The sequence below is a fragment of the Centrocercus urophasianus genome, unplaced genomic scaffold (genome assembly GCF_019232065.1).
Source record: "Centrocercus urophasianus isolate 14NV4802_14NV808 unplaced genomic scaffold, USGS_Curo_1.0 seq_11, whole genome shotgun sequence".
Lineage (NCBI taxonomy): Eukaryota > Metazoa > Chordata > Aves > Galliformes > Phasianidae > Centrocercus > Centrocercus urophasianus.
Window position 1 is genome coordinate 68,005,904 of NW_024884253.1, and position 142,664 is coordinate 68,148,567.

Sequence of the window (142,664 nt, forward strand, 5' to 3'; positions counted from 1 at the left end):
TCCTTAAATAAGAGGGAGCCAGGAGATGAGAGAGATAACAAGGCTGGTAGTACAGGGGCTTGGCAAACAGGGCCTGTCCAACAACAGTGTCCATGCAAGATGAGCAGGGCAGACACAATGATTGGAACCAGGTTCAGCAGAGAGACCAAGTCATCAGGAAAGACTGTAGTGACAAGCAAGTCCAAGGTCTAGCTGAAAAGTTGATCCATAGGCCAGAGTCAGTCTCCATGCTGCTAACCAGTGTTAGACACAGTTCAGGACTGCCAGGCAGGCAGTCCATGTGTCAGAAGGGAGGGAGATAGTCCCAGTGGAGTGTCAGCAACAAACGCTTACTTTCTGACAGGTCTGGGTAGCTGAGGGGCTGGGAGCACTCATGGCCACACAGATGGGACACGCTGGTTAGCTAGGCTCTGCTGCTGGCTGACAGCAAGCTGTCCAGGGAGGTGGTAAAGTCACCATCCCTGGAAGCGTTCAAGAAACATGTAGATGTCATTCTTAGGGACATGGTTTTAAGGGCAATATTGGTGGTAATAGGACTAGATGATCTTAGAGGTCTTCTCCAACCTCAATGATTCTATGATTCTATGATGATGGTGTGGGGAGGTCCCTTCTGAAGCCAACTGGTGCTTCCCATTGTCCGCTCTAGGCCCACTTTATTTTCCTCCAAATTCCTCTGAAAGACACCCAGTGACACAGGCTTCCAACTGCCTGTAACAGTGCCTCCTCTGGAGAAGAGATGGCAGGTGAGGGAAGAGGTAGTAGATATAATAAATAGGTATTATAAAAACCGAATGGAATAAAAGAGATAAAAATAAATTAATGCTCACTATCTTTTTGAAAGATAAGATATCAGAACAAGAGAAGGTGAAAAAAAAGTACAAAGCTTCTTCACACAGTGTGCCTTCATCCTTTGGATACCTTGCCTCAGCGGAGTCTGAGTAAAAAGCATTTATGTGGTTTCATAAAATAACTGGACAGGGAAACTGCAGAGGAAGAACACAATTAAATGCAAAGATTCGACATCTGTCTCTCAGGCTGCTCGAAGCTAAAAGAATATTTGAAGGGATTGACCTCATACTTCCGTGCTCTTGTATCTTCCACAAGGAATTTGCCACTGGAAAGTCTCACAGCCAGGAAATTCAGTTAAGTGGTCTTTTATTCTGATCTGGCTCAGCTGTCCTCATTCATTCTCCTAAAGAAATTCTGTGGTGACATTACCATTTCTCCCAGAACAGCCCCACACTTGCTATTTGAATGTCTGGTGAGTGATTCTCTGTCCTAGGCTGGGTTTTCAACTTTGCAGTCACTCCCTGCCAGGGTGACATCTTTCAGAAGGGTCAAGGAGATAGGAGGGAGCTTTCCTGGTGGGTAGATCAGAGCCCTTAGGGGACAGAAGGTCTCCAGAGACAGAGAGAAGACCAACACTAAACTGCAGCATCTTGGATTGTTTGTTCTTTCTCTTAAAAGGCCACCTGTGAATGCTTTGTCTTCAATATGGTAACGCAGCAGTGGGCAGCAAGAAAATCTTTTAGAAAATAGTTCTTTATTATCTGAGGGAAGCTCAGGAATTTCTCCAACTTTTCTCAGACTTTTGGAGGAAAGGCAGTCTGGTAATGGCAGTCTGATAATGGCAGTTTGCTCCACCTTGCTTAATCAGGAGGAAATTATCTCTCAAGAGCTGTAGTCACATTTAATCGATCTTCAGCATCCCAGGTCTGAAAGTAATCAGGAGAGTAAGAAATGTGCCCTTCAATAAAATGGCCCATTTAGCCCAATGTTTTCCTCCAACAACAGTAGTAATAGATAATGTTTAAAAGCACATGCCTACCCACTTTCTGCAGCCTATTTTCCTAGTAATCTTCCAACATCTAAAAGTCTTGTGTTATGGAAGCTGGAGGGTGAAACCCAGTCCAGTTCTTTAAATATCATAAATTAATTTCATCCCTTTTTTGAACCCACTGATAGCATTGGCCTCTACAGTCTCTCCTGCGGCATCAAGTTCCACACATTCACTCAACACTATGTAAAGAAACACTTCCCTTGTTTGTTCTAATTCCTCTGATACTAAATTCACTGTGTATCCTCTAGATTGTCACGTTGCAGAACTTCTTTGTGAAAGACAGATTCATCTTGTCCATCATCATGATTTTATAAATGTCAGTCATATCTTCTCTCAACTTTACCATCTCTCCAAAAGAAGAAGAGTTTTCCAATAATCCCTCATAAAGCAACTACTCCATGACTGATCTCTGCTGCCCTTCTCTGTACCTTCTGTAATTTCATCATGTCTTTCTTGAAATATAGAGACCAGAACAGTCCCCAGAGCTCAACATCAGATTGCACAGAGATTTTATCTAGAGCTAAAATGGCATCCTCTGTCTAATTTTAGTTACTATTATCAATATGCCCAACATTTCTTGTGGCTGTTGCCAGAAGGGTAGTAAATGTGAATTCCAAGATCTCCTTCCTAATTTGAAACTGCAGATCCGAGTTCTGAGATCAGCATCATGTAAGCATGGGTTAGTTTACTTTCTCTAGATGAGAAATATTTTCTCTAAATGAGAATATAACCTTACTTAGATTTACTAAGTTTTTGATTGCTTAATTTTTTGTTACTATTTATAGTGAAGTTCCTCTGAGAGTTTTCTGCTCAGCCTCTTGGTTTCGTGTGACTCTCCTAAAGTCCCTTGCCATCAGAACAGTATTTCTGCACCCAAAGTAAGTCAGTATCAGCCTTAGACTTGATTTCACTGTTTACTTGCTTCTCCAGTTTATCCATAAACATGCTGAATGAAACTAGTCCCAGCAGCAACCCCTGGGATATGCTCATAGTTCATCCTTCTTCATCCTGAAAAGTACCAAATGTGAACTATCCTTTGCTCATCTTTCATTCCACAAAATGATCTTTCCTCTAACTCTGCAGTAATTTAGTTCCTTTACTTACTCTCAGCGAGGAACTTTGTCAAGGGGGCTTTGGAGGTCTGAATGTATTATCTTGCCTAGCCACATGCATATTAACATCAGTACAGAACCCCACCCTTCCAGAACCCAGCATGGCCAAAATTTCTCTTTACAGAAGCCATATTAACTCTTTCTCAACAGATGGTTTTCACATGCTTGTCAATCTTACTGTTTATTATAGACACCACTGTCTTGCCACAGAAGGAAGTCAGATTCCCCACTTATTTTTCGTAGTGGGAGTTACACTGGCAATCCACAAGGGCTCTGGCACAGATACATTAAGGACAGGTTATGCAGCTTGGCCAGCAGTTCACAGTTTCACATTTAAATTCCTTCATGGCTTTCAGGAAAATGTCATCCAATCATGGTGACTTATAAATATTCAAGATATCTGTTTGGTCTTATTTCAAGAATAAACTGTCTTTTCTGATCAGTCTACCGCAAACATGTCATCAGGAGTTGAAATCTTCACAACAAACAGGGTACTTCATGCTCACTAACAGAAGAAGGAACTGTATCCCAAAGCTTCTCTCCCAGGCATAGATAATAGAAAGGAGCTTGAAAGCTTTCTAAACTCCCTGGGAGAAACATTTGAAGTCTGATGTCTTGGCAACAAATCTACTTCTAAAAAGCAGACTTGTTTTGTCACTTTCCTGAAAGCATGATCAGTAGTGTGGCTGCTGCTGCATCTTCAAGGTTATACTATTCAGGGGCAGAGGCAAACCAAGACCAGCGTGGAAAAATACAACATGTGACACTAGGGGGTGGTATTAAACTAAGTGGAAGTATATAATTTGGTTTCACTTAGCTTCTTTGAAATTCAGTCTCACAAAAGTGATGTGTTGCATCCAAGCCCTTCAAGCATTCATTTATCTGCTTTGGTAACTTCCCAGGACCCACGTGACAGTTTTGTTTGTTGTTGTGGTCCCATGATCCATCTCTGGTATGAGATCAGACAAATACCTCTACACATGAGTGCCTGAACATGTGCAACAAAAAACACACATTTTTTGTTGCACACAACAAAAGAGACACACAAATAAACAAGCAGAATCAAAACAGGAAGAAAAAATTCCTTGTCCTGGACATGTATGAGGGAGTAGGGAATTCAGCTTCAACAACTTTGCTACCACATCCTTCTTTCTCCACAGAAAAAGAAGGCAAAACAGTCTCAGCTGTTTTAATGAGCCTCTGGCTCTTGCTAGCCTGGGTCTGCCTCCGTGTAGGAGCTGTGTACTCTTTCAGTCCTTAGAGATGTATCTGTTTGCACTGTGCATCTGTGTGCCCTCTGACGGATGATCTCCAGGCACGACATATAGGGCACCCAGTGGTTCTCATCCTTAGGGGAGCTCAGATCCAGTTTAATTCATCCAGAGCAGAGATTTCATCAGTCTCTGTGACCACATGAAAACTGAAGCTTCACTCTTGGGAGGCTCAGAGTCCTCCCTCATGAGAAAGTTGGTTTATGACGTTCCAGTTGCTTTTCTCCACAGACACTGAAGCATTCTGGTCAACATGGCCAGCTGTTGGTGAAAAACCAGGACAGTAAATAGATATTTTCCTCCATTAGGAAAGATGCACATCAAAACCTCTTCCATACTAGACATTAAAACTCTTAAAAGCTATCACCTCGTGGAATCTCTGCAGATCTTCACTGTTTCTTCAGTGGATGAAACGACAACAACATTTGTGATGATCTGGCTGGAGTACGAATCAGATGCCTGTATGTAATGTTGCCCAGTGGCTTTCTGCCACAGCTTGGAAAGCTAAAAGCTCTCTAGCTAATGCATTATTTTATTTCAGTGATCTCATGTTTAAAGCATCATTTCCTTAGCCTGAGGCTCTCCCGTGGGGTCAGTAAATTCCACTTTCAAAGAAGGTTTTAATTCCTTGGTGAGTGACAAGCTGGGATGGTGATGTGAGTCCTAATCCCTCTTTTGAATGGTGAATGGAGCTTCTCCTCATTAGTACATCAGACATGCTATCAATGATATCACGGGACTAGCAAGCACCAGTTTGCAACAAGCCAGCTGGACAACAAGAAATGGAAAGGTCTTCTTCCAACTACACCAGCCTGCAGGGCCTCTGCTGGACCCTCCCTCCTCCCCTTCTAGTGGTGAAGCATGAGACAGTGCGCACAGTTTTCTTTTCTCTCCCATGTCTTTTCTCTCCTTCAAACTATCATTCCTCAATTTGCCTGGGAGAGGAAAATTAATACTTAAAATATGTTCCTCTTTATTCATTCCTGCTCTATTTCCTCCTCCTTTGAATTAATTTCTAGCTCCTTGTCGTTCTACTGAAACATCCTAACACGTTCCTTTTCTATCCCCTGCGCTCCCACCACGTGGTATCAGCACAGTGAAACAAATACATTAAGAGATAAGCAAGGGAGGGGAATGGGGGGAAATCAAAGAGACAATTATTTTCCTCATTTTCCCCAGGCTGCTTTTTTTTTTCACTGGTGATTAATTTCCATTATCCCAAAAGCCTTTATGTCTACTTCCCTGCTGTTATCCTGGGTTCAGCACTTCCTGGGAATCTAATTTCTCAGTTTGGAAGACAATATAAAAATGACCTGGCAATAGCCATGAAGTTACATGACAAGGCCATTTTTCTCTTACAGTGCCATTGCTCACAGTGCAATGGAGGAAGACTTGCTATAGTGAGCAGTGTTTGTCTCCTTATTCTTGCCCATTAAGTCAAGGATACCCATGCCTTTTAGGAAGTATCATCACTGTCAGAGAATTTTCATTCTGACAACCCAGTTCTCCTTGTTCTGCCCTACCATCTGCATGCTATCTTTCCCTTACTTTTTTGTTGTGTTTCCACCCCTCTGTGCTCACATTCAATAGATTACTGGCAGGCAAAAAGTCTCTCTCTGCACAGGTAAGAGGCACTCGAACTAGTGAAGGTGTCCTTAAAGGTCAGCCCTGGGTCTGCTTGCCCCTTGTCCACAATGGATCTTTTCCTTCCATTTCAGATGCACGAGCCCTCTCTTCCCACAACTTTTTGAGTTTCAGCAGCCAGCACCACTTCCTGCTCTATTCAGTGCCTGACTCCTGACTCCCACTACCTTTCCACTCCATAGACAGACAGATAGGTAGGGACGGGCCTCAGACATATTTTGGAAAGGCAGAAAAACAGGATTAAGTGAGCTCTAGCCATGTAGTACAAGCCTAGTCCTACCTGGAAGCCCTTTGGTTATCAACAACAATTTTGAGATGACATAACCAGCAAAGACTGCTTAAGCAAAGTGCCCTGCTAACTAAGCTACACAGCTTGTAGCCTGGCTCAGATACAAGGGGAACAAGTTATGGCTTCTTGCAACAGCATTCACAGAGCCAAACACAACAGTTTGCTTTCTGCCTTGGTATTACACAGCGAAGTGGTAACAGCAAGCAATAAATAACATATCTGAAGGGCATTATTACTTTTGGTCTTCTGGCTTTCACTGATTTTAATGATGTGAATTTATAGCTGCATTAGCTATTTATCATATCTGAAAAGGGTTGCAATGGAATAGTGTCATTTTCCCATAGCTAACTTCTACTTAATTTTTAGTTCTTAAACAGGAATCATGATGAGACCTCCAAGTGCTTTACAATGGAGGGAAAAGCCATTTACAGGAAGAGAGAACAAAACATTGCTTGAGCCACACAGCAGAATATTCGCACAGACAAAATAAGACGAGAAGGTCTCATTTTTCTTGCACTGGTCTTTACACTGGGTCCTGCTGGTAGCCCCAGTAATAGTTACTTCTCTCTTTGCTCAAACAAGTCAAAGGAAACCATAATGTTTTGTCTCACTGCTTTTGTTGTTATTTTTAACTGAGGGCAAATGTTTTTTGGTTATCAGGCCACTCATCTGAGGTATTCTGGCAATTTTCTTAATTTTACGTAGAGTCCAGAAAAAAGAATGATTCTTCAAGAAATATTCAACAACTGGCAAGCTCAGCACCTGGTAGAAAAACTGAAGAACAGTTTAATAGTGCAGATAATTTCTGATCCCCTTAGCAAATAATTTTATCATAGCTTTGCCTATGTTTATGGCAAGCTATCAGCCCAGATACAAAACTTCCTCACCAGCTCTAACTATAGCTGAGGCTGGAAGAAAAAGAAATGTATTGCCACAGATGTCACCATCTGCTCCACCATATGAAAAGGGAACTTTGTCTTGGAGCTTTACTAGCCCATTACACTCCCCACTTTCTGAAGTTACGTTTTCTGGTATTTGCTGAGCTTTGATATATTGCAGAGACAAAGAACAGAAACAGGCAAATAAGCAGAATGTGCTGAGGGAGATTTCTAAGGGCATAAAGAGGAGACAGGCACCAAACTCTCATCACTCTTCTCAGGGAGCTCTGCAACAAATTACTCTCTGTGGTGCTACCTTCATTTTTCTTTGTCTTCAGTGAAATTAAGCTAGGTTGTTCTGTGCCCCTGTGACAAGCATTCTTCCCTGAAAAACAGTCCCAAAGCTAAGCTACTCCTCATTGCTTGCAATGAAACACAATGAAATGTCAATAGTTAAAGGAGCAAAGTCCAGCTTGATTACAACCTTTAGTGTGTAGGCAATTACAGTTTGAAATGTATGCCTGTGGATGTGGCCAAAATGAATTACAACAAAGGCATCAGATGGGTTACATCTGAATCTGCTGGTGTAGTCACCTCTTCCCCTCATCCATCAATTTTCTCTGTTGATAGAAAAAAATCATAGAACTGTCTGGATAAGACCTTTGAGGTCACTAGTCCAACGATCAGCCTAACTTATGAAGTCCCATCATTAAACCATGTCCTTTAGTGCCAAGTCCATATATCTCAGTTACCTCCAGAGATGGGGACTTTGGCACTGCCCTGGGAGCATTCCAATGTAAGAGACATGCTGCCTTTGGCTCTTGCTGGTGGCCGAAGTATTGGGCTGTTGCTTGGCTGCAGGGAGACGACATCACCAACAGCTTCCCTTCTCCTCAGGGTCCCAGGGCACAGTGCTGGTACCTGCATGGGACTGCAGTGAGCAGACAGTGGTTACAGCATGCTGGAAGTACAGGAAGACATGGGTTTCATGCTCAGCAGTGGGACCAAGCCGGTTCTATCAACCTGCTCCCCTCTCCTTCCCATGATGCTATATTGGTTCAGCTGGTTGCTCCTCTTAACCCAGGAGCCTCTCTTATCCAGTGCAGTTCTCACTCAGCTTCCTCCCTAGGATCTACTCCGGAGAAGACAAATTTAACCCCCACACCCTGAGTCCCAGCATCAGAATTCCCTGGAGCCAGGTATTGCTGCTGAGTAATGCAAATTCAGCCTGGGAGGGAGAGCTGCTAATCATAATTGTACAGTTGGAACTGTGTAGAGAGCATATTGTTAAAGCAAGTGCACAGTCTTCTGTAATCTACCATGAAGTGTAAATACCATCCTGCTCATAGGCTGGAATATATATATTTATAGTATATAGTATAGTAAATATATATTATATATATAGTATATAGTGTATATATATATATATATATATATATACTATATAATATATATATTTATACTATTTGCACATTAATTTATGTGAGTTTTGGCACTGCTATGTCTGAGAAAGGCAAAGTACTTTTCTATCTCCCATCTGACTACAAGCTGCACACTGAAAGACCATACCTGTTTGGAACCTGGCAGCCATAAAAGCTGAGAAAAGTTGTCAAAATAAAATACTGACTATCAATTTTAGACACCTTGGTATAAAGAAAAAGTAAAGGCTAACAGAGGAATGGAGAAAATAGAGCAGACTTGAAAATTCATCGAACGTCAATTGTTGCCATGAAGATTACACTGGAAGCCCATAAAAGAGTTCTCACTCAATAAACAAAAAAGAAGCAAATGGAGAACTAACAGTGATGTCTGTGTAACATGAAACTGATTGTAAAGATCAGATGTTATCAAAATGTTTGTATCGGAGAACAGAAATGAGGACCCAGAATTTAACTTCTTAGAAAGCAGAGGATCGAGTGATTTAGACCTGAGTTATGTTTTAATATTTTCTTTAACATGAAGGGCTCAATCTTATTTGAGAACAGGAGATTATCAGCAGTGGACAGGATATGGCTTCTTGTTCTTCAGGACACTGATCTTCACCACCTTCACCTAATTTGTCCAGCCCCGTGGTTTTCCTCAGGAAGTTCACTTTAGTTCATTCCATTTCCTTCCTTGTAACACTTTCTCACTGGCCAAAATCCCATTCAGTCAGTGGAAGGTGGGACTAGGATTCTTCTAGGCTCTCTCTTCCTGCAATGTTTAAAAAATAGCTGTAGGTCCCCTGCAGGGAAGGATTCTGCAAGTTTTTCTATATAGCACTGCTTATTCAAGGCTGTTATGAAGTTACTTACAGAAAGCCAAAACTTCTGATGTTCCTGCGTCACTCTCATCCAAGGGAAGGGGAAGAAGGACAGCACCAGCTGACAGTGCTGCTGTTCAAATTTCTCTTCATATGCTGCATCTTTAGAAGGTGGAAATGCATATGAGGGGTTTTACTGGAAAAAAAAAATCACAGAAGGTTACCATTTCATATTCCACATGCACAGTGCCAACAGGAAATCATTCCCAAAATTATTAAATTGGCAAGGCAGACTGTTGGAATTGGATAGATCTACAAAAATACTGTGTTGGCACAAGGACTTCTGTAATATCTTAACCTATATGCCTATATGTCAGTGCTTTCCAGACATAAAGGACATTCTCAAATGCCAGTTTTGTGAATATGTGAATTTTTCAGTAAAGTAAATGTTAATGTTGTCAAAATTATGAATCTTCCATCTCAAGTCCTGTATTTCTACAGCCTTCAGTGATGACAAATATGAATACATGATGAAATGCAACACCTGTCCTAGAGCAAGCCACTCTGAATTCTCTAAGGATGATTAATTTTGACAAAATTCTACTAACAATGCTGCTCACAGTTTCACTATTGCCGTGTCTCCAACAAAATTCAGCAAAGCTTAGCCCAGTTCTCAGGGACATCTGCTCGTTCACATTAAAAAAAGCACAACCCTGCAATCTGACATGGCCAGCTGAAAAACATATTGGGAGGGAATTCTTCCATGAAACATACTGGGAGGGCATTAATAAAGGAAATTGAGAGCTGTTTTATTTAAAATCCATGCTAGGCAGTGGTTGTAGGGTGTTCGATCTCATCATCTCTGTCTGTTCTCATAGCAACCCCAATAAACTGGGCAGGAATCCACAGGTTCTCACTTTATAAGCTTTCTGAGCCAGATGCCCAAGTCACCTTCTGGGAAGGTTCACACATCATTATCTCCAGGTTTCAGCAGAGCTGCATGGGATGTGGCTGCCCCAGGGAAAGGAGGCGTCTGCCATCCCTCCCTGCCACCATTTTCTCCTGGGTGTGCTGAGGGAGGTGCCCAAGAGGAAGGTAACTGCACGTGGGAGCTGCCAGGCATGTCTGGTAGAGGAACTGGGGGAAAAGGAATACTGGGGGGCAATGGAGATGCACATCTGGGGGAATACTCCATGAAAGCTGAAGAAGCCCCTTGGATTTCACTGAAGGTAAATTTGGCCGTGCTTAGCACGGCATCTGCATCTATTTCCCCAGCGTCAAAGATGCAGGCAAAGTCTCACTAAACGAATACACTGAGAAGGAAAAAGGGAAGAAAAGAGGAGCTGAAACACAGTTATATTTTTCTCACAGCTAGTCTATCATAAGGGCTGTATTGTGGGATCTACGTGTTACCCATACTGATACCTGATTCAATCACAGTGGAGAGAAATCTGATGGCACTAGAAGGACTTAAGGAGGTGAGGATTTATGTTGAGGAACGCTGTGTTAAACTCAACTCTGATTAAGGAAGAAGGAGAGCAACGGCTTGAGATCATCTGAGATGACAGAGGATTTGCATCAAGTTGATTATGAAATGATGCAATGTACTTTCCTGGGGGGATGGAACAAGGAAGGATCAGCATCAGAAGCTGAGCTGGCAAGGGGGCTTTTTATGAAGATAATGAAAAGGAGGAAGCAATGGAGGACAGTGGTGCTTTGTGGAAGAGATTTGTTAAATGTCACAGGATCCTGATGTGGAGGACAGGCAGATAGTGTAGCAAGAGATCACTGCAGCTGCATCCATATGTCTGCAAGTGTTTCAGAATCAAGAAGTAGGCATATAGAGGGGGAGACAGTAGCACGCATTTGGGACAGGAGAACAACGAGCCCTGTAGAAAGGCTGAGGCTTCAGGATAGCTTACTGCTGTCTAGTCTACAGAGAACTAGTAATAAAAGTATCTGTATAGGCCGTGAAAATGGGAAAGGCAAAGGGAAAGTGCTAGCTATCATCTGGAAGAACTAATCCCACAAAATCTGGTAAAGATTGAAGTGTCCAGAACCCTGTTGAGTTCATTATTTACAAAATAAGTCAACGTTAGCCATATCCTGGAAGAAGATGTAAGAAGGGGAAAGATAAATTAGAACAAGTAGATGTGGGCAGGTTTGTAGCTCACTTGAGGTGCTGAGGCAGCTTCTCCAAAACATTGGTCATTATGTCTTTGCAAGGCATTTCCATAGAAGAAAGGGAGACCCTACCAAATTTTAAAGCTATTCAGGCTAGCTGTAATACCCAAAAATTGTTAAAATAGATTATCCTGAATTCAGTTGATTGACACAGGGTACGTAATAAGATGCTAAAGGAATTAACAAGGTGGCAGCCAAGATGAAACCCTGCCCTTGAGCCTTACTTCCACTAGAGCACTGTCTGGAAATGCAGGAAGAAAGATTCAGAGTCTTCACTCACTTGCCCATTGTTGTTTTTTTTTTTGTTTTTCTATGTTCTACATATGGCTGATGACAGTCTTCTGTTCTTACTTAGTTCTTATTTCTCTTCTGTTTCCCATCCTTTCAAAGTCTCTTTGTGCCCTACCATCTATACCCTTTTCAGTTCCTTCTTTGCTTGATCTGCATATTCCTCTAGTCTCCTCACATTTCTCTTATGCTTCAGCCATATTTCCCAACCTTCTGTAGCCCCTTCTCATTCTGTAGATATTTCCTCCCATCATTCTGTTCCCTTTCTCTCTTTGTAGAGCTTTCTCAGGCTCAATTTTCATGAGTTCTGAACATAACATTTTTTTCAACAAAACGTCCCAGCCTTTTCCAACAGAAGTCCCTACTCTGCCCTATAAATAAACTCCTACCCTGATATTGGTTCACTCTGTGTGGATGAAAGAAAAGAAGCATGCATCCCCATTTTCAAAGGTATAAAAAAAAAAAAGTAACTATCTATGGATAATGTGGCTATTTAAACTCAAATAGATCATCTTTGTAGGCGCTTTCCCTCTCTGATGTCACATGTCTCACAGCCCAACAACTTTAAACACAGTTTGAATGAGAGCATTATCTGAGTGGACACAGGGTTTCAATAATTTTTTATTACACTGATAGGAATATAAGAAAGGGAATCCTTCAGATTCTAGAAAACATCCCACATCATATTAGAATAATTCTAAGGTACACGAAGTTGAATTTAAAAAATTTTTACAGTTACAACTTCCAGCATTTGTAAGAAAATGTATATATCCACATAGAAAATAAGTACATACAAGTAATGCTATTGTAAAAGGTATTTGAAAGTATTCTGATGATTTTAAGAGCATTTTAATCAATATAATCTTTATTATTTTCTAATTTCATAAGCCAGTGTTTTGTTTTATGGGCACTTGATTCCTTCTACATGTATTTATTCAGCCAGTTGATCATATCCCTTCTTCCTTCCTCAATGTAAGGTTTATCCTGAGGATTGATGCTTTCTTTTTTGCGGTGCACAAAACCATGAGTCTGTCCAGGGTAAATTTTAACTTCATAATCAACTTTAGTGTTTTCTTTAAGCTTCTGTTCCAGCTCTTTAACCTGTAACAGAAAACGTACCATCTTGGCTGAACATCCCCTCCTCCATGTTTTTAAGTTCTGCTTTTTTTTTTTTTTCTCTCCAGAAGTATAAAAGCATGCAACTGTACAAAACTGCATAAGGTGTATAAGTTACTCTAGTAATACCTCTAAAGACAGAAGCACTTACAGCTCATTGTCACAAGAAGGATAACATGAAGTCATTGCTACAAGTAACTTTCGATAGGCTCCAAGAAATAAAACCTGGCAATATTTTGAATCCATTTGAAATGGAGGGAGAAGAACAGATGCAAAACTGACAGATCAAAGTTACTGGGATTTTTGCCAGGAAAACACCACTCAAAGAAAACACACCCTCCTGTTTGCTCCCCTTTCTAGATTATCTTTTTCTCCAGACATTCTCCACCCTTGCTCCCCAGGAAGACTTTTGACAAGTGTACCAGAAAGCAGAAGCTCTGCAGGACAAGCAGCCCGCACATAAAGTGCCCATATTTTGCAACAGAATCAGAAAACATTTTTAGTGTCACTGTAAAACTTTTTGGGTTAAAGACAAGCAACATAAATTTGTGTAGAACTGTAGTAAAGAGGGGGAAAAAAATGCAAATTGGAATAGGCTCCCCAGGGAGGTGGTTGAGTCACCATCCCTGAATGTGTTTAAAAACCATTTGGACGTGATGCTCAGGGACATGATTTGGCAAAAGGTTGTTAGAGTTTGGGTGGTATGGTTAGGTTGTGGTTGGACTTGATGATCTTCAAGTCTTTTCCAACCTCAGCAATTCTACGATTCTAAATTCATCTTCTGGTTTCTCTTAAGTAAATACCAATTTACAAAACAAGAACAAAAAGCATGGAGACAAATATCTTCAACGGGAAACTCACTTGCTCCAGAGGGATGACTTCATCTTTTTCAGCAAAAATGAAGAGCGTTGGGTGAAGAAAACTGCTTTTGTCATCAAATAATTTGATCACTCCTATGGGAAAAGGAAAGGCATATGAAGTGACTAATGCTAGTTAAAGAGGTTAAACCACTGCTAAAGCTATCCAGTCAAAATAAAAGACATTACAATAAGTTACAGCTGATCGGATTATAAAGGAATTAAACACACTTTGTTTGAAAGTCCCTTTTATTTTGAGAAGTTCCCGTGTTTTGGGTTGCTGTTAAAGACAGAAAGACCAGTTCTGTTTGAGAAATTCAGGGAAGATCATTACTCAATTAAAGTAGTCAAACTAATGGTATTTTGTGATCATATCACCTTCTTTAGTAAGCTGTCACACTGAGTTTTGTCACAGGAGCGCTCCTACAGGACAGCTTCCTGCTCTGGTTGTGCCTTCCCACAACACAACAGCCATCTGACTCTTACCATAAAGAGACACTCCTGTCCTTAGATGAGGATTTTTCAGCATCAGGTGTTGTACTGCTATTCCACCCCAGCAGAACCCAACTACACCAATGCTCTTTGCATCACAGTGTTTCTTTAGATACTTCATGACAACATCAACTTCTCTAAGAAACATAAAAAAAAGAGAATTAAGGCTTGAGCTCTGCTCCCCTGGCTTCCCTGATGGCTACTGCTACTGCCCAGAGGCAGCTGGGCATCCACTTCCCATGGGAGGGGCTAGTGACTGCCTTTCTCTTGCTTGTGCTTTTTCTCCTTTCCTTCACTTAATAAACTGCCCACAAGCTTCCTCAGATATTTCCCTCCTATTCTGTTTGTTGTACTGCCTAGGAGCAAATGCATGAGTTCTTGTGCTGTCTGAGGTCCCACAGCGGTAAAATTACTCATTTCTGAATTATAGGACAACCTGTAGGTGAGAAACCCAAGAAGAAAATACCCAAGGAGAAAACACGCAAATTCACTCTTCCCAGATCACTGTAAGTAGAACCTGAGGGGATTTTACATATAGCATGCCAATTAATTTCACAAGTGGCAATATTTGTCCTATAGCATAACATAAATAAAATATAACACAGTTAAGAGATATCAGATGAAAGTTTAAGAAATATGACTAGAGAATGGCAAAGTAGTATGCTCAATATCCTTTCAGCACTGAGGTGCCCAAAACTGAACACAGTACTTGAGGTGAAGCCTCACCAGTGCTGAGTACAGCAGCAGGATTCCTTCCCTAGTCCTGCTCACCACACCATTCCAGATACAAGCCAGGATGCCATTAGCCTTCTTGGCCACCTGGGCACACTTCTGGTTCATATTCAGCCAACTGTCCATCAGTACACCAAGTCTGACAGGAAGCAGAACTAATGAATTCAATTTTGTTAGGTGACTACACCTTGCCTGAAGCCCATGGAAGTTGTGCTTGCCTGTAGGAACTGCAACCAAATGGAAGTAGAACAAGCCCCCCAGCTTTGGGTTATTCTTTTGAGTCATTAATCTTCCTTCTACTCTCAGTACAATGAAATAATGGTCACTTTTACTCTTGCTCTCCAAAAAGCACCCCTCAGATAACCGTAAATTCAACACTTGAACTGCATGAAATTTTTGTTTCTGGACATCCAGCTGTATTTGACACAATAATTTAAGACCTAATCCTGCATCTTTACTGAGGCAAAAATTCCTATGAAATAAGCACATCCACATGTGGAACAATGAACAACTGTTGTACTTGTCTATTTTGCTGGGATCTCGGAATTTCACCCATTCATAGAAGATAGCCGGGTCATACGAAGGTTTCCACGGTTCTTGTCCCACAAAAAAGTCTGGCAGGATGGCTCTGTAGGAAAAATAAAAACAGTTTATGCTCATGACATAACACTAAAAAGGGATTAAAAGGAAGTCTGTGTGTGCTACAGCAAGTTTGGTTTCTTGAATACACGTAGAATTTAATCTCCATCAAAACATTACACAAGCAACCTCCATTGTTTTTCTGTCTAAGAAGCACAGACAGCCTAACTTGCCCTGCTAAATAATAATTTTGCCCTGCTAAAATCCATTAACTAATTTGACACATTTTAAATTGCAATTGGAAGTCCTTAGTGGCCTCCTATCAAAATAGAAGAAAAAAAAAAAAAAAAAAAAGAGCGAGCGCCTATAATTTACAGGGTTCATTCATTAGGGCTAGAAGGAATGATAATGCAATAACACAGAGAAGAGGATATCCAGGATGCTTTCACATATCTGAGACCTTGTTTCTTTGTCTGGTACAAGCTTGTACACTTCGTTTCCATAGAATTACTTTCAGCTTCCCTGAAATTTTTTGCCAAAACAGCAAACATGCAAGCATGCTATGAAGCAGGATGTGTCAGGCTCACAGAAGCATTTCAGTCACCCAGTCAAAGATTCAAAATAAGGCTTTTCTTGGTTCTTTTTACCCCTCCCCTCCTTCCTCCCCTTCTTTTCAGTACTTGCATACTGCCTCAATATGGTAGGACTGCTCAACAACATTCTTACAGTGCTTTAGCAAACAGGAGATTCATTAATTGAAACCTATGAAATTGCTTATATTTCTATGGCTTATAAAGAAAAGGAAGTGGAAACGCAACCTGACTTTCTCATTAAAAAGACACTTTGCAAAGTGTAGGATTTCTTACACGTATCCATTGGTTGTTAGCATATCGGCTATGTATCTCGTGTTTGGGAGCTCCCATCCAAATACGTCATGAATCACAATCACAGCTTTGTCTGTGCTGGTGGAGGGTTTGGAGACATAGGCCTTGATGTGCTCCACTTGTACTTCCTGCCCACGGCCGCCATAATCAAATCTGTCTCCAATGTCACATGGACAGGGCCTTAACTCGTTCGCCATCTGGAATGCCACCCAGGAAAAACAGAACACTCAGGGGTGAATATCACAGCACGCTGAAAAAGACCAAATACAGTGGTGTCACAGACTGGTGAACTTTTTAATCCCTTCACTGACATTGTGAACAAACCCACTGCTGTCTGATCAAAAATAATAAATACATGGGTCAATCAGCAAATTGGGTTATTTTTCATAATAATAATATCATTAGAGCTGCTTATGTTATCAGTTCTTCCACAGGGATCTGGTACATAGCTTGAACTTGTGCACCCTACAATAATAAAGGGCAACCAGGCAGGCAACCGTCACAAATAATTAAAATAGGGATAAAGCCAAATCTTTTACCCTTCATCATATGGATGTGTAACACTCTATCATAGACTGTAAAGGCTTAATACAGGGCTTAGGATCAAAAAAAGTAAAAGGAATTAAAACAACTAGCATATTAAAAACAATTAGATTTATATTACATGCAGTATTTTCCTCTAGAAAAGTTGATTTTCTATGGCAGACCTTTTCAGTGTCAAGAAATCCTCTCTCTGCAGATTTTGAAGAAGGAAACTTAAGGGGTTTGCAAATAAAAATATACTCAGTGGTAACCAGAGTGCATAAACATATTTAGTTAATATTAAAAGGAATTAGTTTTAACTCCAAGATAGGAAAAAAACCTGAATGTAAGTGTATAATCAAGATGTTATAATTACAATATAAATGTATAATCAATAGATATCAAGATGTTATAATTACAATATAATCAAGAGAATTAGGCAAAGTAAACAACGATCACAAAAAAGAATTAGTGGAAGAGCTTACCCTTCGGCTGAGCTCACCAGAAGACACCAAGAGGGGTGATCTCCAGAAGAGATCCTTCCCCTCTGGTAGCCAGCTCTTAAATAGGTCTAGGAGGGATGGAGCCAGGCTCCACCCCTTCTGGCAGCACAGCTGAATTGCCTTCACCTGTGCTCCTCTGGCTGACTCGTGGCTCGCCTCAGGTGATCAATCAGAGGTTCAGGCCGTGACTCAGCAGTTCCCATACAGTAAGGAAAAATTCCTGAAATTGAGTCAAATATTTTACAAACAAAGGAACAATAAGGGTATGGTTAAATTTTTACCATTAAATTTTTACTAGCTATTGCTTAAACGAAAAAAAACTAGTAATTCACAAAGGTCAAAAAACACCAACAGGAATTAACAGTGTTTGTGTAGCTTCTTTTCACCATAAGTTAATGACTTTATGACACTGATCTTAGTCCAACCACCTGGGTGAACTGACTCCAGATTGCTACGAAATGACTCACATAAGTTGCCTTAATATGTGAAGATCATCTCAAAATTGTTCAAGATTTTTGAGAGAATGTAGATTAAGCTTTGCCTGAACTCTTCCCGTACAAACTGCAAAGCCTGGGAGCACTGTGTAAGAAAAAAAACTGCTTGGTATACAAACAAGAACGGTTCATCCTGACTGTGCCAAATACACTCACAGAGAGAAATGGGAGAAAGCAGGTTACAGACCTCTCTCTGAACTAGGGTGACTTCAATCGTAGTGGCATGAATGGGATGGCTACCAACAGCCAACCAACTTTACAGCCAGATCTGCAGTGGTCCAGAATATTCAGAAATCCAATGATCTCAGATGAGTTAGCACATCTCACAAGATCTCACTAGCTGTACACTATTTGAAAGGTGCATTACCCTCAGCAAACATGCGTGCAAGTCTAAGCCACACCCCCCTAGAGGTTTCTGACGTTCCCCCCCCCCCCCCCTCCCCCATGCTGTATTCTCATATGTATATATGAAACCTAATTTAAAATAAGTTTGCCTGGAAAAAAAATGAATTAATAGACAGGTTTATAAACCAAAATACAGTATAAACATATAATAGAAGAAGTTGATAAGTATTTTCCCTTCCACAAACTGTTTCTGTTTTATTAAACTAAAATCAGAAAGCAAAACCAGATCAATTGAATAGTAAAGAAGCACATTTTGGAACTTCAAAAAAGTTTCAGAAAAATGCAAGTGCTATGCCCTACAGTTACGTGTATCCTGAAAGGCTTTAATCACGTACATTTTTAATGAAGTTGTCTGATAGATTTAATGTAGCATATTAAATGTAAAATATTAAATATTTAAGGGTTCAGATGCAGGTAGAAGAGCTCCTAGCTCAAGGCTGTGCAGTGCTGTGGAGGCTCCTATGATGCATCAGCCACATAGGCCTGCAAGCTTTGTAACACTGATCCGTTTGGATTATGTTTCTACACTTGCTCCAATAGGTGCTATATACAAGTATTTTCTTTTTGCATTTCTAGGATGCTATTGAAACTTTTCTCCAAAACAAATCCCCCTGCTTTATAGTCAACAGAGGCAGTTTGGGAGGAGCTGTGAGCCCACCGCCATCACTGTGCTCTTTCTCATTCCCCATCCCCACTTCCAAGCACTTGAGCACTTCAAGACCAAACAGCAACTTCAGCTGTCAACAACCTGAACCTACAACTAGAAAAATATAAAGGTAGTGCTGCACAGCTTTCTTCTGCTTTCAAGAGGCTGTCCTGATTCTGAACAGTCTTCATCACCTTGAAAAGGAAAGCAAAGCCCTTCTGAACCACTATCTGGAACAGTTAGGGAAGAAGTAGCACCCTGGTGGCCTTTCAGTGAGCATGAACTCTGTACAAAGGCACATGGATAACGTGCAGTTTCCCCAGACACGTTAAGTCTTCCCTCAGTGTGCACTTGCTTTATGATTCTCACAAGGTAAAACAGTGAAAATTAAAGAAATAAACAACTAGCCACGCCTACCTGTAGCACAACCAAGGTACGAGGTGGCAGAGCCAAACTGCAGCGCGCAGCAGGGACGGCAGGCACTGGACAGGAGCGTGGAGAAAGTGCTAACTCAGAGTGCAGGGAGTGAGAACCAAGATCAGGTTTCTTCAGACAGGAGTTACGTCAGTCACTGCCCTTATCTGCACATAGCACCAACAGTCAAATTTCACTTTTTTTAAGGCTTTTCATTTTACTTAAGGACAGGCAGGATTTGCTACTGGGGCAAGTCATGCTATGTCTGAATATGAAATGTTCCTTGTAGCTTGTACAAAACAGCATTAAGAACACTTAGGAAATATGCCTGCTTAACTGAGCAATCCATTTAGAGCATTTCTTTTCTTTAAGGGTGTTCCTTTGTTTTCAAAGATTAGGCTAATATCACTCAAGTATTATGCTGACGTTTTTATTCCCTCAGATTATATACTCATTGATGATAGAGGAATGCTAAGTCATCAGCAGGGTGAGGTCCCTCAAACTGTTTATTCATTGGTGATAGAGAAATGCTAAATCATCAGCAGGGTGAGGCAGTGACACAGAGAAATCATTTCAAAGCTCTGTACAAGACAGAGTACAGCATAAGAAGAAGGTGAGAACAAGTAAAACGTAAAAGGGTTACACTTTTGTACGTTGTTCTACATATTATAATAAAGGCTTAAAATGCTGATACATTCTTATCATATCATTGGATGTGTTATAATATTTATTTTTCTTTTGAGATGACTCCCTTTCTCATCCTTGTATACCTTTGTAAGAAACTGGAATTTTCTGATCTTTTTATGGATAATTTGGTTTATTCTCTAAAGAGCTTTTAGAATATTCATGATCAAAACTGTTTTCTCAGAAGCACATCTGAAAAATATATCACCAAGTTCACTTCTGTCTTGGAAAAGTGACCTGGCTTACCATTTGGTCCTCATGCGTAAGCTGTTTTCCCATGTTCTAAATAATTTTATCACTATTATTTGTTTACAGTTCTTAAAATGAAGGGAGAAAAAAAAAAAACAAAAAAACAACAGAACAAAGAAATCTACTATGAAGTCATAATATTCAAAAAACAGTTATTTGGGAAGTCTTCTTTGGGGGAGGGGGGGTGTCCCCACATATTGTTACACAGCACACAGTGTTGGGTTCTCCCCACCTTCTTCAAAAAACATTAATAAAATAAATGTGAAGTAAATAAGCAGCTGAAATCATCCCTAGGAGCAGTGTTGCACAGATCCTCCTCTCCATCGGAGTTTTTTAGCCCATGAACTGCAACACTGTGCCTATGGAAACTCTATACGTAAAACTATTCTCCATTGCCTTAATATTAACACCAAACCTTAGAATTTTAATGGGTTTTATTTTGATTTCCTGCTGGTTCTGAGTTCCTTGCTGGACAATGCATTCTAGTTTTTGTTTTTGTTTTTTTTTTTATTTACAGCTCATGATCTCTCCATGTACACATTAATTCTGGATCTTAGAATTCCAGTGATCTGCAGTTTTATCATGAAGATTTGGCTGTACTTGTAGTAACTTGCATTTATTCTCTCAAATTCGAGCTAACACTGTCTCTCAAGGTTTTTTTTCCTCCCCCCTACAGCTTAGTCACAGTATTAGTTTTACTTCACAAGTCAATATTTATGAATTGCTGCAATTCTCTAAAAGCATGACCTGATCACCCTCTCACACAACAGATAATCTTTTAATGTGAAAAGAAGTCAACTGAATTTGGTGTTTGCCAGTTTTCATACTGGGGTAATTAAGACACAACGAACTGCCACTCTACAATCTTGTCCTGGAAGAAAGATGTGTTATCAATGTATTACATACAGATGGTATCTTATCAAAAGCAACACTTAAGCAATTGCATGCCAAAATTAGTGCTCTCCTTGAAGACTCAAAGCCAACTCTACAGTCTTCCCTTTGGGAAAGATGGACAGCCGCCAGAAGCAAGTAAAGGGGAGAAATGTTCATTGAAGCAAGCAAAAGAAATTAAAAACCCATTGTGAGATGGTCATTTAATATTGTTGATATCATTTTTAAGTGAAACGCTACAATGTATATTTCTCTGATTATATGTTTAATGTGAGAGATTGCCACGACAAAAGTTAAAGCTTTTTTAAATTACATTCTCTTCGCCCTAAATCACACAACAGTTTATGTTAATAGTACTGAGAAGGTGAAAAGAGACAACATCCGGTGAAGATCCTAGGCAGCTGACTGCAAACTAATGAGCACACATGTTCACCCCATAGGGCATAACTAAACTGTGGAAGTCCCCATCGTGGGATGCGCTAGAGGTCAACATTGTAAGCAGATTTAAAACAGGACTGGCAAATTCACAGAGAGTAAGTCACCAGTGGTTGTTCAACACAACAGCCCAGTGGCAAGATTCAGCTCAGGAAATCCCTACATTGCTGCCTGTTAGGACATGGAGCAAGAGGGAGAATTCCCTGAGCAGGCGCTGCTGGAGGCTGAGGGAGATGCAATCTTGAGCTGCTGCAATGCAAGGATTTTTGCTCTATTAAGGGAAAGTTACGTAACAAGATGCATTATGCAAAAAAACACTGAGCATTCCTTCTTTAAGCAGCAGTGAGGGTTTGTAAGACACAACAGTGTGATGTTTGGAATTTGTATTATACTTTTTAATTCCTAAACTTGTTAAATACATACCTGACACTGACGTACTGGTCAAAGAAGCCTTGAAACTCAACACGATCGCCACCAAAGAATCAATTGGTGTCTCTAAATTTTGGGCCTATGGTTTACATGGTACTTAAATGAACAGTGGCCATAGCATAAAAACAGATTACCACTACCATAACTTGTTTTAATTACTAAGCTGAACAACAAAGTACTGGAGAATATTTTACAGCATATTAAGACACAGCACTGCTAGGTGACATCTAAAACCACTTCAAAATTAATATAACAAGATAGGAGTTACAATCTACTGGAAAAAAAAAAGGCTAAAGTATGTTTGCTTTTTTCTGTAATTTCTATTTTCTAAATAACATAATTTCTAGTTCTCCAAGATGTGCTATTGAAAGTCTCCACACTCTATTATATGATTAGGTTATAAATTAGTCACTTGGTATTCTATTAAATATATTTATTCAGCCAGTTGACCATATCCTTTCTGTCTTCCCCGACGTAAGTTTTATTCTTAGGATTGATATCTTCTTTTCTGTAATGAACAAAACCATAAGTTTTACCAGGACAAATTCTAACCAGATAATCAACTTTACAGTTTTGCTCTAGCTCCCGCTCCAGCAGGGAGACCTGTAATATAGGGCATAGTCATGGTTACATTAAAATAGCTATATTCCATGCTGCCAGGCCATAGCTTACTCATCATTCAAGCCTGAAACTAATAACCAGATTTCCTATAGGCATAACAAAAAGTAAAGTTACATTAAGAAAAAACACTTTCACTGATAGTCAAGCAAATCTGCTGCAGTATAAAGGCAGATACAACAACCTGCAAAGATATGGATACAAGAAAAGTACACATGAAACACGTCACTATGCTAAATACACTAAAACTGAATTAAAAGCCTCGCGTGGACAACAGTGAATGCAAACTGTCTTATAATGCACATTCTGTAAGTGCATGTGTCCAAAAAAATTCAAAGAAAAAATTTTATGTACTATTTAGAATACGTAAGTGATAGCAAGATGTTTTTGTTTTTCTTTTTTTAAAGTTTTAGGAATAAGTGTTGAAGATAAGGATAGTGCCACTTCCAAGTTTCATACAGCCATAGAATTACTGGGGGATTCTGGGGACCATCTAGCCTAACCCCTAAGAGTCAATTGCAGCAGGCTGCTCAAGGCCTTGTTCAGGTGGAGTATCTTCAAGAATCAAAGTCTCACCACTTCTCTAATAATAATAAAAGCTTCTCTTTATGAGTACTTGGAATTTCCTGTTTTCTTTTTTGGCCCAGTTACCTCTTCTCCCTCCACTGAATACCACTGAAAATTGTCTGCCTCTGTTTTACCCATTTTTGCATCGCCTTTAATTTAAGTAGCACTGTAAAAACCATGTACAGTTTGACCTCACTGAGATTTCTGAATATTTATTTTGGAACACGGCTAATCAACTATGAACATAAGTCAGTTTACATGAAAATTCTTTCTCTACTTCAGACTATGCATGCAAGAGTGAGTACTTCAAGTTACAATTCCTGTAGACCAGCTCTCCAATTATAAACTTGGATTTCTTATATCACCCATAGAAGTCCTTTTATGAACTTGTAGATAAATGTGCACACAAACAAGTACAACTCTCAAGAAATTCATTCCACATAATGATCATAGCTCACAGGACATGTCAAGACATCTATAAGTAAGGCTTACTATTCATCATTATATGGACAATCATTAAGACTTAACAGAAAATAGCTGCTGGTAATCTTGGCAAGTGAAATGATTAAGTGCTCATAAATCCCAGACCAAAAGTTTCCTCAGCAACCCTAATTCTTTCTTTTGTGTTATATTTCATAACGCAACTCTCAGGATAACTCCTTTCATCTGTAAGTCCATCACTATTAAGCACACAAACTGTTTGACAAAAGAAAAAAAGTTTGCAATGTGAACAGATCTGTGAATGCTGAATGAGGCAAAGAAAAAAAACCCACAGTTTTTCATCCTGTAAGTATCACGTCTCCAGCATATTGACTAGAACAGGGTTAGCTGCAATGAAAAAACAAGACTGTTCTCATCTCTTTCTTAACTTTATCCCCTCCACTAACTTCCCACTAGTACAATCAACAAATTTACAGAGTGGTGTGGTTGGGCTGGTACCTACAGATTTATACAGTATAACTAGAAAGATTATCACAGCAGAAAGGGATAATTGAAAATGCTCACCTGTGTCCAAGGCTTGCAAAAAAAAAAAAACTCCAAAGAGAGCAATCTCCAGAAAGAGACCCTTCCTTAGACACAGTCAGCCCTTGAACAGGGTCTAGGAGAGATGCAGCCAAGCTCCACCCCTTCTGGTCACACAGCTTTATTGCCTTCACCTGTGCTCCCAGGGCTGACCCAGAGTTTGCCTCAAGTGATCAATCGGAGGTTCGGGCTGTGACTCAACAGTTCCTACACATCACTTCTACACGTTTTCTTCATTGTGAAGTCTGAAAAAAGAACCATGTCAAGGCCAATAGAAACAAAAGTCATCCAGAACAGAAGTGTTCCCTGAGTGCACAGCAACAGGATTTTCATACAACTTTGGTACTGAGTTACTGGCAATACTCTGGCAAAATAAAGACATAAGAAAAAAACCATTCTTATCTTAGGTTACATTAATCCTTTTATGTTTGGCTCCATTTTTCTGCTCTTGTTTTTTTAATACATTTTCAAATATTACTACGAAGCTGAGCATCAACTCATAATTCAGGAGGGAAATTTAAACATGCAAATGAAAGAAGACAGAAGTTGTCAGCATACTTGATGGAGGGGAATGAAGTCATCTTTTTCATCAAAAATGAAAAATGTAGGGTTCAGCAGGATGGATCACTGTCAGAATCCTTTATTATTCTTAGAAAATATTTTTAAAAATCTTCAATTGACTTTTAAAGTGAAATTCAAATTCAAGTGCAGCACCCTGTTTATGCAATGAAAAGTTTGCATATCTCATGCAGTATCTATCCATAAATGTCAGCTTTTTGTCAAGCTACTGTAAATATGGCTTCTAGTAGGACACCGCCCAGGCTTAACATTTTATCTAAGTCAGTTTCTTAAGCTACTGACTGAAATCTGAATGTTGGGTTCTTTTGAATTGATGGGGAAAGTCCCCATCAAGCAGTTCAAAAATTTACATTCTGAGTACAGTAGCAAAGAACAGCTTAAATATCTCAGCTTCTTGGGAAGAGTGTAAAAGGAAAGCTGATGTTAAACAACCACAGTCCAGCTGTACAGAGTAACTGGATCAAAAATAATGCTGTCTGCATGAGGGTGACATCCTAGCTCTGCAGTGTGCAGTTGCCAAACATTAGGAAACAGGAAAATGGAGCAGAGTTGGGAAGATGACCCAATCGCATGTCTGTCTGTCTGTCCAAACCTGAAATAAAGACACAGCTCCTATGATTCATTCTGAATCTAGGAAAATTTCCTTATCACCGTCTTCTTTGCATAAGAGCTTTCCTACTTTACTGGAAATATCTCTCATCGTCAACCGAGAATATAATTAGAAGAAATACTGGTGGATCAAGTACATAAGCTACACAACACATATGTGTACATGTGCCTGCTTGTATTGCATCCTTGTATTTACATCAGCCTTCAGTTTGGGGTATGTCATCATCATCACCCCATCAGAAACAACCAACTTCTAATTTCTTTGCACCACACTGTTCCCTTAGGTACATCAGGACAGCATCAGCTGCTCTGGAACATAAGCAAAGCCAAATTAATCACCCATAGTAAAACCAGTACTGGAAAATATGAGAAGATAAAGATGTATAAGCATCCCCAGATCATGTTCCTACCATATTTTCTTTCATACACTTTAAATAAATCATTACTTCAGGTAAATATTATGGGTTGCTAACTTGAAATCATCCAATAGAGAAAAAAAAAAAAAAAAAAAAAAAAAAAAAGAATGGAATTAAATAAAAACACAGCATGGATAACATGCACCAAAAAGAATAGATGGAATGGATGATTGATTAAATACTTTCCTAAGAGGTAAAAAAGCTTGAAATTCTCTGAAGAGCTGAATGAATATTTGTTTTATTCATCCAGACAGAAAAAGAAATAAATGCCTCTCCAGTGAGCATAACTTATTAGAAAGTCAAAATGTTGACAGTAACTGTAAGTTAGCATCAGAGATATTTTACTGCAGGAAAGTCAACATATAGGATGCTTTTGGAAGATGCTTTGAGAATTCACACTGTCATTTGAAATACACCTTACCCAGGCACTGTACTCAGAAAGCATTTACTCCAGAAGTAGGTTTCAACATGCAGGCAGAGTAAAGAGAAAGTACTGGTGGGAGAGGGGTATCAGAGTAGCATTTTATATCACCTCGAGACTATTTTCAGCCCCTTTCCCCTGGGCATGCAATCTGTTTATGATCACGATACATTAGCCTTGCAAATATCAACTTATCTGCCAACACATACATACAAATTAAATGCCAAAAAATTTTGTTCACTGGAGCTGACATTTGAAACATGTGAGCTGTCAGTAAGAAATGCCAGGCAAAGCACAACCTTTCCTTCCCATTGCAGCAGAGTGGGTACAGATTCCAAACTAAAAAGTTTCCACAACAACTGACTCCTTTGAGACAGGAGCTCTCTGGATTTGATTCAGCTATGTCTCCCATAACCTTCTCACCACATACCTAAACCTAGCAACTTTCAATATAGCTACTTCTAACAGATTAAGAAAGAGATCTGGTCTCCCAGTAAGTCAATCAGCTTGGTATCTAATTAGTTTGGCCCCTTCACAGTATTGTCTTGGCAATGTCTTGCCCTTCTGTGTTATTAAGGCAGCAGAATATCTCTGCTAGAGACAGAAGGTCTTTGACAGCCAATGTCACTCAGGTCTTCAAAAAGGGCAAGGAGGATCTGGGAAACTAAAGGCCAGTCAGCCTCATCTCCATGCCTGGAAAGGTAGTGGAATTACTTGTCCTGGATACCCTCTCCAAGCAACTGGAAAAGAAAACAGTTATCAGGAGCACTCAACATGGATTCACCAAGGGGAAATCATGCTTGAGCAACCTGGTAGCCTTCCATCACTGAATAAGTAGATGGGAGAAGAGCAATGGATGTTGTGTACCTTGATTTCAGCAAGGCATTTGACAGTCTCCCACAGCATCCTTGTTATGAAACTTAGAAAGTGTAGGATAAATAAGTTGACATGAGGTGGACTGAGAACTGTCTGACTGGCAGAGCTCAGTCAACTGTCATCAGTGGTGCAGAGTCTGATTGGAGGCCTGAGTGGCAGGCGAGCCACAAACTCCATTGCTGGTGCAGAATGAAGACATTTATTGTAGGTGCTTTTATATACTTTAGGTGCTTTTTATACCCCATAACAACCACTTGGTCACATGTACCAGCCAGGCGCCTTGTGTGTATTTACATCTGGCGCAAATAGCTACCAAGCTTGTTTACTCATTTTGAAGGTCTTTTGTTCATAGTGTCTTTGTCCCACAGGTCTGTAATAAGTGGAGTTCCACAGAGGTTGATGCTGGGTCTGGTCCTGTTCAACATCTTCATCAATGACCTGGATGAAGAGACAGAGTCCCTCAACAAGTTTGCTGACGATACAAAGATGGGAGAAGTGGCTGACACACTGGAAGCCTGCGCTGACATTCAACAAGACATGGACAGACTGGAGAGTTGGACAGGAAGGAGCCTGATGTGGTTTAACAAGAGCAAGCGTAGAATCTTGCATTTGGGGAGGAATAATTGCATGCATCAGTACAGCTTAGAGGATAACCTGCTGGAGATGAGCTCTGCAGAGAAGGACCTGGGGGTCCTGGTGGACAACAGGCTGATCATGAGCCAGCAGTGTGCCCAAGAAAGCCAGTGGGATCCATGGGGGTGCATTATGAAGAGCATGGCCAGCAGATTGAGGGAGGTGATCCTCCCCCTCTTCTCTGCCCTCAGGGGGCCACATTTAGTTTGCTGTGTCCAGTCCTGGGCTTCTCAGTTCAAAAGAGATAGGGATCTCCTAGAAAGAGTACAGCAGAGGGCTGCAAAGATGATTAAGGGCCTGCAGCATCTCCTGTACGAGGAAAGGCTGACTAACCTGGGTCTGTTCAGCCTAGGGAAAAGAAGACAGAGAAGGAATCTCATAAATATTTATAAATATCTAAAGGGAGGTGAGAGGCAAATGGATGAGTCCAGGCTCTTCTTGGGGATGTGCAGTGATAGGACAAGGAATGATGGCCTAAAACTTGTACATAGGATGTTCTGTAATAACATGCGAAAGAACTTCTTCACAGTAAGGGTGATGGAGCACTGGAATAGGTTGCCCAGATTGGTTGTGGAATGCCCTTCTATGGAGATATTCAAGACCTGTCTGAACACTTGCCTGTGTGACCTGTTGTAGGGTATCTGCTTTAGAAGACTCATTATTCTCCTGAGGTCCCTTCCAAACCCTGCAATTCTGTGATTCTATGAAATGTTTGGACAGTGTTGAACGTGTGAGAGGAATAGGTCTGATCTCTTCAGGAGATTGTAACAGGACACTTCACATGCTAGCACTAACAAGTTAAAATCAAAGAGCAGGTTAAATCCCAAGCTAATAGGAGCCATGGCAGGTACAGACAACTGCTTATGCTGTGTTCCTCACTGACTACTTCAAGTGTTATGCACTAGCTTCTATTTTGCAATGGTCCCAATGCAAACTTGTTCACTGAAGACATGACAGTCATCTACCATAGGAACAGCCACATGACTGTGGGGCACTACATCTACACCAGGGTTTAAAGACTCTTGTTCAAGTTGCAGAGACAAAAACACCTTTGCTTGGGAAAGGAGCTCAGCATCCTATAGCAGCCTGGGTTCAACAGACCATGCCTGGTATATAAACAGTGTCAAAAGCTTTTCAGTGAAGAGCAGCCTTTTGTAATTGCCTATTATTTTAATGTTCCAGCTGGACTGAACTGGAATTAACCGTGTTTCTTCAGCAGCGGTACCAAGATAACATTTTTAGGAGCTAATGAAGATACACTCGATCTCTCTAACTGCAAGGACAAACTGTCTGCATGTGTGCACAGCCTTGTACCTTTCGTTTGGCCAAAAGTTTGACTCTAAGGCACTAGCAGAGGACTCTTCGGACACACTGTCTGAAATTAACATTTTGTTCAAGTCAATCAATGCACCATGGACTGGAATTACAGCAAACGTAGTCTTAAAAACTCCTCACAGTGAAAAGAAGACTGCATGCCATATCTGCAGTCAGGCACCTGAACACATATCCTTTCTCCCCTGAGGGGCTTCCTGGCAAGTGCTGAGGGCTGACCTGGAGGGATCACAGCTGTGGGCTACTCCACTCCCTCAGGGACCAAGGGGAAGGCTCCTGGGCAGCACTATGCAGTGACCTCAGACCCTGTCTGCCATGGGATCTTCTTTTCAGCTGAGACTCTGCCACTTGGCCTTGCCTGAGCTACAGCTCTTCCTGTGCTGCAGCCATCCCTGTGCCGGCCATGGCTGCCTCTGGGTAATGAACCCACAGACTGTCCTCCAAGCTTAGTCTCAGCCCTGCCACATCACTATGGAGCTTCCTGGTTGGCCCTTGCAATGGTTAACATCTCTGAATCTGCTCCTGCTTCCAGATTCACATTCCCAGCTTGACTTCAGACCTGCCCAAGTCAGTTCTGAGGGGCCTGCCCTGCCCCTGTGCAGGAGCAATGTGAGATAAGAGATGCTGAGAACAGATGACCCAGATGTCAGCTGCCTGGGTCCAGGGACACTGTTCAGAGCTGGAATCAACTACCCTTATCTTCTTTCCACACATCTTAGAGTACCAGTTACACAGTTACAATCATGCTTTCTCACTTCTTGTGTCACTGGCCATTTTAAACCGTAGTTTTTGAGGCAGAGGAAGCAACTAGTAGTCTATGATATCAACATCATATGATATAAGTCTTCATTGAGCCACTGTTGAGACAGTTGTTCTTGGACCAATCATCAGAAGTCTTCCAAGCATTTTTTCCCGCGAAGACTAGATAGATGGCTCTGCATGTACAAACATACACAGACAAAATCAAAATTAAATAAAATCTTCAAACTCTATGAATTTTTGGCCTTTTATACAATGAGATACTTCTACTAAGTCATTATATTATTTTGATTTCTTTTCCCTGAGAAAATCACATATAAATACCATGATAATTATTCTACAGAAAGATCTGTATGTTTTAGGAAACATTTCTAAGCACCTATATGTGTTTTTTTCAGTGTTTCCAGGTGAATTGATAAAACAAGGTCCTGCTTACAATTTAACATGTTGCACAAAACAATACATTTTGCATTATAGCATTTCACACAAGTCCATCATTAATGGACTCTGTAAAAAGAAAAGCATTTACAGAAAACAATTATTTACTACAGAGCACATCATGAGCCTCACTGATAAATTAAAAAAATGATGATGGACTGAGTGTTTCACTGCGGACGTCATTCAGTGACTGGTAAAAGAGAAGTACAGTAAGAGTCCACTCAGTACTACATAGTTCCTGCACCGTGAAGAAAGCCAAACTCTGACTCAGGGTGACCTCAGCTAAGATGTGTTGCACGACCAGCAGCAGAATCAGGAAGGTGCAGCCACCAGGGGATTGCACAGTGTTGGCATGCAGAAGGAAAAAAGCTGGCTCTGCCATCACTAGATCACCCTCAGATACTTTCATGTGTTCTGCCAAGCCCAGACCACAGGGTAGCAATGGGATCCTTGGGAAACCACAGTTGTCTTTCACTTACTGTCTTTGGCTCACTTCCCTGCTCAGAAACACAGTATGTACCTCCAGGATCGTGATGAAATGATTGCATCAGCTTTGCCTAAGGCAAACCAAAGTGTGTTGAAAGCATGTTCTTTTGTTTCGCTTTGTTTCTCAGCTCCTTTCTGCTTTACAAAGAGATCTTAGTCACATGGAAACTGTCCGCTGAAATCTGACTTCTGTTATGCTCTAATGGCTGAAACCACTAGAGGCAACATCTTATGAAACTAATGGCTGCACAGTTATGTAGAGCCTTGCTCTTTGGAACTGGAGGCCAGTCCCAACTCTACATTAATATATCGTATAAAGCAACCAAGGAAGCTTGTAGTATACTCAGTTATCATAAGGTACTGCTGCATTTTGGAATTTAACTCCTATAGAGCACCAAAAATGACCATGAAAATTTGGAAGGCTGAAAAGGACTGTATTTAATAAGGCAGGTGTACATATGACATTCAATATACATTCAATACCATATTCAACATACATAAAATTATAGAATCAAAGAATCATAGAATCCTTAGAGTTGGAAGGGACCTCTGAAGGCCATCTAGTCCAACTCTCCTGCAATGAACAGGGACACCTCACAGAATCACAGAATCACAGAATCACAGAATCACCCGGGTTGGAAGGGACCTCAAGGATCATGTAGTTCCAACCCCCCTGCCTAGCAGGGCCACCAAACACACACATTCAGATCAGGTTGCCCAGGACCCTGTCCAACCTGGCCTTAAACACATCCAGCTAGATCAGGTTGCCTAGGGCCTGATCCAGCCTCACCTTGAAAGTCTCTGGGTACAGGACATCCACCACATCTCTGGGTAACCTGTTCCAGTGCCTCACCACCCTTAGTGCAAAAGACTTTTTCCTTATATCCTAAATCTACCCTCTTTAAGCTTGAAGCTATCCAAATATAACCCGAATCGCAATCACAGCTTTATCTGTGCTGGCTGTGGTTTGCAGACATATGCTCTGATGTTCTGATGCTCAACTTATACTTCTTGCCCACAACTCTTTGGGAAGCTGTTTCATAGCTGTTTCGTAGAATTATAGAATCATAGAATTACAGAATCATAGAATCATAGAATGGCCTGAATTGGAAGGGACCTCAAAGCCCACCCAGCCCTGACCTCATGCCATGAGCAGGGCTGCCACCCACCAGTTCAGCTGCCCAGGGCCTCATCCAACCTGGCCTTGAGCACCTCCAGGGATGGGGCACCCACAGATCTTTTCTGTACAGCTGTGCTAGGGCTTCACCGCCCTCTGTTTATTGTCATTCTGCTACCACTCCTAGCAAATCAAAATGGCACTGGTTGCTTATTAACAAGAGCTAATCTCTCTTCCTGTGTGAATACATGCACTGTAATAATATTCCTTGGTCTCTGCATGTACAGGCAATAAAAATGAAATGCACTCTTCAGTGTCTAACTCTTTGCTAGGAAAATATCTCAATCATGAATCCTATTTTAGATTTTTTAATTAATTCAAACACATCTCAGCTAAGCCCTTTAATATGCCTCCAGTACACCCTCCCCTCTGATATAAATATCTTTAACATTATAAGAATAGTATTAAGACCAAATGAGGAAAGCACAGTGAGCATCAAAACTAATTACCTTAAATCCTGTTCTTTATATCAGTTATGCTCTTTTCACAGGACAAAATTCTTTGTTTCTACCACTGGAAACATGCCAAAATGCTTAACATTCCTTTAAGGACAGTGAAGTTATGCTACGAAATGTTAATTAAACTGACATGGATGTAGATTTTAAAAGTACAGAAGAACAGTTCACAAAAGGGATTGGTAGATACAGTGATTAGACCACCAAAAAAAAAATAGAAGTTTCCACCACACCATTCTTAATGTAGAATTTATCTGATACTGCTGAGAAATATGCATTTAAATAAAAATGCAATTTAGGAATGCAAAATTATTGACGTTGTTTATTACCTGTATTGTGATTTTCCATGTGTATTTCTACTACCACAAATCTAATGAGAGGGAGGTGGTTGTTCAGGGAAGCTGACTGTAACTGCAGTTTTGGTCAGCTCTTTGTATTTGTAGTTGAGATCTGTTCTTCCTGAAATTGCATAAAAAATAGTTAAAACGTGTCTATAGCCTGATGCATATGGAACAGGCTACCCAGAGAGGCTGTGAAATCTCCTTCTCTGAAGATATTCAACATTCTCCTGGACATTTTCCTGTGCAACCCACTGTAGAGCACTGTGTGGTCAGCAGGGCTGGACTAGATGGTCTCCAGAGGTCCCTTCCAACCCCTACCATTCTGTGATTCTGTGCTATCAGGTAATGACTTGATCTCCACCAAAGAAATTAGTTGCATTGCCATCTCTCTTCGACTTTTCTTTCAAAGCTTTATGAGCTGTGAATTTTGTCATGACTTTACAATACTGTATGTCTCACTTTTATTCAAAAAATTATTCTCTATACAATACTGTACAGTCTCACAGTTTGAGAAACTTCATCACACTTTCATCAAGACCACATATGATGTATTTACTGCCCAAATCTGGCATTTCCATTGTCCTGATTCACTCTCCCCAGCTACAGGAGTTAAGCTATCAAATTGGCCCCTCTAAAAACAAAACAATCAAACAATTTTGGTAAGACTCAGTTTAGGCTAACAGACTGATCAGTTTACTTTTCTGAGACCACTGCACAACATCTAGACTGTTATCCCACCCCGCCGAGAGCCTGAGGCTACACTACCAACACAGTATCAACACAGAAACGCTCTTAAACAGCTCTCATTTTGTCTCCCAGCAACCTCCTTCATCCCTCCATTTATTTTTCCCGTTGCTGAGAAACATCTTTCTGAAAGCCCTTTTCCTGCTTCCTCCTTGGAACAGTGTCAAAGTGGCACCTCCCCATCTCCTCACCAGTGAGTTCTTATCCCCGCATGCTAAGAACATCAGAAACGAAACTGGGAAGAATGGTTTGCAGAAGAGCTGGTTGTAGCAGATGTTCCTCCTGCCTTTCATAGTGCTGGTGATGCTGGGTGGAAGAGGTTTGGGTTTGCAGTTTGCTGTTCTTTCAAAGCTGCTTCATCAAATAAATGTATCTGGGTTGCATAAGGTCTGTCCTCCCTCAGTTGTGTTCCAGTTTGCTGAGTCATTTTAATGTGATTTTGCACTATTTGGCCAAACAAGTTTATATGACAGAGAATTGTAAGACAAACTCAGCTACTGGAACTAATGCCATTTAACATGGTTACAATTTGCTTCAGTAGGTCAGCATACTACTATTTATATTTGCATGAGAAGAAAGCTCACACTGAGGATGAGCAAGCACAAACAGAATGCCCTTGGGGCACAATCAAAAGCATGCTTCCTGCAACTTACTGGCTTATCAAGCTTTAATGATGTCCCAAGACGATTTGATTTTGTTGCATGCTGGAGATAAGCTAATCTTCCAGATAACAAACATTCAGCAACGCATAACGAAATACAAGGTGTCATGATGATGTAGCACAACCAGGGCTCCTTCTTTCAGAGTCCCGAGGAGGTGAAAATCCACACTTTACTCAAATCCAGCATCCTACAGCGCGTTGCTGCATTCAGAAACAACACTCAGCAGCTCGGCTGAGCACTGATAAGCACTGCACTGTTATTGCAGTGTTTGACACGGGCCCCTCTGAGCGTCGCTTGCCTCAGCCTGAGCCAAACCTCCCCTAGGCCTCCTTGATGACGACCACGGAGAGGGGCCCCATCTTGTGGACGTTTCCTGGAGTACGCACGGCTGTAGCAGGCGCCGTGCTCGTAAAGCAGCGCTGTAAAGCCAGCTCCCGTAGCCATCGCCGGGACTTAACCTGAGCTAGGGTGCCCCGCTCCGTGTACTAAAAGCACCTCCTTTCTCTTGGGCTACTCCTCCCTGTCCTGCAGGTGTGAGGAGCCCAGCCTAAATTTTTGAAGACCTGGAGAGAAGCTTCTGCGCTGCCTGCAAGCTCCATCCTTGTGCTCAGGGGAGGGGAGGATGAGGGCAGCCGGGAATGAATGGAGACAAGAGCGGAACAGGTCAGACTGCATCGGCTGCAGGGATCCGGAGCACTGGGGGGAGAGGGGGTAAGTAAGCTGTGAGGGGTTTGGAGCGCTGCTCTTATGGGGAGCAGCTGAGAGGACTGGGATTGTTCAGTCTGGAAAAGCAGGAGCTCGGAGAAGATCTTATCACGTTCTACAACTGCCAGAAAGGAGCCTGTAGCAAGATGGGGTTGGTTTCTTTTCTCAAGTAACAGGGATAGAATGACAGATAAAGGCCTTCAGTTGCACCAGAGGAGGTTCAGGTTGGTTGTTAGGAAAAATTATTCTCGGAAAGAGTGGTGAGGCATCGGAACAGGCTGCCTAGGAAGGCAGTGGAGTCACCGTCCTTGGAGGTGTTCAAAAAATGTGTAGATGTGGCACTGAGGGATATGGGATAGTGGGCACGGTGGTTAATGGTTGGACTGGATGATCTTAGCGGTCTTTTCCAATGTTTCCTTCTTTCCTGCAGCTATTGAATGTTCTCCATTGCTTCCCATCTTTGCTTATCATCTCTTTGGCAATACCTCCATTGATACAGCTGCCCAAAATGCAAGATGGACACACTGACAGCAGACAGAAAAGCAAGCATACTTTGGTCAACTCAACCCAAGAGCTGAGCTTCATGCCACTTATAGCATCTCTGACTACACACATTGTAGCGATATGTTCTAACAAATTCATCTTGAGGTATGCAGACAAATGGCACACATTACAGTTAGGTCGAGAGCACAGCAATCTGTGAAACTGCCAGACCTTCTTGCTATCAGAGGGAAAGTAATATCCACGCAGATGGTGGCCTTGATTTATGGACCTTGTTAAGGTAATCATGTGAGAAACTGGCAAACGTTGTAGAAAATAAAATAAGAAGAGATGAAGACTTTGAGGATCTCTGAATAAGCACAAACTACCCAGTTATTGCCGAGGCAGTGAAATTCAAAATACCCCCCAAAAAAGGTCATCTGGTCAGCAAAACCGGAATCAGTGCAGTAAAAGTTAACAGGAATGTTTATTATTGTTTATATTTTTGTTTGTTTGTTTACCTGGTTTGCCTGTTGGTCAGCCCTGTCCCTGATCATTGTATCTTGGAGCAGCTCATTGAACTCACTGTTTCCACAATGTTCATGCCTGACTTACTTTCACAGTTGGAGGGGCTGTCTATGTTTTCCCTTGATGTCAATGAAGCAATACTGGAAGTGCTTTTTTTAACAGAGCTAATGGAATTCCTGGAGGTTGCCAAACAGCATCATTCCCTCCTAAGTCCTTAACACAGCCAACTGTTCATTTCATGAATGCGAATTTTGATGACTACAGCAATCACTATCTCTGAGACAAATGCATTGTAGGTAATAAAAATATTCTTCACGCAAACTTAGTGTGGTTCTATTCTAATACCTGCAACTAAGAATTCTCATACCAAAATAAAACCTGAAAATACTCAGGTAATGTCAGAATGAAAAGTCATACCCTTTAGGACACATGAATGGCAAAACAGTTTCATTATTGTTGATGTCATAATGTAGAATAATGAAACAAATACAAATCAAGATAAATTCAAACAGTGCTTTAATGCTTAATGGTCCTTCAGTCCAACTTTGAGTTCACAATCTTCTGTAAGCCTTGCAAAAAATAAATTAGTGTAAGTTAAACTGTTTCTGTTCCTTGTTTCTATCCATCTTCCTCTTGACCATTTTCTTCTCTAAAATTCAATTGAACTCTGATTTTGAAGCCAGTGTTCCTTTATGTTTTTGTCAAATAAATGTCTTGATCCAATCAACCATATCCTTTCTAGCTTCTTCAATATAAGGCTTATCAGCAGGTTTCATATCTTCTGGCTTCAGTTGTGCAAACCCGTGAACCTGTCCAGGATAAACTTTAATTTTATATGGAACTTTACAGTACTGTTTCAACTTCTCATCCAATAAGGTAATCTGTAAAATAAAGCATTTTTCTGTTAGGCTGTGTTTTTTTAAGTTTGACAAACTTGCCATTAATCACATCCTTGCTCTTTCTCCATTATCACAATTGAAGTGGATTCTGTTATTCAGTACATGAGAAAATCCCTCTTTGGAATGTGAGACTGAAATGGTTTTCGAAAATATGGGTGTGCCTGAGTACCCCCAGCAGCTACTGCTAAGATGGCTTGGTGAATATTGTTGTAAATGAATAGGTGCACTTCTATTCAGAGGCATAACATGGCTTATAACCTGATTTTAAACTCTGATCTTGAGAGAACATATTCCCCGAGAAAACACATTGCCTAAGTCTTAATAATTCACAGTCCTAAATATTTTCATAAACTTAGTAATAACACTTAAGAAAGCAGTTGCTTTTTCTCATTTTGCTGTACAACAAAAGCAATTGTCATCCGTCTACATCATTAGAAAGTTTTGTCACTGAGCTGACACTATTTTTTTCCATTCAAGGATGGTCCAAATTCAGTCATCTAACTATCTCTTGTCCCATATATGACTGCAGTATCCAAGTTCTTGAGGTGTTTGGTTCATATAAGTAGGATCTTCTTGCCCGGTTTCACACTCTGCTTGCATAGCCACTGAGAGACCAACAATAGATTTTTACTGCATTTCTCAACTCAAAGAGAAGCTCCAAATAACCTGAGCAAGATATGGGGGAAGTAAGCTGAAATATAAGCAAAACAATCCAGCCTATGTGATTTTTCATATCTGAAAATGGTTTCTGACAGGCTAGGAATTCTCTCTAGGATAGACGAAGAATGGAAAAATAAAAATCATTTCTAATACAACCTACCTGGTCATAAGAAATAGTATGGTCTTTCTCACCAAATATAAAAAACGTGGGATTTAGTAAATTGTATCTTTCTTCAGAGTCCCTTATTATTCCTATATGAGGAAAAGAATGTTAGTGAGGTTATCATTCCTGCAAGATGAATGAAAAATTCTGTGACAAAATTTCTATTTAGGTTTATTTGTTAGATACTTTTTTTACTTGAGGAGAGTTTCTATTCTGATGGATGAAAAGAGCGTTTGGAAAACAGTACATTCTCCCCAAGCACTGAAAAAATATTAGAAAATGTACATGCACAGGAAACACTTTTTTTTTTTCAATTCACAGTAGTCTTATAATGTTGATAGCAATATAGCACATTGCTGAAACAGCCATAATTAACATTTTCGACTCACCTTTAAGTTGAGTACTTACAGAAAACACTACAAAGCAGTAACTAGAACTTACAAACTACATATAATGATGTGAGCTCATGTAAGTTTTCATTTCTACACTACCATAGAGGGACACCCCAGCGGATAATTGAGGATTTTTCAGCATCAAGTGATGTACTGCCATTCCACCCCAGGAAAACCCAACGATACCAATCTTCTTTGCATCGCATTGTTCCTTTAGATACTTCAAGACAACATCAGCCTCCCTAAGACATATAAACAAAAGAGAACTAAGGGATCTATAGCATAATCAATATTTGACTGCTTAAGAAGTAAATTGAAAGAGATAGATGAAATTTTCTGCACCTGCACCTCCAATCACTTAAAACAGAGAGTACATTAAAAAGCAATGGCTTCTATTCTTGAATGTGAGTTAACATTTCTGGTCCTAATTTAGGGAAGTAGCCATACACAGTTGTAGTTCTTAAATACTTACCTGAATTGTGACCTGCTCCTTTGTTTTCAAAAGAAGCATTTTTTCACTGAATCACTTTGTTTAGGACAGGACAACTAAAGACAAGACATATCTGCAAGCAGAACAACATCTTGCATTATGGAATGTGGGAATAGATGAGCTTGAATGTGTTATCTCTACTGAGTCTACCTGTTTAGATAAGGAATTATCTCGAGTGTGTCATTCCTGTTGCATGAGTTAATAATATCCAACCAAGCCACATACAAAATTACTATATTAAATAATAATTACTCAACATTAATATATCACCAGCTACAATGTTTTCAAAAATGAGTATTGCATGAGGTATAATGAATTAAATACAAAAAATTGTATAGATCAGAGCAGGTCACTTTTTAAATTAATTTTTTAAATTAATTTTTTATTACTAACTTCATGGGGGTAATGTTTTTATCTTTTTCATTACCTACAAAATTTGAAGTGAATTTTAAATGCAGACTGCGTACACTAATAACCGTATTTTCAAGGATTAGGTATATTAGTATGTCTATCACAAATGTGGATAGTCTGACAAAAAAGCAGTATGAAAGTGCCATGATCAGCAGATCATGTTCAAGGGCTGTAAGAGCAGCATGTTATGAATGAATGAGTTCTTTCAGCTCTGGTTTATTTGAGATAGTATAACGTAAGTCATGAGTATGTGGGATTCCTGGTGCTCTGAGAGATCTTAAGGGCAGCTACAAGTCAACGCTTAGTAGACAACACAGCTATGTTCTTCAGGTGTTCAATGGTTAAGACAGTTGTCTGGAGTAGGAATTCTTCTAGGTATTAGTCGTTTGTCTTTTCCAAAATTTCAGTCACAGCTCTGCAACTGTACAGTCAAAAGCTTTGCTGAGAGATGTTGGTTGGGCCACGAGTGCTGCAGGGGCCAAATAAACACTTTGTGGCTTACAAGATGATAGCTGAGTAATAGGGTGTCACTGTCTGTTGTTCTCTGAAGTTTCAGGTTGTGGTAACAGGTACTGAAGAAGCAGTAATGCCTGCCTTAATTTATGGAAGCTTTTTTTTTTTTTTTTTACTGGCTTTGCTAGGATCTACAGGTAGTGGCCACTCCACATATTGAGAAAAATAGCATAGTTGATCAGACGAGTATTTGGGCAAATTCTGCAAATTCTGACCTAGTACTGCTCAGGAGAGTATCAGCTATCTATCATTTACAAGGGAGAAAGAAAGATGGGCAAGTGACAACTGGTAGATAGCATGTGTACTTGTGGAAGAGTTTTCCTCCTTATCCTAAGGACCTGGAAGCAGTATCCATGCTAATGAGTGAGAGTTCTAGGTGTTTCATAGCCTGTGAGACACCAGGTATGGGCCTGTGCAGCCAGTGTGACGTAGTTAGAAAAGGGTCTGTGAGGAGGGGACAATAAGCAGCATGATAGATGGAGCAGATGACCATTTCCAAATCCCAGGGTAGTGCTTGGGACCACAGAAGAACCACACAGAATAAAGTAATTGTGTGCATGCAGCCAGCTTGCCCTGCTGTGAGGGTCACTTTAAACATTTCAGATACATACAGTTTCCCCTTGTTTGCAAAATGCTTTTTAAAATGCAAGCACAGTTATGCATCCTACCTGTCTACTTTCATAGGGTCATGTTCTTTCATCCAGTCAGCAAAGTCATGCCAGTGATTTGTAGTTTTCCAGGGGTCCTTCCCCTTGAAGAAGTCTGGGCAGATGGTTCTGCATAAGACATAGAAACAAATCAACTTTTATGTCCAGGTGGGGAGAATCTGTGGATATCTAAATGACTTCTAATGTCTTTTCTACTCCAGGGTGTACACCTACACAGTTATCATCTGAATCATATTCTACTTATCCTGTTCTGGCAATCAGCAAAGCTAAAATTATATGTCTTGCTATGGAAAAAAAAAACCACATGCAAATAAACTCTTCTACTTTCCTTAGACACAGTAGAAAAGTAAAGGAATAAAGCAACCCTCCTGATTCCAAATGAATGGTTATTTATCTCTTTGCTAGTAAAATTTAAAGCAACCCCTTGCTGCTGTATGAACTCTGAAAGGTTTGGTTTGAAAAGCTTACACAATTTAAAAGTTCATACTAATGTTTGGTTTTTTTTTTAATCTTTTAATTATCCACATTGCCACATGAGCACAAACACTGTCACTCCATCACATTCCTTGCTGCTTTTTGCTCAGATAGCCATTCTTGACTGATTAGTTTTAGTACCTTTGGTGCCACGAAGTGCTATGGGTGTGTGGAAAACATACACAGTGCTTAGCTTTGGGCCTGGTGACCTATCAGTGCATTGATTAAGAGGAGAATAGGAATGATAAGTGCTTACATGTATCCATGACCTGCAATTAAATCAACTATATATCTATTGTCTGGGAACATCCATCCAAATATATCATGAATCACAATCACGGCTTTGTTTGTGAAATAAGATGGTCTGCAAATGTATGCCTTGATGTGCTCAATTTGCACTTCATGTCCAAGACATCCATATCCAGATCTTTCCCCAGTGTTGTACAGGAAAGGATCAGCCATCTGGAAACCTGGGAGAAAAAAAAAAAAGAAAAGTGTGAGAAAGTCAAATTTGTTAGTACAAGATAAGGACAAACAAGGGCAAGTGCAGTCAGCAGAAAGTAGTTCAATAGCTTTGATAAATAACATTGACATCCTTGTCTGAAAGGAGAAAGTAGTAAAATGCAAAAGCCATGCACCAATTCAGAATGGATCTTAGTCTATTATATGTTATTAAACTGAGGATGAAGAAAGACAGAAAGTTGCAGTGTGACTACTCTCATATAGGTCTTGTATCATTTTTGTTTGGCTCCCATGACAGCACTGAGCACTGAAACTGAGCAGTGACAGCCTCAGATGTCACTGTCCTCAGACATGTGGAACAGTGACCAGTTGCAGCACTCACATGTGTCTTCACCCAGACTCATAGGCTGGTTTCTCTGAATTGTGTGAGGGGTAAGGACCACAGCACTCAGCTGCTACAGAAAGGCATAGCATTCAGAGCTTCTTGCAGTGCTGGCACTTGCCAGCTAACGTGTGTTTTCAGTAGCAGCTATGGACTGTCACAGTAACTCTGGCATCCCCTGTACCAGGAGCAGTTGGCAACAGGCTGCAGTACTGATTTCTAGATTAGATTGAAGGGCATTGGCTTCATATGCCTTGAAAGGGAATTCAATAAAGCATGCAAATGCCAGAATCTGTTCTGACTCTGTGTCTGGAGCATGGGATGGACTCTGCACAAAGTAGAATGTTAATCTTGTAATTAAAAGTAGAATTATAATCCATCTATACAAGGAACCCAATTAGGTTTGCAGGGGCAGAGTCAATAGTAAAATTTCCTAACCACACGCTGACTTTAAAACTGCCCTTGGGAATTCGTACACACACCTACATACACATCATGTCTGCCTCACTTTCATCATTTCTACATCAGTCTATTATTTCCATTTGAACTGTAACGTACTGTTCAGAAAAGTGTCCAGTTATAGAAAAACAGCAAGTTATGTTAAAAATGCCTACCTTCTTCAGCTCTCCATTAGCCGCAGCAGCAGAGAGCTAGGTTTTGCTGAGTAACAAGAAATTTTGGGTAGGTAATAGAGACACATTGGGAACTATGGTGCATCCAGACTGAAGGACAGAGTTGAGCTGCAGTTTCACAGATTTCTTGTACCCATACTGTACTTTCTTACTTGCATGATTACCACAGGCCAAATAACATTCAGTTTTTTGTACACATTTAATCTGCTGTGTACTTAGAATAATTAACCTTCCTGAAGTATGATCTAGAAACATGCTCTTCCACTGATCATCTTCTGAGGATGCTGTCATTGGGTCAGGCAGGGCCAGCACTGAGTTTGTCTAAATATGCTTTATTACAATAATGAGTACTGGTTGTTTGAGTGTGGTGTAATGATATCTGAACTGGGTGGATGTGGTTTTATTTCGAGAATTGAGATGCTTCAGAAATAGAGATGAGGTAGATGATCATACACAGTGAGATAATTCATTGTGCTGGTAACTGAGAGCTGATTACGTTTGCTAATTGTTCTCCCATCTTTTTCAACATCCAAACATCAAGGTTGGTGCTAAAAAGTATGAATTAGTCCGGTCTTGAGGGCTAAAACCTCCACTGCTTTGTCACCAAACCTTCACGGCTTTGTAACATGCATGGGAGAGTATCTCCTAGCTTTCATCCCCCATAACAAGCCTCAAATGCTTGAATGAGTTTTGCTTATGCAAAAGTACTTCCTACCTGTTTTTCTTTTAACCCAATATGATTGAGGGTGCTGAAGTGCTAGAGATTGCTTGAAGAATTCACAGGCATTCCCTAAGACAGCTTACACCAGCAGTTCCTGAGACAGCTGCTCAGTCTTACACCCTTAGCAACTTCTGTTCAGAAGGGCACAGCACATAGTGTCCCCTTCAAGGAAACATTTAGGAAGCATTACGCTTTGCAACAGCTGTGAAAGAGCCTACTGCCTGTCTTTTGATTGCTACCCAGAAATTATTTCTTTGGCCTATCTTAATTAATTCCTAGCCAGCTGGTTCTTTTCCAATTACCTGTCTGCGAAGAACTTATATAACTTAAATACTTAACTTAAATAGTCAGCCACACCTGAGCTGCTTAGAAGTCTTTGATGGGATCCTGTTCAGTCAGAAGATTTATTTGTTCCTGCCCGCTTTGTTTCACACAACGCTGTGCACTGAAGCAACGACCCAGGATATTTCCTACCTGTCCTGTCTCACCTCATTCTCTCTTCCCACCAATTTCATCCATTACACTTTTCCCCTTCCTGCTTTCCCAGTGGCCCAGTTCCAAACGAGGAGAAATATTTAGTATTATCACAAGGTGAGAGTGGTGTCCCTTGAATAGTAGACAGACCCAAACTATTTCACTTGTAGGGAGCAGCAAATAACAGGAGTAAAACCTACCTAGTCTAAACTTTAATGAAAAAAAAAAATACTACTCCAGAAGTGGGGCTAAGAATCTTTCAAAAACAATCAGGTAGTCCTGAAAAGGTGTTCCTGAGGATAGTCCCCACCTTTTAGAAACTGAGTATGAGCACGTGATCTCAAGGTGCTTTGCTTTTTGCCAAGAACTGATGATGCTAAGATTTCCTGGATCCAGTGATAACAGTTTTAACTCCAGCATTAACTTATTTCAGTGCTAAATGCTCCAGTGTACCAAACAAGGGAAAGAACAGAAATTAAGAATCATGAAGGCAAAATTAATTATCATGGTCCTCTGACATGATCTTGTTACTGCTGGACATAGACTGGAGATCAGTAATTCCTATAGAAAGCCCCCAGCCTGTGGCTGATGTAGGATATCTCCAACAGAGTCCGTCTAGAGTCAAAAGCTTCCAGTGAATGTATTACCTCCCCTTGTGCCAATGCATGATGATGTTTAGAGGAAAAAATATGTTTGGGGTGTCCTTAGAAATACTGCTGTGCTGCAGCAGCAGGCACTCAAAGTCTACTTTCCCAAAGCTGAAACCCTCTATCTTCACCTTGTCTGTTCCTTAATACTTATTTTTGTGCACTTTTTTTACTGAAGCCAGAAGTCCTTCTATAAATGTTTTTTGCTGGATATTTTATGCATTTTCAAAGCTGCTTAGCATCTTTGGTTCTTATTGCTCAGCAGCTTCAGATTTCTCCCATTCAATGCAGTTAAAAATGGTTAGCCTTTCTCTGCTGCCAGCCCAGTCTTTGTGGACCAGTTTGCTATCACTCACCTGGAGTACAGGATCCTGAGTTAGCCCAGCTCGCTTCTTCTGTTCAGTGAGAAACCAGCTGGATTTCACTATACACAAAACGAAGAAAACGAGTTCTGCTGATAGTTTTTCTGCTGCTGCTGCTCATCCAGTTTCCAGGTGCTCTTCAGCTCTGCTGCATAGTTTGGGACTGGGAGTAGAGGAGGAGACGCTTGGTACACCAAGTCACCCAGACCGGAAGGGGTGGAGACAGATCATGCAGAGAGGCAGGGTTTGGTACATTCGTCAGACTCCAAATCAATTGCCTTTTACTCCATCTTTTATTTATTTATTATCTAAAGAGTTCTGAAAGCAAGACACACAGCGACACTAAACAACACTTGTTTTTCCATTTCTCTTAAAGTATGTAATTCCTGACAAAATAGAGAAGTTGAATGAGAATCAGTGACTCTTATTATCAGCAGACTTTATTTTTTTGATAAGCTTTCCCTTCTAGTCCTGTACAGAGCAACGAAATGTGCTATGCAGCCATTTAAGACTGCAGAACCTTTGGATCTCCGAAGCTGACACCTAGCTTGTAACACCTAGTGGTGAATTTGTTGATACATTACTAAGTTCTGAGATGCATTTTCTTGTAGTACATTCATGCACTTATGATGTCTTTAATGGAATTTGTGAATTAAGATGAATCTGTTCCGGCAAATTTGCAGCATAAGAAAATTGGTCTCTCCAGCACACAGATGAAATGTATTACAGCCACACCCACATGTATTCCAAACAAGTCTAAAAGTGTTTCAAGTTATTTCTGATTAGACTTGCTTTCAACAAGTTAGAAACATCTGAGTCTGCGTTGGTTGTTATTGATGGTGACTTGTTGAAATTTTCCACTTCCATCGTGGATTTGTATGCGTTAGCTCAGCCCCTGGACAATGTCTACTACAGGTTTAATTTCTGTGTGTGCATGAGGTTTGTGTATGTATGCATGCTGGGGAAGGCAAATTAAAGAGACAAAAGGGCTTCCCTCCTGTTCTGAGGACTCCACATCTGCATGCAGTACTCCAGGTGTGGTCTCACCAGCGCAGAGTAGAGGGGCAGGATCACCTCTCTCGCCCTGCTGGCCACACTTCTTCTGATGCAGCCCAGGATACGGTTGGCTTTCTGAGTTGTGAGGGCGCACTGCTGGCTCGTGTCCAGCTTGTCATCCACCAGAACCCTCAAGTCTTTTTCAGCAAGACTAGATCCTGAGCTGTACTCTGTATAGTGACCACCATGTCTGAGAACTATGTGGAACAGGCTGGATTCAGTTCACCCAAACTTCAGACATTTACAATGAGGACGTCTGTATGGTAGCAAGGTGTCTGCACCCTACACTTTCCATTAAGATGTGTGACTCAAACTTTATGGACGCCTTCTTTACAGTGACATGGGTAGTCCCCTAGACGCCACCAACTGTGATGATCTGATTATCTCTGAGTTTAATGGCAGCTTACCCACCTAGTGGTGGTGTAGATCTCTGTGCTCTGAGCATCAGCAGGCAGGCAAGACGAGTCCCACCTCTGTGTGTTGCATGCAACTCAAAATTAGGGTTTGTCATCTCAGAGAGACAGTATTTTTTACCTGTCCTGTCATGCCTGTCATTAGCTTTGTTCTTGTTTAAGAAACTATTAAAAAGATTGCTAGTGTTGCAAGGGAGGGAGTGGGACTTCACTGAAAAGATCTGATTTTACTTTGATCCTAATGGCATCTGGCTTGAGTCTGTCTAAGCCCCAGGATTTGAGAACACGCAAGCTGCAGCACCCTCTGACAGAAACAGGTCAGCAGAAACAGAAATCTGATCGAAGATGCAAACTGACATTCTCAAATGTTTCCTTGTTTTGTGCCCAGCATCTCTTCGGAGTTTGCCAGGGTGAAAGGAGAGCAAAGGACAAACTGTTGTAATGCAAGCCTTTACCTACACGCTGTCATTACTTTTGACCCGCAAACCCCAAATCATTTAGATCTCCCTTATTTGAAGAGGCTGGCTCTTTCCCCACAAGATAGAATCATCTCTGCAATAGGCTCGCAACTGTGGAGTTCATTCTACACATGAATTCAGACACACAGTAGTTAAATTTGTCCTTCACCTGAAACACACAGCTGCTTGCTTTTTTGGTTTTGTCTGATTTTTTTTTTTTTTTTTTTTTTTTTTAAGGGTTTGCACCAATATTCCTCTTGGTTTTAGAGGAATGAGTGTGGAATAAAACCCCAGAGTAAACCCTCACAGCTGTCAGCTGCATTTTTAGCTGCATAGTAACATAAGAAACAAGATGCTAGGACATGCAAGCCTGTTGTCTGGAGGCAAAATAGCAAGATACTTTCTCCCAGACAACTAATGATACACAGAATCCCAGAAAGGCAAGTAACTCTGCTGGATCTGGTGTGGAACAGCCTGATTGAGAGACTAATGTACAGGCTTAAACATGTTCCATTTACCTTCACCTGATACAGTATTTGGAGCGCTGCTGGTAGCAACAAACATGTCAGAAACTTGAAATCCTTACAAATGTAATATTTACATGTGAAAGCCCTGCTCAAAGTATGTGTGATGAACGATGATCTTTCTGCTTGCAGCCTCAGCCCCCAGCAGCTGCAAGTGAGAGAGGAAGGACAGCAGGCCTTGTGGGGGGCTGCTAAACGGAGGAGATGGTGGAGAGGCCTGAAGGAAGAGTGAGAGGAAAGGCTTAGCAAGGTCAACAGCTGCAATACCAGTGAGGACTCTGTGCCCTGCCCAGAGCTGAGACCAGAAGGCACTCCTCTGGGATGTGGATGGCTACTGGAGGGAGCACTTCCAGGCCCTCTCACACAGTTTCACAGAGCTCATTAGTGGGTTTGTAATTGGAGTTGGGTTTACGGATTTTATTCATTAGTCTGAGTCTTTTGCATCCATTCTGTATCTAAAGTTATCTACGGAGTCATCACTTGTGAGTGAAAAAAATGCAGCACAAGGACAAAGACCTGGGGGGCTTGTGATGATTGATCTTGTCATGGATAACACCTCTGAGCTTTGCTCTGATCGTCTTGCTTTCCTTCTGGGTAGCCCAATGTCAGCTCTCAGAGCACACGGCTCCTTTTCTCCCTAAAATCAGATCTATAGCACAGGCCACCAGAACAGAAGAATGATCTGAAAAACAATAATAATAATACTAATAATCTCAGATAGCCACATTCCTCATTTCCTTGTTGGTGTGTAGAACCAGTGGGCCCAAAATCTTCTGGGTCTCTCGCACTTGGATTGGATTAATTTGGATTAATTTTTACCCAAATTAAATGGTGAATATTTACTCTCAAATTTCATAGGGGTTAATCATAGTTGGAAAGGACCCACAAGGATCATTGAGTTTCTGTGCAAGCTGTCTGTAACTTCAAGGGAGTCAATAGATCCTCCTAATTTAGTGTCATCCACAATCTTACCTTAGTTCTCTTATTCTGAAAGAGCTTGTGGAAGACTAAAGAGTGAGGTTTGTGAACTTCATGGAAAAATTGTAGGGTGCAAGTTTAATTACACCAAAGCAATAGAGGGAAAATTATTTTAATGCTGCACCTGACATTTACAGAGCCATATTAAAATTACCCAACACTGCCCAGGTGTTTCTAGGTAATTCAGTAGCTCATCACTTGATTAAAAAACACTTCTAATAGATTCTCAGTATAAGGCATATGATTCCTAACACTAACAATAATGAATAGTGGTAGAAAAATATAGAAAAACTAGTAAATTTTGGAGCAATTACTCCAAAATAGCCATTCAAGACCGGAAGCAGCATTATTGCACTGAATGCTGTAAACAGGGATATGAGCAGGACAACAGAATTAGGATTATGTGAATAATTACCGGGATGCAGAGTATATTTCCTTCTCTAAAAAATCTGAACTGTTTTTTTTGTTTGTTTGTTTTGTTTTGTTTTTGCATGACATAAGAATATGTCTATTAGGTTTTCTTACCCAACATTCTGTCTTTTCTAAAACTTCAAAAATTTGACACCTAGAAATAGCTGAAAAGTTCTTTTTCTTTTAGTTATCCAGCTTTAGGACTATTACCTTCAACGACAAATAAACTGTACATCTTCTGAATGAACTTTCAGTCTTTTTTGTCCTAATTTGGATAAGGGAAAAATGTTTGCTACCATCACTGATTATCAATAAATTTTTGCCAAAAAAAAAAAAAAAAAAAATTGTCTACACTAAATCAGTGTTTAAACTCCCAAAATTATAATAGAGTGAAAGGGAAAAAAAAAAATCTTCTTCCATGTCTGCCTGTCTTCAGGAGTCCTGTTTTGCAAACGTCTACACATTAGTAATCTTGGCCAGAATCCAGATAGTTTTGGACTGTATCCCAGAGAGCAATATAGACGCCCAAGTACAACATCAAAGCAACAAGTTAAAGGAAAGCAAATATGAGACTTTCTAATTGCATTACAAGGTGATTACCATACATACATCAGCTCAGAGTGATCAAGGTACTTTAATGAATACATTTCCAGAAAGCACATGTTCTTAACCATTTTCTAAAACAAAATAAGGAACTTTGGACAAGCATAAAGAAATGATATTTCAGTGCAATCCTGTAAACTGTGCTGGGGGTGCACTTCTTCTATAGTCTCTGCCTGTTCAACAAAATTGATTTCTAAAAGCCCCATAGCATACACTGAAGTCAACACTGAATGGAAGGTATGAGGAAAAAGGTCCCAGGCAGTGGAGGTGCTGGCCCACTCCACCTCCCAGGACACCAATGCACACCATGCACCTGAACCTACTGTGCTATGTGTGGTAGGGAGCTCTGGGAGCACAGAGTCCAACAAGCTGAAGTCACTGTCCTCCTTACCTATTTCAGAGAGAACATCTGCTGTGCGTGCCATCAAACATCACTGTGTGGAAGAAGTTATCTCCCCCTGCCTACCTGGACAGTTCAAACTTTTTTAAGGGTCATTTGTGTCAAAGTAGCTGCAACAAAGAAGGGTGAAGTCCTAAGCTCACTCTTCCACAGCTTGTTTGTGAACTAAGGAGTTTGAAACTGCAGGTTCAGCAAAAGGAAAAGCATGAGATAAGCAGAAAACTCCGTGACCTTATCAGATTTGCTTTTAAAGGGATGATATGACTGCCTCCAAACCTTTCTAGTCAGAAACAAAAGGACCTCAGGTGCCTGTCAGACTTGTGAAGAGCTTTCAGAAAGCTGAGATGTTGCAGGCTGTGAAGTAAAAATCTTAGCTCCATCTTATTCACTGTTTTGCAAGTTCCTCTTTCAGGTCCTTTAATTTTTCATTTTTTTCCCATAGGAAACCATGGCCTGCATACACTTGACAGAGCAGGTACAACACAGGCTCCTTTCCAGAGCCTTGTCTTTTGCTGTGGCTCAGACATCAGGCCAAGCTTGTCTATTCACTACAGCCTGTTCTCCTGGTTCAGTAGGAAAACTCAGCCCCACAAAACCAGAATCCGATCTCCAGTCACCTGCCTCTCTTCAAAGAGACCAACAGTATGCATCACAACATAATAGCTTCACCACACATCTCAGCTTGCTTGTAGGTTTGCTTTCCCCAAGTTCCCCACTGAGATGCATGGTTTTCAGTAAAATCACAGCTTGCTTCTGTGAAACTAGACCACAGTGTGTTTCCCCTCCTGCTTCTCACCAGCTCAGATACAATAATTAATGAGTTCTCCAGGGTGTGAATGATCTTTAGATTAGTTAGCTAAATAAAGAAGAGTAAGAAATAAAGGGAAACTAGCCATTTTCTCCCTAGAAGCAATTCATAGTGTGTCTCAGCCATTGTGTACTCTCTTCCATGAGAGAGCAATAGATAACATTTTCCTGAAAGTCTACATGAAAAAAATATGGATATAAAGACAATAGAAAAAACTGTGTGGAAGGAAAACTTGGATGAGAGCATCCTGAAAGAACCTAAGAGTTTGTATCAAAGGCATACACAGTCCAAACCTGCTGCTCTGCCCCACTAAGTTCATTCACGTACGGACTATCATACCCACATGGCTACTTCTTACCCTCTGTGTTCTCTAGATCTTAGAATCACAGTCACAGAATGGTTTAGGTTGGAAAGGACCTGAAAGATCATCTGGTTCCAACTCCTCTGCCATGGGCAGGGACATTTTTCACTAGGTGATGTTACCCAAAGCCCCGTCCAGTTTGGTTTTGAACATTTCAAAGGATGGGGTGTCCATAACTTCTCTGGACTACCATTCCAATGCCTTATCAACCTCATAATGAAGACTTTCTTCCTTAGATCTAATCTAAATTTACCTTTAAAATCGTTAATTCTTGTCCTGTCACTACATACCCTTGCAAAAAATCTCTTTCCATCTTTCTTGTAGGCCCCCTTTATGTACTGGAGGGCTGCAATGAGGTCTATCCAGTACATTCTCTTCTCCAGATTGAACTTGGTATAACTTAACATCGGTAAATTTGCTGAAGGTGCACTCAATCCCATTGTCCATGTCACCATCAAAGGTGTTAAACAGCACCAGTCCCATCACCAACTCCTGAAGAACACCATTCATCATTGGTCTCCGCTCGGACATAGAGCTGTTGACCACAACTCTTTGAATGCAACGATCCATTCCATTCCGTGTCTTCCAGGTGGTCCACCTGTCAAACCTATGTCTCTCCAATTTAGAGACAAGGATATCATGTGAGACAGTGTCAATCGCTTTGCACAAATGTGGGTAGATTACATTAGTTGTTCTTTCCCTGTCCATCAGCGCTGTAAGACCGTTGTAGAAGGCCACCATATTTGTCAGGTGTTATATCTCTACATATTACATTTATACATAATTTCTTGTGGATGGGAACCAGATGCCTGGTTCCTCTTGTTTCAGTCAGATGCAGGTAAACTATTAGCCGTTACTGCGAGCTATTCCAAAACTCCCTCCCTGGTTTTAAGCAAAAATCAATGACTGCTGCTGGTCTGTTCCCTGGAATTTTTTTTTTCAAAGTAGCATCAAAACTGCATTTTGATCATATACATTTTTTTGTCTATATGTTTTTTTAACTTAAAAAAAAAAAAGGCACCTCATTTCCATTCCTCAGCATTAAAAATATAAAACACAATAAAACCCAGTTTAATAGTACATAATAATTTATATATATTATGCAAAAATCACTATAACTCTTTCCTCTAAGACAAAAATGTTTGTATTTTCAAACCTAGAGCTCTGAAACTTAAGCCAATTTGCAAGGACAACTACATATTATGAGATCTGAGAGCAAATACTAGGCATGGTATGATTCAGAAGAAAAGTGATGAAACTGCACATTCCTTAGTGAACTTGTGAATTACATGAATAGAAAGTCAGAAATCAAACAACAGCCACCCTCCTCAGCATTTATAATTAAGTCTCTTCATTTGCACATAAGAAGATTTTGTAATACACGCCTGTTAAAAGGCCTGTTTTAAGTTTCCTACTTCGATGGGGTAAAAAGGTTTTGCAAAGTCTGGAAAACTGGACCCACATTTTACCTGGGTACAACTCAGAGTAATTTTCAATACATGTATGTTCATCCTTCAGACAGCTGAAGTACTGGCAGTCAAACTGCTTATTCCTGGAAACCTCCAGAGAACCTGCAACCTTCAAACATTGCTAGACATTTTTCATGTTCTTTAGACAGGGTACCTTTTAGAGCAACTCTTCTTACTGTGGTGTCACAACAGCAGATGGAAGCCAATAATTATACCTCTTTGTTATGATTATAACTTTCTTCTCTCTTGTACTAAATGCCTCTTTATTTTAAAAACATAATTTAAAAAAATATTATTTGAAATGTGTTTTATTCCAAGTTGATTGTCTTCAGATTTATGAAAGAACTTCAGCTGAGAGATTTAAGAAGAAGCCAAGCTCAAGCCAAGCTTTGAACACCAAGCCAATTTTGACCCCAGTCCTACCATTTACTCTACTTTCCTGAGGCCCAACTCGCTTCACTTCTTGGACTTCACAAAGGAGTTAGATTTTTCCATGAAGCACAACATTAAATACATACAGCAATCTTGTAGAATCACAAAATCACAGAATCAAAGAATGGCCTGGGTTGAAAAGGACCACAGTGATCATCTAGTTTTAACCCTGCTGCTATGTGCCAACCACCAGACCAGGCTGCCTAGAGCCACATCCAGCCTGGCCTTGAATGCCTCTAGGGATGGGGCATCCACAACTTCCTTGGGCAAAAACTGGGTTTAGCATTAACTTGAAGATGGGTGAAAATTTGTATCTTTCAGCTTCCAGTTTTCATTAAAATATAGTCATGTTAGTTCAAAATAAGTAGGCAAGAATCTTATTGAGTCTGTGACTATAGTGATACTAAAGTGCAGAAGATTAGTAAATATCTTCAATAAATTGACAGAGATTAATATAACAACTGGAATATAATGCACAGGGGAAATGTGATGGAAAAACAGATGGAAAATCGCTGATCTGTAGTTACATTTTAGTAAATGGTTTGTTTTTATGCATGCTATAAATATGAGTTTTCAAAACCAGAAAGATTTCTTTGAAGTCCCTCCTCTTTTATTCAGTGACAATCTAAATCCAAGCCTTTTTTGGTCATGATAAATGAAATGGAACTGATACTACATTCAGAATTTAGAAGCCAATACAAAGTGTTCTATAGGTCCAAGAACATTTCTGATCTAATCATGGAAGATATATTAATGTAAGTACTTCAAATTAAATAGCACAAGCATACATTTTCAAAATCCAGTTTTAGACTATAAAAAAATCTAAAGCAGCAAACCAGTTTCTCTTCTGCTGTACAGACTTCCAATTCAGCTACATTTACCGATCCTCATTGCTTACACAAACAAGACATCTTTCAGTCTCCTGTTCCTTGACCTACTTGGACTGCCTCCTGTAATTGCAAGGTAAAGGCTGCTGATGAGGGCACATCAGTTCATACAAGCATGCTGCTTAGCAGGACATGCTGTCAGACAAGATCCCATCCCTCACGGCCAGACCCACACAACAGGCTGCTGGCATGACAGCACTTGGAGTGTCTGTGCTGCAGTGCTCACATGCCTGTCCCTGCCTCTGCCTCCTTCCCTGTGGGCAATGAAAGTTCCTCTCCTCCTGACTTTGGGCTCTTGGTTCTGCTGACTCTTTACCAGGTAGCATCCAGTATGCCCTAGATTTGAGATAAGAATTGGCAGAAAGGCTGACCATCACTGGGGGGAGAGTGACCACCTAGGCCAGACCTGTCAAGGTCAGGAGCCTTAGGCAACGTTAGAAACTCCCAGCAGGTTGTCCCCACTTTGCCCTGACTGGGAGGACAAGGAGCAGTCCCTGGGGCATGTAGAGACCCTCAGCCCAGGTGCTCCTAGGGGAAGGCCTGAGCCCTCAGGTCTTTGTGGTGCACATCACCATGCTCTCTTGCTCCCTGCTTGGCTGCCCCACTGCAGGTCCCAGAGATGTTCGGTGTCCTCAGTCATCATCTTCTCAAGTCCCCAGGCCACCTCCTGGGATTGGAACAGAGGGGCCCTCTTGTGGCACACATGCATCATTTTCCCCTCACTGGTCCTGCTCCTGGGCTGGAGGTCTGTTACCTTGAAGCTTTCACCACAGTTTCTCCGTGACAAAATCAAGAGAAGAGTGTATGCCCAAAACGTCATCTCTTACATAGCCCCTCTTCTCCCAGTTCCTTGTACTCACACACTTCCCCTCTCTCCACACTTACTTTGGCCATGCTGTTCAACATAATCCTTTCCAGCATGTTTTGCATCTGTACAGCTCTTGTCTGTTCTTTTCACACTCCTGTACTGTAGGACTTTGCTAGAAGAGAAAAAAAATCTCCTTGCCCAGCTCCAGCTTATACTCATCTGGAGTGAGACTTAGAGTGGTGGAGAGAGTTGTCCATGAGCCTTTGCTTTCCTTGAAGCAACTGTGAAATTCAGGCCTCCTTGAGTACTCTCTGTCCTTTACCATATGAATTCTCCCCTGCCCTTCCATATAAGCAGGATTGGAAACACAATTGAGTGGACCAGGAGCACACAAGAAAAGCAGAGACAGTACATGCCCTCAAGGGGCTGTAAATCATTTGAATACTCCTGCCTTCCTTCCTGGAAAAGGTCGGAGAATGGAGGCAGGAAAACAATCTTGAGGATTCAGAGAAGAAATGAAAGACATGGAAAACCCCATTTGCTACCCTGAAAATAAGAATCCTGACCAGAAAATCTGGTAAAACTTTCTGACAGCTATTTGTATGCCCAGGATTCAGCTAAAAATGAATGAGAAGGTACAGGCTCTCAAAAGACTCTTACTTTTAAAGCAAGGATAAACTACACACTTCTAAACTAGGGAATTTTCCTTCTTTGAAAAGGATAGTTTGGAAACAGGCTTGCTCTCAAGAACTGAACAGGGGTCCTAGGGTGAGCAGTTCAGATACTTTTCACATAACCTCAGGACAAATCTGTGAGAAACACTATGAACCATCATTTCTGTGAGCATCAGCATCTTTGTGAGAGGACTTTAGCACCTTGAACCAACAGGCTGAGATCCTGGCAGAAGATCATCTGATATCACGACTACATTCAGAAACAGGTAAATCAAAATGTTTCGTTGATCCATGCAGAAGAGCGAAGAAAACACAGGTTTTAAGTAGTAAATGTGTTTGATTTTTCATACCAGTCACCCGTCTGAAAATCTACTTCACTGATCCAAGCACTTTGACATCCTTCTCTTTAAACATCAAAAGCATTAATTGGTTTCTTCACTGCGTTTGCCAATCCTACAGTAAAGGCAGCACATACAATAAGTGCACTGTTGCCTTAAGGAAACAAACCAAAGCTGGCTTTTATGTCTGGCTTCTCAGCGTGCAAGGGAAAGCTTCTATGAAATCAGAGACCTCATAAAACAGAGGCTATTGACTGATTTAACTTGTAATAACTCTGACCTCTGGACTGCAACTCGCTTTTCCCTGGCCAAGACAACTCTCATCTTTTTGCCTGTTGCAGGAAGATCTGAGAAAAAGTAATGACAAATCATTAGAAACCTAAGCCCTTCCAAATTTCTCCCCTAATTAATGCAGGAGAGGCAGAGGCAATAACAAGTATCTTTCTAAAAATATCTATAGCATCAATATGGGTAAAATGAAGATCATTCTCCACAACAGACATGTTCTTGTTTTTTCAGTGCTAAAAGTTAAAATGTGGCTTTAAATTCAATTTTATTTTGTTGGTATAATCTCCAGCAACACCCACAAGAAATGGTCAAGAAAAGGTTTCTGGGAAAATAGGATTGCTCCTGCTAAATACTGAGGATAATCCCCAACTGCTGTTATCTGTGACTATAGCTTCATAGATTTTTAAAGACATAACAATCAACAAGCCTTCAGAAGGACTTATAAGCAGTTATTTGACACATGTAGCACTTTTTCCACTATCTCCTCCTATAAGAAGAGCAAGAAGAATGCAAAAATTAAAAAAAACAATACCCTCATCCTATGTTAACAACATGTTTAACTAGCTAGAAGGTTCCCTTAATGTTGATGGGATGTATAGAACCGCCAGCCTTAAATGATATTATAGCTGGCAGGAATGGGATATTCTGGAAGGCAAACACAGCCCATTTTTAGAAGCCTTCACAAAACAACAGCACCCGCAGAATTCTCAATATCCAGTACATTCATAATAGCCATGTGCTCCATGCAAAGCATGACAGCAAGATCCCAATCGAGTTGGCAGTCTGTGTTTTAAACAGAAAATCCACTGTAACCAGTACACGTGAAAAGATCTCTTCTGCACTTCTGCAATGTAAGATACTCATCACAGCCTGGGTTCAGGATGAAGCAAATGCCAGCTGAACGGAAGCAGGCCGGTAAATACGGAATCTTCGAAGTCAGCATGGAGCATTAGTTCAACAGCTTGGGCATCCTCCTGAGGAAGCAGCAAGTGTTATTGCCTGTACAGCATCCCTAAGACTACTTTCCTCCATTTCTGTGTCAGGAATCCTCTGGCACAGCAGATATCTACTGATAAGATGCAGATTGATGAGATACTGTAGCCACATGGCCAGGGTCAAGACATGTGCCCTTCAGAAGACTCCCATAGTGCACTGGCAAGAGCTGTGGTGGCAATGACTTTCACCAGAACTTTGTACTCTCTAATCTGATCGTGTCATGCTAATTTCCTGTAGGATGTACTTTATGCTGTTATCAGAGTCCTTGCTCCGCTTCTAACAGCTTCTCTTTTGCCATGGAGACTCTTTCTAGTTCTCCCTTGCGATGGTGGATAAATTGGATCAGTTACAGTCATCCAAACTCCTGCCTGATTTATTGAGATAAATCATGGTTTAGTTGCTTTCCTAAAGATAATCCATCATGTTTTCCATATTTCTGTAACTTGCTGCTTATAACCCACTGAGCAATGTTTGTTGTGAGAATCACGTGGACAGCTGAGGAAAAAAAAACTAGGTCAGCACTAGAAGGCAAGCTGCTGCCAACTTTGAGTGACAGCCTTCAGAGACTAGAGCTGAGATTTATACCAGAAACAGTGGATGCCATTTCACACATTCTTTTTTAAACTGAAAATGTTTAGCTAAAGAAAAACTGAAAAGCATTAACTTTTGCTGTTTGGATTTTCAATATTTCAGACATCCAAAATAACTCTAGGATGTAAGGGAACCTTTTCTGTGAAGTTATTCCAAAACTGGACAAAAGATGGAAATATCATAGAGGTACAAATAGTGGATAGTTTCAATTTTTTACGTTTGTTTTGTATTTTAAGAGAAATACATTACGACAATATATTTTATAAGCATTTAAGCACTGAAAAACATAGGTGCTTTACAAAAATAGGACCATCTTCAAAATTATTTTGTCTTCTTTCCACTCCTACTCATTCTAAATATATCTTTCCTTTTACCATGATCTTCAGAGATTTGGGATTGAGTCTATTCCTATCTTAGGTTTCCATCTATAAAATTTCCCCATTTCCACTGTTACTCACATCATAACATTATTTGTAGCAGAGATATTTTTTAGCATGCTTGCTCAGAGCCTGTTGGCACCAATTCTTGACCTTGATCACAGTCAGAAGCAAATAACAATCTCCTAACATCCTCTTCTGTACCAAACCCATACTGAAACACTGGGTAAGAACAAGTCTGGGGGGAGTAATTCTCTCTAATTGTTGAGTAGGTGGTATAAATTTAGTGCTTGATAGGTGATTTAAATGGCTGGATAGGTAGACAACAATAAGATCATTCACTGGCAGCATATAGCTACTCCTTTCTGAGGTTTTCATCTGATTTTTAGAAGTCTGCTTTGAAAGACTGAAACTTGGACAAATGCATAAATTAATTAAGGGGAACTTTATGCATTCATTTTGTCTCAGTCTTTTGAATGTGAAGGATGACCTAGGGACTTCTATGTGACGGTTCTTCTGTATTCATCACAGCTGAGTAACAACAGTGGTTGCAAGCTTGGAAGAATGTGAATTACAGCGTGCCCGGAAACGAGGCCACTTCTTGGTGTTTGCTTGGATTGATGGCTCCCATTCAGACGGATCCAACATGCTGCCCCTTCTGCAATCTTACACTGGCACTTTTTTTTAATATGCCAAGCTAATCTGCCAAGGTCAAAATAAGCTTACTTGTAAACTAAACCGATATTTTTAAGCCTTAAGTCGGAGTCTTGTCACCCTGCCTTGCTCAGGAAGAGCCGAGCGTGACATGTAACCCACGTGTGTTGCAATGCAGCACTTTGCTGTAGTTACACCATTTTGGGGAGCCACGCTAAGATTTCACATTTTCCTCAAGATTATCGCCTGCACCGGCCGATACCATCCATCCCATCAGCAACTCTGGTGCTTGAAAAGGGTAATCTGGAAACACTCTGTCCATCTCAGCAGCACCGCGCCGGGTCACAGCCCCGCGTCCCGAGGCATCACAGCCTCTCGGAGGCGTCGGACGGCCTGACACCGGCAGACCGCCAAGCCAGCAGGGGGCGCTGTCGGAACGGACGGCGCTCTATCCTTGACGTGTTGGCGCCCGCCCCGCCGCCGTCACGCCACCCGCTCGGCCGGCGCTGCGTCAGCCAGCCAAGATGGAGACCGCCGAGGAAGGTATGGCGCTCGCTCCGTGCCCTTCGCTTCCCCCAGCTCTTCCCGGCACGGCGGAGCTCTGCCCGCGCTGCTTCTGAGGGCGCATTGGCGGTGCGCAGGGCCCCGTTAGCGCGTTACCCGTCGGCAGCGGGGCGGGCCGGGGCGCGCGTCCCTTACATAACCGCGGCCGTTGGGAGCCGGGTGCTGCCCGGCGGGGGAGGGGCGGCGGCGGAGGTGCTGTGGTAGTGGTGCGGCTCGGCTCGGCTCGGCTCGGCTCGGCTCGGCTCGGCTCGGCTCGGCTCGGCTCGGCTCGGCTCGGCTCGGCTCGGCTCGGTTGGAGGAGAACATTAGCGGCTTGGCTTTCGTTACTGAGCCGTCCCTTTGCATGTGTGTTTGTATGGCCCTCGGTTTTCCAACTTGAGAGGATAAGACAGCTGGGAAAACGTGAAGCGATGGGTTGAAATCAGGCCGTGTCTTCGTAGATGTGCCCGTTGCGCTGTGCTGTGGTGGGGCTCAGCGCTCGTGGAAACGAAAGAAATCACAACGTGCGTGTGCTTAACATCCAACAACTTGTAAAGCTGCTTGCTGCAGCAATCCCCTGCCTCTGCAGCCCAGCAGCTCCATCAGATGGCGTGATTCAAGTGACTGCTGAGGTTTTGGTTACTTGGCATCCAGTTGTTCGGGATGCTTGGATTACAGCGAACTATGGGGCAGGTTCTCAGAACTGACCAGTCCTGCTCTCACCATGCCAGTCGTTGGTAAATCCATCTCGGTGGATTTAATCCAAAATCCACAGCTGATAATTCGTAACAGGCTGCTAGGAGTGATAGCCTTTGATCCTGTGTGCTTTCAGAGGACCTGATCTGGTGACTGGGAACAATGGGAGGAGAGAAAGGGGGTTGTTAGATATCCTCTAGGGTGCATTTGTGCTGTACTTTCCACTTGGACTTTACACTTGTGGTGTTTCTGTTTGTATTTATTTATTCATTATTTGCATTATATGTATATTTGTGTACCATATGTAGTACCTTACATGTTAATATTAGCTTAAAAATAATAGCAGTGGAACTAACTATTGCATAGACCTGTGCTATAAATTTCAAGTGGGCCTTTGTAAGTGTTGATAACCCAGTAGTGATATTTGTGGCAGTTGCACTTCTGGTAGAATTACAGAATTGCTCACGTTGGAAAAGACCTTCAAGATCAGCAAGTCCAACCACAACCTAACCATACCTCCCTAACTCTAACAACCCTCTGCTAAATCATGTCCCTGAGCACCATATCCAAACCTTTTCTAAACACATCCAGGGATGGTGACTCAACCACCTCCCTGGGGAGCCTATTCCAGTGCTTAACAGCCTTTTCTGTAAAAAAGTGTTTCCTGATATCCAACCTAAACTTCCCCTGATGCAACTTGAGACCATCTCCCCTCATCCCGTCATCTGTCACTGTTGTGAAGAGACCAGCCCTGCTGTTGCTGTAAGCACCTTTCACATATTGGAGGAGGGCAATAAGTCTCCCCTCAGCCTCCTTTTCCCCAGACTAAACAGTCTAAACAGAATGGCTGATTGATCGAGTTAATAAGTGAAGCAGAAAGAAACTCACGTGTCTTTCCAGTTAAGTAAGTTTCTTGCTGAATAATCTGAACTTCAGTTTTAACTATTACACTGGTGAATGTTTTGTTAGGTATGTGACAGGCAGAGAAGTTTTCTGTGGGGAAACAAAGAGCTGTGTTACCCAGGACTGTTATTTCCAAACTGCATCCTTGTAATAGGATCAAAGTGTGTATGCAAGTAGAAAAATAGCATCTACTGCACAATGGAATTCTCTCTGTACTTGATCTTATACATAAGGTGGTGTTGACCCCTAGCAGGGGTCGTTGATTTGAAATTAGATGTTGCTAAATGGACCAGATCGTTGCTTCTCATGTGTTTGTTTGATTTTATAAAACAAGAGGGAATCTCCTTAAAAAACTACAAATTAGTCTTAACTTCTTTTATAAGAATAAGCTAACAATAAGCTTATAAGAATAAGCTAACAGAAGAATGAAATCATTTTCTTAGTAAAGAATTCATTGATTTTCAGTAAAGAAAATTTTGCTCTTCCCAGCAATCTTGGGAATGCATGAACAGTCTGTTGTGAAAGTCGATGCACCAGTAATGAGTGGGCTCAGAGGGTGGGGGTTCTTTAGAAAACAGTGTGCTTTTAACTTCCTTTGGTGTCACGGTGTTCTTAAAGCAGCAGTTTCACATCAACTGAAGCCATGTAACCCCTGGTTCCTGTGTTCTGTTATTTGCCCCATCCTGTCTTTTGTCTGACCCTTCACAAGGCCGCTCTGACATATCAAGTTGTCAGCCTGGTAAGGTGCTGGAGGAAAGTAGATCCTGCCTGGAAGTTGAAGAGATCTGTTCTCTATGGTTGTCTGGAAATACTCTCTGTGATAAAATGAATCCTTTGTTTCTTGAAGTGGTGGTTCTGGCCTTCCTTGTAGGCAGAGAGACCAGGATCTCTTGGTGTTTACAGCCATGTGGCATTACTTGATGTGACTGCAATGGAAATACTTTTTGTGTTTGCTTGTAGCATCACTGATGTGATGCTTAATATAAGATTCTGGAGTTAATTTTAGATTTTCATCCCATGAGAATGAGTTAAATCTCTTAGAAAATATCTTCTTTTTTTTTTTTTCAGAATTACTATAATTCCTTCATGCTATGCGTAGAAATGATTCTAATACTATGTAAACTGTGGATTGGGTCAAATTATGACTTCTTTGCAGAAAAACCTTCAAATTGTAACATTTGGTTCCCTTTGAAATTCTTCGTAGAAAAACAGTAACGTTTGGAGATTTGAAACAAGAATAAAGATGTGTGATTTGAACTTGAAATTGTGTGTTTTCAGTGTTGTTACATCACTGATGTAAGTTAGTATTTTCCTTCGATGAGCGTCAGTTACTTCTTCAGCATTGCTGGATGGTTATTGATGGAGAAATGTTTCCTAAAAGAGAAAATCTTAAACCTAAGTCTTCTGTAAAGATGGACATGTTGTATTTGTTTCCATAATGCAAGTACGAGTGCAAGGGTATGAAAAGAGTAGGGGAAGATAACACACATCTGTCAGTAAACAAGCAAAATAGTTGAGTTGTGTTTAAATGCTCTGGAGAATGAAATGGTGTTAGAAAAGACATCCCATCTTTATAGGGAGAAGGATGCATTCACTTCTTTGCCTGCAAAACATCTTGCAATGGTTAGTTGTAAGAATATGTCAGAAACATAAAGAAGCTTCAAGACTCCTATGAAATAAGAAATAGAAAATGTCTTTCACCTGGTGACTGGGCTGCAGGCTGTTAAATGGATGTCCTTACTCAGCTTCAGTGCAAAGTCACAAAATATTGCTTTGTGTTCTTCCCGATTTTGGTGTTTTGTTTATTCCTTTGCTCACAAAGGAGCATGCACTTATGTTCCAGAGTAGTGACTGTCTTATGCGCGTGTTAGGAATTGGTAGATCTCTTGTACTCAGCTTCTCTTTAACTTGTTGAAAACTCAGAATTATTCCATTTCAAAGTTTACGTTTGCTTTCAGGGAGAACTGTCCTTTGCAAACTACGTGTTGCTTTAGAGGTGATGTTGTTATTGTTATGCTCTGCATGCAGCTCTGGTATGTGGATATCCTAGAAACCTTAAGTATGTAATAAAGAAAAAGGTGTTGTTTGTGTTTTCTTTTAACATAATGACCAGGGAGATAATGTGGTTCTTGTTTTTGTTCTGCTAGTCCTCGAGTCTTCGAATCTTCTATCACATGAAATCAGTCTTAAAGCTTTTTCCAATTTATTTTTGCACATTTTGCTACGTGGCAAAGCTTCTGTAGTGTGTAATTAGTTTTGTAAATGTGACTTCTTCCAGCAGAAGAGTAATAACTGTTGTCTTGTTCAGCAGATATATGCAGAGTCTGTCGGTCTGAAGGAACTCCTGAGAAACCCCTGTATCATCCATGTGTGTGTACTGGCAGTATTAAATTTATTCATCAGGAATGGTAAGTTCTGAGAGTTTTTGGTTTTCTTCATTTTTCTTTGATAAGATTAATGTATTTCTAAAATCAGTACTTCATATGTCTTCATGTAGTCAAGTTTAAGCAAATTTTCAGAGGAAATGTGTTCAGGATTTGAGTTTTTTCTTGTATGATGGTTCATTACATAGAAGTGTGAATTCTCACAAGGAATTTAGCAGTTACATGTGAAAAGGAAGTACTCACAAATACGTTTGTTTGAGAGTACAGTTCTCTTTGCACATCTGCCTTACGAGAACAAGAAGCAAAAAAATCAGTATAGGTTCTTTTTTTCTGCCTTCTTTTAATAGTGAATGAAGAAGAGTACCTAACCTGATGCTAAGAATAAAACAGACAAACCATACCAAGATATTTTGAGGTGATGTTCAGTCGGGGAAGTCCTAAAAATGAAAGCTATAATTCTAGTCTAGGATGCACTCTCCTTTTGATTGTATTTTAATTGTCATTCTCTCGCAGATAGGATGGTTTTTAAATCTTGAAATGTTTTTAAGGACTGGTGCTCCCAGTCGATGTCCACATGAGGGTGTGTGCTTTCAGTCGTTACCATTTTCAGTAACATACATATTTGATGATGTACTTCTGTGTAAGTGATGTCACTGAGGATGTATCATAGAATCATAGAATCACTCAGGTTGGAAAAGACCTTCAAGATCAGCAAGTCCAACCACAACCTAACCATACTTCCCTAACTCTAACAGCCCTCTGCTCAATCATGTCCCTGAGCACCACATCCAGGGATGGTGACTCAACCACCTCCCAGGGGAACTCAGCTTTTTTTTTTTTTTTTTTTCCACTTTTTGAAACTTTGTGGCCTAAGTAGACTTAATAAACAGGTTAGTTTGTCCTCCATGATATTATGAAGGTTTTGCTTTGTTTGAAACAGATAATGTAAGATTACATTTTTGTAATGGAGAAGAATGGGGAAAGATATAATAGCATGTCTAAATGTGATCACTTTTTGTTTCAGCTTAGTTCAGTGGCTTAAACACAGCAGAAAAGAATACTGTGAATTATGTAAGCACAGATTTGCTTTCACACCAAGTAAGTATGTTTTGCTGCTCCTGTTTTTTTCAGAACTTCGTTTCTTTTCATCGTAGTGTTTGTCAAGTGCTTGCTTTTCCATTCAGCATGCTTGGTCCACGCTTGTTTTTTAATTTCTGAATTCTTGCTTGAATTAGTTCTGTATTATCACAGATCATGTGTATTGTTTAAATGATAGATAATGTGGTGCTTTCATAACCTTATGTGAGCAGTAACAGAAGTATCTTTCATACCTGTTCCAACTTCCTTAGTCCTATGCTATTACTGTCAACATTGGTGCATATGGCTTTTTTTTTGTTTTTATTCACTGGCTGTTTGGATGTCCGAATGTTAAAGTGAAATTTGAATTGGAAACACAGTTTTCAGTGACCTTTGAACTGTCTACCTGTGGCACTACCATATGACTTCTGGCAGCTACAGTTCAAAGAGTTGTGACAGTAATGCAAACAATAATTTTTCCACTTGCATTTCAGTCAAGATACAGTAGCTACCAGATATTACTCTGCCTGTTATGTTAGATTCAGTTCAATAAGTTGTCATAAAAATGGCTGTATCTTTATACAGTTATTGATTACATTTTGGCTAACAGTAGTAGGAATAAGTGAAGCCCTTTGGCTTGGTGGCAGGCTAGGTTTGTTATTCAGTATTACCACATTACTGAGTGTTGAACAGATAACACGTGCTGTGTATTTTTGTCATTAAACTTATTTATACTGGTTTACTTTGTACAGGTGGTAAACTTGGCTCTTCATAGTACAGGTCATTGAATCACAGAATGGCTTGGGTCAAAGGCGATCTTAAGTATCATCTAGTTCCAACTCTCCTGCCAAGGGCAGGGTTGCCAGCCACTAGAACGACAGACATGTGCTGGTGTGTTTGATTTGGGTTTAGTATTTTACGTATTTGGTACAATCAAAACCAAAGCTCCCTTTCAGCTTGTCCTTGTTAGAAGGACTGAGCTTTCATACTGTCTTCTTCCCCATCTTTCTTAACTAGCTGTGTATTGGTTCAGAGGACTGAGGCTGAAGAGCCATATGTGTCAGTGTGTGCATTTTCCTTTTCAAAGATTCTGTGATGCACCTGCCCCCATATGTATTGAATCTCAGAATTTTCTGTTTCTATCAACAATTAATATGGCACATTAGGCAGTTGTTGAGATTATCAGTATCAAAGTGTACAATACTATGTCTGACCTCTGTGAGGAGAACAGCATATTTTGCTTCCATCTCAGCTATCTCTCATGCTTTCAGATTATTCATTTTCATTAATGCAGAGGCCCTATGTAAGAAGTGTAAAAGAGATAAGACATTCTAATTTTGTATGAGGGGGAGAAAAGACAAAAGCCTGTTGTTTGCATTAAGATTTAGAAGAAAAGTGATGAGAAGGTTCAGATGCGTGGTTTTTAATATATATGTTAATGTTGATACTAGAAAATGTCTTTACTGCCGCAGTCAATACAGGTGTTCCTGCAGAAGTTTTATCCTTGGCTGACTTATCTGTTACCAGCACAGCTTGTGATGTAATTGCAGATTATGGACACGTGAGAAAATGTGATTGAATTGCTGTGGTGTAGCAAATTAGTATTTGTAACAGGAGCCTTGAAACTGGCGACTGGGGATCCTCTTTAGCAAAGATTTACTTAGCCTTCTCTGTCATGAGCTGGCTGCTCTGCACACTTAGCACTATCAATTGATAACATTTTCTTCCTACATTGCACAATTGTGTGTATATATATATATATATATATATATTCTTTTTTTTTTTTTTTCCTACCAGGCTGCATACATTGGTAGCACATGTCAGTTAGCTAGTACCGATTTCTTCAGTTCTCTTTACCCAGCATGTCTTGTTTCATCACGTTCTTCAATTTCCTTCACACCTGAAATTCATGCAATTATGCTTTTCTTAGTTTCTCTTATCCCTCTGTACTTGAAAAATAATTTGTATGTGCAGTGTGGAAACTGGATCTGCACGTGGGAGCTGGGAAGGTCGTGCATGCTAGAGAGAAAATGGCAGTGCGGGGACAGAATTGGTGGGATTGATGTATATGCCAGTCATCCATAATAAGGTTAGTTCTAGCCTATAACTGTGCCAGGTGTAAAGCTCTTAGCCGTTTATTCACCGTGGCATGTGGTGGAATAAACACGTTTATATAGCCAGTATCTGTGCTTCAGCTGGTAGGCACTGAGTTGAGAAAATTTCACTGTGCTGTAATACCAGCAATTACTCTTTTAGGTTACCTTGATTTGCTTATTGAGGCTGTTGCTGTCATTCTGGAAAAAATGTTCCTTTGCCAGTGTAATAGAGTGTACAGAGTATTCATGAAATATTCCTAGTGCTATTCCTTAATGGCCTTTCCGTATCTAAAGGAAAGAAGGAAACAGACTCTTTAGGAGTGTCTGTGGTGACAGAACAATTGGAAATGCTTTCAAGCTCAAAGAGGACCAGTTAGATGTAAGGAGAAAAAAAATCTTCTACAGTGTGGGTGCTGAGGCACTGGAACAGGTTGCCCAGTGCTGTGGTTGATGCACCACCGCTGGAGACTTTCAAGGTGAGGCTGGATCAGACTCTGGGCCACCTGATCTAGCTGCGGTGTCCCTGTTCATTGCAGGGCAGTTGGATTGGGTGGCCTTCACAGGTCCCTTCCAACTCTAAGGATTCTGTGATTCTAGTGCATATGTTCTGAAGTCCTTCACTGTCTCTAAATTTGGTAACATCTTGTATTTCAACATCTGAACTACGTACTGGGTTAGTTACTGGGTATAAGGAAGGAAGCAGAGAGTAGGAGGTTCAGCCTGTGTCTTGGAAGAAATATGAAGGAACTGATTTTTCTTCTGAAAAAGATGGTTCTCTAAAGTGTTCAACCATGTAGGCAAATTACCTGATGATACATTCATGTTCTTAAGTAGCGTACGCAAGAATGTTGCCTAGTAATTGCATGTGGTTTGTAGTTCTACTTAGTTTGTTAAGGTCCAAACTTCTGGATCTTTGACTTTATACAAAATGATCTGTAAGATGTTGTCCTGTAATTGCACTGAAGTGAGTAACTCATTTTCTTGGGCTCATTACTTACAGTAAGATTTAATTGAAGGATGAAATGGGATAATTCTTATCTGGTTACTTGGACAAACTTTAACACTATGGCCAGTGTCTTCAACCTATCCATAGTGTCTAGTTTGAAGAAATATAAACTTCTAATATGCAAAATGCTACATGGTGCAGAATTTGAGGTGTCTGCTGCCAGCTCCAGGGGAGCTGAGATGCACGAGAATGTTAATTTCATATGCTTTGTTGGAGCTATGGTTTGCATAAGGAGGGATGGCATTTTTCTCATTTTGAATTGGTAATCTGTAACAAAGTCCGTATCACTCAAGATCGTAGAATATACCTTTCCTCTGCAAATTAGGTAGACTTTCATGATCAGTGCACAAGGTTGATTAAAGTGATGTATAAGTGACTTGCAAGTGTAATGATATCTAGGAAATCTCTGCATAAGAGAGGTGATTAAATGTGGAGGTTCTGTGAAGTTGGCTAAATGGCAGTTTTGTCTATGCAAAGTAAGGTGGTTTGGTTTCTTCCATACTGGACATACATCTGTTTAGGTCATGGGCAGTAAATGGGCTGACTCAGTTGGCAAAAGTGAGCTGTGAATTAATAATATACAGTTGCATTATGACAGCTCCGGGGAAAAATAAAACTATTAAAACATTTGATCCTTCATAATAAATAGTATAGGGTTGTTTTGTTTATGTTTTTTGGGAGGGAAGGGGTGAGTATATGTCTGAAGGGTGTTGCTTTTCTTTGTGCGGTTCTGGTTCTTTCATAAGTGTAGTAAGATGGTGCACTGTAGGAAGGGACTTGCAGGTTTGGGTTGTGGGTTTTCTTAATACTTTTATATACCTCCGTTGCTGGGATACTGCTCTGATTGGAGCTTCTTTCTGTACTGCCCATGTCATGGCTATTAACTCTTACATTTCCTGGCAAGGAGAATAGCACTTGCAGGATAGTTTTCATTTGGATTAACTTTGGTATTTGGAAAAAAAAGGCAAGGAAAGGTTGAGTTGAAGGTGTTCATTTGTTCTACTTGTCGGGAAGTTTAGTGGTTATTATTTAGGGTCAGCAGGTTGTCTCCATTGTGTTTGTCAAAGCACAACTATGTAGTGTTTGTGCTAAATAACCTCTGAGGAGATGGGAATGCTAAGAATGCTTCCTGTAATAAGCCTGAGGGTATCACTGTGGCAGGATAAAGTACTGGGAATTCTTTCCTACTTTTCTGTCAGATGAAATGTATTGACAAACTGTTCCCCCCAAAATTGGGTAAGGATGTGGGCCTTCTTCAACAAATGGCTACATAAATAAGGAATAATAAGTAACTGAGCACACTTAGGTTTGTGGACTGTTGTACCTTTCCATTCGGTGGCTCAAAGGGGCAGAGAAGTCAAAATGAACTAGATAAATGCTTAATGTATTACAAAATGTGGCAAAATCAAGAAAAACATCAGTTCTCCCAGCACCCCCCTACCCAGCTCCTGGCATCACCAGAAATTAAGATTTGGGGGATGTAGCTCAACTCATCCTGAGCAGTAGCTGTATTGTGTGCTTGTTTGAATAGTCTGCTGTCATCGTGGAGCCATTAGAAAAATTAGTATGTAAAATTACCTTGCATTCTTCTTACAAGACCCCTCTGTTCACACAATTTCATGTAAGAGTATTATTAGAGTATTATTTTTTTTAATTGCTTTGAACTCTCACAGCTTCCCTTTATCAACTAAATCATGAATGGTTTCCTTGTAGCCTCCTCTGTAGTTCCAAAGCGTTGATCAAAAATACCTTTTTTGAAGATCAATAAAAATAATCCTCAAGCTGTCTGCTGAGTTGTGTTTTGTCTGAGTGATACAGTGAGAAATACACTGTAGGTAGATATTCTTTTAGCACACTTAACCTAAGTGTACTTATTTCCTCATTAAGTTATCAGGGACGTTCATTCAGTGTGAGATGAGATTGTTAGTAAGGCTTGAATGAGTATTGTCTGTGGTTCTACCCAACTGCATACTAAATCTGATTCTGTAATAAGAAAATCGGCAATTAGTAGACGATGTCAAAATGTGTTTGAGGTGCTCTTCAGCTGCTTCTCTCACAGTTATGCTCCTCTTCCATTATGCTTTTATTTTAGTCCTTTCTCAATGAATTTCGTTTGTTTGCCGAATACTTTGAAAGCTAAAACCAGTTTATCTGACAGTTACGTTTTGCTGTTACTTTGTGTCACTACAATCCAATCATTGTTGAAGTGCACCAAACTCTCTGCATTCCTTTGCGTATTGCTGCTGCTCCTCTGTGCTCCTGTGTTCTCGTTACAATACAGATACTTAGGGAAGAGTCCCTGGAGGGAAAAGAGGTGGTCTGTTCTCACATAGAGGCTTTCTGAGTAAAAGCATGAACGCACCTGAAGAGAGCAGGGTTGTTGTTTAGAGAAAAGGTGAATGCAGGTGAATGGCATGAAGCAGTGTTTTTCAGACTTGCAGACAAAAGGTTTGTATAAGAGGGTGGAAAAAACTTTCTCCAATATTTCTTAAAAAGAAACGTAGGTCACTTATGTGGCTGAAAGTACATTAGGTTTTCAAAAAGAAGTCCAGGTTAAATGTGTTTAAATCTTCAAGTTCACCTGTTCTCAGTGTAACTGCTAACCACTCTGGCAGCAATATCTTCATGCTAAACTGTAGTTTATCTTCATTCACATCTGGTATCGATGCTGGACACTGTGACTTCTAGGCATCTGTATAAGTGTGCAGAAGCTACTTGTATGTAATGACATTGTTAGAAGTAGCTGTTTCCAATTGCTTAATGTGCCATGAAGACTTTAAGTAATCAGTGCTTGTAATCTGAAAGATGCAGTTCCATATCTGAGTAGCATTTGGGGAAGGATAAGTTACAGATATCAGTGGTGCTGTGAAAGAAATGGGGACACGTTCAAAGGTTAATGAACTGTGGTGCAGCTCTTTTATCTACTGACTCAGGTAATAAAAGTGAATGCACATTAAAAAAACCTCAACATTATTTTTCTTGACTTCTGAACGTAGTGAGATTTATGTAGTATATGTGTGTTCAATTAAAAAGCTGAAGAAAATTTACTTTTATGAGAATTGCCACATGTTCCTTAATAGGTGCAACTGTAGTAGAAATTGATATCCCTTGAAAAGGAAAGTTTATCTATGTGAATTTCAACACTTGTAGATACTTCATTAGTTGCCTTCAGCTTATGCTGTTTTACTGTGCTTTTTCTTTGCTGAATTTTGTCCTGTTGGATAGCAAGTGTAGGCTGAACTATTTCGTACAAATTGAGAGAATGCAAAACTGGTGATTTATCTTGTTCCATGTGCTCTTCCCTTGAACTATATTTGTAAGTAACAGGGATCTTTCCAGGTGATGTTGAGTGGGAGAGCTGCTGAATTTAAAACCTGCTTTTTCTTGTAGGCTTCGGCTTATTTTGACTTTACAGTGAATGTAGTGAAGCTATTAAGAAAACAACATCTTTTAGTCAAAAACTAGCACGGAGAGTATTGATTTTCCTATTAAACTCAATGCATAATGTAACAAATGTGTCATGCCATTTTTTGTTTTTTATTTGGAGTAATCTGTTGGAAACCTACAGAATATGCTTATTCTTATTGTAAGATTTTTCTCAAATACAAACGTTTTGTAGCTGTCAGATCTTCTACGTAACTGCTTGTTTAAAGGCCCAGCTGATTAATAAGTGCCTTTTCTACACAGTTTATTCCCCAGATATGCCTTCACGGCTTCCAATCCAAGACATCTTTGCTGGACTGGTTACGAGTATCGGCACAGCCATACGGTACTGGTTTCATTATACACTTGTGGCCTTCGCGTGGTTGGGAGTAGTACCTCTTACTGCATGTGAGTACAAATTTACTGTACTGTAATACTTGCACACACAAGAAGATTTGCTGCTTGGTTCAGAAAAGCTTTGTGTGGGTATTGTTGGGTTACTTCAAACAAACAAACAAACAAAAACTGTTATTTGACTTATTTCACTCAGAAATTGGCTCTTGAGCCAGTACTGCAATGCATCGAGGTGTTGAGACAGGAGAAAATGCGTAAGAGCTTTTAAACTTCTTACTGCAGTAAAATGCCAGTTTTTAATTGTCATCTTGAAAATCTGCATGGAAGTTTTAATTTGATACTAGTTGTTAATATTTGGCTAGAAGAATTGTAATTTTGTTTTTTAACTGTCCAAAAATAAGTGCGCATTTTTGTTAGTACGAAAATTGAAATTACTTTGAAGTCATGCATAAACTGGACAGTAAAGCTGCTTTTAAAACAGCTTTTAAAGGTGTCAATAGGTAGTCAAGAATTAGGCAGAAAATAGAGCACACATTGAAATTGGTGCAGCTTCTAGTTTGAAATTCACTTTCAAATACGAACAGAGAACTATTGAGGTTTCAACAAAAAAATAAAGGGAAGATGTAAAAAGAAGGGATGAGGAGTATAGTGTTCAGTGAGGAGAGTGATTGGAAGAGCATCTTCACAAATGGTAGGATACTCTTTGAAAAGAAGAGCAGGAAGCCAGTGAACAAACCTCCCTTGACAGTTTCTCAATATGTTCTATGCTTTCAAGTGTATCTGATTCTGGCTTAGTTGGAGAGTAGCACAATACCAGCATCACGTATCAAGGAGTGATCCTGTTCCTGTAGCTTGTCCTTTCTGTGCAAGAAAAAGAGCATTTCTGGACGCAGTAAACGTGATGACAAATCACTCTAGACTAAAACTAGAGAAAGTTAAAGTTCTTCAGGTGTCTGATTTTAGCATAGCCTTTGCTCTGACCTTTGTTAGCTATCTGTGTTACAGGGTTTTGAACTGCAAACTTCTGCATATGGGAAATGTTAGTAATTTTGAATTTTACAGCAGTGTGAAAGAAGAATGTTCTGTGTGAGTCCTCTGCTTATTGGGATGAATTGCAGCCAGCCAGAAGTTTTCAAAACATCTTGTATCATTCTTTCATTCTGGTAGTCTTTTTCTCACTTTTTCATTTCATCTTGTAGGTTTTTCTTTTATTTTCTATCATATTTTTCTTATTTCTTCCCCCTTACAAATTTTCATTTTGAGGAACTTAATTTCTTCTGAAAACTATTTTTATTCCTTGGGTTTTTGACAAATCTTGATTTCTACCTTTGATTTTCAAAGTGTAGATATCACACACTTCTCTTATTAAAACTTTCTCAAGACAGCAAATAAATATTCAGTAGATTAATGGAAGCACTTAATTTTCTTAACTGTCTGAAAACCTGATGAAGCTCTTTTTATTTTGTCTTAGTTCTTTGTTTATGTCACATTAAAAATGGTGTGACTCTCCTTGTAGATTCCTTAGGAGTTAGTGTGCTTTGAAGGGTATTTGCATGGGATAACCAATGTGATAGAGACATTCAGTCTAAAAACCTTGAAAAATCCATTTATTTCCCTTTTGTAAGTCTTGCCATCTGATATTAAGTGCTACTTTGATTTCCCCCCTGTTCTCTCATATGGCTCACATAACTGTGTGTGGCTGGCTTCACAAATAAGTGCTTTTCTCCTTATTTTATACCTGGAAGAAAAATGTCTGCAAAGTTATTTGTGCAGCATATCCCAGATGAGGTACTTGCTTGAACAAAGAATTAAATGTTCATCTTACAGATTGTCATGCTAATCATGCAGTTATCTTATCCGTGAGCAAACATGTGGTGGGGAATAAATTGTTCATGCCTTTTTGGTAATTTCACTTTTTTTCTGGCCTTCCTGTCTGAGATGGATGGGTACAAGGAATTTCTCTTACCCTCAGCCTAATCCCGGGGGGCTGGTAAAGCTGTTGCTGTTCTCTTGGCATGCAGCTTATTTAGATGGAAAAAGCTAATTATATGACACATTGTGATCTGTTCAGAGAAGTGGAATTAATTGAGCCAATTTAATCCAAAGTGGCTTTATTCTCTGTGATAATTGGATTAGTTAGTTCCCAGGGCAAAATTCCCAAAGTACTTCTGCAGTACATGGGTAAGAGAGACATGAACACTGAGTCAAGTGGGTGTGTGTGGTAAGGCAGTGGGAAGTGCCATAGTGTGAGATGGGTTATCTAAAGAGCTTCCTTTGTCTCTAGTTTAAGAAATCACATTCCAGCATTGCACGTGAGTTTATGTTTCTGGAGTGATTCACTCACCACTTCAAAAATTATATTGGTGAAGAGAGCAGTTCTGTATATATTTCATGTAGTCACACGGTGGTTAAAATTGTAGATACTTGGATCTGTGTGAGTAAGGTATGAATGGAATTGGGTATCCTGGTGAGCACCAGGAAAAAAAAGAAAAGGGAAGGATCAAAGAGAATATTTGTTGATTGCCAGAGAGCATTCTATTATTCTATATGTGATTTCATTCAAAAGAAGAGGGAAAACAAACAGACCTAACCATAAAGGGTCAAGAAAGTGAAGAGAACAGGACTGGAATTATAAGTTGTATAAGTTATATAAGGAAGACAAGAGAACGCTGAAATTCATGAATTTTACCTAAGACTAAAAAGGGATAAGACAAAACAATGATCTTGAGTGGCAACTGTGCATGAAAAGCAAATTTAAAATCAGTTCCTTAGCACCAGACAAGAATTATCCAAGAGGTGTGACAAGGATTTAATGGCTGGTGTCCTTTGTCTAAAGTGTTGCACCCAAGATCTGTTCCAGACTTCCTGACTGCAGATCTTAGTGCTTGTATGTGAAGAATGAAGTCTGTAAGGAAAAAGTAGTTTGGGATCTGTTTTCTAATGGATTAAATTGTGATTAAATACTTTAGAAAGTCAAGGGAAAAGATAATAACTCCAAATGAGATGATAACCAAAACCAACTTTATACCATGCTTGTGTTTTTTTTTTTCTGCAGGTCGTATCTACAAGTGCTTGTTTACTGGCTCTGTGAGCTCACTACTGACACTGCCATTAGATATTCTATCAACGTAAGTACTTAACCAGACTGATACAAAGACATTTTCTAGGAAGATAATCATGAAAATGGTTCCTTAATGTCCCTTTCTTCACCATTTTTTTTGCATCCATTACAGTTTACAGAGCCTATACTTAGAGAGAAAAATAAAGGACTCGTGTTTGAAAGTACAGCTTCACAATGCTTTGATATGTATTTCTTTGACAGAGTTGATTTCAGTAGCATCTGGTGTCACCTTTTCACTTTAGATTTCTGCTGCCTGTGGTCTGTGCTGTACTGTGCAAGCACAAGAGTGTTTGTATGGCTCCATAGAGAGCCAGACTGCTGCGTCACAGGACATGGCAAAGTACTCTGATAGCATATTTCTTCCTTATTTTAAAAGGCTTAGCGTGGGTCAGTTTCCTGAGCAAGTTTGGTATGGTCAAGGAGATGTACAAGGCTGAAAGAAAGTGAGAGGGAACACCTGGAATAGGAGTGAGGATTGCTTAACTCAATTTAAGTATTTCTTGCCTTATATGAAACCCTAGATTCAGCTGCCTATCTGAACGCTTTGCTCCTGCTTTACAGTTTTATGTGAGTTGATACTTCAGGTTTTCTAAAGTAGAGTGGAAGAAAGAATATCTGGGGTACAAGACTGCCTGAAAAGTTGAATCAAAGACACAGCAGTTCCGTTTGTTTGGTTAGGGTAGCTCTGCAGATAAAACATTTTGCTGGATAAACATCTTTTCTGTAGTAAATCCAGATTTTCTCTACGAGAAGCAACTTTGATATAGCAATTTCGTTTACCTATTAGCTAAGCTTTTCCTGAATGTTCTTTTTCCTGAACTATTCTTGAAGCTTTTTTTCACCTTGTTTCTACAGGAATATTTCTACTTAAACAGTGGTAATTTCAAAAGTCAAAACAGAGGGACATATAAACTTTACCAAATTAGAAATTATCTTGGCACTTAGAACTGCTTGTACACAGGTACTTAGAGAAACTGCCTTTCAGCAGAGTTTTAAAAAATAAATCATACAGTTTCTTCACCTAGGCACACAAGTAAATTCAGCTTTTCACACAAATGTGGATTTTTTGTTGATTTGAACGGGGAAGATTTGTTTGAGGTATTTAACAAGTTTAGTCTTAATAAGCAGTATACGTTTTTAATTAATGTTTGTTTTCTCTTTAACAGGGAGAACTTGTTGGCAGACTGTTTGCAGGGTTGTTTTGTGGTGACATGCACTCTGTGTGCATTTATCAGCCTTGTTTGGTTACGTGAGCAGATCGTCCACGGAGGAGCACCGCAGTGGTTGGAACAAAATCAGCAGCAACCACTCAATGGTGTTGGTCAACAAAATGAGGTAAAACTTAACTGCTCAATAGTTCCTGATAAATGTAGAAAAGTGTTTATGGGAATGAATATGTTATCAAACCCAACAGTAATTTCATCTGCTTGTGGTGTATATTTGTACATTTACTGAGGTTGAACATGTACTTCTGTATAAATACATTTTTGCCTTTTTATGTTGGTAGTTCATGAGGTATCAGTTCACTGTTCTATAGGCAGTTGGAAGCTTTCTGAAACCTCTGAAGTTATTCTCTGATCTCTCACTTGACCCCAATTTACTTGTTTGCTTTTTGTTCTTTGAGGAGACTCTTGTGTAGGATAAGAGATGATACAAGCAGTACATGCATGGGGGGAATATTTGATTAAAGTTTTACATCTTTTTAATATATCCGCTTTTTAAAAAGGGAGATATAAATCCTTAGTTTGATTTATTTAAGTTGTCCTTGAATTATCTTTTTAATTTACTGACAGTTATCATAAGCTCAGGAGAGTTCTTCTCTATTAAGCACTGGTGAAACCACATTTGGAGTGCTGTGTACTGGACTCTCCAGTACAGTAGGGGAGTGGACATACTGGAGGGTCAACAGAAGATTAAACAAAGAGCCAACAGAAATGATTAAAGAACCTGAGAGGCTAAGAGTGGCTAACTGTTCTGTTTGGGCAAGGTGTGCCTTGTTATTGTGTATAAATGCATGGTTGGTAGGTATAAAAGAAAGATGCAGTGGCTTCTCAGTATTATTTAGTGGCAGGACAAAAAGCAACAGCTGCAAGTAGAAGTACAGGCAGTTTCATTTGGACCTTCTATAAAAAAAAGAGAGAGATGGTGGAGTTACCTGAACACCATCGGGAAACAGCACTGAGCACCTTGCTGTAGCTGACCCTGCTTTGAGTAAATAAGATGATTAGGTGATTTCTAGAGGCCTCTTCCAACATAAGCTAGTTTGTTTAGAACACTGAATGTTTGTCTTTGTCTTCTAAGAGATTTATTGTTACCATTTAATGATTACCTAAATTAAGAAAAAAAAAAATTAGTTTTTCCATGAATACAGGATAAAGTACAAAGACAGTATAAGCAGTTTAACTGAATGCTACATGCTGTTTCTGCAGGCTCAGGCTGTTGCAAATGGAGCTGTTGAAAATGCTGTGCTTGATCAGCCTGCTAACCCAGCTGCTGACGATGCAGTTGTAGGTGAGAACCCTGAAATACAAGAAGAGCAGGTAGATGAAGAGGAGGAAGATAACGAAGATGAAGAAGATGCTGTAGTAGAAGATGCAGCAGATGCAAACAATGGAGCACAAGGTAACAGGTGACTCAAAACAGTAATGTTCTAAATTTTCTAATATAAATGAAACTGTTGAGAATAGAACTCTCACAATTCAAGGAAGCTATCTGTATAACATTCCGCTTCAATTTATCTTCTTGCTTTTGCAAATTTCGTGCATTTCTCTTGAGTGCTAATGCTCACTGGTAAGCTGGCAGCATTGATGAGTTGAATGTTATGCACCTTAGCTGTTTTATTCGTTGAAGACAGTGTGTGGAGTAGTTACATCTGTTTTTGGGTGAATCTGGCAGCTGTAAGAATGGCCTTTGTCTCCTCAGATGACATGAACTGGAATGCTTTGGAATGGGATCGAGCAGCAGAAGAGCTTACTTGGGAGCGAGTAAGTAGGAATGATTTTCTTGAGTTATTTCTCTCTGGTTTGTACTTAATGATATGCAGTATTGCTGCAACAAAATCTGTCTGGGATATATTTGAGCACTGTTGTTCAGTGTGAAAACTTCAGTAAGAGGCTTTACTGACCTAAAATTAAGTCAGTGGGTTAAAGACAAGATATTATTATTATTACTACTCCTTAAGCATCAGAAGGTTATTCCTTTGATTTGCAGTGCAGTAACAGCTTAAGATCTTTTAGCAGAGACCTTTCATAATCTTCAGCTGATTGGTCAGTTTTAGAAATGAATTGCAGCTTATATTGAGGATGCTATACCATGTTAACAGCATATAGGTGGTATATAGTTGAGTACTTCACTTTTGTAATCCTGAAAGTACCAATCAAACTAAAGAAAAGAGGAAAACGGAAGTTTTTATTACATACTTCATTTACATATTTGTAAAAGATAAATGCATTTAATAAAAAATGGAGCAAGTTAATGTAATGTTGTTTTTGTTTTGTTCATGGGTCACAGCTTCCATAATTAGACGTGTGATGTATGCTATGATTATTTTGTTTACCATCACCACTAGTGTCCAAAGCAGGCAGCTGTAAATCTGGCTATTCTGTTTCTAGGTTATGAGACAGTTGTTGCCTTGAACAAAGTCTAGAAATCCTCTTTTCATTAAAGGGATTGTTGTAATTTAAACTCAACAGGCAGTTCAGCACCATGCAGCTGCTTCCTCACTCTCTTCTGTTGAGATGAGAGAATTAAAAATGTAAAAGTGCAAGAACTCATAGTTTGAGATAAGGACAGTTCACTAGGTAAAAGTAAAAGCTCCAAACACACAAGCAAGGCATGACAAGGAATTAATTTGCTATTTCCCATTGATAAGCAGGTGTTCAGCCACTTTGAGGGAAGCACGGCTCACTACTTGTAATGCTTTAATGGGAAGATAAATGCCATCACTCTCGGTGTTCTCCCTCCTTCATCCTTTTTTGCTCCAGCCTTTACTGCTGAGCACGGTGCCATCGGATATGGGATTTCCCTTTAGTCACTTGGGGTCAGCTGTTCTGGCTATGTCCTCTCCCAGTTTCTTGTGCATGCCCAGCTTCCTTGCTGGCATGGCAGTATGAGAAGCAGAAAAGTCTTTGGCTCTGTCCAAGCGCGGCTCAGCAACAATTGAGAACATCGGTTTGTTATCACAATTTTCATTTAAAAAAAAATAAAAAAATCCAAATCACAGCAAAGTATGAACCTCTACAAGGAAAATTAACTACTCCAGACAAAACCAAGACAGAGACAGGTCATGATCTTTTTATGTAGCTAATGGAAAGTTCTTAGCTTTGGAAAAAAAAAAAACAAAATCTATTTGATGAAAAAGAATATAGGTACACTCAGATTTCTCAGCTCTTATATTGTATATGCCAAGAGGGGAGTCTTTTTATTTTATGTTCTAGGACATATTGTTGAACTAGTGAAAAATACTCTGGATGGCTCTCTATGAATGTAGAAATCAATTTTAGCAAACTCTTACAATATTTTCTGAGCCTATGAGCTGGTATAGGCAATACTCTCGTTACTGTTTAGCAGGGTAGGTTTTCCTGCTGTTTTATCTTGTGCAAATAATCTTCAAACCTTCTAAGTTTTCAAAAATACATTTGCATCTTGGTTTACTTTGTAAAATATGTTCAGTTTTAATATCTTGAAACTTAGCACAACACCCTGAACAAATTAATATCAAAACTGCCATTTTTCAGCAGCAATATTATGAGTCAGGACTAAAACAGCAGACAATCCTTGAAGTGTGGAGACAAGGAAAGTTTTGGAATAGGTATTGTATTTTTGGCAGATCTGTGGATGCTTCCTGTAGCAGCTGTAAGGAGTGATGGAGGATTTGTTTCCTGTAAACCAGTTTTGTTCTAAACTTAGTAGCACAGAATATGGCAGCATTATCTAGTTACTAATTGCTTTTATGCCCCGAGGGTAGGATTATATTCTTGCAATTCTTTAAGTGGAACATAAAGTAATACCTTGCAATTAGGAAGACAAAATTTGCATCTATTTTTTTTTTTAATGCTGTGTTGTTTAAACAGTTTTAAACAGTAGTTGAAACACTAAAATCTCTCGTAAACATAAAATCTTCATTGATTAAATTCTTCATAGTGTTGGTAAGAAGTAGCCTATAAATTAATCCATTACATTATCAATACATTTTTATTAAGATAATTCTACATGTATGTCACTGCTTTTCATCAACTGCAGTTATACACAGTATTGAATGAGAGCTTCAGTACTACCATTATTATCAAGAATTTGCCTGAATAAATATATTGTATTTCTCTGAGTGAATAAAACCAATTTTCTTATATCTGCAGATGCTTGGGCTTGATGGATCTCTGGTTTTTTTAGTAAGTACAATCCTGCATTTCAGAAACTCACATAACAGACTTGTCTTTGAGAAAACTGGCCTTGTATTCTGTTTGAAGTCTGTAATTTCATTTGATGTACATTTATAGATATAAATTATATAGATTTTCATACAATATAATGACCAAGGAAGCCATTTTATTAGGAGTTCCACAGAGTAGGGTGCTCTGTGTGGCATCAGCAGTGTTTCTTGGCTTTGAGTTCTTTTGCTATATGTTATTTTTATTGATATCAATAGGAAGTCTTTTTTAAGATCTTAACAATAGTCACTCTGCCTATTGCAGGGCTTATCTTTTAAATTAATTCCAAAGTATCTCTGGTTTAAGAAAATTTAGCAATGACCTCCTTAAAAGTTGGCTTTTTTGGGCTTTTCTGTGAAGAGACTCATGGTAATTATCTCCCCTGAAAAATTGGTCTCTGTAATGCATGTCATGCAGTGGGCTTTGTTACTGTTTATTTGAAAGATTCTCCCCGCTGCCCATCCTCTCTAATTGTTGGGGATGCCTGGCTTTGGCTTGAGGGTGAGGAGAGGGACAGTGAAGAGTCAGTGGCACCAAAACTTTGACCCATCTTAGCTACATTTATCAACTGCCAGATCTCCTATTTTAAAAATGGAAGCCCTTTATATTTTAAAGGGAAAGCTCTGTCATGCTGTTTTTGAGCAGTATCATTTCTGCTTTATCTCCTGTCTGAAAGAAATAGATTTCTTAAATATGAATGCATTTATTAGACAGTGTAGTGAATAAATGTCTCATGTTCAAAGCATAAGGTCTTATATTTCAATGTTGTGTCTCATATTTAGTGACATTTATGTACTGTTCTCTTGTCTTCTTCCCTTCTTCCCCCCGTTCTCCTTGCAGGAACATGTCTTTTGGGTGGTATCTTTAAATACATTGTTCATACTTGTGTTTGGTAAGTGTCATTTGCTCTCAGAGTAAGAAAATAATTCTTTGTAAAATGATAATGCAGCTTAATTTTAAGGCTGTTGGCTCAAAGTATGTGTTGAGACTTTTAAAAAGGGAACCACAAATGAACTAGGAATATGAATAATAAAACTTTAGTGCTTCTAGCTTTGTCAGTTTCATTCCTTTAAGTGAATGATTTTAAAAATAGGAAATCTAGCAAAAGCTTAATGATATCAGTCAGCCCTTAGGAAATAGTATTTTTGGAATACTGCTGAAGGAGGAAACTTTTTGAGTTTTATTTGTGAGCAATTGCAGTACTTGCAGAAATGAGTCTGGGTACTCTTATAGTTCTGCTTAGGTACAGTCAATTGCTTCCTCCATCAAGAATTCAGTTTTGGAGATCAAAATTAGGAGAGAGTGGAATGGAAACGAGAATGTAGCTGAATGTGTAAAGCTGTCAGAAGTCCTTCCATTCTCTGTACAAAACAACTACTGAACAATTTTCCTTACTTCACGCTGCTGAATTAGTCTGACTTGTGTTTTGAAAATGGTAAATTCCAGTCCTTGGTGCATTTTACATTATTTTCCATGCGCCGTTTTAGAGATAAGGAAGCTGAACTGCAACTTTAAATTCTTGCAACATTCTTTGAGCTCCAGATAGAAATAGGACATTGGTTTAAATTTAATAATAACTGAGTAATATGGGTAATTAATAAGGTAATTAATAGTGTATAGATGTTGTTTTACAATATAGATTACAGTTACAATTTTTACAGATTAAGTAGATAACAATTTTTACGATTTTTTTTTACAATAGTTCTTGATTGAGTTTTCCAGGTGGGAAAGTAAGAATAAAAAAAGGAATGACTTGCTAGAGTAAGTGAGCAGGAGATATGGGAATTTAATTTGTATATCAAGCCTATTTTTACTATCTTTCCTGCTGAGTAATACTGCTTAACTTATAATTGCCAAATCTCTATCTATTAGTTATCGCAGCCCTGGTGAGTTCAAATGCCCCAGGAAGTACTTCAGCAGTAGATAAAACAGGGGGAAAGAATTTGGAACCTTAAATACTGGTCCAAAAGTTCTTCTGTGATATTCTTTCCAACAAGTTATTTACATTGACTTAATTCATATGTTCTGTAGCTTGTTATAGGACTCACGGAGGAAGTTTATAACGTTTACATTGAAAGGGATCTATTAGAAATTCTTGAAGTTATTAAAAAGAAAAGGTAGACTGTGCACAGTCATCTCATAAAACACTCAAGATACAGCAGTGTAGCTGTTAAATCTTGAGTGTGCTGTCTGTAATTATTGTGGATTTTTCATCTGACTACTACTTGTTCTCGCTGGGCACGAAGAACTCAGCGCCTCTCATCCTTCACAGTACCTGCTAAGCTCTTTGAAAAGGATTTGGATTAAGACTTTCTAATCGTTGGTTAAGATAGCACAGCTTAATAAATCTTTCAGGTTTTGTTTTGGTTTTGTTTTTACACTTTGGTTGTATGAAAATGAGGAGGAGAGAGAAGATTATCAGGCTTTTTGAGGGTATATTTAGACCACAGTAGTCCCCAGAGAGGATTGTTATGATATAGCAATAAAGGAAAAATGAAAGACAGCAGTTACTGCTTCTCTTCTACTTTCTTATTGCCTCCCTCTAGTGTTTTAGGATAGAGAGCTTGAACTCCTTAGTCTTTTGTAGCTTAGAGAAACCACAGAATGAGCTGAAGTGACTGGCTGATACAATTGAAAATACACAGGTATCCAGAAGCAGGGGAAGTACTGTGTTTTTTCAGTACCTTCCTTCTGTGACCTCAGAATGAGGGAAAGTTATCAAGAATTGTGACAGTTCTTAACACAGTAGTTGAGGGTGGAGGTAAAAGCCTTCTCAGTTTCTTCCTATGCTTTAATTGGAGTGTTTTCTCTTCCCCTCATATTTAGGTCTTTCATTTTTCATCATCATAAAAGTTAGAGCAAACTGAATCATTAGTAAAGTAACAGGCTCCTTCAGCAGTATGTGTATGAGATCAGTATCAGTCTTGTACAGAAGACTGGAAATTTAATTAATTTCCCCACAGCTACATGAGCTAAAAAGGAAAAGTCCAATCTGGTATGTGCAGGTTTATATTTGTAGTCCTTCAATGGGAGTTCTAATCCAACTTTCAGCATTTTTAGGATAGTGGAATTACAAGGCAAACCTTTGTACAGAGTTGTTTGTTTTCTCAGAATTGATGAGAAATAGAATGATTACCATGTTGTATAACATATCCTGCAAATAAGATTCTGATTAGCAGTTTTCATGGCTTTTTATTTTTTTCTTTCTGCTTAACTTACACAGCATTTTGTCCATACCACATTGGTCACTTCTCCATTGTTGGCCTGGGCTTTGAGGAATATGTAAGTACTGTTTAGTACTTTCAAAATGTAAAAACTGCCACTATTTATGTAACCACAATATTTTTGTAGTACTTTTCCACTTCTGTTTGTGATTAGAAAAGCGACCTGAAGAGTCGTTTTCAAGTGTGCTTTCTTTCTTTTACAGAAAATGCATGTATGGTGTTTTTTTGTATGTGTGTTTCTTAAAAGCACCTTGTTCCTCATGCATTCTTTGTGTATGGGGTAGTTTTCATATCTGGTATTGAAGGCAAGGGAGTTGTGTAAGGTAAGGTTTCTTCTTTCATGTATAGAGGTAAATGATGGAAGTTGGACTCATGAGGATCATTGAGGCTCCACAGAGGACCACCCAAACCCTGTGCCTAGAGGGTTGTCCAAATTCTTGAAGTTCAGCAGATTTGGTGCCACGTCCACTGCCCTGGGGGAGCCTGTTCCAGTGCCCAACCACACTTTAATGTGAAGAACCTTAATAAAATTGTCATTCTTGAAGAGTTGAGATTTTGACTCTATCTTAATTACATGGAATGATGGTGTAGCCTTTTAAGAGATTGATTAATCTTCCCCCATTGTTTTTTTTTCCCTCTAGGTTCAAGCATCTCACTTTGAAGGTCTGATTACAACTATAGTTGGATATGTTCTGCTGGCAGTGACTCTAATTGTTTGTCATGTATCCTTTTGTCATTAGTTACCTGGTTCAGGTCTTACATGTGGGTTGTCTTTCTGGAAATACTTTGGAGATGCGCAGAAGTGTTGCAGGTGTACCTGATTTACTGTTTTCCTTTGTGCTTTCAGTGAAATTAGAAGGAAATTTTTCCTTAGTTTTTTTGGACCTTTTAAAATTGTCAGTGGGACTGCATGCTTCAGATCTCTTACACACATTTAGTAGGACAAATTTGTAGGATATTAGGAGAACAGGCATGTTTGAGTGCCTGTAGATAAATTTTGAAGATCTACCCGAGATGACAAGTAAAGATCCTCTGATTATTTGTTTATTGATTTATTTATTTCCTTCTCACCATTCTTAGATGTTACTGCGGAGTACATAGTTGCAGGATTTTGAGAATGGGACTGTGAACAGACCAAGGACACAAGAAGTTTATTCAAATCTCTGCTCCTGTCAGATCTTTAGTGTACAGACTGATTTCTCGTTTCTCCTTCTGAAATACAGAGGCTTTGCTGCAAGCATTGCTTTCAGATGTTAGCCTTTATTACAGAGAAAAGTAACAGTGGATTTTTGAAAGGTAGAAGAACACGGGCAATTAGTTCACACCCTAGCAGCTTATTTTTAAAGGAGTTGCCTCAACTTCAATTTAAAGAATGAATATTTGTTAGCAGTTTCCTCTTCAAGTGTACGTACACAAATGTTCAGGCCACGTTATGCCAGTGTGCAATGCAGTGCAAATGTGGTAATACGGTTGATGGCATGTCTCTGTTTTGCCTCCTAAAAGAAAATGTTGAAATTGGCCTGACAGTGCTGTTCATAGCATGTGTTTTTCAAAGGCAGTAGTTTCTCTGGAGAGAAATTCTGGTTGAATGCTTCAAGGTAGTTTATTATTCTTATTTTAGATTTACATTTTTGGAGGTCACCTTTACATTTTTGGAGGTTACCTGGCACGTTTGTCTCCCAGATCCACAACCCATTTTGAAATAGAGAGCCCTGATAAAGACTTGTTTTTTAATTTTTGTCTCTTATAAAAACTTCCTGTAGATAAGGCACATAACAGTGTTCAGTATTAAACTATGAAATGCTGGGATGATTACAAAAAGTATTTTTCAGTATTATTTTCTTGACAGAACTATTCAGGGTTTGGCAGCGCTTGTTAAGTTCCAGCGATCACGTCGTTTGTTAGGCGTTTGCTATATCGTCGTCAAGGTAATCCCATCTTTTCTATAGCAAAACAATTCTCTATCAAAATTTGCATGATACTTTTCTTAGCCATTTCTGTTAATCTGCTGAGATGTTCTTTTTCTTTTTCTCCCGAAGGTTTCCTTATTAGTTGTTGTAGAAATTGGTGTGTTTCCTCTCATCTGTGGCTGGTGGTTGGATATATGCTCTTTGGTAGGTATGAAAATATGGGATAAAAACTTTTTCAGTGGTGTCTGTAGTCAAACAAAAAGGTCTTGATGAGAATTGTGATCAGAGTTGGATAGCACGCTCCTGTTTTTATAAACACAGTATTGCTGAAGTGAAGGGATTGGAGTGGATGCCACCTGATGCTAATTTTATTTTCCTTTATATAACTTAGTGCAAGACTGCTGTGATAACAAGCTTATGGCAGACTGGTGTACTGAATAAATTTCCTCATGGTTTGTTCTGGGAAAAAGCGATTCGTTTTAAGTGGAGAAAGTTAAATTTATAGCTCCACTAGTGCTATAAAGAAATTAACAATTGTTTGCTTGCATCACAATGCCACCCTGCTTTATAACTTCTTTAATGTATGTAAAAGGTGGAGTTCTCTCTGTTGTTGATCAGAAATTGATTTCTAATTGCTGTTCTTAATGTAAATTTTAATAACTGTTGGGGTTTTTTTGTTTAAATGCTGTAATTATAGATTAATGTGAGACAAACGTTTAAATGTTAAGTATTGTATATGCACCAAGATAAACAAAATGAGTAACAGTGAAAGTTTGCCAGATGTCATTGTTTTTTTTTTTAATTACTTTTAGGAAATGTTTGATGCCACTTTAAAAGATAGAGAATTAAGCTTTCAGTCTGCCCCAGGTACCACAATGTTCCTGCACTGGTTAGTTGGGATGGTTTACGTCTTTTATTTTGCATCCTTCATTCTTTTACTGAGAGAGGTAAGTTGACAAGGGCAAGATTGGTCTGCTATGTAGTTGAAGCTTGTGTGTTGATGTATTATATCTTTGGCAACTGGGTGTTGTTTCCTCTGTGTTTTGTGTGTAGATTGGATCTCAGTGCTATTTAGAAAGGGCCATGCTGGTACAGACTTTAGTGGAAAATGATGTAGGGTAGTATTTTACAGAAGTTGCGCAGAAACTAATGGCTCCTGTTTATTTCCATGGAAACTACAATAAATGTGAAGAGGACAGCACTATTTGATAGAGCAAATTGTCAGCTACAAAACACCATTTTTCATCAGTCACCACCATCAGCATGCATTTTTGCCAGCCATGAACAATAGCCTGCATGCCACACCAATAAAAATCTGCACCAGTGGAGGAAACCCCACTGTTGCCACTGCTGAAACACAGCACCCACCACCTCACCGTGCTCACATCCACTGTTTGGTCTCCATTTATGTTCACCAAGTGTCATTGAGTATCAGTGGGTGCCGTTTTCTCCACATGGAGAAATGCAGTGAAACTCCTTTGCTTCATCTGCACTCCCATGTCAGACGCCACCATTCTGTCAGACTGCCCCTCTGCTGCCATCTGTCACAGAGCAACAGAATGGAATATTGGCAGGAGGGTTCAGCCTCTACTGCCATACCACCAATGTCCACCTCTGATGTTTTGGGCCGATGTAATAAAATAGGAGGCATTGCTTTTGGAGCAGCGATGATACTGTAATGTTTCAATTGTCTAATAATCTTTATTTGTGGGTGCTGCCTTCAAATTAATATTTGAAAGCTAAGCTTGTAATTGTTAATTGCTTCTTTTATGCTCAATGAAAATACTTTCTTATTCTTTCCCTGTTCAGTGTTGTTATATTTTATGCCACTGTTATGTTTAAACGTTTTTTTTTTTAATGCAGGAATGTTATGCAAAATGTAGAACATGGAATTCAGAACTTCATGTTTGTTTCCTGTTTTCCACTTTAGGTATTGAGACCTGGTGTCCTATGGTTTCTCAGGAATTTGAATGATCCAGACTTTAATCCTGTGCAGGAAATGATTCATTTGCCCATTTATAGACATCTCAGGAGGTTTATATTGTCAGTGGTAAGAGCTTTTGTCATGTATTTCTTTACTTTGAAAGAAAATTTATGCAATACTATATAATTTAAATATTTAAGGAGAACTGTTTTCACCGTGAAGGTGATCAGATGCTGTACCTGGTTGCCAACAGAATCTGTTTCTTTGAAATAATGAAAACTCAACTGGAGAAGGGAATTGAATAAGAGGTTGGGTGAATGGATGATTGTCACTTGGCCAGAGCTAACCCATCATACACAAAAAACATGTTGGAAAGATGGATGGGAGAGTAGGGTTGGTTGATTCTGCTATTCAGACTAACATGGTTGCTTTCTTTTCTGTAGATTGTCTTTGGATCAATTGTACTGCTCATGCTCTGGCTTCCTATACGCATCATTAAGTATCTACTGCCTAACTTTCTTCCATATAATGTTATGCTCTACAGGTAAGCATTTAATTTCAATAAGATTTTTCTCAGTCTCTCAGTAGCTAGAAATAAGTGCTCTTTGAGCATTAAAATGGCATTGTTTGGTATGTTATTTCTGTTATTTTGTTGGGGTTTCTTTGTTTGCTTTGTTCCAATTGAATCAAACTTTACTGCCTGTTCTCAAAATGATGAAGTATCTAGGTGCATCATTGAGTTTGTCAAATGAGGATCTGATAAGAAAAATAGAAGGCATTTTGTAGAAGTTCCATAATGATAACAGTTTGCTTTCTGTATGCCTTCAAAACAGTTTTCTCTTCAGCCTTATGATAGGAGAGCTACTCTGTTTGTTTTTCCTGGTTACTCATTAAATAAAAATGGTCTGTAGATGCGTTTTTTAATAGCAAGGGTATTTTTCTGTTACTAAATAAAAGTTGAATCAGCGATGATTAAAGCATATGAAAGAGCAAATTGGATGGTGGAATAACACATTTCTTAATATTCCTTCTAAAATTTCTTGTGAACTTAAATGCCTGAAGTGCTTAGAATAGTATGCAAGGAAAAATGTTCATTTTTGTTCTGTTGATATCCAGTATAGCTTTTATTGGTTTTGTCAGTATGATTCAGTGTAAGAGTTTACTAACAGAATGCTCCTTATGTTTGACTTTCTGCTCTTCCCATTTCTAGTGATGCTGCAGTAAGTGAGCTTTCCCTGGAGCTCCTCTTGCTGCAGGTGGTGCTTCCAGCTTTGCTAGAACAAGGGCATACAAGACAGTGGTTGAAAGGTCTCGTACGAGCATGGACTGTTACTGCTGGATACTTGCTGTAAGTACAGAAAGCCAAAATCAGCTGGACACAACGCTTGTAGTTTAGCCTCTTAATAAAGGCAATATGCTTTCAGGAGAGTTATTCCAGCAAGTAGCTTGAACAGTTCTTTTTGTGTTTTTTTTTGTTTTGTTTTGTTTTTTTTTAAATAAATAATTTTTGAAGAAACTACTATAGTGATTTCCTATGGGTGTTACCACTTTCTATGAAATTATACTAGTCTTTGACAAGTACTGCCTTTCGTATGCTATTGTAGAGTTTGCTTAGGAAAACTTTTACAGAAGTCTGATTTAACAAGTTGTTAGATTTCTATTAAATGCAAAAATGAGGTGTCAAAAGAGCATTTCTTGTCTCATTCATCAGAAAATAAGGTTGATTTTGTTTCTGTTAATTTCTTAATTCATCTTCAGAGTGGATCGACATTATCCCACTATGTCGTGTTCATCTTGGATCATATAAATAGAGTGTTATTAGGATTAGGAGTTACTACTGGCTAAGCTTTTTCTGAGACTCTGTGAATTTATAGACCTTTTCTTTCGTTGCAATCTGAAATATGTTCTCAACTTCTCATGAGGACCTTACTATCTCATCCTTAGTTTGCATTTTCAAGAGTTATTTTTGGAACTGTCCATGTTTTGGTAGCATTTAAACACGGTGGAAGAAGTTCAGATGATGACAGAAATTGCTTTGCTCTTTCCGTTGTTGCAGTTGCTAAAAACAACTGTAGAATATTTCTGAGCAGTTTTAGGAGAGCAAAGATTAAACTATTTTCCTCAGCTTTTCTTAAAATAGCAAGCAGTACTGTGAAAATGCTTTCATCGTCTGGCATTAGACTATCTACATGCACCTTTTCTAATGAAAATTCTGCTGCAGCTGAGAATAATTAACGTTCAAGATTTATTTGATATTGAAGTATACAAGGAATATGAAAGGCATGCTTCTCAGATAGAGTGATTCTGGGATTGATGTTCTTAGGAAGTTGTGAGCAGCCTTTGAACGACTTAGAATCTCATTCATATCAAACAGAACAAAAACAAAAATTTGACTGTTACAGAGACCTCCATTCATACTTACTTGGTGACCAGGAAGAGAATGAGAACAATGCAAACCAGCAGCCTAACAATCATCATGCTCGCAATAACAACGCCATTCCAGTTGTGGGAGAAGGTCTTCATGCAGCCCATCAAGCCATACTTCAACAAGGAGGACCTGTGGGTTTCCAGCCTTATAGGAGGCCTTTAAAATTCCCACTCAGGGTAAGCTACATCTAATGTATAAAGTGAAAAGGGAAAGGCATTTTAAAAATAACTGTGGAGGGGGCTTGTGTTTTGTTCTGCAAGATTCTGCCTACACATTATGGGAAGTCAAATGGTGAGTCACGTTTTGTATTCTGTGGTTTTATATATTTTAAAAGTAAACTTTCATTTTATTTTCACACGTTAGTATTTAATCGTTTATTTTTGTCAGCTTCTTCCTGTGTTACTTATTCCTACATAGACTAATTTCTCCCCAGCATTCCTGTAGTTACTATTTAGGTTGCACTGATCCCAGACAAGTCACACCATACGTTCTTCAAACGGAGCAGTTTTTCTGAGTGACAGCTGCACTCCAGTTGTCAACTTCTTTGGTTTTCTTCATGTTATTTGGAATCCTTAGCCCTAAAAGATGTTCTGTGTGCAGAAGGTTATGTGGCTGTCACTTGGCATGCACTTTGAGTATTGTTGAATCATCCCCCTTCACACAGGCTACAGAATCACAGGGCTTCCCTTCCTTTAGGCAGTGTTGAAGATCACAACCTAGAGATGAGACTGATCTTCGCTGTCTATGAGTCTCATCGAGAAAAAAGTGTTACAGATTTAACTTAATCTGTCTGTTGTGATAAGGTGTTAGTTTTCCCACAGTAAGCTTGTTCCTTGTGTGATCTTGATGAAGCAGAACTTCATACCACGTGGTGCTTAATGGCTGTAAACGTGATCACAGAGCCACCAAATATGATGTTATCTGCTGCTAACATAAATCTGAGGGCACCTATAAGAACTTGTTACCAAGTTTTTCCATGTAATATAAAGTCACTGTCTTGCTTATCCAACATAGAGAGCTGGAAACCTTTCAAGGTTAATTGAAAGTCATTGTGCTAGTCAGTGTAAAAAAGATATATTTTTTTTAATGTCATATATCAAAGAACTTTGGTTTTGCTGGATTCAAATCTTAACTTTATACAACTTTATACAACTGACAAAAGCTCTTAAAAGAAATACATAATATTGTACATATGCTGCATGTATGGTGGGGGTAGGCCTCGTAGCCCTGAAACATGAGTTGATATTTGAGCAGCAGACAGCAGAGGAGTTTTGGCTCAGCTGCCTTTCTAGAATGATGCATCTTTTTATATGCCTGTTGGCTTTTAGTAAGAAATAAACAATTTCTCTTTCGTCTTCCAGATATTTCTTTTGATTGTTTTCATGTGCATAACATTACTGATCGCCAGTCTTATCTGCCTTACCTTACCAGGTAAGTCTATTCCTGTAAAACTGTAACATGAAATAACCCAGAGAATAATGCTCAATAATGGCAGATGTTTTCAAATCACAGCTTAAAGTTAAAAGAAGAAAACATGGAGAAATCATGTCTCAATTTGAAAGGTACATCATAAAATTATAATAAAATTTGTATGATTGAGGTAATAGTTGTATCTAAACAAAAGCTCAGTTGAGAAGTGATCAGTGTTTCCTTTGTTTAGATGTATGGGGATTATTTATGTTTTGAGACACTTTGTAGCAGAATTGAGAGACGAACCGAACTGATCCTCATACATTTGTTTTGCCTTTTAGAGAAGGAAAATATGTATGGGCTGTTACCAGAACTTCTTACGCTGTCTTCCTTATTTAAATATTCATCATATCAGGTCCCTAGGACACTTGAAAGTGATGTACGTCCCACCTTCAAATATGTATGAATAAATGAAATCTTTTTGTACTTGTTTTAAAGAATTTAGAACAAATGGGGACGTGTAAATTTGTTTGAATTTCAAAATCTGGCTGCCATAGTACTGTGTCATTTTTACCTACTTTTATTAGTGATCCTAATGTCAGTATTATCAAGATATGAGTTCTGAGTTTTGAAGTGGTTTGAATAGTATTATGTAAAATAATTCCACTGTAATACTAATGAATTGAAACTCTATTTAAAAAGTGAAATGTAACGAACAAGTGTTAGTATTTTGTTCAAAGAGCTTGACAGTGAAATAACCCATACATCACTCATAAGTTCAAGCTTATGCACTAATACGTTATTCCTTTGAATAATGTATTCAAAGATTACTAAAGATGGCTATTTAGGATTTAGCAGTGCTGCATGCAGTGTTTTATTATGCAGTAGCTCAGATTGCATTGTTGGTGCAAGTACGTTTTAGGGAAAAAAACTTACGTATTTGACATCATCTACCCTGCTATTTCTGTAGGACTTGCACATCTGTGCCTTGTGAGCATAGTACCAAAATGCTGTTTGATGCTTTGTAGCACTGAGAATTAACAATGAATGGAAGTATTTGTTAGCATTTTTCCTTACTATATCAAGAAATATTACTTTATTTAAAAGTGTTTGTGTTTTCAGTGTTTGCTGGCCGATGGCTAATGTCATTTTGGACGGGGACTGCCAAAATTCATGAACTGTATACAGCTGCTTGTGGTCTTTATGTCTGTTGGCTGACTATCCGAGCGGTGACTGTGCTGGTAGCCTGGATGCCACAGGGTCGTAGAGTGATTTTTCAGAAGGTCAAAGAATGGTCTCTCATGGTGAGTCTAAAGAAATATTTTTACTGAAGTATCAAGGAAAGCTAGCAGACAAAACTTGTTTTTTCATTTTTTTATTTGCCAGTTTTGCACTGTAACTTGTACTGCATTTTCCTTTTTCAGACTTAAGAAACGTGTGGAGTTTACATTCCTGTTGCATAGGCTAACTCTAATTTTGGAAAACAGTTTAGCACAATGTTAAACAGTCAGTGGAATGACTTTGCATATATATAGGGAGACACATGTACATGTAAACGTGTACGTATTCACTTTACAGTAACAAAGAAAAACATAGATGTTGCACTATATTACCCCATATGCCATGTGTCCTCAGGTATGCATAGGTCACTCTGAAAGTAATGCCTCCTATATATTTCCATGGAAACTACAATAGATGCAAAGAGCACAAGATCACTGTTTGATTGGGCAAATCCTCAGCACAAAACACTATTTTTCAACACTGTTGAACCACCAGCATGCATTTTTGCCAGCCAAGAGCAAGAGCCTCCATGCCGCACCCATAAAAAATCTGCACCATTGGAGGAAACCTGCTGTTTCCACTGCTGAAATGCACCACCCACCACTTCACTTGCTTGCTGTTTGGTCTTCATTCACGTTCACCAAGTGTCAGTGGGTGCCATTTTTCCACATGGAGGAATTCAGTTGCACATGTTTGCTCCATCTGCACTCCGGTGTTAGAAAATATGTGCAATAAAATGCCATAGGATAGTGTTCCCTATTGATAAGAGCAAAATGTGAGTTTGTGGTTAAAAATTATATGGATACACATAAGTGCAGTCATGGCTTTTTCTGGACAGCCTGAGGAATGGGACTTGATCTTAAAAGTTCGTATACAAAACTGTTGATGTGGTTGTAATGATTTTTATGGATGTGTAATAAAATACGTGCATTAGAAATCTACAGTGTTTCTTCTCCAACTCTGTGTAGTTTAAGTTACATTTTGAAGTTTAAAAAAAACCAAAAGTTCCCTAACAACCATATGAATTGGATTATTTTTTTTAGATAATGAAGACATTGATAGTGGCAATACTGCTAGCTGGTGTGGTTCCACTTTTGCTTGGTCTTCTGTTTGAGCTGGTCATTGTTGCGCCTTTGAGAGTCCCTTTGGATCAAACACCTCTGTTCTGTCCTTGGCAGGTCAGTTGCTCCCTTCTTCTCCTAGTGATCCATTGATCCATTTCTTCACTTAGGATTAAGGGTTATTTCAGTTCCTGTATTAAGGTTTACCTGAGTTCATTGTTTTTATTTTATGCAAGTATACTGTAGAGCTGTTGTTTTAAGTAAACAATGTCATTGAAGTGGTAGATGCATATTTCACATACCTGTTTGGAAAGAATTTGTGCTATTGATTCTACAAATTTCTAATCCATGCATATCTTTTAAAAGTTTGGGATAAATATACTGAAAGATGTTATTTTCATTTGGCAGAGCTTCCTCAGAAAAACATACTAGGGAGACTTGAGACTTTTTAAATTAACAAGGAGCTATGGAGATTGCAAATAATTTCCATTTTTCACAAAAGGGGCTTAATTGACTTAGACAAAAACTATGTGCTTGAGCTGATTTTTCCAGATGCAGGGAGTATAGTATTTTATAGATGTCACTTAAGTGTGAAAGTACCCTGTCCCTTAGGAATTTGCAGAAGCCAGCTCTTTTAAACAGCTTCCCTTGTAAATAAAAAAGTTTGGTTATGGATTGGTAAAACCTTTCAGACAGAAGCTGTTAAAAAAAGTTGTTAATGCTAACTGTATGCTTTTACAAAATTAGGACTGGGCTCTTGGAGTTCTGCATGCCAAAATAATTGCTGCCATAACTCTGATGGGTCCTCAGTGGTGGCTGAAAACAGTCATTGAACAGGTGAGAGAAAATTGCCTGTGTGAATGATCTGTGGAGTGCACGTTGATGAATGTTTTGTGGAAACAGTCAGAAGATTGAATTACTGTTCTAGCAATTTCAGTAATTGAATAAAACTGAAGTAGTCTTGTAGAATCTCTTTAGACTGTATGGCCTAATCCATTGAGATACACTTAGCAATAAAAGAAATATAAGCCTCAGAAATCTGAAATCAAGGAAACGCTGCTTATGGGTATAAATTTTCTGAAGTATGTGTTAGAGCCAGAAACACCATTTTTTCTTCAGATGAATTCATGTGTGTACATATAGTGGACATATGCAGTGTCCCACCACTCAGGAACAGGAAATATGCAGAACTTCTTTATGGTAAGGGTGAAGGAGCACTGAAACAGGTTGCCCAGTAAGGTTGTAGAATCTCCTATGGAGATGCTCAAGATCCATCTGGACAGCAACCTGTGCAACCTGCTGTAGGGTACCTACCTTAGCAGGGTGGTTGAACTCAATCTCTTGATGTCCTTTCTAACCCCCTTCTAAGAGCTGTAGATTCCCTCATGCATACATGAATAGATATATCAAATAATGTTTCCTTTCCCCTTCGATTACTAAGTCTGAGTGAGCTGTTCTGAGTGAGATTTTTGCACAAGTAATTTTTCCTTGACTACAATGTTTAAGTTCTATATTTATCATATCAACAGTGTATCTCTCTTCTTTGTTGGAAAATAACTTTTCTGCCTCGCACTGAGTGTAATAATGGCTATTGGTGTGTCTTAACCTCAGCACAAAAGGTTTGTTAAATCTAGCATGTTCTCTCAGTTCTTAAACGTCCTAGGTGTCGCCTAGGAGAAATGTAGCCTTAGTTCTTTGAGTAACTCAGTGCATGCCATAGCAGCTTCCATTCCAAATGCTCTTCCTGGGCCTGCTTTATACACGTGCACTTCTGAGCCATCTTTAGAAATGACCCCATCCAGGCTGTGGGACAGAGGCCCTCATACAGCTATATGTGCTAGCTGATTGAGGTTGTTCTCCGGGGAAGTATTGAAATGATTTCCTGCAGTCCTTATGGGGCAGGCTAGCAGAGTCTTTCCTTTCATAATCATGACCATCATGATTCTTCAAGTTGGGGACACCATTTGCCTCTCGTAAGGAGAGTTTTGTGAAACCTTGTAATTACTACTGTAAGCACAAAAGCATTGCTCTTTTGATTGACCTGTTCTCCTTCTAATTTGTTCTTCTTAGGTATATGCAAATGGGATTCGTAACATTGATTTACACTTCATCATCTGTAAACTGGCAGCACCAGTGATCTCTGTTTTGTTGCTTTCCCTGTGTGTACCGTACATCATAGCTTCTGGTGTTGTACCTTTACTAGGTATGTATACAGCCAGAATACCTGTCTGTCATCTGATGCTTTAGAGCAAGGTGAACTTACCTGTGGAAATAAAACATGAAGCACTAGATTATTTTTTATATAACCATTCTGCCAGCAAATATAAATGCTTAAGTACTGTTCTGTCAATGAAGTCTGGAGTTTGAGGTTTTGTTTTGTTTTGGTTTTTTTTTTTTTGGTGCAGTGTGTTATTCTGACTGGCTTTCTGATAAACTAGGGTGCAGAATACATCAGAAGTGTGGGATTAAATAATTTCTAGTGGCAGAAATGTAGGTAGCTAGCTAGTTTGAGGTGGTGATGTTTAATTAGTTTCTTTGGACAGTCAGCTTTTAATTTTATACTTTGTTCAAGAAGTACTACTGAGCTTGAGGACACCTTTTCTGTCTTGTCAGTGAGATTTTCAACTCACTTCTTGCTGATGCAAGTTACACAGAAGTCAATAAGCAAGTGGAGTTGATAAACTCTTATTCACTGTGTTTAATGGAAAGCATTCAGCTCTGTTTAGGATGATCAGGACAGCTGTGGTGTTGGCTATCTTGAGATAATTGGATGTTATTTCACTATCATCCTACTGAAGTTACAGTGTAACAAAAGCAAAAGCACATACAGAAGCAGATGGGTATGTGTTACCTTCAGCAATGTTAGATCATGTGAGGTTTGTATCTTGTTTTGTAGGAGTTACTGCTGAAATGCAAAACCTAGTTCAGCGTCGGATTTATCCTTTCCTGCTCATGGTGGTGGTTTTGATGGGAATCCTCTCCTTCCAAGTCCGCCAGTTCAAGCGCCTTTATGAACATATTAAGAATGACAAGTGAGTGCATAGTATGCTTTTGATGGTGGTGCTTTGTTTCACTTTTGAATTTTTCCACTTAAAATAATGATAAGTAATGATTATAACCTTAGATTGAATTTAGGTGCTGTAGAGACTTAGGGCTAAAATGGATTTTAGGGAGTTTTTTTATACAAAAGAACCCTCTAAGGAAGACTTAAACTGTTCTTGACAAATGGCTTCCCTGCGGATCAGGCAGACAAGCACAGGAACAGACTGACTTTTAAACAGAAGACATTTCTCTGTTTCTAACTTGAGCTTTTTTGTAACCACAAATAATGCTGGTTGTTTGTTTGTTTCCCCCTCTGTAGTCTTGAAAGACAGATGAATATAATGCAACTTGTTGCTTATAAAAGCATTTATGCAACCTTTTCTGTCTCTTTCTACTTGTTAATTCAATTAACCTGATAAAGTTCAGTTGAAAGGCTAATTTGCCCCATCAAACTTTGGGCCATTTTCTGATGCTTCGAATGGTTAGGAGCTCTGTTAGTAATACTATCTGTTTTACTCAGATGCGTGTTGAAATTTAATTTTCTCAGAGTTTTTCTAGTTAGCCCAATTAGTTTGTAAGTTTTAATTGTTACCCAAGTACTTGCTCTTCTTCAGTCCTTTAAAAACATGCCCTTACTGCTTGAAATTGATCAGTAATTCATCAGACATTATGAAAGAACTGTTCCAAAGCATACTGGTGTATGTATGATTTAGTTCTTTGTATTTGGGTGCAGCTTAACAGATGGAAATATTGATTATTTAGATTCTGTACAATTCCTTTCTTAAATTCTTAAATTACTCCATTCTGTATGTCTACATTATTTTCTTAATGCAGCTTACTATCTTACTGGGTTTTTTTTGAAGTTGAAAGCAACAATAAATTAGATAAATAAATATCTCAATTTATTCAGCCGACGTTGCTTGCTCACTTCTTAGTACTGGAACTAATATTTCTGTCTTGTTCTCATACTTAAAGAATATACACAGGACCTTTTTTAAAAAATAATTCTATATCCCTTCCTAAGTAGTGCTCTGTGCAGTTCCACTGCTGTGGAGGTTATTTGGAAAAGCTAGTTGTGAGCCCCAGCAAGTTGCCTTCCTACTTTTTCTTTTGTATAGAAAATGAATAAATGAGTTTTATGTTAATGTGCTGAGATAGCATAGAATAGGTTGTCTTTCCCTTGTTTACAAAAGGAGTCAGACTTCAAACCTAAAAAGAGCTTCTTTGAAGCTTAGATGTTAGGAATGAACTGATACATTAAAAATGTTTGGTGTAAATGTAAAATTAATGAAGTATTGAAATAGTTAGAGTTGTAACAAACATGAACCATGAGCAGTTCCCTTTATATTTTAGTACTTTTAAAATTGTTTGTTGTCCACCTGCCTTTATAATGTTCTACAGTATTTGCCCTACTGTAGCAAATGCAGCTTGTATACATTTTTATACATGTTCTGAGGTAAATATATTTTAAGCAGAATTCAACTTCTTTTAATATTATTTATTGCTTTCTCGCAGCATGCAAAGTTAAGAAAATATCTGTAAATGTAAATTAGTTCAATATTTACTTACTGAAGTATTGAAACTACCCTAACCAGTAGAGAATTATAGTCTAGAAATATACTTGTTTCATGTAAGATATTTCAAAATTATATGCAAGTTTTTGATACTATGAAATGTGCAAAACGTGTCAGTTGTTTGGTTACGGTAAAGTGAGAAAAGGAGCAGTGACAAAAAAACGTTTGTAAACAAAATAAGAAGTTTCAGGTGAAGAATTCATATGAGTTTACACATAAAACCAGCAGACAAATAGGAAGCATGGAAAAGAACTTAGATGACATAAAGTAGGTGTGTGAAGCAATGATGTAGAGGAGGTAAGGAATTATGTGTAATGTAAGAAAAAAAATAGTAAGCTGATGGGATGGTCAGATGTGGCAACACTTTAAACAAAGGAATCATACAGCCCTTAGGCCTGATGTGATGTAACAGGCTATTTTCTCAGCCTTTAAGGTTGAGCTACTGTAAAAGCTCTTCCTTTACAGCGTCTTTTTTTATCAGCAGGGTTGTTTTACTTTCGATACATGAACTGAGCCTGTCAGTACTCCTGATGCATGTTCTGCATTGAGGCAGATTCCTTATTGAACTTACAAACTCATTAGTGCTCTGATTTGGTTTTGTATCAGAAATTTGTTGTTGCTGTTGCAGATGTTTTGTTGGTTCAGGGAAACGCTGCAAAAATGTTCACAGAGATATCATTCCATGATGGAGATGGGTATATAAATAATGGAGACACGCTCTTCGTATTTTGTATCTTGAATCAGGCTATTTATGTCTGAATTTATGACTGCAAGGGTTAAGTCTGTAAATGTAAACCCATAATACCTATATTCCATCGTGCAATACCTGGAAGTTGAGGAAAAAAAGATAAATATATGGAGAGTGATAAAGACTGTTGGGCTGGGGAGGGTCATGTGTACAATAACTTTTATTGAAATAAGAAAGCTAATTCTGCGACAGATGAAATAGAATGGATTTTGTGGTTCAAAACAATAATGACTTGAGTTATTTTCTCACTGTTTTTTTTATAATTCTAGGTACCTTGTTGGGCAACGACTTGTGAATTATGAACGAAAATCTGGCAAACAAGGCACATCAACAACTCCACCTCAGTCTTCACAGGAATAAATGGTCATGTTAAAGCATCTTGACCTTCCCTTTGCCTTTACGTGTTCCTTGTTCATAGACTTTTCTTCAGTTTTTGGATATCTCCCTCAATAATACTCTCAGCAGTGTTTTGGCTTCTGCTCGTAGCATCCAGATTGCAGTTAAGGCACTGTTCCTTATCTGCGTTTTCTGGTGTTACCAATACTGTCTGAGGTCTGTATATGTGTAAATAGAAGTATCCTGACACCCTAAAACCTTGGATTAAAAAAGAATGTGCATAGTACATCTTTTAAAGAAGAAAAAAAGTATATTAATTTATTAAATCTAGTTGTCACTTTATTTTGGACTGTTGTTCTGTTGACAAACAATGTGCCACAAAGCAATAGTGCAAAGAGGCAAGATGTTTTTATAAAATCTGGAGCTTACTTTACGGTGTTCATAACAGTTCTTATTGTAGTAATATGGTATGATTTTTCATGAGTGGAAGAAGAGCCACATGGAGAATATGAGAAGTAAACAGCTCTCTTACAGTCAGCAGTGAAGTGGCTGTGGTGAAAACATAATGAACTGTGTATCTTGCTGTCAAGTCTTTTTTTATTATTTTGTATAACACCAAAGCTGTTGTACATTTTTCTATTGCCTGATTGTTTTTTCATGTGTCTGAGTTTGTAATATTGTACAGTTACTGTTAAATCAAGAAAATATGTCATTTTCTGAGAATTCGGATGTACTTGTTGAGGCTCAGCTGGGTTTTTCTGTTTGCTTTGGGGATTTCTGGGGCTTTGGGAATTAGAATTTCCAGTACTGAAGCAGTAAGTAAAAATTCACTAAAGGTAGGTGATTCTAGGTGATGCATTTAAAGGTACCAAGAAAAATAAGATAAGTTTACCACTTAATCAACAGAAGCATTTTTCAAGACCCCAAGTGAAGGGTTTAACCTTATCAATGTGTTTGCACAGAAACAAAGAGCATAGTGTAAGCAATACTCTGATCTGGTCTTTAATTAAAGAGCTTGAAATCTTTTTTTTTTTTTTTTTTTTTTTCTTTCCTGTGAGTTACCTAAGTTGCAAATCTCTGTATGAATTTTATTTATGCAATTACATTTAAAAAAAAAAAGTCTGTCAGAATTGGTCACAGTGAATTTTTCATGGGAGAAGTCCCGAGGAAGTCATTCATCACATACCATAAATTGCCTGTGGAGAAGGAAAATATATGCTATTAACTCTGCTATTAAACAGGCAAGAAAAAGTTAACAGGTTTCTTTGCAAGGACAGTCAAGCAAGAGCCACTAAGTCAAGTTTGTGTTGTTCCCATATGGAAATGCAGCATTTTTTTTAATATATATCTTTTAAAGAAAATGCGTAGTGTCACAAAGCTTTAAGTACCATCAAATCAGTGCTAAAACTGCAGTGCTTTTCCTAAACTATATGAGAGAACACAAGTATCCACTGCAGTAATCAGAAAATTGATGAAGCAATCAACTTTGGGGCTTAGTACTTTGTCCTTCAGTATTCTGCACTTAACCATATATGTATCTAAGACTTGAGCATTTGGCAGGTTTTTAGAGCATGTCATCTCTTTTTATTGATGTTGCATCTCTGATCTATGTGTTTTGAGCTAGTTTGGTCCAGACTGTGATGGTGGTAGTGCATATCTTGGTGTCTGGACTCTCATGTTCTGAGCACAAACCAAATGCATCAGAATGCATGGATCCTCACTCTCAGGAGGTCAGAAACTACTACTTTGCAGAGTTATTGTTTTCCTGCTAGTTTTGAACCACAAATATTATCTTTTGGAGTGATTTAATTAGGATTTTTCCAGTTAAATGAAGTTATGGAGAAATAGCCAGGATGTTTCTAATTCATTCTTGCTGACTAAAGGCTAAATTGAGCATTCACCCCAAATATTTTTGGTGTGCATAAATGTTGCATTTTGAATATTTTCAGTGGTGCACCTTGTGGGACAAGTATTTTTTTCACAAGATTGAATTCATTGGTAACTTACATTCTTATTTTTGCCAAAATTTTGACCTTAACAAATCTTTCGTAAAGAGTCCCAAAATCTCAAATACTGGCAGCACTGCTGTGCGTCATGCAGAATTTGCAGTAGTGCAATTTGTGTAACTTTTGTGTTTTTATCAAAACTGGTCTTAACATTAAAATTTATTAAGAAAAAGCCATTGTGCTGTTTCTTACTAGTGTTAATTTTGTAAGTCAAGATGTTAACCAAAAAAAAAAAAGTTGATTCGGTCATGTAACGTGAACTGTAGCTATTTTTACATAGCTTACACTGTCTGTATTTGCTCTTTGTTAATGAGAACAGGTTTCAAATGAAACTCCAGCTTGCTTTTGCACTACTTGACAGTTCACAGATGGGGTGAAGTTTCTGAAACTGTATTGTAAGAGTCCAAAATATCTCATCTCTATCTCTTTATTTTAAGCATGTTCTAGGAAAGAAGGTTGTATAAAAAAAAAAATTAAATGATTTCTTTTAATTGTTGTTTAAAATTTTTATAGTTTGCCTTGCTGTGCTGTGTGTACTCTCCTGCAATAGACACTTGATAGTAAGCTTAGCAGTGAGCGGGCTGTTGCTAGGACAGATGACAAGCTGTGTTCCAGTGACTTCCATCTGTGTTAGAGTAATAATACAGCGTGCAGTGGTTTTGCATTACTTTTCAAGTGGGAGAAGACTTCATCACAGTCTCTGTTGATCTGAAGTCTAGAAGGGGAAGGGATTGGAGTTACCTGCCAGCTTAACTGCACCAGCTCTGTGGTGTTGAGTGTCTACTGGCATTAGTTCTACAGGCCTTTATCCACGAGCTGTCAGATGGCTTTGTAGCTATCTTTCACATACTTAACTGCAGCATGGCTTTGACTGTTTTTACACTGAATATTTTTATATTGATTAAAAATAGTTAACACTTTGCATCTTTTCTCTGACTAACCCTTCTCCACTGGGTAAAGCTTAAGTTGTTTATGTTCCGAGGGGCCCTCTGGAGCCCGTAACTATTTTGTCAGCTGCTTTGTTGGTAGGATGCAAGCTCCAGCACTGATTGCAGCACTTTGCATGCATCATTTTTCAGTAGGGTACATTCCTCCCTTGCTCTCCCTTCCCTATGCTTGAGCAAAAGTCCTCGTAAAAGTGTTCACAGCAGCCCTGTTATTCTTCAGAGAATTCTCTAAAAAGCCCTTTCCTACAAAGCACAGATGGCAGTGGTTTGTTGATCTTGCTGCCTAGCAGGCTGATCAACGTGGCTTTGTTTTCTTCTACTTCACTATTTGTCCATTTGTCTTTACCTCGACTGTTAAGTGTCTTGTGACCGGGCTGGTGTTCTTGTTAGGTTTGCCTTGTGTGTAGGTGCTGATGGTCTGAGCAATGGCTGTGGTTCCCAGCAGAAATGATGAAATAATAAAGACATGAAACAGGGAACTGAATTTTTATAACAAAGTTTAAATGAAGAACAGAAGTTGTCTTCAAAAACAGATAAGGAGATGAATGTTTACAATGTGCTAAGGTAAGTTAGAGCTCTTTTCCTCTGATACCTCAGTTGGTAATTGGATTAACGAACAGAAGAATAACAGAGTTACAAAAATGTTATTGTCTGCAATTATTCCAGTGACAAGCTATGCTTATTTTTTTTAATTTCTTTGTTCAGAAGTCACCATAAATTGAGAAATGTGATGCTGAAATCAAAGTTACTTAATGGACACATTTAGGAAGTATTTCCGAAGGCCAAATATTACTCCAAAATAAGAGGGGTGGAGCAGTGACATGATGATTGCACAACTATACACACCGGTTTTGGTGCCTTACTGCTGCTTTGCTGTTGGTACTTACTGACTGGTGGCCAGTGCTAAACAGGCAATGGGCTTTTATTTCCATCCGGCATGAGGAGAAATGAAATATTAACTGGAGTTGGAGGGAATTAACTTTATTTAGGTTGTTTGTGTCACCTCACCTGTCTTCCTAGGATTGGTTCTATCCTTGAAAATGAGATGGGAGGTTGAGGTGTTAGATATTAGGAGGAAGTTTTTCACACAGAGGGTGGTGAGGCGCTGGAACAGGTTGCCCAAGGAGGTTGTGGATGCCCCATCCCTGGAGGCATTCAAGGCCAGGCTGGATGGGGCACTGGGCAGCCTGGTTTAGCATTAAATGTGCAAGTTGGTGGCCCTGCATGTGGCAGGGGGTTGGAGATTCATGATCCTTGAGGTCCCTTCCAACCCTGGCCATTCTGTGATTCTGTGAAGGCCAGGCTGGATGTGGCTCTGGGCAGCCTGGTCTGGTGGTTGGCAACCCCACATAGCAGGGGGTTGAAATTCGATGAACATTGAGGTCCTTTTCAACCCAGGCCATTCTATGAATCACTTATTTTACATATCCCTGAGCTATGGTAAATTTTAGGCTAACGCTTTAGTGTAATTACTGTGGGGGGAACGGGGGGGAAGCGGGCAGGGGAAAAAAATACCCTTTTTCAAAACGACTCGATGATTTGTTTTGTTTTCCCCAGAGGCCGCCATTTCATGCCGTTCTCAGCCACGGGGCACCCCTTGGGCTCAGGCCTGTGCGCTGCTGTGTGGCTCAGCCGTGACAGGCAGCCCGCGCTCGGCCACCCCAGTCGGCGAGGCTAAACGGCTTCAACGCGGCGCTGCTCCCGCGGCTCAGCGACGCGGGCCGCAAACGGCCGCCCCGCCGGCCCGCTCTCAGCCGGCACGGCACGCTCGTTGCCAGGGCAGCGGCTGCGCAGGCGGAGGTGAGGCGGGGTTGAGCGGGCCTCTTCGAGCCGGGGGCGGCGAGGCGGCGTGTGGGTGTCAGTAGCGCCGGGGTACGGTGTTGGGGAGCTCCTCGCAATACGTAGGTTACCCTGCGGGTAAGAGGAACCGAAACGTAGAGCTGCGTGAGCAAAGAGTGATGCATGATTGCAATGAGTTTTCTTCTTTTCTGGCATTTCTTTGATGTTAGTTCTGCGAGGAGCACAGGTTACTAACTTTTTGCCGCAGGGTGTCTTTGATTATACGAACTCGGTAGAAATCTGTTAATCTGTGTGCAGCAGTTTCTGTACCAAAAGGACAAGGTTCGGTTGGACGGGGGCTCTCAGCATCTGACCCAGCTGTGGGTGTCTGTTTGTTGCAGGGAGTTGGGCTAGACTTCCCTTCCATGAGTTCCTTCCAACTCCAACGGTTCTGTACTGCTTGTTCCACACATAGCAGTAGTCTTGAGGAGGAAAATCAAGAGCTATGGTTGGAGTTCATCTCCAGGCTTTTGCTTGATAAGATTAAGATTTTAGAGAGTGCCTGGTGCTTGTCTACTTTCCCTTCTGAGCTGTGTGAGTTCTCTACTAACCCAATTAGAAAGGAGGCAATTTGGGTACAAACACTGTTCCCCTTAGATATGCAGGCAGTTCTTGTCATTCTACATCTGTTTTATTGTCACTTCCTTCAGGTCCGTGTAACCAAACTTGAAAAGACCATGCCTCTTCCAGACACCCTGTTTTGTGCTCAGCAGATCAAAATCCCCCCTGAGCTACCAGATATTATGAAACAGTTCACCAAAGCTGCTATTAGGACTCAGCCTCATGATGTTTTGCAGTGGTCAGCTGCGTAAGTATGGCATCCTCATAACCATGTAGCACTGTCAGCACAGAACCACAAAGACCTGAGGCTTTTGTTGACTGTACAGAGGAGCATTGCATTCTTCAGTGTGTAATACAATCTGTTGGCCTTTTAAAAGTAGTGTAGTATTTGATTTAGCCTTATAATTTAAAGGATTTGTATCTAATTCTCTTTCTGCTCCATCCTTGAATTTTATTTTAGAGTGGGTAGAACTGACACAAATGGTTATGTGAGCATTGCAATATAGCCAGTTGTGTTTTGCAGGTAGCATGTGGGAGGAATGCTAAATAAATCAGCTAAATAAATTGGTAAGGTACTCATCAATCCAATGGGAAAAGACTGTGCTTTGGTTGTGCAAGCATGTTCTTGATGTTATTAATTTTTTTTCTGCCTTTGCCATGAAGGGCTGAGTATATAATGCGCAAAATAAGTTAAACTACTTATAATTTATGAGAGTATTATAAAAAGGAGTTTGTAAAATCTAGAAACTGTCTTTCACTGAAGAGAAAGGTGGGATCTGGGCAGGAGGAGAATAGCAATCCTGCATGTGGAGTGCTTGCTGAACACTGCTGCATATCTACAGGAGCATGGAGATTGATTTAGGGAGCTGTAAGTGTAAGACTACTCACTTCTGTGTAGTTTCAATCATCCTAGGTTCTGAAGTGTCTTGCTGTTCCCATTCACTTAGGTACTTTACAGCACTGTCAAAAGGTGAGCCCCTTCCAGTAAAAGAGAGGATTGAAACACCTTCAGCAAAACAGAAAATGGATGCTGGTTTGACCCCAGGACTCCTTAAAGTCTTGCACAAACAGGTACAACCAGACATTTAGAAAACGCACAATGCTAATGTGTTTGTCTCAGACAAAAAATATGGCAGATGATCAGTAGGTGACTGCCAAAAATTAGATATGTTTTGGGAAGCATCTTTGTTCTTAGTTCCGTTCTTTTTCATTGTTCTTATTGTGGTACTGTAACTTTGTTTACAGCTTTCTGCTAAAGGCACTGTAAGTGTTGCAGAACTGAAGGAAAAATGGAAAGACTTGTGCTTGCCAGAGGAGCAGCTGGAAGCTATCCTGCAGTTGGACACCTTTGATGAAGAGGTGGAATGGATGAAGATTCTGGCACTTGGGTGCAGCGTGCTTGGTGAGGTATGGTCACAGAATCATAGAACTGTTTTGAGTTGGAAGGAACCTTTGGAGTTAATTTATTCCAGCTCCCTGCAATGAACACAGGCACCTACAGCTAGATCAGGTGCGCAGAGCCTCCTCCAGCCTAACGTTCAAAGCAGGAACCTTCATGGCTGGCCACTAATGGTAATGTATGTGGTAGACTGTAGAATAATTAATGCAAATGACCTTTGAGTTAGATTGGGTAAAGGCGCTTCTCTGTCACTTTGAGAGCGTCTACAAACAATGCCTGTCAAAATGGTTTACAGGTCATTCTGGGAGGAGAGCTTAAGCAGAAAGGGCAGGTAAAATCCTCAGCTTACTGGATTGTGGCAGTAGGACAGTAAGCTTGTCCACTGGCAGCTCAGCCCAGGAAGAGATGGGGCGATAGAACAGTGCTTAGGACATCAATGTAAAAGACTGAAAAGCTAGAGGGAGAAATTAAAACATCAGTTTCTAATTGTGTAGCCAATTACATTTTCACAGAAGCAGTTAATGTTACTAAATCTACATTTAATTCTTCTAATGTCAGTAATAAAATCTCAGCAGAGCATTGTAAATGAATTATTATAAAATACTTACACTAAGCTGATGTTCTTGTGAAGTATAAAATTAAAGACTCCAGAAGGGGTACTAAGAAGAAAATAAATGCTCAATATTGTTTTGAGAATGTTGTGTTACTAAAAAGCAGTGAATGTTGACCCAGTCTGGCCATGCAGTTATACTTGTCCACTTGAACTGCATATTTTTTTATTCCAGTCCCCTGCCAGAACAGTATTTTGTGATTTCTTTTTCTTTCCTTCACTAAAAAGAAAACAACTGAAACAAAAAAGCAGTCCCAGGGGCACTGTTCTGATGGAGCTGAACAGCATAAATTTATCCATCCTTTCAGATATTGAAATGATTTGATTTTATCTCTGCATGATGAAAACCTAAACTTCAGTTTGCTAAACCAGAAGGGCTCACAAATTGTTACTTTCTTTTCCTCCGGTTTTAGTTTACATTCCAAGTGAAGTAGGGTTGCAGCTGAGATTAAACAGTAGACAGATAGAGCCCTAAGCTAGGATAATGTGGACTTTTTCAGAACACCATTCATTTGAAGTATCTTTCTGTAAAACTGATGTGTATTTACAGACTCACCTCTTAAGAAATGTTCACACAACTGGGCTGTTAAACTGTCTTTGAAAGGCAGGAAATTCGATTGGAATAAATTTACTGCACTGTATGGGAGAATGAGTAGGTTGGAGTGGCTGCAAGCGTGTGTGGCAGTGTAGTGGTAACATAATGTTGAGACTAGAAGGCTGTGCAGAGATTTTTATTGTGTGAGCAGCTGCCACTGTTCCCAGAGGCCTCCTATAGATACATTCTGAAGAAATTCTGACAAAAATACGACTTCTTGGGCTAAGAAAAAACCTTTTTCTTTGTGTTTGTTTTTCTTTTTTTGTTTTCTTTTTTGGAGGGGCGGGGAGGTATTTTTTTAATAGAATCCAACCAGCCTTTGATTCAATCAAATTCCATGCCCAATTTTTTCACATATGCCCCTGAATAGCCTGGGATGGATAGGGATTGGATTATAGGCACTACTTGGAATGAAGGATCTCTTAAAAGCATGCTTTGAGCTTATAGGCATCTTTTTGTTCAACAGAGAACTTGGACGCTTTTTGGATTCTTTTTGTTGTAGGGTTTTTTTCCACTATTAAAATGGAACTTGCATACAAAGAGGGAAAATAGTAAATAATATAATTTCTAAAAAGTAATGTTAAATTGTAATGCTAAACTGTTGTGTTTGTTGTAGATTTGTCTATCTTAACTGTCACTGCGAATTCATGTAGACCCATGAGATCATACATACACATAGACAGATATGGCGAGGTTTGACTGTTACAGTAGCAGAATGGAGCATTTTGGCCATATTGGATATGGCCCTGTGCAATCTTTCAGCTTTACAAAGTTCTGGTATTTTTTTATTCACATTTATTACTAGAACTTTATTATTGTTTCCCTTTCACAACCTGCACTATTTGGTAAATCACAGGATCATAGAATCACCAAGATTGGAAAAGACCTCTAAGATCATCCAGTCCAACCATCCACCTACCACCAATATTCCCTCTAAGCCGTGTCCCTCAGTACAACATCTAAATGTTTCTTGAACACCTCCAGGGACGGTGACTCCACCACTTCCCTGGGCAGCCCATTCCAGTGGCTGGCCACTCTCTTGGAGAATTATTTTTTCCTATTGTCCAACCTGAATCTCCCCTAGTGCAACCTGAAGCCATTCCCTCTAGTCCCATCACTGGTTATATGGGGGAAGAGGCTGATACCCACCTCACCACAACGTCTTTTTAGGGAGTTGTAGAGAGTGATAGGGTCACCCTTTGAGCCTCCTCTTTTCCAGACTTAACAATTCCAGCTTCCTCAGCCTCCTCATAAAGCTAGCTCATAAAGTTAGAAATTTGATATTTAGAGCTGGCTAATGATGATAAAGCCTTCATTTCATTTTCACTCATTTTCTGTGGCTTACAGTCTGCATTTTGTCATGATATACAAAAGATGTTCATGGCTCTGATACTGTTCTCATTCCTTTCTTGAACCCCTTCCAGTCCTTGCTGAGTTCAATGAAACACGCCTGTGAAATTTTAACACAGGACCCGGAAGGTGGAGCAGCTCGTATTCCCTATGAAACGTTTTCATTCCTTTATTGCTATTTGGCAAGTATCGATGGAGACATACCAGATGAGAAGATCAAAGCTTTCCTCCAAAAGATTAAAGAAGATGCGTAAGTAAAAGTTCAGGCATCAATTTTAAGTTATACATCACCTCTGGGTTCTCCAAAGACCTCTAATTTTAGATGAGTCGTCTGTCTTCACTTGAGGCGTATCCATGATAGGAGGAAAGGTTGACTCGGGTTATATCAAAAGCGTACATAGTTATTTCCTGTAAGTGCTAAACCTTGGGGCTTTGAACTGTGAAATGACAAACTGTTATTTAGCCATCTTTGAGATGTTTTAGTCACTATCTGGTGATGTAGTTTTCCCCTTAGGAAGCAATTATATACAGCTTTGTATCATCTGTGCGCTACTGGTAGTGGAACTATCAGCATCTTATGGGCTGCTCTTGTGACAGGGATCATGAATCAGAGAGAAACTGGGAGTTCCCACCTGAAGTCTGTGAACTTTCTAATGTGTTTCTCCCCAGATTACCTCTGCCTGGAAATTATGTGGGGGAATATATAGCTTGTTCTTAAATAGTTCAGCTCTCCAGTTTTTGTTGTATGAGATATGGTAAACTGTCATTCTTGGAATGGTCTTGGTGTTGGTTGCCTCCAGTGGATATAAAGAAAAGACAAAAAGACTACTCATCCCACCTGAACTCATCCTGTTTTGGTTTTCATATCACAGTAGGAAGGCTGGCTATCTTTCTAGTCTGTTACGTTCCTCTTTTTAATTCCTCTGAGCTTAGCTTTAATTTTGTCAATAAGCCACAAACTGATGCAGTTCATCACAGCAGGAGATGTGTAGATTGAAAGCTAAGCAAAAAGCTCACAGTTTGACTATCCCATCAGTGGCAGCTTTGCTCAAAAACTTTTATGTGCTGTTAAGTAAGTTTTGGCTTACTGTGTAATAAATGGGCAAACCAGTTCTCTTGACTTAATAATTAAGTGCAATCTGTTAACAAATGATGAAGCTGTTTGAATGATTCATCTCTCATATCATGACAAGGTAATTATTTGTAGCACCTTATTAGCATGGTATCAAAAGTTTCATTGCTAGAGCATACAGGTGTGATCAATGGGACAGACAATAAATCACCTTAATTGTGACCATCTCTAGTACACATACATTGGTTCTATGAAGCCTGTGCCACAAAACTCAGTGTGATGCCTCTAACTTTAGTAAAAAAACTGGAGGCAAGGATGTATCAATACACTACATTTATCCCTTCTAGAACCAGCTGGAATTGGCATTAGGGATGTATGGAAACGGCAGACTTCTATTCACATGTCAGTAATAAATTCCCACTTGTTTTGCCCATAGTCACACACAGGTCACAGGAAATGCACTCCGTTTTTCACCAGTTTTAAAAGATCTGTAACAGCCTTGTCCTCTGAGCACTGCAAATTTGGCATGCTTAGATTCACATACTGACTTTTCTCATCATCTGCTGGTCCTTTTATTTTAGGTTGCAACCAATTCCATGCATATGGAAATCCAAAACTGCACAAGCATTAAAATTAAGAAATTAAGAAATCAACTTAATTTTCTTTGTCGTTAATTACCAGAATGATTCCTAATTAGAACTATTTTTTAACAATAGCATTCTCAGTTAATGTAATCCTCAACTGTATCTTGCCTTACGTACTACAGTTTATCACCTTGAAGTGTTCTAAGACATTTGGTTCCTATTCCTTTCCAGTGACAAACAAAGTGGCATGGTACTGCTCAGAAATTTTCAGAGCCAGCCCTCGACACGGTTTTGATCAAGTTGACTCTTCAGCACCAGATGAGGCTGGAAAAAATGAAGTAAATACAATACACAAAGAACCTCTTCTCCAGCACTCCTTTTTCTTTATTTCATTCTTGAAATTGCCTTTTATCAGAGTGAATTGAACGTATTGTCATATTGTTTTTTCACTTCTGAAATACTGCTGCTTGCAGCTTGGGAGTGGTACTTTCACTAATTTGTTTATATTTAATCAAATGGATTTCGTTAATCTTTCTACCTAGACTCTCTGAATAGAAAATTAAATTTAGAGAAGACTGGGCAGATATAAGACTGGTTCATTTCTTAAGTAAATTAACAATTTTCTTCTTATTGTTTTTAACTCCAACAAAAGCATAGCTTGTCTTTTGACTACCCTGTCTGCATGAACAAACTCTAGTCGAACATATGGTTTCACCAAGTGCTGCTCAAAGACCATGAAGAACACTGTAGCCAAGATGGTGAAAAAAATATCAACTAGACTAATGGCAATAGTTCCATCTAGTTTGATCCCTAATTTGGACTCATCATCATAGAATGACCTGGGTTGAAAAGGACCACAATGATCATGAGTTTCAACCCCCTGCTATGTGCAGGGTCGCTGCCCAGAGCCATATCCAGCCTGGCCTTGAATGCCTCCAGGGATGGGGCATCCACAACCTCCTTGGGCAACCTGTTCCAATGTGTCACTACCCTCCATGTGAAAAACTTCCTCCTAATATCTAACCTAAACCTCCCCTGTCTCAGTTTAAAGCAATTCCCCCTTGTCCTGTCACTATCCACCCTTGTAAACAGCCATTCCTCCTTCGGTTTATACGCTCCCTTCAAATACTGGAAGGCCACGATGAAGTCTCCCTGGAGCCTTTTCTTCTCCAACTCTCTTCAGAATTTAAATATTTTTCTCATTCCCAGATGGACTTTTAATTAATAAAGATCAGTCTCCTGCCTGCCTGCAGCCCGCAGGCACTGTGCAGAGCGTATCGCCCAACACAGCCATGGAGGAGGCCAAAATGACAGTGCTAAGGGGTGTCCTCTGCTGGCAGCTTGATTGAAAATAAGGAAGTGTAGAAAAGACTAATCTGTAAGATGTTGCTGTTGGCTTTCTTCATAGAAGGAACAAGCTGACTGTAGTAGATTGTGTAAGAAATTAACAAAACTAGAAATTGGTATATTCCCACGGCAGTTAAGTGGAATTCTCCTTTACACCCATAAGCTGTATTTGGATGGTTGAAGTCTTAGTGTTTTTATAATTTCTGTTGTTAATACTTTCATGTTAGTAGACAGGATGAAAACTTAATGGGTTCTTTGCATAAATGCCACGATCTATCAAACTCACGTTTGAAAATTACAGTCAATAAAATTATAGAAAGGGACATCTCTACCTTAGTAGAGGTCTTACAGATGCCTGTCACCACCATCACCAGCTTGACATTGATCCTAAATTTCTTTAAACACAAGCTTGGGAACAGCAGCATGCCTGTTACCATACTTTTACCACTTTTTCATTACTGAAAGCTGCAGATGAAGGTAACAGCCTTCTGGAGAACTCTGAAATCTGCTCTGTCACCTTCCCTGTGTGCCATAATGTGACACTAAGTGCTGTCTTTCTGGAACGCTGTTCTCAGAGGCGACAATGTCAGGTGGTAGAGAGAAAGGGAGCTACCTTCATCCCTTTCCATTTGTAATTAATTCTGCTGCTCCAGGGCTTAACCACATTCACCTTTAGATACTTATCAGTGGGCCAGGACAGTAAATTAGTGCAGCCTCTCTCAGATTCCATTAGCCTTTGTTAAATTAAACTCAAAGGGCTAAGAAATCACTATAATTTATTAATAGATACATAAGTCTTATACATTTGTACATTTTAGGATGTACACTGCTTCCATCCTGCCAACCCCTGAACATTATCTGATTTTCTCTCTGAACACAGCTGTAAGGCAACACCAACATTATGTTCACAGCATTACAGTCTCTGTTATAACAGCAGTAACAACAGTACATCCTGTGCAAGTAATTCTTTGAACAAAAACTCATTATGTTCTTGTTTCTACTTTCTTCTTTTACGGCTGTGATACTTGTCTTCTTCCCTGAAACAAGAAAGCAAACACCATGTATGTTGTTAATGTAATCTGAAGGAATAAAAGTACCCAAAAAAGAAAGCTCTCATTAAATGTAATCATATCCTTTTCTAAGGAAAGAAAGTAGGCCTTATATTGGTGAAATTAGCAATGCAACTGATGCCCAGTGCCAACTATCCCCATGGGATATGTCAAGATAAGCAGCCTCAGACCTGTAACGCTGTTGGAAGCATCGACCTTTCAGCTGTGGAAAGTTCTGAGCTCTAGATCACAGCAACTTTTGTTTAGGCACTGGCTTGTTGTACTGCATGTGAGATTATACTAGATTTTTCATTAAATGAGACGTTCTATTCCCTGTAATAAGTTCTTCTTCTGCACGGTGGCCTGATTCAGAAGCAAGAATGTAGCTGATGCTATTTCATCTCACCTTTCTCTTTTCCTCCGAGAATCTCTGTCTTTCCCTCTGTCACGACTCCTTTTTCTTTTACTTGGACTCCTGCTGCTCTCTCTCCTATGTCTGGTGCGTTCAGTGTCCTTTGAGCTTCCTCCAGACTGCCTCGAGTCCACCGAAGCTGACCGCCTGTCTTCCTTTCTGAGAGAACAAAAACCAAAAACATTACTCATTTTGTTCAGTATGCACAGTTTCACAGTCACTAGTTTTTCAGTATCAGTTCTGTAACAAAATGACCTACTAACAGTGTAAGAAAGAAAGTGGCCTATTAAGCCACTTCCTCTTCAAAAAAAGAGGACCAAACAACAGCAACAAAAAGACCATTACAGGCCCTCAGGCTGCTGATGTCCACACAGAAATAGCAAATCCCTCATGAATGTTTGAATGTCAACTGTGATGTACCTTCCTGAAGATTTTGACTTTCCCCCTTCACACATCTCTGCATTATCCAACCTATTCTCTTCCTGCCAGTGGTTGCTGAGTTCCTCCATATGTACACCAATCACATCCCGAATCACCTCAAGAGTAAAGAAAGATATTAAAAAACAAAAAACAACAAAGCAGTGCATCACGATGTACTTCTTAAAGAAAAGCATTTCAGCATAAATCTAATAGTACCATTTTACAACAAAGTGTATCTTGCTGCCATTTTCACATGAAAAATTCACTACTGCCAGAAATACTTCTGTTACTTGTAATTTCCTGCAGCAAACTAAACCAAAGAAATTCTCTTATTAGCAAGTCTGCAACTCTAACCAGGAAGGGCACAATAAGCAGAAGAGATTTTTCCTTGTCTGAACAGGCATGCCATTGTTTATGCTGATATGAACTAAGCAGACAATAAAGTCACAGCTTTCCCTTGAGCTGCTTACCTCAGTGTAAGACTTCTTCGTTATATGAACGTTCTTAGCCCTGTATGACTGCCGGCGCCTTTTGTAGTCTCGCATTTCAGCCAGAATCTCAAGATGGGACTTTGGACCTTTCTGACTGTCATCTAACAAGGAATTTGAAGTAAAACAAATGGGTATTAGCACAGCATTAGCACCTGCAGGTATATAAGTCTGCTGCTTTATTACTAAAGTGTCTGAAAAAAAATATATATACATTGTGTTGTTCCTCAAGTTCTCTAATGTTGAATAGCTATTACGAATTAACACAAGCTTCCTCTTCAGCCTTGTTATCAATACAAGACTAAAAAGACAACATTCAAACATTATTATGTGATCCTAATGTCCCAACAGTAATCCAAATCAATGTACAGGCTTGCAGGTTGGTCAGACCTCTTCAAAACACAGGCTGCATCTTCAAAGCCACTATAAGTGTAAGACACAGCAGTTGAGACAGCCAAGTTCTGAGGAATGTGTATCCACGTAGATGACAAACACCATCTTTCCTACACACAGGGTCCACAGAATTACAAAGGTAAGTTTTGCTTGGAGACACTGGCATGTCTCAATAGCAATAAGAGGCTTTGTCTGTTGTATCCATTCCTATATTGATCAAGATTTCAACCCAGCGACCACCAACCACTCCCCAAGCTTTTAATTTTAAATTATCTTTAATCTCATCATTTCTTGTAGTAAATGCTGTTCCAGGCTTTGCAGTAACTTGTCAGCATTAAGTAACCTGAAGTCAGTTGCAAATGACAGCAGATCCATCCATTAAGATAAATGCAATACCTATGCCAACAAAAGAGCACCAAGGCTTTCTCAGAACTGTCAGCACAAAGAATGCCAGTCTGCTGTTTCCTGGTGCCAGACTTGTCATACAATTTTAAAAAACTGCAGTGTGTTCCCACAATAAAAACCAACAACAAACAGTTCAGGCTGGTTTTCACCAAAAACTTATCTACTGATGCAAAGTTAAAGCTCTGAGCAATAAACTCAACAGTAAATTATTTTTCAAACCTTGAGTAATCTTGGCTGCTAAATCCACAAAGAGGTCACTGTCATTTTCTGTGATTTGTGACCTAGATCTCTGTTTCTTTGTTTCCTCAACAACATAGTCATAAAGAGCAAGTCGGTCAGCTTGAGTCAGGTCACAGGTGAAACGTTTGTGATTTTGAGGAACTTCTACAGGCAGTGATGAATAAGATCCTGGAATTTGAACAGCACTGTTATTAGTAAAATGGCATAATTACACAGGAAAACACTGAAGAGCTCAGCAATGCAGTAAACACCTGTGCTGCGTTCACCCTTCTCTTACACATTTGTAAGAAGTCCTTAAATTGAAAGGATAATACAAGAATTTTATTTTTAGAATATACTATTCCTACAAGGTCACAGAAACCCAGAAACATGCCCCAACAGTTACATGCTTGTGATTTTACGATGATCTCACTGCTTATGATCAAGACCAGCCTTCCAGCCCTATTACACGAGCAACAGCTACATTCCTCCCCCCCCGCCCCCCACCTCTACTGCCAAAGACTTCAAGTTAAACAAGAAATTTCAAGTCAGCACATCTTAGAAGAGGCCAAGGCACCATAATAAAAACTACTCCATACAGTTTTAATGTTATCTTCGTAGAAATGCAAAATCGCAGTGAAAACTGGATGGCAAACACTGGCATCTGGTGGCTCACTGACATATCTATGCGATGCACCTCTTTACAGGCTTAACTGATTTTTCTCTACTTGGCTATAATTGTATCAAATTCGTGAATTATCGCTTGTTTCCAGAGCAAAATGCACCTGACATGCTATAAAAGCCCAGTGCCAATCACACAAAGGCTTTGCTCTGTGACAGAAGCAAGAACATGAAAATTCTTGGATATGAAATACTTGCCTGAGCAAGTGCTGCTGTATCTGAACATCAGGTCAGGAAAGTACAACAAAGTTCCTGTAGGTGGCCCTACTTTTCTACTCTATCTCAACTCTCTACAAGAAGTGCAAATTGGTCTTAACTACTCTGTCACTAGACCTGCTATAAAATGTGACAAAGAAATGTGGTGAGACCAGCGGTAAAGAACTTTATAGTATTTGCAGATGTTTGAACATATTTATTATGTAACTACTTAAAAGAGTCTAGAAACAATTCAACATAACACCAATGCATGCACTGTTCAGCTTTTGATCTAAGAAGCAATAGACGAGCGTGCACAGCTTATAACTGACAATCCTTAAACTGAATTCAAAGCACAGTTCTCTTTTTTCCCCTTCTTCCTCACTCATGCCATGAAGAACAAGGTGGGAGGCAGCTTGTGAAGAATTTGGGCCATAACAGGCAGAAGAGAGCATCAGAAAATGCAGGCGGACAGTAAGCTGTATGGAGTGGGACGGGAAGTGACGGACTGGTACTTCAGGGAACTCCCAAGTTCTGCACTACCGATACTATCTCAAGTTCTGTACTTGGCTGCCCTTCATAAAGAAAGCAGTTTTACTCCCAAATATAGAAGGAAAGGAATTTTAAAAAACCAAATAAATAAATGAAAATTTCTCACAGCAGTTCAAAAGGGGAAATCGAGCAGCTCTCCACAGGACAGCTGAAAAGCTGTTTCCCCACCTGGATGCCACTTACCTTCAGTGTAGCCTATGCCTTCTTTGGCACTCTGAGCTCTAGCTTGCTGAACTATGTGAAACTGTAGATCTTTATCTGCAGAGAAGAGAAAGTATCACACAGAACTTTTAAAATCAAGTACTTAGTAGGCTTAGTCTTTATTTCCCAACCTCTATTATGAGACTTAAGATATTTCATAGAACATTGTAGTTTTATTTGTGCACAAGAGACAGTTGAAAAATACTCTTATCTATTCCATATTTGAATTGAGGGGAGGGAGGGGAAAAAAAAAAGAAAAAAAAAAAGAAGGATTTTTGGGTTACAGAGATAAGGAAAGATACGTATGTATACTGAAATCCTCACCAGTGCCATTAACAGTGTTGTTGCTGTACCTCCAAACTCAAGGGAGGGTTTTTAATGACGATGATTACTGACTGCAGGGCAGCATGGCATGCTGTGGCGAGGACTCGGGTTCTGCCACGCGAGGGGTGCTCCAAACAGGCCCACGATTGCACTTTGCAGGGGCAAGGGTGGTGTTAACAGGCTGCCCAGAGGCTTGGAGGTGTCTGGAGCTGGGCACGGGCTCTGGGTGAACCCGCAACTTCCTCAGCCACGCTGTGATTCCACCTCCATGCAGCCCCCCAGCGCTCTGCCGCCCACTGTGTGCTTACCCATTGCAACGGTGGGCACCTTCAGGTTCTCATAGAAGAAGCGGGAGTCATACATCTCGGCCTGTGGGACACGGCAGCCCAGTCATAAGACCTTCTGAGTTGCAGCCCCCCGCCCCGACGCCCCAGCCTGGTGTCCCTCCCAGCCCACCTGCTCCTCGGCGGAGTAGCCCATCTTGCGGAGGCGGCAGGACGCCGCATGCCTCTCCAACGACGCCCGAGGCACACGGTGATGGGCGTCGTAGGGACAGGGCACCCGGTCCACCTGCAGCGGGACACGCGTCAGAGCGCACCGCGACCCCCGGGCCGCCCGCCGACCCTCGCCGGGCAGCACAGGGGCTGGGGATCGGCGGGTGGCGCCATTACCTGATCCTCCAGCCACACCGCGCAGGAAGTCGCCATCGTTACTGAGGGCGGGACAGCCGCCAGCACCGCGGAAGCGGGAGAAGGTGCCGCCGCCATCTTTACTCCGGGCGCGCCCTAAAGCCGTGAGGCGCCATCTTGTGGGGTGCCTTCAGACCGGCTCTGAGGGGCGGTAGGGAGGGAGGAGGGGTGGAAAGTACAGCAGCTGGTTGTCCTAAAGATGCTCTGACGGAATGTGGCTGCTTCTGAAAGGCATCAGACAGCTCTGGAAAGGATGCTTGTGGGAAGAGCTGCTGCGCTTCGATGCCCTTCCCTGGGTTAGGAGCTTAATAAGAGCATCCGCGGGTGTAAATCTGCCCCGCAGGTCTGATCCTTTCCCCGACATCGGCAGTGGGCTGAGGTGGTGTAGAGCCAGGGTTGCCCTTGTTTCCAGCGCCGTTCCCGCGCAAGCACAGCCACGAGGACAGACGCCTTCCCTCAGACAGCGAGGTTGCAGCAGGGCTCAGCACGGCTGCAGCGCGGGTCGAGCAGAAAGCAACCATCCTAAAGAAAATATAATGTGACTGGTGTTCATGCGTGCCTATTGTTGGCACTACTCGTGAGGAGTGGGACGAGGCTGTCTAACAAGGCAGGGCGGGGTGGAGGAAGCACGGCAGATGTAGCTGCCAGAATGGCCCCCGTACATCTGTTTTTATTAGCAGATTACAGCCATTTCTCTCCTGCGCAGAGAATTTGAGACTCAGCTGGGATTTTAGTCCTCTGAGAGATTTGCTGGCTCTCGCCGTGTTTGCCTGAGGATCTCAGACTTCACACGATAAAGAATACTGAGAGCTGAAGGCTCCCCATCTGCCCTTGCAATTTCATTTGTGCTGTAGTGGAGTATGCTGGCTCCCATTAGCACGTTTAATCAGAGGAGTGATGAGAACAGCTGGGCAGAGCTGCTCTGGCCATCTCCACTGGAAAACACCGTTTCTACAAAAGTTCAACAGAATATCAAAGTATTTTTTATGGTTGCTTGATAGAATCAAGTGACTCTATTATTATTATTTTAACCTATCAAGTTGATATTGAAAAAATATTTGTTTTGCTCTACTAAATTAGGACATTTTCTGAATGATTCAAAATATTTATCTGTTTTCCTAAAAGTACCAGTCCCTGAGATCATCTCTGTGGTGTTCTCTTGTTTATTTATTTATTCAGTTTCCTGCCTTTATGGATTTAGGAAAATCCCTGAGATACAAACCTGCTGGGGTGGTTTCCAGAGTTCAGGGAGAAAAAATTGAGTCAAGCCTCATTTCCTGAGCTACAGTAAATCCAGTTATGTGGTGCACAGACACAGTGGGGGCCTGGAACAACACAGGACTAAGGTGAAACCCCTGAAATAGGTTTACAAGACAATGAAGGACAACAGGTGAACTAAGGTCTTTGGAACAGCGCAGCAGGGTGTTCTGAAGCAGCTCCATTATCTAGAGAGTCAAGTGTGCAGCTCAACAGGGATCCTTGTGCTGCCCACCCCTCTGCCAGCTGAAGTGACAGCAATGCTCTGTGAGAGGAGGGAACCAGGAAGGATCGTTTCAGGCTCAGTGATGCCTTGGGAAACGGCCACAATTGTAGTGCCTTCCAGGAATGCCCTCAGGGCAGCTGTGAAAGCTTCTGAGGCTGTTGCTGTGTTTGTTATGGTTGGGAGGTAAGGTGCTTGTCGAGGAAAGGTGAGCCACATTCCTGCCATGTGTTGTGGCTACAGACTTTCCAGGAGCAAACTGACTGGCCAAAGCAGAGACAAAAAATCACAGTATCTTTTTCCCACATTTATATGAGTTTCCTATCAAATAAGATAAGTGAGATCACCTATCTGGTTGTGTTGTCTCTCCTGGCTGATTCCAGGCAGTGGCATCTCTATTCTCACACAGTGCAGGCTGCAGGCCAATGGCTTTGTGTTTCTATCACTGAACAGCATGGTTCATAAAGCACCATCGAGCTTAACACATTTCAACCCTTATGGTCCTTTCTGAGGAGGAGAGGGGAAATAACACAGCTGCATTTCCCAGTGTGAAACAGCCTCCCAGAAGGGGGGAGCATGAATTTCAGTCTGCCCCCCTTGCAGTGCAAAGTGCTGAGTGTGCTAGTAATCTGGTGCTTCTCCAGGAGCTTTTTCTGGACAATATGGATCTCCTGAGGAAGTCTCTGTGGTAACCAGCCCCAAAAATCCTCACAGCACAGCAGAACAATCTGAAACTGGGGGATAAGCGGAAAGCACAAGAGTGAAATAGTGCATACATTATGTCAACATAAAGACCATACAGCACTCCTGGGGAACTCCATCATGTGTCCTCCAGAATGAATCTGTACTGCAGAAAACCCAGCTGATTGCATGTTGTATGCCCTCTAACCTCCATACCCGGAGGTAGGAACCTCAGTGCAGGGTCAGAAGTGTTGACGCAACAGAACCACTCTACCTCCCCTAAAGCAACAAGCTAAAATCATGGTGAAATCTCACTGTTCTAACAGGCCAAAACTTTCTGGTGGGTACGCTCATTCTGAGATAAAACTCTTCCTACAACAGATCACACAGGAAGGAGCATTCTTCACCCATGGCTTGCACTTCTGTTTCTTCACTGATAACAAAACCTTGCAGGCTTTCTGTATTTAGAAGCATAATGACTGCTTGAAGAAAATCTTTTTTTTCTAACATGGCAGAGAAGACAGTTTTCTAATACTAAATATGTATTTCTTCTTTTCCCCAGATACAAAGCATTACCTGGAGATGCACGGTATCAGTAATTCCTCCTGGAAATAAGGGGGGGGGGGTGGGGGCGAGGGAACTTGCTATGAAACTTCATATTGTTCCTTTGCTTTAACATGCTTCAGATAAAGAGAAATGAAATAATCATTTTAACAGCTTTCTTGGGCTTTCCTGTAGTGGACATGCACATTTCTGGACCAAAAAAGGGCTAGAGAGAAGGGAAAAGCAAGTTAAAAGATGAAAAGAAACTTTTGGGGGCTATCCAATGGCAGGAATTTCTGCTGGCCCTCACCCCAATATACCTGGCAAGCTGGGAGCTAGCACAGGTTGAGGAGCGAGCAGCCTCTGCCTGGCAGGCACCAACCTGTCCTGAAGCCAAGGATGGCTCCAGTGGGGCATAAGCAGTACAAAGCCCACCTCATCCCAAGATTCCCTTCTTTTTAGCATCCAATGCTCGCCTACTGCGCTATGGAAATGGGAGGCTGGGTTGAGCAGCAGAAGCACCCAGCACCTCACTGGTACAATTGACTGTATCCACCTCGGGGCAGCTCTGCTAGCTTGCCTACACAGTGACACTTTCTCTTCTGCCTTGCCCCTAGAGCCCATGTGTCAAACTCATCTTCTCCAGAGAAGAAGATGTACTCAGGTTGATAGCACGGGCTTCATCCAGCAAAAGCTACTGAACCAAACAGATTTTGTAAAGATAAAGCACACAGGGACTTGGAATTCCATTTTTTGTTACTGTTTCTATTATTCCCTGCTATCCTAAACTTCAGCTAAGATGCCACACTCGAGATCTGTAGGACAGGCTCAGTTGAATCAGCCTTGTTATCTACAGGGACACAAGGTGAATTTCTCCAGGGCATGTGAATCAAATAATAGAAATATTCTTCATGGCATAAGCAGACATTTCAAAATTCCCCTGGTCAGGATCTTTACCAGAATTTAACTTCTGTCATTTGCTGTGTGAGTTCCAGGTCATCCCAATCCCTGGTGTGGGGCAGTATAGGTGCTAATGGGAACCAAATTAGTCAGAGACTGCTCTCAGGCCTCATTAGTTCCTCTGCCAAGGAAATGCCGATGGCTTATTCATTCAGCTGTGTATTGGTCAGAGCCTGCTACAGGTCCTTGACTTACCATTTTTCTAGCTTAGTCTGGTTGAAAATTAAAGCCTAAGGTATATTTTATAAACTGCACTATACTGAACACTTCTGAATAGATTTACAGGTGGCAACTCTAGCATCTGTTAATGCCATATTGATTCCTCCCTCTGTACCACCTTGCGATCTGTTGTGGAGGCATCAGATTTAAGTCAGTGTATCAGATTGTTATGATCCTGATCTTTAAAGATAAATCAAAAACTTGTTGTTGCCCCCATGTCAGACAGAAAGCATCCTGTTATAAGCCTGGAAATTCACCGTTACACAGTTGGAAGCAAATCCAATGTCCTCTTGTGTGCTGAACTTTTAATATCGGTGATTTTGAGCTCACATGGATTTTGCCATTTAAGCCCTTGCACCCTGGCAGTTGCTGCACTGCAATCTATGATCCTTTGCCTGCTCCTGCTGTCCTCCCTTTCCGATGAGCTCTGTGGCAGGCAATGCCTGCTGGCTGCTCAGTGCTGAGATTGCTCACCTGCCTTCTCCTCATGATCCCCTCATGGCCTGGCCAGCAGAACCTGGCATCTGCCTGCAGTACACACCTTTCTTTACTGCCCATGGTGATTAAGCATCTTGCCCTGAGCACTTTTGGTGTGAAGGCCCTTGTGGCATGGAGCTACTTGTCCTCTGTGCTGGGCAGGGTGGGAAAGACTGTGCAACAGATCCAGCTATGTCTGCTCCCATGGAAATGGGGAGCCAGCAATTTGCTCAGCCACTCGCTAGGTCTGTGTCAGTGCTCCTGGGGAAGCCTTCCAGCTCAGAGCTGGAGGGGAGGCTCTGCGACAATGTTCTTCCTGGAGACATCTCCCCACAAGTGAGCGTGAGCGTGAGTGAGGTCCTGCACTGCCTCTGAGCAGCAGTCCAGATGGGCAGGGAACAGCAGAAGTACCAGTAATATGCAGCCACCTCTGAAAATGTGTGCCTTACTGCCGCCCTGCTTCACTTTCCACAGTAACAGCAACAAAGGCTAATGGATAACGTATTTGTTAATTTGTTACTTGGCTGAAAGGTGTTACCCAAATGAAGAGTGCAGTCCTTTTCCCTCCCTTTGTGCATGTATCTAAGCCTACAGCAACAGATAGCTGCTGCTCTGTGCGTTGCTGTCACAGCTTTATGCCAGCCCTTTGTGCCCGGGTCACTGCATGCTGTGCAGTAACACCGCCCTCCCTTTGCACCACCCATGACCTGCACAGCACCTCGTGCCATGGGCTGAGCCAGCTGGAGCCCACAGCCAGCTGGAGCCCTGCCACCCTCCTGCAAGCTGTGCAGGGCCGGCAGGCAGTGGCTGGGCACCTGCAGGTAGAGCTGCACGCTTCTGCCGCAGCTGCTGGCTTGTGCGGCCTTAAGGGTTGCCTTGAAAATGTGGCCTCTCTTGTTCAGCGTTGTTGGTACAGTGAACAGTGATAGCTGTCCCTAGGTGTTGCTATTTCTTTTCATAAGGCTGTGCAGAACAAGCAATATTATTTGAAGCTGAAGCAATATTTCCAAGGAAGTGCTCAGGAAGGAGAAACTTACTCATCCACAGGAGTTCCTTGGGAACAGGAGCCAGCAGGCACAACGGCAGGGCAGTTTTATAATGAGCTTTGTATTTGGGGTGTGGATTTGCAAGCGCTGCCTACCAGTCCCCTTTTTGCAGGAGGATTAACTTGGTGGATTACAGATGCCCTCCAAAGAGGCTGGTGTACGCTCACATAGTCGTACCATGACAGGTTTCCTGAGCACGTGAGGGCTGAAGAAGGAAACAGTGAGCACAGCAGCAGAGCTGAGAGCCTTTCAAAGAATTACCAGCAAGGCTTTAGCTCTTGCAGAGGCTCACAATTCAAGATCACTGTATCCACTGAGTTCATCCATGACTACATTTCATTGCGCTCAGCACAAAGTTGCACTGGAGGCCACTGGTGGCATCATGTTTGGAAGAGCGACTTCTCAGCCGAGACAGAAAGCACAATGGCTTGGCCGTGATCCAACACAATCCTTGGGCAATGCCTGGACTGCAGCATCGAGCTCCATGCCCAGTTTCTCCTGCCTCTGTTACTGCTTTGTACACGCTCCCGTCTCCTCCCCACTCAAGACTATGGTTTTGTGATCATTCCCACCTCTTCTTTGTGCCACTCAACATACGAGGATCTGTGAGCTCCCAGCTCTTTTCAGTTCTGTTCAAATATTCAAACCTTCACTGTAAAGCCAGAACTGTTCCACTGTGGTGTTACAATGCCACTTCCACGCAAGTGATGTACCCCAGCCAAGCAAAACCCCCATTCTGCTCAGCATATCATTATTTTTGCAGTTCTCAACCCTCCTGACACCATGCTGCGTGTCCCCTGGCAGACACCTTGTGTCTCCTACCTTTGCCAAGCAAGCTGTGACCTGGCTGTAGCAAAAAGGAAGAGCAGCCATGCTCACCTGTTGCACTGATGCAGCTTCTGCTCTGGCACCCGGCATGCTCTGCCCCTCAAATGTGCATGAAGAATGAGGCTGTTTGCTTTCAGTGCTTGTTTATTCCTCTTCCCTGACCTTCTGTCAGAACCCCCCATGTACTGCTCTTTGTGTCTGTCAATGCTCTGTGCAGCCAAGTGTCTCACTTTGGTTCTATCTGCCACCCACCAAAACAGACGCAATACAGAAGCACTAATAAGATCTATCCCAAGAGAACATCTCCATTCACATCAGCAGAAGCTGTTAGCAAGGCACGAGTGTGTCAGTAAGTAATCCGGGGTCCTCAGTCGTAAGCTGCCTCACAACCATCTTATCTGAGCTGGAGACTTAACAGAAAAAGCCTCACTTGTGCCTGTGACCCACGCAGCCCCTCGTGTCTGCACGACACCGCTGTCCGGGCAGGCAGGCGGCATCTCCTGCGGGAACGGCTGCAAGTTGCCAAACCTCCCATAGGGTTGCTAAGCGCCGGTATTACTCTGCTCTATTCCTGGAGCTGGCAACAGAGTATTCATGGATCTGGCCGTGATTACAGACAGGATAAGCAGGGCCACTGGCTGGAAAGCCTCTCTCCGAACATGTCTGTGGCTGCCTGTGGGGGAGGTGAGCTGCTCCCGCAGCCCGGCCTCCCTCCCCACACGTGGCATGGACCCGTCCCGCTGCAGGAGGTGATATTCTCTTGTGTGGGCGGGGATGCAATCAGGGAGTTCCAGAAGCGATAGTTGGTGTGACAGTCAACGCCATTGCGTCCCTTCTTAGAAGAAGCCAGCTGCACGCAGCAGCTTTGTGTCAGCTGCACAGCGACACAGCGTGCCACCCTGGCCAGGGGCAAGAAGTCCCTTCGCCGCCAGGCTGTGCAGGGCAGCAGGACGCGTATCCCGTAAGGCCCAGCCGAGGTGATGAAGCTTAGGAAGAAACGGGCGGCTCTGCGGCGCGCAGTGGCAGGCAGACGTGCTCGTTGTGCGGGCTGCCGCCAGATGGAGCTGCACAAAACGAACGGCAGGCCCCAGCGCTCTCAGTGCGACGCTCCCTTTCCTCAGACAAAATGTCCCCTGCCTTGTCTAGCTTTATTTCTTCACGTTCCTCTCTCTTGCAGCTGGTGGTAGAAGAGCTTACGCCTGGCTCCCGGTGCATAGCTGCACGCACGTAGTCACGAAGCAGTTACACTCTAACTCTCTTCTCCGGTTATGGAGGACTGCCATCTTCGCATCACCAGGACAGCCCTGCATCTCACTCCCAGGGGAAGCCATGAGCATGTGGGCAGACTCAGCCCACAGCCACCTTGGAATTCACAGGGTTGCTGTGCTCCCCGTTTCCTGCAGCCAGGGAGGGAGCTTTTTTGCTCCGAAAATGAACAGCTCAAAGGAAGAGCACTTCTGTGCTTGTCAATCACAGAATCATACAATGACTTAAGTTGAAAGGAACCTCAAAGATTGAGTTCCAAACCCCTTGCCACAGCAGGGTTGCCACCCACTACATCAGGCTGCCTTGGTGTTGTCTATTTCTTCAGCTTCATTTTTTTCTTCAGTGTAATATGCCAGTGGCTTAAGCTTTGAGGATTTCAGAGAGCCCTGTTATGACAAGAGCACAATGAAATTGAGGCAAGGTTCCTTCAGCCCAACACTGCTTATCTGTTCCTGCACCACCACTTCTGCATCTTCCCCACAGTAGCAGTTCTTCATTCCAGCATTCTGTGGTTCTTGCTCAGAGTGCAAAATTAAAAACAACAAAAACAGTTTCTAGAAACAAAACAGACTTGTCATCTGTCTGGAGGTGTTTCTCAAGAGGCTCCTAGAAATTTTCTAATATTGCTTTGCTTCCCCTGTACTTCTCAGGCCCATTTGTGACCTCTATAACTTGGAAGCTGGAGATTTTTAGATGAAGGAGAAAATCCCCAAGGAAATAAAGCAGATGTTTTTCATATTATATACATGTATAAAATGTATGTTTATTTATGTACATGTATTTTATGTGCATATTTAAAAGGTTAATGGTATGTATGTCTATTTATATATATATATATGCATGTATGAATGCATACACATTTATATGTAAAAGGTCAATAGTGCGGTAAGGAAAGCGAGTCTCAGTATTTCTAGCTGTTCTATTTAATTTTAAAACACTGTAGGTCACCTAGGATGGCCATAAAGGCTGGTAGTCATCACCATGTTCTGCAGGTTTTATAGGCTTACCTTCAGAGAAAATCCCCAATGCAACCTTTTCTCTCTCAGCCTGCTAAATTCAACAGCACTCTTTATCATGGGGTACTTTCCATCTAATTACTGGAGGGAGAAGGCAACTGAAGATTGCAGTACAATTTTCCCCAAACAATCCTAATTTAAAATGAACTAAAGGGCCTGTGTGAAGGCAATAAGGAGAAAAAAAAAAAAAAAAGGTGGGTAACAGATGGTCCTAGAACTGAGGAAAGCTCTCTAAAATGAGCTCAACCAGACTAAGCTGTGAGAGGCTCCCAACAAATAGGCCAAAATAGCCTCTGCTAAATACTGGAGTCATTATCAAATACACAGATCTGTCTGCAAACAAGACAGTGTTTGTACTGAAAGGAAGACTGTAAAAAGTACAGCCTCCTTATTCTGCATATTAACCAGAAGTGACTTTATTAAAGGTGTGTGTTGCTGTTCAAGTGCCAATAATGAGCTTTCACCAGATGCTTCTCTCTCTCTTGTCAGTCCAATACAGGTGTGAATGCAATACACGTGTGATTTCATCCTGCCAGTCTTACTGGGAGGTAGGAAAATCTGACTGCAGTTGATCTTACGTGTGTTTCTATATTCACACCTCTACAGAAGACTGATAAAGGCCCTGATCAAGCAGAGCACTCAAACACATGCTTAGCTTCAAGCAGCCTTGTTTTGTTCCAGTGATTTCACATCAATGGGAACAGGCATATGCTGGGCTTGAGTGCTTCTGGGTACAGCCTGCACAGTCCTCTGCTTTCTGGCATCTGTGTTGGTCTCCCTCTGGAAAGCATTGGGGAAGGAGCAGGACTTGGTTCAGGAGGCTCAGCTTCCAGGTTTGGAATGAAGTTCATAGTGACTGCTTTTCCTTCCCACTGCAAACGCAGAACATTGTCAGCACAACATGGTGGAGTCTTGAATTCTCTTGTTGCTTTTTTTTTTTTTTTTAAACCAATTTCCTAAGGATGTAAGGTTAATGTGACCATATTCTGCACATTGCTTCTGTACCTTCCTCCTCCAAGAATGCCAGAGGCAGGATTTAAATGTGAAGTTGACAACTTGGAGAAGCAGACTGCAAAATATTAGGATGAAAATCTGTAAAGACAAGTGCGAAGCGCTAAACTTGTTTAAGAGTAATCAATTTCATGAATACAAATTGGGACCAACTAGCTAGGAAGTAGAGGAGAATTGGTTCTGGAGATTGCGGTGGGTCATAGACTGAACAAACCTGTGACAGACTGGTGTGAAGTAAATGAACACTGTGCAGGGCTGTGTAAGCATCAGGATGGCCAGCAAGACCTATAAGCTGTCCTGCAGGTGTTTCTCCTGTATGTTAGCCAATGGTAAGGCTTCTGCTGGAGTTATCTGCATTGTCATTCATAAATGCAAGATTTGGAATAACTGATGTCAGAGGGGCTGTGGAAGGTCCAGTGTTGGAAGCTTGTAAGTGTGCAATGGTGAGATGCTAAACTGACAGATCAGTAACGTTTACTCCTATGCTTGGGAAGATATCTCCTGGGGTTCAGGTCATCGTGTGGTGACATAAAACATGCTGATGCAATAAAAAGGCTTCACACACTCCAGCTGTGCATGGAAGCCCTTGCTTTCAGCAAGTACCCATGTGTTAGACCTTCAGAAGGCAGGGCTATCTGTGTAGTCTGTGTGCAGACTATACAGGCAAGACTATCTATGTAGTTTGCATCACTGTGCCTGTTTTAGAGGGAGCAGAGAATAACGCTGAGAGAGAGAGAAAAAGGCACAGCCACCAAAGATTTCCTGTCTTCCTATAGAAATATGAGAGCAGAGTCATGCAAGAGTCATGTGGAAAAAGAAATTACTGGAATAACGTAGGCGTGTGCTGTGTTTGTTTTGTTTTCAGTTTTAATACACTGAGAGACTTCGAACAGAAAAAGGCAACTTTGGCCAGCTCCTGTCAGTTCTCCTTTCTCTCTTTCATACTTCATCATTTGCAGATGACAAGGAAGATAACTGTGCTGCTCCACAAAGGCATTGATGGCAGTGGTATTTTGTCTTACAAAGGTTTCAGTGTTCCTCCAAAAAATATAATGCAGAAAAAATGCAGAGGTGAGCAGCACAGATCACCTAATGAGATTTTGCTCTTGGCTTCCCTAACAGAGATCCTGGCTGACTGTGCTCAGGGAGACTGGAGAAGTTTCTGCCCAACTACACGTTGCTAAAGAGACGTCCAAAAAACCAATTAACCAATTTCTTAACAGCATGATACTCAAGTCCCTTACAGACATGCCTGGCTTTACTCTTCTAATCTTGCTAGCAGGAAGGAAAATCTGATTGCAATTAATCTTACTTGACAAATAGAGAAGTGAGCCAGAAAGGCAGAAGGGCTCGCTGAAGGCAGCGATGTGGTGGAGCAGCAGAGCCAGGTCACGAGCTCAGCCCAACCCTGCCAGGCATTGCCTCAGGTGCACAGACTACCTCCCCTTGCAGCTGGGAACAGAACACCCCAACTGCCCTTAAAGTCAGCATGCTGGTGGCTTTTTGTGTTCTCAATTCTTCCTCTACTTTATCTTTACCAGCACAGTCAATAAATATTCTTACCACTGTCACGGATGAGTCAGATTCAACATCATTTATTGTGTTACACTGCTGTGAGAGCCACGCACTGAGCAGCTCTCCAGCTGTCTTCCACCGAAAAGGAAATATTTTACTGGAAAAATGAGACTCTGGTGCCATTGTGCTCACCTGGCTGAGCTGGGGGCACAGAGATAGGTGGGCAGAGGGGAAAGTGTGATATTGCTCAGTGTGAGCAGCACTCTGAGATCTCCTGTACCCATAGCGGTGTCAAGAGCTGCTAAGGGCTGGCGTGAGGAAACATTCTCTCACCTGTGTCTATTTACATAGATAGATATGCACAGAAGGGATTTGAAAAACAGTGTATCGCCATGTGGTACAAAGTAAATTACTGTTGATGTGTGTATTTCTAGAGGAAACAGGGATTAGTTTTAGGATACCTACACTTGTATTGAAAAGACTGTGGAGGGCAAGCATTTCAACTGCTTATCATACTCCTCTTAATTATTTCATTCCTTTTCTTTTAAGGAGTGGCTTGAAAATGCAGTATGCACTGCTGTATGCACACTGTTTGCACTACCTTACAAAAACGAATTGCCTCACCTGTAAGCAGCACAAAGACTGACGCAAAGCGTTCTCTTGTTAAGCTGTGATAGCCAACATGATGACTTTTTCTAAAATGCAGTTTTAATAGTTTTGCTATTCCTAAATATATTTGACTGTTTTGCTATCTTGTTCTGCAGCTCATTATTTCCCAGCTGGGAATAGAGCATACTGTGGGCCGAGGCAGCTGGCAGATGGACAGGGAGGAAGAGCTGCCATCCCCAGCAGGCCTCACCCACACTTGCTGGGGAATTGCTTTCCTCACAGCACAGCCCCAATTCAGGTTAGTTGGCAGCTATTCATTTCTGAAGGAGTCTTATGATACCCAATTCTAAAAGAAATGCAGCAAAGAGTTCTGAGATGTATTTCTACATCTCACCCCTCTGTACAGCAATAGCCCCCTCTCAATACAAGATACACAAAAGAAAAATCTATTGCAAATGAAGACTTTATTCCCTCCTCACGCTTCCATTTCTTCTTATGTCTTCAGCTATGAACAGAACTAATTGGAAAACTCACACTACTAATTTTCCCTTTGGTTTTGGACTGATGAATTCATCAGCTCCCAGATAGAGAGGCAATGCCAATTACTTCAGTCTAGTGTTTTGAGGGATGAAGAAAGGAAGTCCATCCAAGCACACTTATTTAGATGTCTGAGAAAAGTTTTGAGTTCAGAACACGGGGGTCCCCGGGGGCTATCTTCACTGCAGCAATGAATAGCATTGGTTCTGATCTCCCACAGTTTGACTGTACAGCTGGGAAAGCAGATGAGTTTCTTCAACATGTGCTCTGTATCCCAAAATACATAACAAAATGCTTATGGTACATATGGGACTTGGCTTTGCGATCATTTTGCAGGCAGCAAAGCACGGGAACAGGCTGCTGGGCCATAAACACATTGCTGTTGCACCAGGGCTTTAGTCCCTCACTGGGACTCCTCTCATCCTCTCTAAGTGAGCCCTCGTTTGACTGCTATCAAACCATGGTGACAATCCGGGGAGTCATGGCCAAAGTGGCACTGCGAAATTCCCCTTCCTGTGCCATGTACCTGTTAGCATAAACAAATGCAAATTAACGTGCCTTCATTTGCACAGTGTGCTGCAAAGAACAAAATACATGACTTTTCCAAGACACTTCCCCCATGGTAAAGATGGCACAACCAAGTTATGGTAATTATTTGCAAATGACAATGTTTGTACCAGCAGCTGAGTTAGGGGCTTCTGTCCATTCAGTTGGAGGGCAGCAGTGACAGCACTTGAGGTAAATTGTTCCTTTTTCTGTGGTCGGAGAGCTGCTGCTGGCTGCACATAACTGCCTCCAACGTATGGGAAGGGCACAGAATTCCCAGGAGACCCTCTAGGACCAACAGAGATTGACCGCAACAGTATTCACAGTGAGTTATTGGAATTGTCCCACGCCATTCCTCAAGCAAAAGCTGTCTCAGTTCCAGGAAAAGATCAAACATATTAGCTAAATCCCACACACGAGCACTGGGTTCTCCAAGGCAATTTCCAGTTCAGCTCCAGGAAGGCCACAGTGCTGCGAGTGACTGCTCCCCTGTGACTGACTGCGCTGGCATGGCACACACGTCAGGAAGTGCACTCATTTACTGCAAATTGCAGGGCTGGAACCTGGGACTTCAGATCCTTTAGGATGGAAACCTCTTTTAGCTGGGGTTATATACAGTGCATAATAATAATAGCCCTGTGTCTAGCATAATGATGGCCTACCACGTCTACTCATTAGCACTGATGATCATGTCGCAGTATTACCAACAATTTGCTTCTCCAGAAAGCAGCTGGATGGCAGAAGGCACTAAAAAGTTTCCCTCTGCTAACCTACCTGGTGGCATGAATAGGGGATGCTAAATCCTTGTAAAAAGACAAAACCTAGACATCCTTCCTTCTCTCATTAAAAGGCATTTTCTTAGGAGGAGGTTAATTATTTAACAAGCTATCTGATTCACCTCCTTAGCTCACTTAGCTTGGCTGTCCTGGTGCTCCCTGTGCTGTGAGGATACTGTGCTGTCCCCAAAGGCGAGAGGGATGCTCCAGCACCTGCCCAGGACTGCTGAGGCGAGCTCCTCTCTACAGAATGGGGGGATGGAGGCTGGGGCGGCTGCACATCTCTGCCCCTGCCCTACTGCAGCAGCTCCTGCTGCAAGGGCACGCGGCCAAGACTTGCATGCAGAACGGCTGCAGAGCCCTTAACAGGAATGGATTTGTTAAGAGGATGAAAGCTACACCTTCTAGGATGGCTAATATGATCTTGCAGTCGCACAAAGATGCAGAGACTCCCATACAAGTAATTTGGGGCTGCATACATTCTGACTTTCCAAAATAACTCAAGAAAATACAGTTGTGTTTACCAGAAACCTTTCAGTGAGTACCTGAGCCTGGGCTGCCCCTGGAGCAGTGGTGTGCCACATCCACACAGGTGGCAGAGCCAGCTAAATAGAGAGCAGGAGGCAGCAATAGCCCACACATGTCTGTAGGGTATGCTTCTGTGGAAATGCAGCTCTGCATCCCATGTGCTCAGCTCTGCCCCATCCCAACCCTCTGGCACCTGCTCTCATTTTAAAATGCTTGAAGATCATCCAGCCGCATCTTTGACTTTCACAGACATTGCTTTCATAAGCCTTCCCTGGTCAGCCTCAACAGATCCCCATTGTGAGATTTTGCTGGGAAAAGACCCTTATGTAGGGCAGAAGTCCTGCAGAGAAGAGCCTGCACTATGAGCTGCTGCTCCTGTTCCATAGAGAGTGGTGATGGGGCTGATGGGACAAGGCACTGCCTCTCCCTTTCAGAGGAAACCTGTGGTCTGAAACAGGCCGGTGCCAAGACCTCCAGGAGCAATTAATTCCTAAGTGGGACACAAACATATTTTCTAAGCCTATGCTCTGTATTCTACTGCTATACACATTGTAAAAATTATGGAGAGGAAAAAAGAATGCTTTAAGTGGCAATTACACTCTGTTAAGCATACTTTAGCACGACGATATTACGCCTAACAGACAACCAGAGTCCCATGAAAGAAGCAGGGGAAAAATTAGCAGCACCAGCAGAGCGCTGACTGCTGTGACAATCGGTCATTAGCAACATGGCTGTGTGCTCAGCCCGGCACAGCCGCACTGATGGCTGTCCTGCTGGCACTGACTGCTTCCAGCACATGGCTGGCTGTAATAACGTGCAGGGCATGTCCCGATCACTCCAAATATCTGTGACCAGTAAAGAAATATCATACCTGAATAACAAAATAAGCTCCTCGTGAGGTTTTTAAGACAGACACTTATTTGAATTTATATTTTCATTTGAAGCCTGAGTTAAGGCTTGTGTGCAATTTTAAATAAAAGCATGCTAACTGCAAATGATCAAGGCGTTTGCTCCAGCTTAGTAAAAGACGAGACAAATGGCTTGATTAATAAGTACCTTGCTGGAATACTCAATCTAATCAGAAACTTCATATCAATTGTTTTAATATATCAAAGATCAGGAGAGATGGAGATGCGCTGATTGCTTATTAGCATCACAGTTTGTCCTCTTCTGCCCTGCACACTGCGCTACTGTACAGTACAGAATTTCTGTGCTCCTAATCCAGATATTATTCTTTTTCAGGAAAAGGGGATTTGCAGCTGGTGGAAAGGTCTGATCTGTATTTCTAAATGGAACGTAAACGTGCCGTGTGACCTGGGGGAGCTCAATTATTCTGTTGGTTCCTTTACTTTCCCCAAAGAAACTCAACACTTACTTTACTCCTATGCACTACGAAAATTATTCCATCAGTACTTGTAAGCTACAGAGGTCGTCAGTGTGAGGTAAGACACATGTACAATTTGTTTTCTCTTTTGAAATGCTTTGGAGCATGATGTTATGAGATTAAATTTGAAACAAAATAAATGCTGTAACATTGCTTCTAGATGAAGTACATTTTCCTGACTTGTCTCTGTTTGCTGATGCTGAGCCCATGTGTCAGCCCCAAATTGAAGTAAATTCAATGCACCACCAGCAATACAGCCATCTCCGTGTTTAGTATCAGTGCACGCAGCCAGCAAGCTAAGTTAGCCAACATCATGTAAACCCCTCTTTCAGCTACACAGCTCCTTAAAATTCATGTGTAACACTGTAAGATGGAGCCCATCAAGTAGCCAAGCCAGTAAGGCTGCCAAGTTGGCTGTGTGTTGGAAGCTGTTTGTCTGAATGTGGTACAACACGTAGCAGGTTACACCTCTGTGTGAGCCTATCAGCCAGAGTCATAATCATCCAAAGGCTTTCAAATGCTTTGTTTTTAGATGCTCTCCTCCCTGTACAACTAATGGGCTCAAACACTTCCATCTGTAATTAGCGTATTCTCATTAGAGTTTTGTTTCAAGGTGAGGAACACTTGGCAAATTTATGTTTCTGATGCAGCCAAAAATTTGAAATGAAATCAAAATGTAAAATAGCACAGTATGATTTCATACATTTCTGTTCCTGCCTGGCAGTAATGGGAAGAATATCTTGTAAAAATCCCCAGACACTCATTTCTAGAGTCCTCAGTGTGCTCTGTGCGTCTTAAATCTCAAGTGTGCATTCAGCCTGTGTGAGTAACCTTCATACATAAATACATGTAAGAGGAATTACATCTGTGTCTAAGTAATATATATGTAGCACAAATTCAGGCCCTCTTTCTATCTGAGACATCAGCGGCCTCAATTGTTAGTTGGCCTCTCCATTATTAGGCCAACTGCTAATGGCCAGAGCAAGCATTTCTGAGAGTATGCTTGGACTCTCATGTTTGGGACACAGGAGAGTTCTTTAGCCACAGAAGTATTGGAAAGATCAAGTTCCAGGGAGTTCCAAAAAGGCAAAGTAAGATTAACTGCACTTCATCCATCTGTGTTCCACCTGAAAGTGCCAAACACTGAAAGCCAACAGGGGAGCTTAGGGGCAGGTGTAGGTGTTTCAGATTCAGGCTGCGATGAGTTAGGATGCATGCACAGTTTCAGCTTCTTCGACCACATGAATCATTCAGAGCTTACTGACAACCATTAAAAGCAAGTGAGCTAAATGTTTTATCTTGCAGAGCTGTCCTCAGGGTATTTAATTAAAAATAGGCTCCTGACCAAAATAATTTCATCAGATTATTTCTCATGAAAGCATTACTGTGAAAGAAGGTAATTACTTGGGAAAGACTTATCCCATGGCACGTTCTTCTATTATAAAAGTAATTTCCATTCACATTCCAGGTATTCTGGCAAGAAAGGAAGGACCATGGCTGGGTATGTGGCTTTTTGTTTCATCTGTAGAGTATTTCAAATGATTTGACAAGTGTTTGACAAATGACACTTTTTGGTTCTCCATTAAAGTTGACATTAAACTCTTGTTTATCGTGGAAGGCTGTGATGTCGACGTTAATGCTGAGTTCTCAATTACTTTCTTGAAAACAATCCAAAAAACCTCACTCAGCTGTTTATACACATCAGAATTTATTTGATTTTTGCTATGCTTACCTACTTAAACATATAACAAACCACATGGAGAAAGTCCATCATTGTTAGGATTTAGTATCTCTGCCCTTTCAATAAACACGTGTGAATGGAAAACATGGTAAAAATCTCTTAAGTTTCTCTTGTTTTGAAGTCTGTAGAAAAAAGAAAAATGCTACAGACTGAAGTTTCCAGATATTTTTTGAATCTAAAAAAAATGTAAACATGACTCTTTTAAATAACAGCTAGAAAACTTTTCAGGTCTCCTGTTTACATAATAAAGAAATAGTAAAGGACAGGAATCCAATGTAGTCTTAAAAATAATGATAATAATTTAATTTTTAAAAAATGCTCACATTCTAAACTGATGTTGGTAGAAGTGCCATTATTGGTGTTCCACTTTTCTTGCAATTCAGTCATTTGTCCACAAGTTCTTCCTTTCCACCCGATCAATGTGTACATGGACTAATGCTTCAACGTCATCAATGCATTTCTCCCTTAATATGGCTGTGAATTGTATTTTTCTAATGTCTGTGGCTAGAGAAATGAGGCCCAGAGAGAGTAAGCAACTCCTCCACAGTCACACAGGAATTCTGCCCATCATGGCAGTCATCATCTCCTACATCCCAAGCTGAGATATTAATCAGACTCTGGAGCATTCCCACTCATTCCTGGCCAGCCCAGACACCTTCCACCTGCAGGTGAAAGCCCAAGCCGTGATCTTCACAGACTAAAATGACCTGTTACTAAGCTTGAGAAACAGATTCCTGTTCTGCAACAGGAACATTTTCATCTCTGAATTATTATAGTACAACTTAATTCATAATAAATAAACTGAAAACCATATACTTCGATTTTTCGACTTCATACAAGTCAGCAGCAGAGCTGTTTGACATTGTAATTCAACAGAAAACCAGGCAGCTAGGCTTAAACAGGAAGAGAACAGCAGTTTGCAGGTGCCATGAGGGCTGTATCTGCCTCCCTCACTGGTCCAACAGCTCACAACAGCATCTAATACAAACTTACCCTCTCACTGCATTGCCATCAGCTTGTTGAAGTTCACACTTTGCTCATTTGTTCTTGGATAGCATTCTTTTTGATCAAAAAAAAAACTTGTTTGTTTGCCTCAAAATATCAGCAAGGATGTGTCTTTCACAAATCAAACTAGTATCGAAGACGACTTGGTTTGCCGCCTTAATCTGGAAAGAAGTGCCAGCAAGGCCTTCCCATTCCTCCCGCCCCATCTTCCATCTCTGCCTCCAGTGCCCAGGGAAGGCGAGCTGTGGGTCACAATCCCCAAACTAATGAGCAGTTCCAGCACCTCTTTTACTGCCTTTTTTTCCAACTAAAAGGAGTGCAGTATATCTCAATAGTAAGGGAATCAGTAACCCAACTAAATGGGAGCACATTGCAACCTCCCGAGGAGCATGCCACTCAGAGACATTATACATCTGGACAGCATGGGCCCTGGTCACTGAATCCTTTCTCAGATGTAAGATGCTTTTTTTTTCACATCTCTTAGAGCACTTTATGTGCTGAACTCTCAGCTAGGCCTGTTCTGTGACCAATGGGATATCAGCACTAACACAGTCTTGCCCTAGCACAGTAAAGAAATGAGATGGCAGGACCCTAGAGGTATGGTACACTGAAAACCACCACACAGTGTGTAATCCTGGAATGCAGAGGATGGACAGCAACACAGCAGGCCTTCCCCCTGTGTAACTTGGCATTGCTAAGTTCTGACAAGTCACATCAACATTGCCTTGATCCATCACTGACACTCGAGTAACAGCAGCACAGCTATTACCAAACATTTGGTGTGTTGTTCTTCCTCCTGGTAAGAGATTTTTGCAACCTTTCCTGGCTCCTCAGCTGATATAAATCTGTACGAGCCTGGAATAATACCTTCTTGTGTTCGTCGTATAATAACCTCTACTGCATTGCATCAGATCAGTGTCCAGTTTCCCTGATTTATCCCCACTAAACGGTGCCTCTGGGTAGACCGTGTCTTACATTATTCGCCATTTGACAACAGTAACTTGATTCACTACACGGAGAAGGAAACTATTTATTTACACCACATGTAACAAATATCCCAGAGAATTATTCCTTGATTAAGCATTAGACAAGATGGTAATGAAAGATCTTGTTTCACTGGACAGCTAATTGCACTTGTTGGGCATGGCAGCTGAAGAATAATGCAAGCGAACACAGAGATGCAGTAATTCCCTTCAGGACATGCCATGCACAATTCTGCAGTGAACAAAATCAGCTGAGGTCCTATTGGCCAAAATGTCGTTAGTGACATTAGGAAAATGCCACTGCTTGCTGATTTATGCAAAGTCCAGGGACTCTTCAGAACTAGGGAGAATGCTGCCTGTGAATTTTAAGTCCAGCAAAGATGCCGTTTCATATGGCTGTTGCAAGTATTTTTGTCATTCCCACTTTTTACCCTAAAAAAACAGCAATAAAAGATCACAACTTCTTACTTGATTCAGACACTGAACTAAAAATGTAATTACTTACACTGGAATAATGGACTTTGCACTACAAGGTTGCTAGAAGACTAAAATGTTATTTATTTTACTAATTCCTTGTACCTCTATGGAGGATATCTGATTACACCAATCTTACTGCATTCACTCGCAGTTCATGTGCACACACTGTATCACTCTGCCTTTAGATAAATCCTGAACACTGCAGGCCAACAGTGATCTCCAAACAATCCGTACAAGAAGTCTGCAGTTCTCCCTCTCTTATTGTGCTTGGGTCTGCAGCACTGGCTAACTCAAGCTAACTGCTTGGTACAACTTTTATTCCTTAAATTTGAGTGGCCACAGTCAGTAGCTGTACCTGAGCCACGGGCAGGACCCACTCCATGCTGTCAGTGGAAGGCTGTAGGTATCTGCTGTGCCACTGTGCACCGGTTCTTGGTGGAGCTCTGGGGCACGTGTGGTGAGGGCACTTGGATCAGGGGACGGAACCAGCTGATGTAAGAGCCTCAGCCTTCACGTGGCACAGGTGCAGGGCCCTCAACAGCACTTAGATTACGGACCTGCTGCTTTCACAGTGCAATGCCTTAGCATTAACAAATACTGAATGTTTGTGGAATTTTCCTGCGGCTTCGTGTCACAGCTTACTCCCTTCTACTGTATATCCAGATGATTCAATTCTCGTCAGATTTCTTTACTTACCTCTAAATGGACTCCTGGATATTTGACCATACTGCCCTTAATTCAGCTCCTGAAACTATCAGCAGAGGGACATCTTTCCTTTTTCAATTTCCTTTGAATGTCATTTACCCATGATTCTGTTAGGAATAAAGCACAGCTAAATGAATTTCTTTTGTCTGCAGTTAATAAAAGCAGAATTAATGTAATTGAGATGGGAGTTTCAAACCCAACCTGCCTTCCAATTTCTTTCAATTATGTTTCATTAAAATTACCCCATGTCATCAGTAACAGTTATGTCAGGTTTACGAGTCAAGGAGAGAACTCAGCTTCAAATGACAATTTTCCACCAAACCAAAACCATGATAGTTCTGTAACTACATTGTTGAGCATCCATGCTGCTACTCCTCAAATGCAAATTTCTGTGTGTAACTCCTGAGTGAGTTCTTTCCTTATGCAGCTCTTGGGTGTGCCACTTAGCCTATGCACAACTGACTGACATTGCTTTAGTTTATAGTAAATATCCCTCTGCATCTTTGTATTCAAGTGAGACACTACTTCGGGACACAGCAACTGCACAGCACTTCATTCTGCTCTAACAGTATTTGAGTTGTTCAGGTGCAATTAGCACCACTGATAATTTTTTGTGGGTTTTTTTGGGGGGAGGGGAGGGGAGGAGGTTACTTACACTTCTGTTAACTCCTATTAAGATCTGTCCTTAACCCATTAGCACAAGTAATAGACAATATGTTTTTATGTATTCAAAATCTGTGATTTTGTCAGCTGAGTCTTATTTGCTCTGAATCTTATGATTTTCTAATTCACTTTACTTCTATGGTAATATTATTCTTTTTATTACTTCCTCACCACACAGCACAAAGACGTTTTAGAGAATCCCAGCACAAGGAAGCCTTGTGAGCTATTCCAACAAAGAAACGAACAGAAGATAGTCTTCTAGGGAAGGAGGGCTGTGAAAATTCTCCCTCCCCACATCCTCTGGAAGGGGCTCCAGAAGGCAGAGCAGACTTCCCCCTCACACAGTTTGTTTCTTGCACAGTGGCAGAAATTAGCAGGTAACACCCCAGCTCCATACCCACACAGGCCCACTGCTTTTATGCAGAAACACAGGTAGGTGTTGATACACCAGCCCTGTTCTTGGAGACTCTCGCTGTAGGAAAATGAGACAATAAACTACTTAACTGTGCAAGTAATTTCAGCTGGAGCCGATTATCCATCTGCTAATACAGTGCAGCCTGGAAGCTCTGCCAGTGACAGATTAAGGTCAAATAAATGATCATTCCTAGGAGATATGCTCCTCTTCCTAAATGTGTTTTTCTCTCCACATGCTGCTCTGTGGGGAAATGCTGATCAAGGAGATGATTGTAATGCCGCGTTATTCACGTTTGGCAGTGAAGGTGCAGCAGATTCTAGAGTAACACTGGGGTTCAGACAGCTCATATATGACAGAGACCCTGGTCGAAAGAGCTTACAGGCAAAAAGACAAAGCAGAGGAAGACTTACAAAAACAAAGCATCGTTGCATTATAAAAGCAGAGGCCTGGTGGGAAGTGGGCCCTAGGTGTGTGTAGACATGTGGTGTGCCCCACAGCCTGCACCCAGCAGGGTGAGGGTGACAGGGTGAGGCTGAAGCCCCTCCACTGTGATATGCATATTTTCCCCTAACCAGAATTTTTGACTTTTTTTTTTTTTTTTTTCAGGAACACCTTTTCTAACAGGCTGTTAATGTCACTGACCCTCTGGCCTGCACAGCTGTGTGCACCCACACAAACTGCAGGCAACTAAAGGGAAGATCATGCTATGGAGAGTCTTCAACAAAGGAAGTTGCAGGCATGGCATCTCTGCAGTCTAAAATAGAAGAGGTTAGACAGGCAGGTATTTGATAGCATTCAATTTTATGCTGGAAAGGCTGCCCAAGAAGGAATCTCAGGCTTGTTTCAGGTTAGGACACAGACCTTGAGTACTAAACAGAAAAGTCTCATTCACTCAGGCACACTGAACCGTTGCAAACCTTTGTGCTGGCAGCACACCACTGCTCTAACTAGGAGAAAGGTTATTTTCTAACAGCCAGGAGAAGCACAGGCACTTTGAGAATGGCTGTGCCAATCTCCTTCTGCTTGCACATCCTTCCAATGAGAGCTGCTGGGTGCTGTTACACAAACCCAGCATCCACACACACTAATCCACAGGCGTCTGCCCCAGGCTTGTGTAACAGCAGCAGGGCGAGGATCGTGGGGTCTGCTTGGCGGGATATGGGCTTGGCAGTGTGTCCTGCTGGCCCCAAGGTCATGGCAGTGTAGGGGATCTCCTTATCTTTTATATCTCCTGGTTAAAAAAGAAAAAGGAGAAAGAGAAAGGAATGGTAGAAGCAAAGCAAAGATGATTTCAGAAGAGAACAGTTTGCCATGAAACAAAATTTGGCACACACAGAAAAAGCTTTTTCAAAGGAGTTTTAAGAATAAACAGTGTTCATAAGCATGCACTAATTTACAGCATGCTGCTGAAGGTGCTAAGGACATGGATTTGGTCAGTGTATCTACAGTAAGCAAACATATTTAGCTACCTGACACACGTGCCTTTACCTTTCCCTTACTGTTTTTACAGCTTCTATGTCTTTTTTCCCCAATGACATGGATACGTTTCAGTTGCAGCTGCACTGCATTTCAGTGACAGAATAAAACTTTTGAAAAATAAATCAAGGATTTTGAACAGAAGGAATAGAGACCCTTGGGAAACAAGGACCATACATCCGGTGACCAGTAGCCGGCAAGGCTCAAAGGGCTGCAGGAAGGCATCTCTGGGGAAAAGAATTCATCAGAATATTTATGGAAAGTCAGTATTCAAAGAAGACATCAGAGTGTGTTCTCTTTTGTTTTGGCTGGTTGCTTGCTTTTTTTATCATGCCAGAACAACACACACACACACACATATATAGCTTGAAAGCAGCAAAGAAAATTAAAGTAAAAGAATAAAGTCATAAAAACAACCCTCCTAAAAAATAAGGATTTTTTGCTTGAGCGTTGCTGGAGATTTGGAAACTTGGTGAAGTTTTAAGGGTTCTTTGCACTGGGAAAATGTTAAGCTGCCTTAATCACAGAAGGACCAAGAGGCAAAATCTCTGTTGTGGAATCCTTGATATCAATCAGGAGCTTCATAGACTTTTCTTCAAAGGTCCAGCACAGAACTTTAGTTAATAAACTAACTTGCTCCCCACGCATGAAGGTTGGTCACATGAAATCACTGCGATGTCCTTGGGCCCCACGTGAAAAGTCTGAAGTGCAGGAACAAAGGTTGAGGGTAGACACAAAGAAGGAGCCAAGAACTTGGGAACTTGGCTCAGCAAGGTATCCTTCTAAATCACTGATTCCTAACAACTGAATTTTAAGTTATGCAGTTTTTACTAATTAATAACTAACTTGTGTAGTCATGCCTCATATCAGCAAGTATTCAGAGGGTGGAAACTCCATCTCAGATTGCAGCAGAATGAGCTGAGAGAAACCACAGATTTGGGGGCTACTCATGACTTGTGCACTGTTTTGTAGTATATGTATCAGAGTAAGTAACGGATTTCAAGGACTGCCACTTAGAATCTTTCAAAGATCCTGTACTTAGCAGCATAAATAGCCACATTATCTTCAAAAAAAAAGGTTAAAATAGTTCATTTTTTCTCAGATTTCTGCTGACAGGTCAGGTATTACCCAGCTGAAACCATGGTGCTGGACTGGGGGAGGTTCTATTCACCCAGCCCATGCCACCCACTCTTCTTCCACAGCTAGAAGATGGGAGCCCACCTGTGGCACAAAGGTGAGAAAGTTAATGACAAGGGTGGCACCACCTGTGCTGAGCAAAGGGGGGAACTCCACCTACTGCAGCGCTTGGGCTGCTGCCTTGGCACACACATTGCAAAATGACTCACTCCAAAACATCAAAGTGGGGAAATCGGGAGTAAATTGAACCTGTCTCTCACAGCACTCAGATCTGCATCTCTTGCAATTCTGTAGTGTTTTAGAGTGTTACTAATGCATTTTTCTTAGCTGCCAAGGGATTTGTTACTCGGAGGTAAATAAAAGCTCAGTGAAAAGCGTGGCAGATGCCACTAGAATGAACCCTAAATCCCAGCAGCACATTTCTAGACAGGTTTAATATGGATAAATGGAAGGCAAACTTGTAAAATAAAATGTTAGATCTCTGTTGTTGTTGCTTTTGTGTTTTGCTTTTTTTAATAATTGAATAATGTTTTTCCAATTTAATCAAGAACAAAAGACAGGTACAGCAGGAGGCAAAGTTTTTGTTTATGGATTTTTTAAATTAAAGGCCACTACACTGTTTTTAATTGGCAACCTGTCCCTGTCAGCTGATCTGATTAAATGTCTCAAAATCCCAGGGTAACCTGTTAAAAACTTATCGCTTGTGGCTTAACTTCAAAGTATGCAGTGCAGCATATCACAATGCAAAATCTTGTAATGGTACTGACAGGTTTGTTACAGTGAGATTGTGTCTCCCTATCTCAGTAATATTATTAGATTTTTGCCTTCGCAACAAAAGCAACAGTCTTTCTTTTCTTAATTATGCTGTAACCCATTGCTCCCAAAACAACATCTTCAGCAGTGTTTGCAATCAAACACAGCTCAGTATAGAAGTCCCTGTTGGTACACCACATTGCTTTGTGATAAACAAGGTACCATTTTTTATAAACCAATCAACAACAAAAAATAACCTAATCAGCTTGCTAGCAAGTTCTAAATTCTCATTATTTTGTTAATAAATTCCCTACTGGAAATTTCTAGGAAATGTCAAGATTTATGTCTCCTGTCTGCATTCTGAAATGGCATTTTTCTGCAGGTCAGTTAGTTCACACTGAGCCCCTAGTACCAATTATGCTTCATTATGCTTCTGTAACACTAATACACTTACTGGTGTAATGAAACTCATGTGATTCATACAACAAACAGTGTGCACAGTTAAGACAAAACCTGTACCTTTCCAAGGAATGCCTAAATACTATCTCCAGGTTTCTGCTGCAAGAATTATCATACACCTCTGCAAGAGCCTCTGGCTTGTATCCCCTTTATTGCCTGCCCACTCGTGGGGCAGAGTGTGCTCAGGACACTTTCTGCAGGCAGGACATGCCACCTCTGGGCAATAGGGAGAAAAGGGAGAGCTGATGTGACCTCTCCTCTAGGGAGATAGAAAAGCACAGCACAAGAATGATGGAGCGCGTGCAAATGAAGAGCAAAGGCATCTCTTCTTCCACCATTGATTACAAAGTTAGGCAGCAAAACTACCTTCTGTACTAATATTTTTCTGTCATGTCTGCTGAAAATGGGAAAACCTGTTTTCTCCCCATGCCTTAATGTGTGAGAGTGGGCTAAAAGGGCCAATGGGTTCAAAACATTTGAGTTTCACAGTTGAAAAACTCACATCTTTAAGAGTCCTACAAAATCCACACATTCTTGACATGCATTTTGAGTGCCACTTTATTAACAAATTGCTCATAAGTGACTGAACACACCAGCCGTATTGCTGCAGGCCTGCACCTCTGCTCACCACTCTGGGCACCCTTTCAAACAGAACTGTTTGGGAATCAACTGCCAGCTTGTCCTGAAGAGATGCCTTGACTGTCATACTCCCTCTTCCCTCTTGTCATTAGGGAAGGGCATGTTTTTAATCTTCTGCACAGATACCCATAGGGTGGACAACGCCTTTTCCCTTCAAGTGTACGAGCTCCTTCATCAGCATAAGACTGGCTATAGTAAAGGAAGCCAGGGGAAAGCTAAGTGAAACTTAACTTCAAAAGCAAATGAGATTTCTTCCTACGATCTTGAGTGGATGGATTGGAAGGTGAAAACTGGGTAAGCAAAGTCCCTCTTGCTGTAAGCAAAGATCAGGTTTGTAACCCTTTGTCACAACATCTTTCTCCCCAAATTGGAAAGATATGAACTTGACAGGTAGACTGTTCAATGGATGAGGAACTGGTTGCAAGACTGTACCCAGTGGTGGACACTGGCTCAAATGTCCAGATGGAGATTGGTGACAAGTGGTGTTCCTCACGGGTCAGTGCGGGTTCAACACTATTTATCATCTCCATCAATGACACTGACTGTGGGATCAAGTGCACCCTCAGCAAGTTTGTCTAAGATACCAAGTTGTGTGGTGCAGCCAACACACCCCACCTGAGAGATGGGATGCCATTCAGAGAGACCTAGACAAGCTCATGCAGTGGGCTCAGGTGAACCT

The 142,664-nt window shown here is 40.6% G+C and overlaps 5 protein-coding genes and 2 long non-coding RNA genes across 15 annotated transcripts; 3 read left to right on the forward strand and 4 right to left on the reverse strand.

Moving 5' to 3' along the window:
• Positions 1 to 12,341: 12,341 nt before the first annotated feature.
• Positions 12,342 to 19,479, reverse strand: CMBL (carboxymethylenebutenolidase homolog). 3 transcript variants are annotated; one of them, XM_042808615.1, is made up of 6 exons: positions 19,396 to 19,479; positions 16,391 to 16,658; positions 15,466 to 15,573; positions 14,208 to 14,350; positions 13,726 to 13,817; positions 12,342 to 12,849 (listed from the first exon to the last, which is right to left on the reverse strand). In XM_042808615.1, the coding sequence occupies exons 2-6, from the start codon at positions 16,603 to 16,605 to the stop codon at positions 12,670 to 12,672; spliced, it is 738 nt and encodes a 245-aa protein (XP_042664549.1). In that variant the 5' UTR covers positions 16,606 to 16,658; positions 19,396 to 19,479; the 3' UTR covers positions 12,342 to 12,669. The 3 variants fall into 3 exon arrangements, with proteins under 3 accessions (XP_042664549.1, XP_042664550.1, XP_042664551.1); XM_042808616.1 differs by lacking the exon at positions 19,396 to 19,479 and adding an exon at positions 17,416 to 17,457; XM_042808617.1 differs by lacking the exon at positions 19,396 to 19,479 and adding an exon at positions 17,416 to 17,450 and having other exon boundaries at positions 16,391 to 16,605.
• Positions 19,480 to 20,559: 1,080 nt separating this feature from the next.
• LOC122155117 lies at positions 20,560 to 34,066 on the reverse strand. 3 transcript variants are annotated; one of them, XR_006167147.1, is made up of 5 exons: positions 33,746 to 34,066; positions 32,799 to 32,928; positions 29,910 to 30,089; positions 24,271 to 24,533; positions 20,560 to 22,588 (listed from the first exon to the last, which is right to left on the reverse strand). It is a non-coding gene; the product is annotated as an uncharacterized LOC122155117 (long non-coding RNA). The 3 variants fall into 3 exon arrangements; XR_006167148.1 differs by adding an exon at positions 27,181 to 27,627 and having other exon boundaries at positions 20,560 to 24,533; XR_006167146.1 differs by having other exon boundaries at positions 20,560 to 24,533.
• Positions 34,067 to 34,253: 187 nt separating this feature from the next.
• On the forward strand, positions 34,254 to 36,836 carry LOC122155116. The gene is made up of 2 exons (XR_006167145.1): positions 34,254 to 34,927; positions 35,352 to 36,836. It is a non-coding gene; the product is annotated as an uncharacterized LOC122155116 (long non-coding RNA).
• Positions 36,447 to 44,351, reverse strand: LOC122155115 (carboxymethylenebutenolidase homolog). Its single transcript, XM_042808886.1, has 6 exons — positions 44,274 to 44,351; positions 40,856 to 41,069; positions 40,126 to 40,233; positions 38,143 to 38,285; positions 37,649 to 37,740; positions 36,447 to 36,810 (listed from the first exon to the last, which is right to left on the reverse strand). Exons 2-6 carry the CDS (start codon positions 41,059 to 41,061, stop codon positions 36,631 to 36,633), a joined length of 729 nt encoding a protein of 242 aa, XP_042664820.1. The 5' UTR covers positions 41,062 to 41,069; positions 44,274 to 44,351; the 3' UTR covers positions 36,447 to 36,630.
• Positions 44,352 to 58,279: 13,928 nt separating this feature from the next.
• MARCHF6 (membrane associated ring-CH-type finger 6) lies at positions 58,280 to 98,505 on the forward strand. Of its 2 annotated transcripts, none has more exons than XM_042835458.1 (26): positions 58,280 to 58,348; positions 62,259 to 62,355; positions 63,356 to 63,429; positions 70,198 to 70,341; positions 73,343 to 73,415; positions 74,575 to 74,743; positions 75,838 to 76,030; positions 76,331 to 76,392; positions 78,763 to 78,795; positions 79,675 to 79,726; positions 82,058 to 82,116; positions 82,700 to 82,780; positions 83,918 to 83,986; positions 84,098 to 84,172; positions 84,781 to 84,915; positions 85,899 to 86,018; positions 86,336 to 86,436; positions 87,103 to 87,240; positions 88,295 to 88,496; positions 89,682 to 89,751; positions 90,853 to 91,034; positions 92,055 to 92,189; positions 92,820 to 92,909; positions 94,143 to 94,275; positions 94,969 to 95,104; positions 97,706 to 98,505. In XM_042835458.1, the coding sequence occupies exons 1-26, from the start codon at positions 58,330 to 58,332 to the stop codon at positions 97,794 to 97,796; spliced, it is 2,733 nt and encodes a 910-aa protein (XP_042691392.1). In that variant the 5' UTR covers positions 58,280 to 58,329; the 3' UTR covers positions 97,797 to 98,505. The 2 variants fall into 2 exon arrangements, with proteins under 2 accessions (XP_042691392.1, XP_042691382.1); XM_042835448.1 differs by having other exon boundaries at positions 58,293 to 58,348; positions 62,256 to 62,355.
• Positions 98,506 to 100,358: 1,853 nt separating this feature from the next.
• Positions 100,359 to 109,620, forward strand: ROPN1L (rhophilin associated tail protein 1 like). Of its 4 annotated transcripts, none has more exons than XM_042835496.1 (6): positions 100,359 to 101,289; positions 103,215 to 103,372; positions 104,073 to 104,196; positions 104,371 to 104,532; positions 107,154 to 107,329; positions 108,967 to 109,620. In XM_042835496.1, the coding sequence occupies exons 2-6, from the start codon at positions 103,242 to 103,244 to the stop codon at positions 109,028 to 109,030; spliced, it is 657 nt and encodes a 218-aa protein (XP_042691430.1). In that variant the 5' UTR covers positions 100,359 to 101,289; positions 103,215 to 103,241; the 3' UTR covers positions 109,031 to 109,620. The 4 variants fall into 4 exon arrangements, with proteins under 4 accessions (XP_042691430.1, XP_042691407.1, XP_042691413.1 ...); XM_042835479.1 differs by lacking the exon at positions 100,359 to 101,289 and adding an exon at positions 102,559 to 102,642; XM_042835487.1 differs by lacking the exon at positions 100,359 to 101,289 and adding an exon at positions 102,565 to 102,626.
• A 1,221-nt stretch (positions 109,621 to 110,841) lies between these two features.
• SNRNP48 (small nuclear ribonucleoprotein U11/U12 subunit 48) lies at positions 110,842 to 116,188 on the reverse strand. The gene is made up of 9 exons (XM_042808982.1): positions 116,093 to 116,188; positions 115,878 to 115,991; positions 115,730 to 115,790; positions 115,080 to 115,154; positions 113,469 to 113,657; positions 112,434 to 112,555; positions 111,964 to 112,079; positions 111,538 to 111,702; positions 110,842 to 111,119 (listed from the first exon to the last, which is right to left on the reverse strand). Exons 1-9 carry the CDS (start codon positions 116,186 to 116,188, stop codon positions 111,080 to 111,082), a joined length of 978 nt encoding a protein of 325 aa, XP_042664916.1. The 3' UTR covers positions 110,842 to 111,079.
• Between the last annotated feature and the right edge of the window lie 26,476 nt (positions 116,189 to 142,664).

Coding starts and splice junctions, on each gene's coding strand:
- CMBL (XM_042808615.1), bottom strand. CDS start 16,605: ATGGCGAACGAGTTAAGGCCCTGTCCATGTGACATTGGAGACAGATTT. Junction 14,351..15,465: donor GATCCCAGCAAAATAGACAA/GTACAACAGTTG, acceptor TATGTTTCTTAG/AGAAGTTGATGTTGTCATGA. Junction 12,850..13,725: donor AAGTCATCCCTCTGGAGCAA/GTGAGTTTCCCG, acceptor TTTCTGTTACAG/GTTAAAGAGCTGGAACAGAA.
- LOC122155115 (XM_042808886.1), bottom strand. CDS start 41,061: ATGGCTGATCCTTTCCTGTACAACACTGGGGAAAGATCTGGATATGGA. Junction 40,234..40,855: donor ATTGCAGGTCATGGATACAT/GTAAGCACTTAT, acceptor TGTCTTATGCAG/AACCATCTGCCCAGACTTCT. Junction 36,811..37,648: donor ATACTATTTCTTATGACCAG/GTAGGTTGTATT, acceptor TTTATTTTACAG/ATTACCTTATTGGATGAGAA.
- MARCHF6 (XM_042835448.1), top strand. Junction 62,356..63,355: donor AAATTTATTCATCAGGAATG/GTAAGTTCTGAG, acceptor TTTTTGTTTCAG/CTTAGTTCAGTGGCTTAAAC. Junction 86,437..87,102: donor TATAATGTTATGCTCTACAG/GTAAGCATTTAA, acceptor TCCCATTTCTAG/TGATGCTGCAGTAAGTGAGC.
- ROPN1L (XM_042835473.1), top strand. CDS start 102,930: ATGAGTTCCTTCCAACTCCAACGGTTCTGTACTGCTTGTTCCACACAT. Junction 103,373..104,072: donor GTTTTGCAGTGGTCAGCTGC/GTAAGTATGGCA, acceptor CCATTCACTTAG/GTACTTTACAGCACTGTCAA. Junction 104,197..104,370: donor TTAAAGTCTTGCACAAACAG/GTACAACCAGAC, acceptor CTTTGTTTACAG/CTTTCTGCTAAAGGCACTGT.
- SNRNP48 (XM_042808982.1), bottom strand. CDS start 116,188: ATGGCGGCGGCACCTTCTCCCGCTTCCGCGGTGCTGGCGGCTGTCCCG. Junction 115,992..116,092: donor CGGTGTGGCTGGAGGATCAG/GTAATGGCGCCA, acceptor GTCCCGCTGCAG/GTGGACCGGGTGCCCTGTCC. Junction 115,791..115,877: donor GCTACTCCGCCGAGGAGCAG/GTGGGCTGGGAG, acceptor CGTGTCCCACAG/GCCGAGATGTATGACTCCCG.